The sequence below is a fragment of the Megalobrama amblycephala genome, linkage group LG1 (genome assembly GCF_018812025.1).
Source record: "Megalobrama amblycephala isolate DHTTF-2021 linkage group LG1, ASM1881202v1, whole genome shotgun sequence".
NCBI classification, from domain to species: domain Eukaryota; kingdom Metazoa; phylum Chordata; class Actinopteri; order Cypriniformes; family Xenocyprididae; genus Megalobrama; species Megalobrama amblycephala.
The window spans coordinates 7,216,965-7,332,390 of NC_063044.1; the positions used below are offsets into that span (position 1 = coordinate 7,216,965).

At 39.0% G+C, this 115,426-nt stretch overlaps 3 protein-coding genes, 1 long non-coding RNA gene and 1 pseudogene across 7 annotated transcripts; 2 read left to right on the plus strand and 3 right to left on the minus strand.

Annotated features, from left to right (window-relative positions):
* Positions 1-17,629: 17,629 nt before the first annotated feature.
* On the minus strand, positions 17,630-28,241 carry LOC125243355 (gastrula zinc finger protein XlCGF8.2DB-like). Its single transcript, XM_048152959.1, has 2 exons — positions 27,869-28,241; positions 17,630-18,699 (listed from the first exon to the last, which is right to left on the minus strand). The coding sequence occupies exons 1-2, from the start codon at positions 27,987-27,989 to the stop codon at positions 17,807-17,809; spliced, it is 1,014 nt and encodes a 337-aa protein (XP_048008916.1). The 5' UTR covers positions 27,990-28,241; the 3' UTR covers positions 17,630-17,806.
* Positions 28,242-29,860: 1,619 nt separating this feature from the next.
* On the minus strand, positions 29,861-29,977 carry LOC125250777 (annotated as a pseudogene).
* A 20,785-nt stretch (positions 29,978-50,762) lies between these two features.
* Positions 50,763-87,330, minus strand: LOC125250530 (NACHT, LRR and PYD domains-containing protein 3-like). The gene is given in 12 exon segments (XM_048163167.1): positions 50,763-51,337; positions 64,113-64,159; positions 65,585-65,746; positions 66,238-66,411; positions 66,520-66,690; positions 67,070-67,932; positions 67,935-68,893; positions 72,673-72,723; positions 72,879-73,013; positions 73,091-73,180; positions 75,180-75,185; positions 87,065-87,330. Coding segments are annotated over 10 exon segments (3,201 nt in total). The 5' UTR covers positions 73,155-73,180; positions 75,180-75,185; positions 87,065-87,330.
* Positions 87,331-89,780: 2,450 nt separating this feature from the next.
* LOC125243543 (N-lysine methyltransferase KMT5A-A-like) lies at positions 89,781-98,452 on the plus strand. 3 transcript variants are annotated; one of them, XM_048153293.1, is made up of 5 exons: positions 89,781-91,849; positions 91,937-92,042; positions 96,359-97,131; positions 97,220-97,450; positions 97,559-98,452. In XM_048153293.1, exons 3-5 carry the CDS (start codon positions 97,065-97,067, stop codon positions 97,906-97,908), a joined length of 648 nt encoding a protein of 215 aa, XP_048009250.1. In that variant the 5' UTR covers positions 89,781-91,849; positions 91,937-92,042; positions 96,359-97,064; the 3' UTR covers positions 97,909-98,452. The 3 variants fall into 3 exon arrangements, with proteins under 3 accessions (XP_048009250.1, XP_048009240.1, XP_048009232.1); XM_048153283.1 differs by having other exon boundaries at positions 89,781-90,886; positions 90,975-92,042; XM_048153275.1 differs by having other exon boundaries at positions 89,781-92,042.
* Positions 98,453-99,425: 973 nt separating this feature from the next.
* LOC125243832 lies at positions 99,426-109,969 on the plus strand. Of its 2 annotated transcripts, XR_007179141.1 has the most exons (6): positions 99,426-104,633; positions 104,736-104,786; positions 104,863-104,907; positions 104,993-105,057; positions 105,136-106,971; positions 107,091-109,969. It is a non-coding gene; the product is annotated as an uncharacterized LOC125243832 (long non-coding RNA). The 2 variants fall into 2 exon arrangements; XR_007179140.1 differs by having other exon boundaries at positions 105,136-109,969.
* Positions 109,970-115,426: the final 5,457 nt, after the last annotated feature.

The following is a 115,426-nucleotide window of genomic DNA, read 5'->3' on the forward strand; positions in this document are numbered from 1 at the left end:
TTTAAATTAAAAGTGAGAAGCTTATGATCACTGATACTACTATCACTACTATCTAGCTGATCAATGTCCACCCCAACAGAACATACCAGATCAAGTGTGTGACCTTTATTATGAGTGGGAAATTTCACATGCTGAGTCATGTTAAAACAGTCTAATGCATCCATGAAATCAACTGTTAGATTACTATTAGAATTATCCACATGAATATTAATGTCACCAGTCACAATCATTGCTGGACAGACAGCATTAAGAGATGTAAGTAGCTCTGTGAGTTCAGTAAAAAACAAAGGATTTGGTTTTGGAGGTCGATATATGAGTACAATAAGGACAGGTGAGACACCGTTCACTTTAAAAGCAATGCACTCAAATGATGTTACACAAGGAATGGTAATTTCTGTGACGGATATATCAGCTCTGTAGATAACAGCGAGACCGCCGCCTTTACCACTTAGACGTGGCTTCTCAATATATGTATATCCCGCTGGAGCACTCATATTTAAGTTTATAAAGTCATTTGGTTGGTGCCAAGTCTCACAGATACAAAAGAAGTCCAGAGAATTGTTCCATATGATATCATGAAGTACAGCAGTCTTATTGTTCAGTGAACGAACATTTAGGTGTGCAAATCGAGCAGTTTCAAGTCGCATTTTCTGTTGAGTTAATTGCGGATAACACAAGTTTGCATGGCAAACACCACGTAGTAGAGAACGATTTTGTGTATCGGAGTCCTTGGATCGAGAGCATAAAACTTTAATGCCAGTCCCAGTAGTATGAACATTCCGCCGTGATCCTCTATGTAAATATTTCGGCCGACGTGAAAGCCGACATGATTTCAAGGTCTTTAGAACACAGACGTCGGGAAATAAGTAATGTTCCAGTGAGAGAAGTTCAGCAAAAGAGTACCTTAGCATGATGAAATCCAACTGTTGAAGGACCTGCTCTCCGCGAAGCCCAGACAGGGTCAAAATAATGATGATGGTGATGGTGATGATGATGATGATGCAAAGCAAAGGAATCCGCATGATAGGAGCAGCAATATCCAAACTGAGTCACTTGAAATAGAATCCAGATGCATTATCACATCGCAGCATGTGAATAGCTATCACACAGGCCGCAGCGTTCCCAGTCAGCAGGATCAACAATCCCAGGATGTTTTGCCCAAAAGCCACGAGAAACTCCACGGTAGAACTCCAGTGTCAGAAAACAGCATAAAAAAATCAAATAATAAAATCTCAACTGTTTAAAACAAACAAATGAGGTAATAAATAAAAATCGGAGAAGCGGCAGCCAACATGCGCCAGCGTTCTCTCCACCGGAAGTTACCGAATGTTTACCATCCAACCTGACAGAACTGGAGAGGACTAGATTACGACTAGATGCTTCATAACTAACTTTTAAGCTTAGCTTTGAGCCAAGAATTTTTTTTACTCTTAAGTGAATTCTTAGCCGTGTTCTGGGGCTTGATAAATACACTCCATTGTGGGGTCGGAGGGACACTTATTCAGAGGCAGAAAGTGTTGAGAAAACTCCTCCGTGTTGAAGAGTAGTAGGTAACTAGGACGCTGGGAGTTGCTACTACTGTGACTCATAAACCGAAGCACTCTGACTCTTGCATTCAGACAGGGGAGCCCCAAATTTAGTGATTAAGGTAGTCATGCATGATATTTTTAAGCATATATTGTGATTATTTTATGATTTCTTTTCTATGTAAAGCACTTTGAATTACCAATGTGTTATAAATAAACTTGCCTTGCCTTATCTCAGGACGTACTGATCAAGGCATTGTGTTGTTTTGTGCTCTTGTGCACTTCTCCTGTTCCAGGGAACTTTTTTCCCCATTCCTCATCAATTTTTGGTTTTGTTTGTTGCAGGTAGTTTTCTAAAGGAAAACCACTAATGATTGATGAAACAGTGTTGAAGAGTGGCGTTGGTTTAGATTTTCACACAGCAAAGCTTTCATCTCTCGAGAGAAAACAGGCTGTATCAGGTTGTTCACTTTTGCATGTTCAATTTCTGACAAATGCCTGGTGACCTTTTCCACGGGACTTTTTCCAAAACTGCAAATTTCATTTAATGAATGGTTGGAGTGTCTGACATCTACATGACGATGGACCAGTCCATGTACATTGTACACCGGGAAATACTTGCCAGCCATACAGGTCATTGTGGGCGAAGTGCTTCATCAGTTCTTGAGCGAACTGGAGGTAAGCATTCCTTGTCCTTTCATCTGGCTGCAGTATTATGGACGTGGATACAGTCTACGTTTACATGGACATTTTTTGCTTCAATCTGAATAAATTCTGATTGATGAATCCGAAGATAGTGTTCAAGTGAATACTAACTAAAGAGATCGAGTTGATGTCTGTGTTTATATGTTACAATCTTCTGATTGGATTTAAGCTTTTGACTACTTAATATTTATCTATTTTGGGTCCTAATTAGGCTACAATGGGCATGTATACTGTTGAGCTGTGCTGCTTGGATTTATCAAGCAGTTAAAGGGATAGTTCACCCAAAAATGAAAATTTGATGTTTATCTGCTTACCCCCTGCGCATCCAAGATGTAGGTGACTTTGTTTCTTCAGTTGAACACAAATGATGATTTTTAACTGCAACTGCTGCCGTCTGTCAGTCAAATAATAGGAGTGAATGGGAACTTCTACTATAAGAGTAAATAAAACTTGCTTAGACAAATCCAAATTAAACCCTGCGGCTTGTGACGACACACTGATGTCCTAAGACACAAAACAATCGGTTTGTGCGAGAAACCGAACAGTATTTATGTCATTTTTTACCTCTAATACACCACTATGTCCAACTGCGGTCAGCATTCACTTAGTGAGGTCTGATCGTGCTCTGACAACGGCAGTGATGTCTTGCTCTTATTGAAGGATATGCGCAAAACATCACTGCCGTTGTCAGAGCGCGATCAGATCAGATACTGTTCGGTTTCTTGCACAAACCGGTAGTTTCGTGTCTTAGGTCACGAGCCGCAGGGTTTAATTTGGATTTGTCTAAGCAAGTTTTATTTACTCTTATAGTAGAAGTTCCCATCCACTCCTATTATTTGACTGACAGACGGCAGCGGTTGCAGTTAAAAATCATCATTTGTGTTCAACTGAAGGGGTAAGCAGATAAACATCAAATTTTCATTTTTGGGTGAACTATCCCTTTAAGCACTCCTTCCCACACCCAAAACCAATCTGTGGATGAGAGTCTGAAATAAGGACTGGTGGGGTGTTGTCTTGCTCCACTTCTCAGACGACGAGTGGAAAGAGAATTTTAGAATGACAGGACACTCATTTATAATTGTGTATTGCGTCATTATGCTACTAATACGTCATTCTCTCCAATTTCGGTTTTCAATCTGATCGAGTGTTTACATGTACTCTTGATTGGATTACAAAAGGAGTAAACCACCCCTTATAATCCAAATTAAATTTTAATCAGATCTGGCCAATTAACTCCAACTGATGTGGTTGTTCGCGACTTTTTTATTTCATTGTGCTAACTAGTCTGATTACAATCTGATTATTAGGGTCCATGTAAATGCATGACAGGAAATGCTTGTAACTCTCAGGAGACAACACATTTTTTTCTGCACCACAGGTATTGCTGTAGTTCCGTGGCCTTCCACCTGCCCAGTTCGTATAAACCCCAGGGTTGCCGTGCAAATTCACTTGGCATCTTCCCGCTCAGCGCATTTAGTTTTTGGGATATCCCCTCCCTTTGCCTTACAGATAAACGGGCCACGAGTCAAGAATGTCAAGAGGCACCTGACTACTCCCAAGTAGCCTGGGTGCCAGCCCGAACCCCGCCCACAACATTTTTTGGACGGGAAGTTCGGTCTGGACTCGATCCATTGTGGAGTAATTATGCTCGGCTCCCAGAAGGCCGAGCCAATCAAATTGCCAGGGCGGGCTTTAATCGATGATGGACAGGCTATCTGCGGTTACGTAACCACCCACGTCATCAAAGAGCGCTTGGGTTGAATTGGTTTTCACCAACGATGGCTGCAGCTGGAGAAGTAAGATGTTTAGATTCCGCTATCACGTCTGTAATAAAAGAAATCGACAGCGCATTAATTTTAAAAGACGAACAAAGAACCGCAATCAAGGCATTTGTTGATAGGAAAGATGTGTTTGCCGTCCTTCCAACGGGATTCGGCAAAAGTTTAACCGTATGTCTCAATCAGCTCCCTAGTTCAGTAGTCAGGGCACTGATCAGGGTATCAGCCACATTCACTTTCATTATATACTGATTCACGACCTAGGGAGCTAGGGAGCTGATTGAGACACAGGGTAAGTACAAGTTCAACATACGTCACTTACTGCGTTGCTCTGATTGGTTGTAGGTCTATCCAATTGAGTGCAGAGGTTTTTTTTTTTACTGGTTCGGTTAAGACACGCCCCATAATTCAAGTGCAATGGAGCAGTATCAGACTCACATTCTGCCTAGAATATGAGTATGACGAAGTCAGGCTAGTAGATGGCTGCAGAGCTCCACTATTACTTCTACACTATTTACTTCACGACCGAATACTATGAATTCGGACATACTACTCTGTTTGCATACTGTTTTTTGCGTACTATATAGTAGAGTATTCGATTTCAGGCGCAGCTATCTTTTCACAAGTTTTTCCAGTTTGATTCATATATAAATATTATGAAATCACAATTATAACAGTAAAAAAAAATTGTCAAAGTTTAACAATTTTTTTTTTGTACTGAAGAAATCAATTTTCAATAATGTTATATTATTAGTATCAAACCTGTTACAATGAGGAAAGTTGGAGTCTTTAGAGTTCATAAAACATCTGTTTTTCATAATATAATTGCAATTTATTCAGTGTCTCATTTCTTTCCCGTAGGCCAGCTGCCACACCCTTAACGGCAACAATATGCATCTTGACTATCAAGCACCTAGTCGGTCAGGACTCGCACAGGTGTGGCTCTGTATATATCGGAAGGTGGGTGCTTGGGAAGTTGACGGCTGGACCTCAGCTTCTTCATTCCAATCGGCTGTGTATTGATGATCTGCAAAAGCCAGAAGTTTTGTTGTTGTGTTGCACATTACTTAAAAATACAATTGCTTAAATTTTTTTTTTTAGATTCATTAAAATTACCGTGTTGTATTTGCTCCACTCCACTCTCAGTCCTTTCTATAATGCCACTCAAGCTTGAATGTCCTATTATTGCAGCCATTCTTTCATCAAAGGCAGATAGATCAGGTGGCCTCTGCCCTCCACCCGTCTTTTTTCCTTTGTTGAAGTGAAATTCTTCTTTTTGCATCAAACTTAATATCAAAACAATTTTTTTTACTTATGCAACTGTCTGAATTTCTGGCGAAACCACATTAAAAGCCTGCATTATCGCTTCCCTCAGTATTAACAGATTGAGGAGCCTGACTCAATGTTCACACAGCACAATGGATGTGAAAAAAAACTGCATATGCAACATGGCTGCTTCAATAGGTATATAAGGTCTAAAAATATGAAAGCAATTCCAAATAATTTTTAAGAATTTTGCACCTTTTTTATGCATTTATTATTTTTATTATTGTATTACTTAATTTTGTTGTATAGATAATACTGACTGGATGAGAAATGGTGCTGAAATAGGTTTTTTTGTGACCCTTAAGCTTTTTTTCTGTTCCTGTTCAGAAAAGCAGGAGAAATAGTGAAACATGGAGTGCTATTTGAGTATGTCTGAATGCATTTAATTAAAAAGACACAAAATCTGTTATGTGTTGCTCCTCAATGTTTTTTTTTTTCCTCCTATCAAAATCTATCATTTCTTTTGCAGGTGTTCATCTGTTCCCTTTCTTTTATGGCTGGTTTGGAAGGAAAATGTGTCAGTTTTACAGGAAAGAGTATTTGCTCTATATGCGTATAGCAGTGACTCGCATTTGAATGGGGCTGGTATGCAGATCCCCTCTGAGTACAACTGAGTCTGTGTCAGCTGCAGTTGAGGCGGTGTCTCACCAAAATATTCAACTAATAGAAAAAAAATATACCTTTGATCAAAAATAAATGGTAAATGTGTTCAGCATTCTGCAGATGTTTTTTTTAAGTGTATCCGACTATATTTCAAGTCATAATGTAAGCTGAATATATTTTGCATTTTTTGCATTAAATGCATGACAGCAGGCATGTATAATGAAGTGGTGCAGTCTGTGGAACAGCACTCCACAGTTTCCCAATGTAAGTCTGTGGTGAAAAATGGAACAGCAGCATGCTTTAATTGAGAGCCATTTTTTGCTTATTTTGCTTTGCATAAACCGCACTCCAGACGAATACATTAACTCCTTCAGCTATGTGTATATTAGTCTGTATCAGGTGAGGAAATAGTTGGTATGTCTGTTTTTCTTCAGGTATATGTGGAGTAGCATCAAAATAATATAGTTGTGTTAGATTTGTTTCAAGAATAGACATGACTTTCTTTTCTTCACACAAGTTCCCCCACAACTTGTAAACTTCAGAGGCTATAAATACTACATTAAGGGAATTTGATAGCATTCTATGCATCATAATCAACATTAAAGCACTGCCCTCAGGCTGAATAATGCAGGGACATTAGACATCTTCCAAAAGTGTGCTTGCATTATCAATAAGAATATAATACAAACAGTTTATCATAAAATAGTGGTAAGACCCAGAATTTGCCCCACCTAAATTTAAGGTCAGGACCTGCTACTGGTCAGTGTTATTGGGTAAGATGACCCCAAATCTTGACACATAATTGTTTTTAGAATTGTGGAGTAAAAGTCATAGTTTTTGTTTTGAAGTTAAAAGATAAAATTAGACCCAAGAGTTAACACAGAGGGAACCAAGTAGCATGTTGTTTTTGTTATTTTTAAAACCCCAGGTAGGGAGCACCTTACCCCTCTTTTATTATTTGACTTTGTGCTATAACAACTAAATTAGCAAATATTTCTATTTATTTCCAGTAACACATTGGCTGATGCATCATCATGCACATGGTAAACCTATATCTACAATTTATTTCAATAAATCTCGAAAACACTTGTGTAAGTGTTTTATAGGCTTGCCCAACAATATGTATGTAATGGTAAGCCATGTAAAATCTTTTATAATTTACATAATGTTTTACTTGACTACCTATCTTTTTTTCCCAGTGAGCCAAGTACTTTGAGTGTTTAGCCACTTTCTTCACATATAATAGAGGTCAAACAACTATGCTATAATCCAGATTTCCATTGTCATTTTGGTTCACTTATAGCATGCAGATGGATATGCAGTGTTTGGTTCGCACTGTTCCTTTCAGAAACAGGGCAGTATCATGTTACAGTTAGGTGACAATGTAAGATTCTGCACTGTAAAAATTAAGCACGACCTTATTCCATGTTAGGTGATGGGATATGTGCTTGTAAATGCTATTTGAAAGTGAAAGTTGTAACACTACAAATTCCTTAACAGAAACTTAAAAATAACCTGTAGGAACCCTGAAGGTCTTCACAAAAATCTTAAATTCACTTTCACATAAATATATTAATTTCACTTAAATATATTAATATTTGGGTGTGTCGCAACGTTATCAGTTTTCTTTACCAGTCACGTCCACGGACGTCCAAACAACCTCCAAGCGGGACGTAAATATTGAACTTCATATCTACGTCCGAGAGACGTCATAGTAAGACGTCCGGATACCGCGCCGGATTTGCACGTCGCGTAGACGTACAGATATGGTCCTGGACCGACCGACGCAATATAGACGTGACCAGCACGTCGTGCGGACGTCTCATGTTTGTTGGGTATGTACATACAAATATATACATCTCACAACAGTAATAGAAGAAATAGAACAGGGTATACAGTGGGAAAACAACAACAACAAAAAACAAGTGCATGTACATGGGTAAAACGGATGTAAATGGATAAAAGTGGTGATGGAGATTTAATCACGGAACCGTTTTTACTGACAAGATGCGCATGACAATCACATGCGATTTATCGTGCAGCAAAGCCAAACAGAAGCAGTGTATCAATAAAATAAAATCCTTACGATTACAAATGGCCCATAACACGTGCACGAACACGTGAAAAACTGTCATGAAAAGAGAATTTCTCCATCAAACATCTATGAACTATGAATAGAAATTGCTGCTTCTTTCAGTGATAATTGCCTTGTGTATTTTAATGTTAAAATGTGAAAACACTCACCTGTTCTTTCTTTTTCATTTTTCTTGTTTTAGGGACACGTGGAGGAGGAGACGACAGAGGAGTAGATGTGGTGGAGTGATCAGTTCAATGAAAAATAAAACTTTGTTCATTTACATGTTTATATACCTGTTTACAGTTTTTGTTATATGCTTTATCTGATATATAAACAAACTGAATTAATCAAATTCGAGTCTTTCATGTCTTTGAAAATGCCTCTAAAAGAGTTTTGGGCAAATGAGGACAAGTTAAATTAGGGACGTCAGCCCATAGTATGATTAAATAATTAAAATAACGAACTGGTTACCAACACACGATTATAGATCCACGAGGTCGCCATAAGGTTGCCACGACGTCGCAGTTACTTACTGGCAACGTCACAAAGTTACGTTGTGGCGACGTGTAGGCATCTTTCACTTTTCCGGTTGCCACGACGTAACTAGTTACGTCGCCACGACGAATGTTTGGTCACCAAATTACGTAACAGTTACGTAATTTTGTTAGCTGGGCACTAGCCTAACGTTACACTTGTTATGACCGTGACGGAATTCACGACACACTATCGTTAAATATGACTATATATATCAATATATCTGAAAAATACAGCGACAGCGGACATTACTGAGTCCAGTAAACTAACATGTTTAATGACAAACAATGTTTCAATGAGGGAAGATCAAAATAACTTACCTGAGGCGCAGGGGGTGGCCAGGGGTGGCCGTGGCCATCCTTGGCCTAAGCTTGGCCACCCCTTTGGCCACCCCGCTCACAACTGCTGTTTCTGTCTACTTTTTTTTGATGACAAGAATTGCGTTTATTTAAACGCAGAACCGTCTCTTTAAGACCACAAAAAACGGGAGACTTTTCAGACGCGCACTCCACCTTCGCCTCAGCGCCAGGCGCAAGTCAAACGCGCGCGGAAATGATACAGGTGCGGAATGAGCTTCAGCAGAACAGCAGTGAACAGCGAACAATAACATTATAGCTTATGTAAATGTTTCTCAACTGGTGGGTTGCAAGACGGCGCACTTTTCAATCACGCACAAATATGATGCGCTGTATATTACTCACTATAAATAAAGCGCAAAGGAAACTACGAGCATGCAACGTCGTAGTTCTGTCATCTATTAAGTCACGAAATAACCAAAAAGGCGATTAAAGCTGTGTTAAAACTGTGCATGCATGTATGTAGGCCTATTTGAGATATATATGCGTCACATGTCTCTGGACTAAAATATTCTGCCTATGTGAGATCACAATATAAGGCACAAGCTGATATGTAATTTTTTAATGCATAAATAAATGTGAAAACTGTGCATTTGTAATAGAAGATGCTAATTTTGTTAATTTATAAAGTACAAACAAAAATATCACATTTAAATGCATAATTAATTTTACATTCTGGCATTTATGTGCTGTTGATTTCTGCTTCCTTGTCAGCAAATGGGAATTCAAAAGAGAACACTTTTTTTTTTCTTTGTACTGAGTTTAATTTAGGTATGATAGAACTGTTGCAATTATTTATTTTGACAATATAGAAAGTTAAACATTTAGTGTTTACTTTTTTTGGTTACTTTTTGAAACAGACAAACTCAGAATTGTTAAGGTTCATTGATTATACATAAAATTCAATGAAGGTTGAATAATCTTTGAACTACAGTATGTAGTTATCTGCATGTCTCATCAATGGAGATGCAACAATGTAGAACAAGCTATTGGGGGTTTTGAGAACCAGAACTGACTGAACAAGTTGAAGCTATAGTGTGAGCCCCTTTATTAATATGCCTGCAAGTGAGGAATGATTACAACAAAACAACAAAAAAAAGGTCAAATTCACTCAGCATTCCATGATCTAATTCACTATCTTAATTACAATTAAGTACAAATTAACTGTATTCAGTTGTGTTGTAATCACAGTCCAGTAGCTACATTATAGTCAGACTCATTTTTATGTTGAAATTATGAATATTTCGGTGCCACCCCGGACTGGTTGCTGGCCCCTGCCTGGCCACCCCTATGAAAAAATCCTGGCTCTGCCACTGCTGAGGCGGCGTGTGGGAACTCCCTTGACCAGCCATTTTTGCAGTGGCGCGAAAAAAAAAAGCCGGGTCCCTTTAGGCGAGTGACAGGATCAGGGCGCGCACGCACTCTGTGTGATCGATGTATCTCTCACTCGTATATTAATGCCTGTGACAGCGGTGACGTAATTTTGACAGTAGATTGTCTTGAATGGCCCAGTCAATCACCTGACCTAAATCCCATAGAAAATCTATGGAGAGAACTGAAGATCAAAGTTCATAAGAGGCCCAAGATTTAAAAACCATTTGTGTGGAAGAATGGGCCAGAATCACTCCTGAGCAATGCAGACGATTGTTCTCTCCATACAAGAGGCATCTAGAAGCTGTAATCGCCAACAAAGGCTTTTCTACAAAGTATTAAATAAAGTGTGTTCAATACTTATTCCCTGTGTCATTTCACTTTATTTATTATGACTCAACTTGTATACTTAAATGTTCTGATTTCTCTGTATGAATTCAATATTTGGCTTGATGGCTACATCTGGTGGAAATTTTGTGTCAATAGCCCACTTAGAAATCCCCTTACTGATAAAAATGCTGATGTGTCAAATACTTATTTTCCCAGCTGTATAATAATATAGGGGAGAGTGGGGTAAGATGAGCCATGTTTTATTTATGTGGTCCTCAAGATAAGAGGAAATGAGGCAGAAGTACAGTGAAAGTATTTCAGGATGTTTTCTATCATTTTAAATGATCATAATACTATGATCTATGACAAAGGCTTCTAAAAATATGGCTTCTTAAAAAAAAAAAAAAATCCAGGTTAGGGGTAAGTTGAGCCGAGTCAATTGGTGGGTGTAAACTGATCATCTAACTGAATCTGAATCAAACCCATGTGAAATTTTAAAGATATTGTAACTATTTTAAAAAAATAATTTAACAATCAAATTTTTTACAAATATTCTTTGTAAAAATATTTTACAAATTCTTTTTTAAAGCTAAATTTAACAACATTAAATCAACTAAATGAAGTTCTTTAATTATTCAGTATGTTGAACAAAGTTGTGACCTTCCCATAAACAGACTAAACAGAGAGTTTGTTGAGTAAAATTAAATAAAAACTAAATAAGAATGAATAAATGTCACTGAAAATAATAAACATTTTAGTCAAAAGGTTCTTGACATGGTAGTTTTTCTGCACTGCCGACCATGTTATGCCATTAGAGACTACAGGTGGAAAGATATAAATGATTGAACATCCTCTGGTTCGTATCAGAGAAGGATTTGGTGCACTTGTGTAATATTACATTGAAATGACACCAGTTTATACTTCAGGTTTAACTTAATTCAGTGCCTTATTGTGTGGTAAGATAAAACGCTGGCTCAATTTACCCCATAGCTTTTGGCTCACTTAGCTGCCATTTTAGGAAAAGCTAGCTAGCTTACCAATTCAGAATAATATTTATCTAAATCACTTGCATGGATTATACATTGCTAAATCACCAATATGCATCACAAATAGTTTTAGACCTGGACAAATTTGCTTTGATGAAACAGCCATTACATCTGTTATGCTAAAATTTTACTTTGACAAGCCAAAAACAGTTTTTAAAAGTAAATAAGTGACTTCCACTTCTCAAATGTGCTTTTCCTTTTCAAAGTCTGGCAGAAATTATGGGTGGTTCTAAAATATATGGTCACATGACAATAAAATGGCATGGTTGCCAAGAGCTCATCTCACCCCACTCTCCCCTAGTCAATAATAAAGTATATAATATTGTCAGTAAACAAACAGTATAATACAAGATAAGGCAAGGCAATTTTATTTGTATAGCACATTTCATACACAATGGTAATTCAAAGTGCTTTACATAAAGAAGAATAAAAAAATAGAACAAAGAATAGAAATAACAGTAAAAACAGAGAATTTTGCTATCTGGATGGAAGAGCTAGGAAGTCTTCGGGAGTTTTTTGTTGTTGTTGTTGTCCATCAGAGCAGATCTAAATGGATCTTCCTCACATGACAGGACCGCTGTCTAGCTCTACCTGTTAAGGCACTTCAAACTGATAAACAAAGTTTAAATCTCCCCTTTTGCCAAGACACCTCTGCTCTTTCCACAGTGACGACTTCTAAAACAGCTCCCCTTTCCAGTGGATTTTCTTGTGGCCCTTAACGTAACCTATAAACAGAGGTGTCAAGTAACGAAGTACAAATACTTCGTTACCTTACTTAAGTAGAAATTTCGGGTATCTATACTTTACTGGAGTAATTATTTTTCAGACGACTTTTTACTTCTACTCCTTACATTTTCACGCAATTATCTGTACTTTCTACTCCTTACATTTTAAAAATAGCCTCGTTACTCCTATTTCATTTCAGCTTGTTTTCATTCCGGCTTGAAAAAAACAACTATCCAGATAAATCGCACCATCCGGATAGAGTGAATTTGATTGTGGTTGGATGAGAATAAACATAGGCTATACCATTCTGACACCCTATTGGTTTGTACGCGATCCATCACACCTGCACATGACACAAATCAGGTCACACTCCAGCAAGGACGACAGTGTTGGGGGTCGTTACTCAAAAAAGATTATTTATTAAAAGTTATTATTTCTCTACTACTGGCTCTTTTAGGCTATCAAACGGCTGTTTTCTCTTCGTCCTCTGCAAATTATGCTAGGTAGTTCGGTAGAGAGACGTTTGAATTAATTAGCGTATACACCGGTTTTTAATCTTTTTTTTTTTTTTTTTTTTTTTTTTTTAGCGCGACCCTTTTTATTTATATGACCCATAGTCATATACAACCATGTAGCTAAACATGCCTAAACGAATTAATTTAAAACGAAACTGAAGGTAAACCTGCGTTAGTTTTTGGAGATTTATGGCCTGACATACACAATTGTGTTCACAAACATTGAGTTTCTGTTATTAACAGAGGTGGGAATGTCTGTGTGTGTTCACCCAGAACAGCCTATCAACTACATACTCTAGCAACACCCCAGCAATTGCAGCAAGAGCCTAGCAACCACCCAGAATCTCCTAGCAACCACCTAGCAACACTTTAGCAATCACCCAGAACATCTATATTCTGGCCTAAATGACCAAACTATTTCTGTTTTTTAAATAAGACTTTAAGTTGGCTTTATGACAAGCCAGCATAAATTTGTCTTTCATTAAAAAATCTAGTTGAAATGAAACAATTCAACATTTTCTTACAACTATAAACACAATCTCAAAACTATGCACCAACTTGTACAAACCTCAAACTTCCAGGTCAAAATAAAATGTTTTAAATTAACTTATGTTAAAATGTTTATTCTTGTCTGACAAATCAAACTTTGGCCTCAGATGACACACAAAACTTAACAAATACACAGACTACTGCACTGCCCAGTGAACACTAGTGAGATCAATTCATATAACACTGTAACAAAAATACCGCTTACTGGGATTCAGGAATTATTTTGCATCTCACTGTCTACTACACTATACAAAAATAAATTTACAGATACAGTAAAATACAGCAATGATTTTTTTTTCTTTCTTTTTTTTCATTTTACTATGGTAAATTGATCTGGCAGTAGATATGTATGAACTTGGTATGCACCACAATACAGTATCCTGTCAATTACAGTAAAACTAAATTCAGCATCCTCTGCACATTTGGCCAAATTTTATTACAGTATATAAGGTACTGTATCAGTGTATTGGTCTTCTGACACAAGACAGTCATTTCTCATTTCTGCAAAATACAGTATAACAAATGGCTACAGAGAAAGTTGACAATCACAAGTTTGAGGGTGTACAGCGTGCTACAGTTTACTGTACATAGTGACATTTCCCTCATCTAAAGTACTGGTGTGTAAGTTTAAAACCCCTGTAAATTATTCATTCAGCTCTCTCTCAGATTTTGACTAGTGTGTCATCAGTTTTGCTATACCTAATGTAGTCATTGTTAAACGTTTTGAGAAATGTGTCTTTGTTTTGAGAACTGAGCGAATGGTTTGGGAAACTGGGCCGACTGAATCACTTATAATGTGTTAGCAATCGAGAAAAGCTAAAATACGTTTAGATTCTTACCTAACTAGTTTCTGTGATCGGGATCTTCTTATTGATTTCATGTTACCGTTTCGTTGGATGGCAAAAAGACCTTTATCCATGATGAAAGTGGAGTGGGCAGTCGGTGGATCAGCTCGCAAAAATTACGAAAATTCGAGGACTTCTGAGTTAGCTGAGAAGCAGTAATTTTCCGATTCACGAACAAATGGAAAACAATTCGTAAGTGAACTTGGCTGCGCTGTGTTTTTGACTCCCAAAGAACCAGTTCATAAGAGTCATTTGTTAATGAAGCTGACTACACTGGGCGCGCTGCGTGCGCGTGCAACCGTCATGCAGCTTATTGAAAGACGTGGGTTTTTCTTGCCATTATTTTGCAATACGCTGTCTTTTTTATGTCATCACATTGAAGCGCCGCTGCTGAAAAGCAGTAGTACTTGAAACACTGCTAACATTTATATTTTATTCTTTGATAATTTTGGGGTGGCAGATGGGGTGGCAAAGTTTTTTCTTAGGGTGGCAGTTGCCACCCCTTGCCACCCCGGTAGATCCGCCCGTCCCTGTGCCCTAATCCCTTCAAAGGGTTTACCCTCCGGAGGGAGAGCTTCGAAGGGATGAAGGGTGTAGGGGTCAAAAATACTCCTTTTTTAAAACGCACTTCTGCGTCATCTTAACGAGACAGTCAAGGGGGATAGATAGCGCAAGCTGCGCCCTTTGTTTAACGTTAGTTTAGGCCTATATATTTATTTATTTATGGTTTATCGCACCATAATGTATATTGTGTCTATGTATTTGAAACATTTGAATGGACTGATAAAGCTGTAAAGTATTTTTTTGAAGTACAGTGTCGTTTTGACCATAATAATGTACTAAATCTAACTCGTATAAATATTACAGTAGTAGCCAATAGAAAAATACTATACATTCATTTATAGGTAAAATCGAACTCCGAGCCTCCTGTACCCATTCTGTGATGACAAACAACTTCCCTGTGCAAAGGATCATGGGGGCCCAAAGTGTCCATCAGTTGTACCCTTCGAAATCCTTCATTCCGAAGGGCCCTTTAAAGTGGCCAGTTTTGAACACTTCGGTTTGGAACGACCCTTCATATGGCGGCCATGATTGTTGCCGTTTTTTGGATGCTCAGACGACCAAACAAATGCAGATTAAACATGTTCAGTCTGGTAAAAACAGACTCCAACCTTCGCCAACAGGGTTATCACACCTATCCAACAAACTCCAACAGACGAGTTTGTTGGTGTTTGTCGGTGCGGTGTGAACTGAAACAGCTGAAATCTACCCGCATTTGGCGGGTTGGCGGGTGTTAATGTCAAGCCCTGATTGTTACTAAGCCTGCCCTGGGTACACCAAAACTACCCGCATTTTTCTTTCCGTTGCCCTCACAGATTCCTGCAGTTAAGCTTGGATGTACATTTACATTCCAAAAAATGTTATTGATGACATTTTGAGGAGGTGGAGTGCACAATAGACCCCTGTAGCGCGGCCTAAGCTTTTGTCCTTAATGGCATTTTTTTCCTTACATTACTTTTACTTTTATACTTTAAGTAGTTTTGAAACCAGTACTTTTACACTTTTACTTGAGTAAAAAGCTTGAGTTGATACTTCAACTTCTACAGAAGTATTTTAAACCCTAGTATCTATACTTCTACTTGAGTATTGAATGTGAATACTTTTGACACCAGTGCCTATAAATCTGAAACTCTTTCCACACTGATCACATGTGTATTGCTTCTCTCCAGTATGAATTTTCATGTGGTGATAAAGCGTTTCATTTATGTGTGAAACTCTTTCACAAACTCTTACAATGATCGTAAAAGGCTTCTCTCCAGTGTGAATATTCATGTCCCCACTAAGGATTTTTCATGTTTTATAAGTATTAAATAAGTATTTGACACATCAGCATTTTTATCAGTAAGGAGATTTCTAAGTGGGCTATTGACACAAAATTTCCACCAGATGTAGCCATCAAGCCAAATATTGAATTCATACAAAGAAATCAGAACGTGGTGAGCGTGCATGTATGCCATGGCGGTTCAGTGCACTGCTTATAGTTTTCTTTGAAACAACAGTACCTGCTGATGCAAGGTCTTCCTGAAGTTCTGCCCGAGTTGTTCTTAGCTCTTGCAGAACTCTCCTGATTATTCTTTGGACTCCTCGGACAGGGATCTTACGTGGAGCACCTGATCGTGGCCAGTTTATGGTGAACTGATGCTCTTTCCATTTCCGGATAATGGCCTCCACAGTGCTCACAGGAACATTCAGCATTCTGGAAATGCGCCTATAACCATTCCCATCAAAATGCCTTTCAATGATAAGATTACGAAGATTTTGAGAGAGTTGTTTGCTTTTACCCATCATGACGTCTTTCCTGTGTGCCTCCTGGGTAATGAGAAGCCTTTAAAGGCCATCAATTAGGACTAAAGCAGCTGATATCAATTAGTACTGATAGGGGGCAGGGTTTCTCACTCAATACTGACAGATTTCAGGTGATATCCTGGCTTTCTATGCCATTTTGTACCTTGTTATCTTCATGGGTTCAATACTTATTCCCTGTGTCATTTCACTTTATTTATTATGACTCAACTTGTATACTTACATGTTCTGATTTCTCTGTATGAATTCAATATTTGGCTTGATGGCTACATCTGGTGGAAATTTTGTGTCAATAGCCCACTTAGAAATCCCCTTACTGATAAAAATGCTGATGTGTCAAATACTTATTTTCCCCGCTGTATATATTTGATTGTGTTTATTGATATCCCATACTTTACTTTGCTGTAGCCTACAGACAAAGTTAATACACTAAAAAAGTCCAGTTATGGATAACAAGAACAAACAAATAAGAGCGGGAGTTAAATCCGGACTTTATTTTGTATTTGATCTGCGCAACACGAGCATTGACTAGAGTGGCCATGTATCAGCTTCAGTAGCCGCGTCGCAGCCGTAACACGTCACACACGCGTGCAGCGTAAACAAGGCTTAGGCCGTGTGTCCACCAAAGCGTTTTTAGCCAGCTGAAAATGCTAGGCGCTCTGCTTAAAATGCCTATCTGTGAGCACTTGAGAGCGCTTCTGCAGTGCAGCGTTTTTTTCCGTTGAGACCTTTTGTTGCTATGATACGGAATATCCGCGGCACTGTTACTTATAACTGATTTTGCAGGTAATTTGTTTCAGACTAAAAATTTTGACAATGTGGAATTACTTGCTATGTATGTTCGGAGACCAGCAATATTAAATTCTCATCCATTTTGTTCTGTTCTCTGCTTGTTGATGTTGTTGTACAGCAAGACAGTTGGTCGGTGTTGTATTTGTCCCGCCCCTCCTCCACTCTGATTGGACGTCTGGCTAAAAAGTGACAGTGATGAGCGCAGCATTTTACTCAAAGTTGAACATTCTTCAACTCGAGGCGACCAGTAAAAAACGCCGAGCTCTCAGCGCTTGAGCGTGAAAAAGACGCTCAGCGCCTCGTTACGCTCCTGCCGTTTAAAAACCGCGGCACTGGAAAAAACGCTTTGGTGGACACACAGCCTTAAGGCTTTTCTCCAGTGTGAGTTCTCATGTGGTCTTTAAGGTGTCCTTTTCTACTGAAACTCTTTCCACACTGTTGACAGGTGAATGGGTTCTCTCCAGTGTGAGTTCTCATGTGGTATATAAGGTTTCCTTTATGACTGAAACTCTTTCCACATTGTTGGCAGGTGAAGGGTTTCTCTCCAGTGTGAACACGCATGTGGGATATAAGGTTTCCTTTAAGACTGAAACTCTTTCCACATTGTTGGCAGGTGAAGGGTTTCTCTCCAGTGTGAACACTCATGTGGGATATAAGGTTTCCTTTTTGACTGAAACTCTTTCCACAATGTTGACAAGTGAAGGGTTTCTCTCCAGTGTGAACACTCATGTGGGCTGTAAGTTTTCCTTTCTCAATGAAACTCTGTCCACACTCTTGGCAGGTGTATGGCTTTTCTCCAGTGTGAATTCTCATGTGGGTTTCAAGTTTATCTTTTCGACTGAAACTCTTTCCACACTGTTGGCAGGTGTAAGGCTTTTCTCCAGTGTGAATTCTCACGTGGTCTGTAAGGTTTCCTTTTTGTGTATAACTCTTTCCACACTGTTGGCAGGTGAAAGGCTTTTCTCCAGTATGAATTCGCATGTGGACTTTAAGCATGTGTTTACGTATGAAACTCTTTCCACACTGTTGGCAAGTGAAGAGACTCTCTCTAGTGTGAACTCTCAAGTGGACTTGAAGGTTTCTATGTTGATTAAAACTCTTTCCACACTGTTGGCATGTGAAATAAATTTTAGTTTCTGTCTTTTGAGCTCCTTTTTGTGAGGAACACTGTTTTGATCTTTCTTCAGTCATGAAATTATGTTTTTTCTCTTCTTTTTCATTAAGTTCATGACTCGCTTCTTTCAGTGCCATTAGGTCTAGGACAAAAATAGACATAAAACAATTTAGACATTTAAAGCATCAAAACCAACAACATGTATGATCTATACCAGGGGTTTCAATCTTTAATTGGCTGAGGGCCGTTGCTGTGATTGACACCTGCCATTTTAGGAGGGCCATTTTAACATTCAAGCACAAGGAAGCGCAAAATTTCTGAAAAACTACTTTCCTTTGCATTATTTCTCATTTACTTCAAATTTCATTACTAAAATATTTTTGCCATACTTAAAAAATGTAAACAGCACTATCATTGTTACATACAGTATTAGGTTTTAACAGTTGCAAATATTTTCCCTTACTTTATTTTAGCTTAATTAACATCAAAATCTTGCACTGAACAATACTGTACTTAACAAATGTAATCCCGGAATACATTTGTACACTATTGCATTTCTTGCCAGACACCTGCAGCACTTCTGCTCACACAGCTGAGCCACATTTGCCCTAGATGCCGTTTGAGCATCTGTAACAGTTATTGGTAGCATCGGACAAGTTTCGGTGGTTTAAATCAACATTCGCGACTTGCGCGGGTGCTTTTACTATAATTTAGGTAATCACGCTCATAAAAGAATCGTCGCAGTCGCGAAGCACCTGCGATGTGGTGTGCTTGTTTTTCCAGGTGCAGAGCAGGATTTTATTTCTTATCTCCATATAAATATTTCTAATACTAGTAGAGCTAATGCAAGGAGTAGAAAACTATTTTTCTTTTGCTGAAACTTCCTAGTCATCATGGAGAGCGCAGCTAATGGTTGCATAGCAACGACAAACGCCACGGGAGCGAAAACGCTTTGGAAAGAAGGAGAAAGCGGAGAAAGGAGAAGGCGGCACGGCCACTTATGTGATGCAATATGTGAATGGCCCCTTAATAATAATTTAGCGGGCTGGATTATGTTTTATTTTTAAGTTGCAGGCAGTGGGGGCCGTAAGTGGCCTGCGGGCCGGCAGATTGAGACCACTGATCTATACCCTATCCTATCCTATCAGGGATGGGCAGCTTTGGTACTGGAGGACCACTCTTTTGCAGAGTTAGGGTGCTTTCACACCTGCCGCATTTAGTTCGGTTGAATCACACTAGAGTTCGTTTCCCCCTTTGGTGCGGTTCGTTTGGGCAGGTGTGAAAGCAGCAATCACACTCAGGTGCGCACCAAAAGCCAAACAAACAAGCGTACCGTGACCTGCTTGAAGAGGTGGTCTCGGTACACTTCCAAATGAACTCTGGAGCAGTGAGATGAGAAAGCAATCAGACCCAGTTAACGGTCCAACGAACCAAACAATATCATAATTCATAACGGGAAATGTGATATAAAAAGCCTAATTCTGGGAGTGAGCACATTATTTACCATAGTTGAAAACCAACGAGCGCCTCTGTTGTGTAATTTTACGTCTCCGTGCGAGAATGCTGTCCCGATGAAGCCTCGATTCCCGCTCTGCTTCATTATAAAATTCATATGGTCTCTATCGACAGAATGACAACAGGTCGCCTACAGTGCAGGGAAATCCAGAGGCAGAGAGAGAGAAAGCGCGCGTTTGAATTTGCCGCAGCATTGATATGAATGTAGTATATAATTTAACAGCGGGAAAGACGGCTACATTCATATAGTGTTTGCGTGTGTCTCGACTTTACAAATAAAGCCACAATAAGCTCATGGAGCGAACTTGTCAATCATTATTTTGATGGATGATGCAGAAAAAACTCTGACCAATAAGCGGACAGTTGTACTCGCATGTGACTTGCCTAAACGCATTTTGGTACGCTTTGAAATGTTGCCATGTGAAAGCAAACCAAACCACGAAGAAAATGCAACATTGTAACAAATTTAGTCCCTGTTTTGGAACAAAACAAACGATCCATAGGTGTGAAAACACCCTTAAGTTTCATCCTTAATCAAATACACCTGCCTGTAATTTTCAAGCATTCCTAAAGACTTGAGGCTGATTTATACTTCAGCGTTGTGTGTACGCCATAGGTACGGCGTAGGTTGTGAGTGCCACACGTAGCTTACGATGTAGCCTGACGTGCACCTCTTCGAAAATGTAACAACGCGTCAATTCTACGCGGACCGCAAGCGCTATGATTGGTCTGTTAGAACCTCTCCCTCGGGTCAAAAAACTGGTGCAGGGCAATAGGAGAAGAGTGAGTGTTTTCAACTTCCATAGGAATGATAAGACACTCTGTTTCAGGGGACACATGCAGTCAAACTGCAACAAAAGTTGTTACCTATTTGCTGCTTCTCTGCTGCCTCTATTTGTAAGCTTCTCTGACAAAGTACATGACAAGCTGCTGCTTCTTTGGCTTTGATGCTCAACATGACCGCGGACACTGCCTACTAGTGGTCTGCATCCTTGTCAACACAGACACCGACGCAGAAGTATAAATGAAAACAGATGCATAGCCTACGGTGCAGAAGCATAAATCAGCCTTTACGATTAAATAATGGGGTTGGGTTCAATTTTGCTGGTGTGTTTGATCAGGGATGGAGCTAAACTCTGCAGAATAGTGTCCCTCCAGGACCAGAGTTGCCCATCCCATCTATAGATCTTACAGGTGCTGGTCATATAATTAGAATATCATCAAAAAGTTGATTTATTTAATTAATTCCATTCAAAATGTGAAACTTGTATATTATATTCATTCATTACACACAGACTGATATATTTCAAATGTTTATTTCTTTTAATTTTGATGATTATAACTGACAACTAAGGAAAATCCCAAATTCAGTATCTCAGAAAATTAGAATATTACTGAAGACCAATACAAAGAAAGAATTTTTAGAAATCTTGGCCAACTGAGAAGTATGAACATGAAAAGTATGAGCATGTACAGCACTCAATACTTAGTTGGGGCTCCTTTTGCCTGAATTACTGCAGCAATGTGGCGTGGCATGGAGTCGATCAGTCTGTGGCACTGCTCAGGTGTTATGAGAGCCCAGGTTGCTCTGATAGTGGCCTTCAGCTCTTCTGCATTGTTGGGTCTGGCATATTGCATCTTCTTCTTCACAATACCCCATATATTTTCTATGGGGTTAAGGTCAGGCGAGTTTGCTGGCCAATTAAAAACAGGGATACCATGGTCCTTAAACCAGGTACTGGTAGCTTTGGCACTGTGTGCAGATGCCAAGTCCTGTTGGAAAATGAAATCTGCATCTCCATAAAGTTGGTCAGCAGCAGGAACCATGAAGTGCTCTAAAACGTCCTGGTATATGGGTGCGTTGACCTTGGACCTCAGAAAACACAGTGGACCAACACCAGCAGATGACATGGCACCCCAAACCATTACTGACTGTGGAAATTTTACACAAGACCTCAAGCAACGTGGACTGTGTGCCTCTCCTCTCTTCCTCCAGACTCTGGGACCCTGTTTTCCAAAGGAAATGCAAAATTTACTTTCATCAGAGAACATAACTTTGGACCACTCAGCAGCAGTACAGTCCTTTTTGTCTTTAGCCCAGGCGAGACGCTTCTGACGCTGTCTGTTGTTCAAGAGTGGCTTGACACAAGGAATGCGACATCTGAAACCCATGTCTTGCATACGTCTGTGCGTAGTGGTTCTTGAAGCACTGACTCCAGCTGCAGTCCACTCTTTGTGAATCTCCCCCACAGTTTTGAATGGGTTTTGTTTCACAATCCTCTCCAGGGTGCGGTTATCCCTATTGCTTGTACACTTTTTTCTACCACATCTTTTCCTTCCCTTCGCCTCTCTATTAATGTGCTTGGACACAGAGCTCTGACACAGCCAGCCTCTTTTGCAATGACCTTTTGTGTCTTGCCCTCCTTGTGCAAGGTGTCAATGGTTGTCTTTTGGACAACTGTCAAGTCAGCAGTCTTCCCCATGATTGTGTAGCCTACAGAACTAGACTGAGAGACCATTTAAAGGCCTTTGCAGGTGTTTTGAGTTAATTAGCTGATTAGAGTGTGGCACCAGGTGTCTTCAATATTGAACCTTTTCACAATATTCTAATTTTCTGAGATACTGAATTTGGGATTTTCCTTAGTTGTCAGTTATAATCATCAAAATTAAAAGAAATAAACATTTGAAATATATCAGTCTGTGTGTAATGAATTAATATAATATACAAGTTTCACTTTTTGAATGGAATTAGTGAAATAAATCAACTTTTTGATGATATTCTAATTATATGACCAGCACCTGTATACTCAATACACCAGTGGTTTTCAAATCTGGTCCAAAGGGACCCAGCACTGCACATTTTGTATGTATGCTTTATTTTTCAAATCTGGTTAAGATCATCAGCTTGTTAGAAGATTGTTGACATTGATGGTGGAATTTGCCAACTACAATTCCTGTTCATTACTAAGGTGAGAACCGGACCCAATATAAACCTAAATATACTCAAGAAAAGTGCTTTACTATTCAATAAGTAATAGAAGATATATCCATTGACATCCATTCAAAAAACAGAGGGGGCGAAGCGTTAGCATTAGCAGTTATGTTTTCTTGGCTAAAGGTTGCAGGCTTGCCTTCCAGTGGTTTTGGATCTACATTTCCTGCAGAGTTCTGCTGCGTTCCAGGCAGGTTTTTGAGCCCTTAAGTCACAACTTCAAACCATGACTCACAACTTTGTAGTGTTCAAGGCAAGTCACGCCAAACTGCCTGAGTGTAAACAAACCAGAATGGCGGACCATACAGGGCTTATGCTTATTTACAATTATTTCTATTGCCAAAGGTGTTTTCTCCTTGCTTATTTGAGAGAAAATGGAGGAGGAAAATGGTGCATAAGGCAAGAGAAGCTGTTATACCTTTTATTTTTATAAAATAAAATTGTATAACATTCTTATTTTACTTAACTGATATCTGTCTGCATAAGGAATCCTAAAACTTTTTTTGAGACTATTAACAATATTGTTTCTCCTGCTACATCTCTTGTTTCTGTGTTTTCTAGTGATGATTGCAATAATTTTTTGTCTCATTTTGTGGACAAGGTTATGGCTGTTAGGACAGTCATTGCACCATCAGCAAACCTTATATAACCAAACATTATATTTACGGAACAAAGACACTCAATTTTGGACTCATTTTATCCCATTTCCTTGAATGACATTATTAGTTTAGTGATGAAGCCTTCCCAGAGCCCTGTGGATATTTTATCTACATCTCTGTTAATGAAATCCATAACATTTATTGGCCCATGTTTGGTTTCAATTATAAACTTATCTCTTAGACTAGGCCAGGTTTCTAGTTGTTTAAAACATGCTGTTGTTCAGCCTCTCTTGAAAAAGAGCAATCTTGACGCTACATCATTTAACAATTATAGTCCTATTTTGAAACTTCCTTTTATCTCTAAAATCATAGAAAAACTTGTGGCAATGCAGTTAAATAATGTTCTGGAGGCCCATAATATCTGTGATAAATTTCAGTCTGGCTTCCGTAAAAACCATTCAATGGGAACGGCCCTCCTTAAGGCCTTTGCACACTGAGTACGAAATTTTCGCATGCGTTTTTTCATATTCGTAATCCTAAAAAATCGTCACGCACAGAGACCTTGCACACGGAGTCCGATGCGTAAAAATTAATGCGTTGCGAAAAAAAATCACAAAACAAAAAGTCTTCAAGCAGTGAGCACGATTTAGTTGTCTCCTCTCTTCTTAAAAAGAGAAAAAGAAAGAGGAAATATTGGGTCCATTCAATTCTGAGATTGCATAGAGAGAAAGGAGAGTTCACCTCATCAAGGAGCTGCGGGATTACCCAGAGCGTTTCAGAGTTTACTTCAGGATGTCAGTGGCTCAGTTTGATGCTTTACTACTAGCACAATCTGTCTTTATATTCTGTATCTTTGTATTCCGCACGTTGTTTGTCATTAAATGTTGCTGTTTTGTGCTGTAGAAGACGTGGATCAACTTGTCAGATGGCATTCTGGATTTTTGCGTACAGTGGCTCTGAATTGTCAAAACGTCTCTCAAAATGCGTGCCACGGATGCGAAAAACGCAGAAAATCAAACCTGATCCGAATATTTTTGATGGACGAAAGTTTCGAAGGCAGTGTGCAAACGTGAGTGACATATCTTGAGGTTGAATTTATTTTTTAACGTGCGAAAGTTTCGCATGAAAATTTCGGACTCAGTGTGCAAAGGCCTTTAGGGTTTCAAATGATATTTTGATGTCTGCTGATTCTGGTGAATGTTCTGTGCTGGTCTTGCTAGATCTTAGCACAGCGTTTGACACTGTTGACCACTGCACTCTGATTGGTAGACTGAACTCTCTGGTGGGCATCTCTGGGTCAGCTCTGGACTGGTTTTCTTCTTATCTTTCTGACAGGAGTTTTTCTATAACCATAGGTTCTTTCATGTCAAAATCTGTTTCTTTTTCCTCTGGTGTGCCACAAGGTTCTGTGCTCGGACCCATGCTTTTTAACCTGTATATGCTTCTTCTTGTCAAGATAATTTGTAGTTTCAAAATAATACCTTATTTTTATGCTGATGACATTAAATTATATATGTCTTTTAGTCCTGATAGACTAGACAAACTGTCTCTTTTGCAGAATTGTTTAGTCTCCATTAACAATTGGATGGCAGACAATTTTCTGCAACTTAATACAGATAAAACTGAGGTGTTGATTATTGCCCCAGACAACATTACCCCTAAGATTAGGCAGGTTATTTTAACTATCCCCAGAACATGTCTTAAGACAAGAGGTGACCATGCTTTCTGTGCAGTGGCTCCAAGACTCTGGAACTCTCTTCCTTTCAAGTTGAACTATTGGTTCGGTGGAGTCTTGCAAAAAAACATCTAAAGACGCATCTTTTTGGACAAGCTTTTAATTAACTACTCAATTTAACTGTTAGTACTGATGATACTGTAGAGTATATTTATTTTTGTTTATCTTGTTATTTTTATTGTAAAGCATTTTGTGACCCTCCTCGTCTGTGATAAATGCTATATAAATAAACTTTACTTACTAATTTTGCAAGATTTGTACAGGTTTCATCAAATCTAATTTAATGCTTTTTAATGCCAATTTTTTAATGCCAATATATATATATATATATATATATATATATATATATATATATATATATATATATATATATATATATATATATATATTACAAATATATATGTCACTAAATGTTGATAGATGACGACTTACAGCAATTAGAAAATTCATCATGTCGTTGTATTAGCAATCTGCCAAGTGTCAGCCCTTTATATTTGTTTGCTTCTATGTTTGCTCACATAATATATTTTAATACAGCCAATTACCCAATAAAATTGTTCATCTATTTTTTTTTTTTTTGTTGTTGTCAGACAATATGAAATGGTGACTGAAACGCGGCCCATTAAGACTACACGCAGGGCTCGATATTAAGCCTTGTCATGTAGACACACATACATAGGTCATTTGTATTTTATAGTATTTTTTTGGTGGAAATATAAATGTGTTCTGAATAGGGCTGGAGGATATATCGCATGTGATTGTCACGCGCATTTTGTCAGTAAAGCCGGTTCCCTGATTACCGCTAAATCGCCATCACCTGCTTTCAAATGGAGCGGCATTTAATAGACAGAGCCGTAGATCACTGACAGGCCACGCAATATCGCGTTCAATATCGAAGGCGATTCATCTGCGATATGAACGCGATATTGCGTGGCTTGTCAGTGAACTACAGCTCTGTCTATTAAATGCCGCTCCATTTGAGGAGGTGATGGCGATTTAGCGGTAATCAGGGAACCGGCTTTACTGACGAAATGTGCGTCACATCGCAATCACATGCGATATATCCCCCAGCCCTAGTTCTGAAGTAATATCCTTTCAGAATACTGCAGCTTTGATGTATTTAAATATGCATATTTTTGATTGATTATAACTGTATTAATGTTATAGGACTGTTTTAAATATTTTTTGAAAATACAAATATGAAATTTTTGGGGGAAAATTATACTTTTAAAAATGAAACTAAACCACCAGTAGGTGGCGGCAAATAAACGTCTTAATGAGTGGGTCATTTATTCATTCATTCAAACAATTCATTAAAATGGCTTATGTTATAACGTTACTCTGTGCGTTCACTTGGTTCACTAAAAGTTCATAAATGCAATCAATTGTTCTATCAGACCCTGGACCACAAGACCAGTCATAAGGGTCACTTTTTTGAAATTGAGATTTATACATCATCTTAAAGTTGAATAAATAAGCTTTCTAGTGATGTATGGTTTGTTAGGATATGATACAATCATTTGAAAACCTGAAATCTGAGTTTGCAAATAAATCTAAATATATACCTGAAGGCATTTTTAGAGTTGTTTTTTCTGAGTGACTAACACAAAAGTAAAGACTCATAACTCAAACTATAGCAAGGAGAGTCAAAAGGTAGGTATCGTTTGATAGAACACTTTTTACTTTTTAAATATATATATATAAATTACATTACAATGGGATATTCTCACGCTGAGAAACTCCTGATAAAATTCAAATCAAATATATTTCTTATAATTTTACATATCCTTTTTTATTTGACATGCAATAATTAATGAAAGAAATAAGAAAGGAGGAAAATTATTTGGATCTGGATCAAATTTTGTGGTGATAGCACGAAGTAAGCAAAAGTTACAGCATTTGGAAGCAAGTGAGCCTGTTTGTTTAGCACCTACAGTTAGCGCCTGTGCGCTGTTTTTGTTGTAAACTCAACTAATTTGTGCAGAGGGTGAAAATAACGCAACAGGAGCACATTGGAGGCTTGATCTGAACGTGTAAAGTCTCTGATTTTGTATGCAAAAAGAATTATTGTGTTATCTACTTGGTTTCAGTTACTATTGGCTTTTAAAAAGAGACACGCAAACAGGAGTCCTTAGCATATATTTCTTACAAAAATACATTTATATATTTATGGTAGAAAATGTACAAAATATCTTCATGAAACATGATCTTTACTTAATATCCTAATGCTTTTTGGCATAAAAGAACAATTTATCATTTTGACCCATACAGTGTATTGTTGGCTATTGCTAACTTATGACTGGTTTTGTGGTCCAGGATCACATTTAATGGAAACACTGAATTTTAAAGTGATGTACACATTACTACATGTACTCACTAGAGTAATGAGTTAATAATGCTTACTCTAGCTCTCTGTAAGTTTATACTTCTGCACATTTTAATAATGATCAAATTTGAGAATAAAACCAACCTGTTTGTTCCTCAGTATCTTCATGTTTCACTCTGAATGTTTCTTCAATCTTCATGTCTTCAGTCTCATCTTTAATAAACTCCATCTTTATGTTTTCAGTTTCCTCTTTAATAAACGCCATCTTTAAGAAGAGAATAATTAACAGAGTTAATGGCCTTAAATGACCTTGTTAGACAAAAACACAAAAAACTAACGCTGCAATTAATAAACTTCATATTTAGGCATTTATGACTGATGAAAACATGATTAGTTAGTTTGTTAGTGTTTGTTGTTCTCGTTCATGTTCACTGTTTGAGCAGCACGTGTCGTGATTCACTGAATCATTTCTCAAAGTGTTTGATTCAATTGACTCGGAGTTGAAAAGTTCAGTTTCTCCATCATGACTCTCCAGAGACTGAACTCGTGTTCATGATAAACTGATTTATGATAAATATATATAGAGAGAAATGAGACGCAGGTTTACTGTTTCTCATCAGTGGATATGAGCTTTACTCACACAAATATCCTTCATTACAGTTAGATAAAGAATCACAATATTACATTTAATAGTAAATAAACTCATTTCACATCGCTTGTTTAAAACAAAACACACAACTATAAATCATTTAACTGTTTCTATCGATTAAAACCGATTAAATTTTTAAAACAAACCTTTCTTCAGCAGAATCACAGTAGATGCAGGAGCGCGGCGCAGTCTTATGACGTCATCTTGTCACTCCAAAATAAAAGTCCCGTTCAAACGCTGTATTGTCTACAATCACAGAAGTGCACTGAAATCTGTTTTACCAGATAATCTTTTTATCAAAATTAAAACAGTGACAAATATGATACAAACAAACATGTTTAAAAGGTTCACTATAAAGTGCCTTTGAGACTGCACAATTTCCAAAATAAAAATCAAGAGATTCTCCATTTAACTTCATATGTTTTGTATTAAGGAGACATTATGCTGTTAGAAATGCATATTGGTCAAGCTCCAGCACTTTTTATAAATTAACTGCAAGCAGGCAATATACGAGCAAACCACAAATACAAATTCAATTTTAAATACATTTGCATAGTGCATAGTGATTATGAAATGTAGATTTGCAGAAAGATAATGTGTCCCTTTCTCAACAAAACATTTTAGTTAATGGTAAAAGTCTTTTGATGATCATGAAATTACTGCTAAAATATTTATTCCCCAATAAAATATGCCATTTGCACATTCTTTTCTAAATAAAATCTAACATCAAAAATATTTAGTCAAACTTTAAAACAATACTAACTGGCCCTCATTTGTTTATTAATAAATCACACACAATGTTTTATTAGCTTGTTAAAATAATTTGTTTATTTTAAGAAAAGTTGAAGTGGACAAATGCTTTAATGGGTGAACTAGAATAGAACAGGAACATCCGAGAAACTACAGGAAAAACAAGGAACCCTTAAGCAATATAACGATGTCACACTCGTGTTCAGGCAGGAAGACTAGACAGACGTATCCAGTTCAAAACAATCCATGATTAATTATTATAATAATGAATGAATGAATGAGGCATTTATATAGCGCTCTCATATGTACTACTGTACACCCAAAGCGCTTTCCAATCATATCAGGGGTCTCTCCTCATCCACCACCAGTGTGCAGCATCCACTTGGATGATGCGACAGCAGCCACAGTACAACGGCGCCAGTGCGCTCACCACACACCAGCTGTAGGTGGAGACGAGAGAGAGTGAAAGAGCCAATTCAATGGATGGGGATTATTAGGAGGACATGATTGGTATGGGCCTATGGAGGGAATTTGGCCACGACACCGGGGTTAGACCCCTACTCTTTACGAGAAGTGCCATGGGGTTTTTAATGACCACAGAGAGTCAGGACCTCGGTTTAACGTCTCATCCGAAGAACAGTGCTTGTTACAGTACAGTGTCCCCGTCACTATACTGGGGCATTAGGACCCACACAGACCACAGGGTGAGCACCCCCTGCTGGCCTTACCAACACCTCTTCCAGCAGCTACCTGGTTTTCCCAGGAGGTCTCCCATCCAGGTACTAACCAGGCTCAGCCCTGCTTAGCTTCAGTGGGCAACCGGTCTTGGGCTACAGGGTGATATGGCTGCTGGCTAAGCAGGCTGACAGGCAATGTAAACGCAATAGTGAACGGACAGGGAATGAATGTAAGGGACCAACTTGAAAGCACAAATGAGAATAATGACTGGAACACAGCTGATACATCTGAACTAATAATGATGGTAACAAAGGAGACAGAAGAGTGGAAAACAGAACAAAGGGACATGTGACATGAAAACTTGAAAGTCCATAAAACTGAATGTCCACTGAAAGTCCATGGAACTGAACTAAAGAGAACTGATCATGACAAGAGAATGATTTCAGGAATTCATTTTCTGATTACTGTAACTGATCTTCCACATACTTCCAAACAGACAGATCCATTTGAAGAGAGCGCCTGTCTTGAACTGTTTAAAATATCTGTTTATTGGCCATGTCAATTCATTTTAAAGTCATTCAAAACATTTTTTTCAACAGTATGACAGCATATAATCATAGAAACAAACAAAAACAGCAAAGAAATGCCACCATGTATCAGTGGCTGCAGAAACTATTCATTGTCACAGTTGTGGCAGATATAATGTTCTGCACCCTCAGTGCATGCCTCATGTGACCAAAGCTGGCAAAAGAGACACTGCACCCACACTTCCCTCGGCAAGGATGAGTTGAATGTTTCCCCGCACACAAGACATTCCTCACCCCTGTCCTGGGAAACCGTGTTTGCAGTGTTTTTGATAGTAAGCCTTTTCTTTAGAGCGGATGGCTTCTTCTGGATCCTCTTCTGTTGCTCCTCCTCCAGAGCTGCCCTCACTGGAGAATTTGTGAGGATCGCTGTTGACCTGCAATATTCAAAGTAAGAAAAATAGTTGTCAACATCTATATAAATTTACAGGCAGTTATTGCTCATCCTCTGTCCACATGGTAGCAGCATGTGTTAAGAAATAACTCAGGACAAAGCAAAAACCAAATGCCACTCACCTCCTTTTGCCTCTTTGTTTAGTGTCCTTTCTCGGACCAGCCTTAGGAAAGGGACGCAAAGCTTCTGGAATGAAAGCCTGTGCAGAAGTCCTGGAACTCAGGCCTAGATTAGTGTGCCTGTCCCCCTCCCCCGGGACATCAAGCAGACCTCTTCCCCCTTCTTCAGATAGGACAGCTTAATCAGTAGACACAGAAACAATAATATCAATATCATGTGAACAATTCTATTTTAGTTATTATTTAACTAGGGATAAACCAAGTTCTATTTTTTTTTTAAATCTTACCTGAACAGACAGTTGGGTGGTCAGGGATGGCAGACTCTAAATGGGCATCCCTGGCTGAACCACCACGATACTCTGGCAGCAGCGCTTCCTCAAACAGGCTCCGGCCTGGCACCAGTGAAGGAACAGGGCGGTCGGTGACTTAAGGAGAAAAGTCTTGATCCTTAAAAATATCTGGGTTAAAGGTGCCCTAGAACTTCTTTTTAAAAGATGTAATATAAGTCTAAGGTGTCCCCTGAATGTGTCTGTGAAGTTTCAGCTCAAAATACCCCATAGATTTTTTTTATTAATTTTTTTAACTGCCTATTTTGGGGCATCATTAAATATGAGCCGATTGGCTGTGGCCCCTTTAAATTCTCGTGCTCTCCGCCCACGGAGCTTGCGCTTGCCTTGAACAGCATAAACAAAGTTCACACAGCTAATATAACCCTCAAAATGGATCTTTACAAAGTGTTCATCATGCAACATGTCTAATCGCGTAAGTATAGTGTTTATTTGGATGTTTACATTTGATTCTGAATGAGTTTGATAGTGCTCCGTGGCTAAAGCTAACATTACACACTGTTGGAGAGATTTATAAAGAATGAAGTTGTGTTTATGAATTAAACAGACTGCAAGTGTTTAAAAAATGAAAATAACGACAGTCTTGTCTCCGTGAATAGAAAAATAAATGATGGTAACTTTAACCACATTTAACAGTACATTAGCAACATGCTAATTAGAAAGACAATTTACAAATATCACTAAAAATATCATGATATCATGGATCATGTCAGTTATTATTGCTCCATCTGCCATTTTTCACTGTTTTCCTTGCTTGCTTACGTAGTCTGATGATTCAGCTGTGCACAGATCCAGACGTTAATACTGGCTGCCCTTGTGTAATGCCTTTCATAATGTTGGGAACATGGGCTGGCATATGCAAATATTGGGGGCGTACACCCCGACTGTTACGTAACAGTCGGTGTTATGTTGAGATTCGCGCATAAACTCATTACATATTAAGAGAGTAAGAGAGAATGAGAATAAATAAAGGTGTGCGTTTGTGTGTTGTAAAGTCAAACGTGTGTATGTGCGTGTATGGTGGGCGTGGGGGAAAAGAAATCTGATTGGATATGACGTTACAGATGGTTAATGTTTAAAAAAAACAGGCTCAAAATGAGTAAACGCTCAATAAAACAGCTAAATTCAACTGAAATATTTGCAAAAAGACCTAAAACCATTGAGTAGGGATGGAAAAATGAAGATTGTTAAATATTTGAAGCTTTTCTCTTAACGTTTCGGGAAAGGTTTCAAATCATCAAAAGTGTCGAAAACAGTGCCATCTTGTGGCAAGTAAAATTTACAGCAGCCATAAACCTGAGATCGCAGCTCCGTTGTTTTATCCATTAAACACAAATGAAAGCCTGACGACACTAAATGTGTTTATTTCAATAATATAATTCACATCTTAAAGTTTGACAATAAATGAAATGGATCAACAAAAAGAATAATTATAATAATTACTAATAATACATAGCCTACTGAGTTGTTTGATGCAAGTAAATTGTGCTGTTGTGTGTTTATTGTAGCCTATATGACAGAACATATGATGATGTAATATAGGCTACAGGCTTATATATTTAAAATGTTTAGTAAATGGACTTGAACTTTCATATAGTAGTGGTCTGGGTTCAAACATTCTGACAGGCAAAGTGAAGCATTCACATGACTGGAAACAATGTGAGGCTTCGTTTTTCATTAATCACATGTTTCTTTGGGGGGGGGGGGGGGGGGAATCCCTGTTTTCATTAAAATTAAAATATCATTAGTTTTAACTGAGTTTTATATTACAGTAAAAGAGTAGTAAAGTCGTTTATTGGTTGGAATGAAATTGGATGTTTTTGTATGCAATGATGGCACTACATAGAGCAGATCGTGCTGTTTTGGTGGTCCAAAACTTTACTACTCTTTTACTGTAATATAAAAACCTGTTAAAACTAATGATATTTTAATGAAAATATTGTCTCATACATATGCAATTATTTCTTTCCGCATGCCAAGTCGCACTGGATGGCGTTGTTCATTGGTCAGGCATCGACCAATAAAATGCCTTCACCCCCCACCCCCATTCTGCTCTCTCACTTCTGCTTTCAAGTGCTCAAGTCAGTTTTGCTACAGGAATATCGCAAAAAGAGTAGCAAAAGTCAAAGAGCCAGGAATTGAACTTTATGGAGTCAAATTAATGCCTTAAAGTTTTGCACAAAAAATAAAGTTTTGCAAAACAAAAAAAAGAATTGAGCAATAAAAAAATGTTTTGCAAACAAAAATAAAGAATTGCAAAGGAAAAATAAAGTATTGAGCAGAAAAAAATAAGTTTTGCAAACAAAAATAATAAATTGCAAAATAAAATAACGTAGTGCAAAAATAAAAATATAATCAATTACAAAAATCAATGACAGCTGTAATCCTATTTTATCTTTGCCACATATTTTTCATGCTCAAACCTACTAAATCATTTGCAACGCTCATTTTATTCTGCGTTTCAGTCAAGCGTGCGCTCACGATACTGGTTTTTCTTTGCGCTGCACTTTTCTGTGCTGTTCTCTTTATGGCACTGGTTTGACGTGGGGGTGGAGTCAAGAAACGGGGGCACGCCCCCGCGAAACACGTCATCGGCAGGAGACGCAGATCGGAACAGAACAGATCAAGCATAGAGACAGAGCGCATTTATTATAATCTGAAAACCACGCCCACCGGGGGAAAAACAATCCAATCGTCTCCAGGCTGCCTTCTTGTCTTTTCTGACTCATTACAAAAAACAGAACAATGCCTAAAAGCTGCTGTGTGACAAGGTGTACAGCTAACAAGCTAAAAAACCCAGAAATAAGTTTTTATAAGCTGTCGACCCCAAAAAATGAATGTTTAAGGACACAAAAGTGGATACAGGCAGTGAGACAGAGCGCAACGGGTCATATTACTATAAGAAATGCATTGGAGGGGGTCGTAATCGGCGACAACATATGCTAAACAAACCAACAAAAAAAAAACATTCATTATTTTTAACCATGTCAAAGAATTATTTCACCTGTCGCCGATTACGTTCCCCTCCAATGCATTTCGCGGGGGCGTGCCCCCGTTTCTTGACTCCACCCCCATGTCAAACCAGTGCCATAAAAAGATCCGCACAGAAAAGTGCAGCGCAAAAGAAAACCGGTATCGTGAGCGCACGCTTGACTGAAACGCAGAATAAAATGAGCGTTGCAAATGATTTAGTAGGTTTGAGCATGAAAGATATGTGGCAAAGATAAAATAGGATTACAGCTGTCATTGATTTTTGTAATTGATTATATTTTTATTTTTGCACTACTTTGTTTTATTTTGCAATTTATTATTTTTGTTTGCAAAACTTTTTTTTTTTTTCTCGCTCAATACTTTATTTTTCCTTTGCAATTCTTTATTTTTGTTTGCAAAACATTTTTTTATTGCTCAATTCTTTTTTGTGTTTTGCAAAACTTTATTTTTGTGCAAAACTTTAAGGCATTAATTTGACTCCATAGAACTTGTACTGCCAGATCTGAGAGGTTGTAAGCGCCGACTTGAAGCTGTACAGCGAAACTGAAGTAAAGTGCAACAGTAAATGTCTCACACATTTGTGTCTGTCATTTTGTTTATGTGAATGCCATTTTACACATTTGTAACTATTAATCTGCAACTACAACTTCGTAACACGGGTGTTTTGATTGTTGTCTGCGTGTGCAAATCGAAACATTCAGATTTTCACATCAGGACTGTGAGTGTAAATTTCAGTTTACAAATACAAATATTAATACGACAAGTTCTCACATTCAAATCAGCAACCTCTTGTGTTTTGCTACTGATTTACTTCCATATGTGGCCACTAGGCTTGGAAAATCATAGATGGTCATAGTTTTTCCAGGGTGTGTTCTCATCCAGTGATCTGCTGCTGTATTCATGTATCACTTCAGTGGACCGAAGACACTGTAGTGGCTGGAGACGATGTGAGCAGTGGGGTGGGAAAAATAGAAGGACTATGCCGTTTGACAGACAAAAGTCAATTGCTCCCACAGAAAGGTGTGACCAGTGATTGTCCAGGAGGAGCAGCACCTTCGACTCCAGGGTCACACGGGTGTGTTTGGCAAAGTGCTGGAGAAAGGCCAGAAAGTCCGTATCCTGCATCCACCCTGAGATATTTGCAGAGCCAGCAGAGCCAATGGGACCATTTCTCACGAAGTGGTCGTGGAACATCTTCCTGGGAAAGATGAAGTATGGGGGGATGCAAGTGCCTTGAGCATTTACAGCGAGGGCAATGGTGACCAAAGTCCCCCTCTCCCCAGAGGTCACTGCACCGACCTGGCGCTTCCCCTTGGTGGCGATTATTTTATCTGGCATTTGGACCGTCGTGGTACCTGAAAATGAATTATAAACTTTGATGAGCTTTCATGAACATTTGTAGATAATTGTATACCTAGGTGTGTGTGTATTATTGGTGTTTGTACAGTGGGTACAGAAAGTATTCAGACCCCCTTAAATGTTTCACTCTTTGTTATATTGCAGCCATTTGCCAAAATCATTTAAGTTAATTTTTTCCCTCATTAATGTACACACAGCACCCCATATTGACAGAAAAACACAGAATTGTTGACATTTTTGCAGATTTATTAAAAAAGAAAAACTGAAATATCACATGGTCCTGAGTATTCAGACCCTTTGCTCAGTATTTAGTAGAAGCACCCTTTTGATCTAATACAGCCATGAGTCTTTTTGGGAAAGATGCAACAAGTTTTTCACACCTGGATTTGGGGATCCTCTGCCATTCCTCCTTGCAGATCCTCTCCAGTTCTGTCAGGTTGGATGGTAAACGTTGGTGGACAGCCATTTTTAGGTCTCTCCAGAGATGCTCAATTGGGATTAAGTCAGGGCTCTGGCTGGGCCATTCAAGAACAGTCACGGAGTTGTTGTGAAGCCACTCCTTCATTATTTTAGCTGTGTACTTAGGGTCATTGTCTTGTTGGAAGGTAAACCTTTGGGCCAATCTGCGGTCCTGAGCACTCTGGAGAAGGTTTTCCTCCAGGATATCCCTGTACTTGGCCGCATTCATCTTTCCCTCTATTGCAACCAGTCATCCTGTTCCTGCAGCTGAAAAACACCCCCACAGCATGATGCTGCCACCACCATGCTTCACTGTTGGGACTGTATTGGACAGGTGATGAGCAGTGCCTGGTTTTCTCCACACATACTGCTTAGAATTAAGGCCAAAAAGTTCTATCTTGGTCTCATCAGACCAGAGAATCTAATTTCTCACCATATTAGCAAACTCCATGCGGGCTTTCATGTGTCTTGCACTGAGGAGAGGCTTCCGTCGGGCCACTCTGCCATAAAGCCCCGACTGGTGGAGGGCTGCAGTGATGGTTGACTTTCTACAACTTTCTCCCATCTCCCAACTGCATCTCTGGAGCTCAGCCACAGTGATCTTTGGGTTCTTCTTTACCTCTCTCACCAAGGCTCTTCTCCCCCGATAGCTCAGTTTGGCCGGACGGCCAGCTCTAGGAAGGGTTTTGATCGTCCCAAATGTCTTCCATTTAAGGATTATGGAGGCCACTGTGCTCTTAGGAACCTTAAGTGCAGCAGAAATGTTTTTGTAACCTTGGCCAGATCTGTGCCTTGCCACAATTTTGTCTCTGAGCTCTTCAGGCAGTTCCTTTGACCTCATGATTCTCATTTGCTCTGACATGCACTGTGAGCTGTAAGGTCTTATATAGACAGGTGTGTGGCTTTCCTAATCAAGTCCAATCAGTATAATCAAACACAGCTGGACTCAAATGAAGGTGTAGAACCATCTCAAGGATGATCAGAAGAAATGGACAGCACCTGAGTTAAATATATGAGTGTCACAGCAAAGGGTCTGAATACTTAGGACCATGTGATATTTCAGTTTTTCTTTTTTAATAAATCTGCAAAAATGTCAACAATTCTGTGTTTTTCTGTCAATATGGGGTGCTGTGTGTACATTAATGAGGAAAAAAAATGAACTTAAATGATTTTAGCAAATGGCTGCAATATAACAAAGAATGAAAAATTTAAGGGGGTCTGAATACTTTCCGTACCCACTGTATATAGTTACATATTTATTTTGTTTTATATTCACTATATCTGTTATTTATTTATTTGTATATGCATTTATTATAGCTAGGTGTGTGTAGTGTTTTTATATAATTGCATATTTATTCTCCTCAGTTTTATAATCTGTATATATGTATCTGTAGCTACAATATGTATGTGTTATCACGGTCTATAGTTTATATCTGTTATTAAATTTTATACAGCAATGAATTTGTCTTGTGTATTTTAAACCACTGAATCACTCTAGCTTTTTAAGTTTAATGAATTGTAAATTTTACCAGTCTCATCCACATTCCAAATGTCCTTTGCTTCAAAAAGGTAGCGGGCCAGAACTGTCTGCAGCTTTTTAAAAAAAGCTGTCACATTTGTTTTATTGAAGCTGGTGGAGCGGGACATGATGGTGGCTTGAGGTCGGCGAATGGACAATGAATTGTTGCGTTCAAGGAAGGAGGTGAGCCAGTCCTTTCCCGTCCCATCCACTTGGATATTTGCATCCATAACTGCTGGCCAATTCATATGCAAATTTGCACACCTAAAACAGTAAAAAAAAATGGTTAGAAGGAGATTGTTTATGACATGTTTAAGATAAAATAAGACTACTGATTCTTCACTGGGGATTTTTATATGTTGCAGCAGCTTCAGAGACAAAAAAATTAAATAGTGGAAAAATGAAACAATTTACAAAGATTTGGCAAAAATGTTAATAAAAAAATTAAGATAAAAATGAAAGATCTATTTAAAGAACATACAAATCTCACATACTGATAAGCATGTAAAATTGTTTTAGTAAGAGCAGTAGGCCTATGAGTGTTTTTTGCTGTAGCTTATAACACAAACCTTCTTAGGAGACAGGCCAAAATGAATATCAGATGCCCTCTTAATATAAGCCTGCAGCTTCCTCTCTTGGTCCACAGAGAAGACTTTAGAATGTGATCTATACCCTGGTGGTCTAGTCTTCTCCCTACTGGTCTCTGTCCTCCTCCTGCAGTATCTGAGCAAAGTGACATGGCATATGTCATGCGACTTAGCGGCTGCCCTGAGACTGATGTTGCTGACAGATATGTCCAGAAATGCCCTCTCATAAATGTCTGGTTGAATCAGACCCCTGTCTGTCTTTCTGACCCTAACTCTCGGCATATTCTGTTGGTATAATATGACAAAAACATGTTTTAATAAATGCTGCATTAAACACAAAACCACCACATTAGCAGCGGGACAAAAGTAACAAGTGTTACTTTCGTCACGACAGGTACTCCTGAGATTTAAACCCAATTAACTTTCACTGAAAAGCTCTGACAAGGCAAACTTCAGGATGTGTTAAAGCACCAAATAACCTATAGACTGATCATTACTGTGACACATGAAACAAGAAATGCAGCTTGTAATTAGAAAAAAAGTACAGCTTCAGGCTATGTTTACACGTGGGCGGCTATTTTCATAAATGGACATTTCAACCTCTCCAGTTTCAAAAATAACATTGTGCACACGTCAGTTTTCAGAAAAGTGTTCATTTACACGTACCCGTGTATATATGCCGTCAAGAGCATGCCAAACCTGTAGGTGGCAGTGCAACGAGAAGCTCAATCCCACGTAAGCCAATCAGAATCCCGAAAATAATAAATAAAATCCGAAAATTGCAAATGCAAACACACGAGAAGAGTTTGCACCAACATAAATGCGACTGCTACTCTGAACGCTTCCATGATCACATGTACACACTTTTGACGTAGGTGTGAGCTCTGGCGCATACTGTGACATTGGCTGCCTAAACACCCGTTTGTCTCAGTTTACATACAAACGTGCAACAGTTTTTCAAAATCTCCACTCTGGCCGGAGTTTTTAGAAAGACTCGTTTTCAGAGAAAACGTGCTTTCCTAACTTGGAATGCAAATGTTGTCAAGGCTCTGAGAAAATCCCTTTGTTACTTTCGTCCAGGTTCTCCCCTATGTTGCTCTTTCTTAGGTGGCAAGTCCAAAAAAGGAAGCCCTGGGGAAACTAAAGAGGCCTTGGCTTGGACCAAACCAAAATTATTGCAATAATGAGTATGTGTATCACCTGGTTAATTGGGCTCATTTTTTAAAATTGTGTCACCAAATGTGACAGTAAAACCATCAAAATTAATCACTTTCATCTTGGTGTATCAGTGTGATGACACTTGCACCTGGTTCTACATAATGCCTAGATTTCAGTTACATTCAGTTTATCTATCTATCAAAGTATGTCCTGAATTAATTTAATGTGTTTTAGGTGATTGTAATTTGGATGTCCTTAGATAAATGTTATAAAACTAAAATGCATTTCTTTCCTTTTTACAGATGCAGTGATCCAGAAATTTCCTGGAACCACCAGGGGCCAACTAGAGGTGGCAATTAATCAAAAAGTGACTGAGCTGCAGCTATCCAAAATGACTCGTGATGAAAAAAATGAACAGGCTCATGACATATACCTGTAGGTTGATTTTCCTGTTCTATGCTTGCTATGTTTTGTTGTGATATTAAGTTCAATAGTTGTGTGTTCAGCCTTTTTCTAAAATTGCACATCTTAATTTGTCTCTTTTAAATTTTAATCTGTTTTAATAAAGTTTTAATGTTGTAACTGTTTTACTGTATTCTTTTTTGCTAACTGCACCATTTAACATTTAAGGCTTAGGCATGCCATGTGCATTGCATTACAAGTGTGTAAGTACACATCCATAACCTATATTTAAAAAGATGTAAGAAATTAATGAAAGCATCATTATTACATTTGTTTAGGTTACATCATACATTTATTTTGCTATTCATATACCTAATATAAGAACATAACATAACATATATTCAAAATATATGTGCACATAATGTTTTATATATGCCATTTATATATTCCATATACATTTATCAAAAAAAAAATTTATATATATATTTCATTTTAAATGTAAAATATATAATAAGACTATATAAAAACATATATTAGGGACATATATATGTCACATGTATGTAAGCAATATTCTATTATATATGTCACATATATGCAAAGACACTTGCTCCGCCCTCTTCTGCCCTCAGGCTGTTAGTCTGGTGCTGTTGTCCTCAGACTATCATGACGTATGGTTCTGCGGTTCTGCAGTTAGTCCTAGCTCGCTCCAGGGGGTTAATCACCAAGTAAAGCTTTACTGGCATATTGCATCAGGGCTCTACACTAGCAATCAAAGTCTCATCCAAATCATTAAAAGTAGTTAAGGTGCCTGGAGCCTCCTGATTGTTCTCAGAGTCCTCTGCGTTAATCACTTTATGATTCCGAAAAACATGGACACGTAAAGAACTCACTCTTTTGTACCTTTTCCATTATGTCCACATACGACAAAGAAATGTGGTTCATTCTCATGGAAATATTGCAGGTATTTGTTGTAAGAGACTGTTCTTACATGGCAATTAGGACACTGGTGTACAAAAGTTTCACAAAATTCCCCCAAGTCAGTATCTCTCAACCATTAGCAAACTTGGACAGAAGTCCAACATGTGAAGTCTGTCATAACCTGCAGAGAGAGAGAGAGAAAAATAGGTAGTTGAAAATGATCTTCAATCCAGTTCATTAACAGTAACATACAAATATCCATGACAAGATATAGGCCAATGTTAAAGGTCCCGTTCTTCGTGATCCCATGTTTCAAACTTTATCGAATCACAACACAGGAACCGCTGGCACAATCAGAACTCGTTACGTATTTCTGAAGGAGGGACTTCATAGAACAAGGAAGTCATCAGCCCGTTTTTATGAGAGTGGAAACAGCGGTATACAGATAAGTAAATTATGTGAAAAATACTGTGTTTTTTTACACGCGAAACATGAACACATGTTATATTGCACACTATAAACACAATCAAAGCTTCAAAAAAGATTAAATGAGTGTTATAAGTATCACATTTTATCTGTACCTCTTTTGATGTGATTGCCCAGAATTATTTTTCTGCTTATTAAGTACACTCACTTAGTGAAAGAAAAACTTACAGATTTGCCACATTTCTACTTCTACTTTATAAGTGTCTGAATGCTTTGTAAATTTTAAAACAGCACTGTTTTTTTCACTAGGTGACTTCAAATCTTTAGTATTAAAAAATCTTCAATGAAGTTATTGCATATACTACAGGTCTTGATTTTTCAAACTGCTTTTACCTTTTCCACGCTTTAAAATGAGGGAGAAGGTGGACCAGTAATCCCTTTATTTCTCCCTTCTAAAGTGATTAAAACATTCTCCTGATGTAGCAAAGAGACTAAAGATTCGACAAAAAATTGGCGCACCTCCACTCAAACTCTGACCCATGTGTACGAACATTTGAGACAGAGCAGTTTGGCGAAACTGATGGTGAGCTGAGGGACTGACGTATGAAGGAAAACCACTTTAAATCCTCATTATGAGCCATAATCATAAGTACAGTGCATGTTCACAATAACAGTTGATTTTAAACTTGCATGGAAACTCCCGTTTTCATTGACACTAATATTACATTAATATTACACTTTCACTAATGGCTAATCAAGTGACACGCTGCTTTAATGACAGCGAGGAGCACTAGGAGCACAATAATTCCTCCTTAAACTAAACTGCAGATGTTATGACAAAATATTTTAGCGAGAACGATGATCAGTGATGCACACTTAACTTCGATATAATGGCAGACACTGCTGGATTCGGTGGTCAAACGGTCCGTTGTCCAGTTTGAATATGTCCATTGATAATATCTTACTGTATAACTGCAGCTGCAGGAGGTGTTGATGTCGTGTGAAGGATCTTCAAACGATTATGAAAGGTCAATAGTGATGCATTGTAGATGGTTCTTCGCTGCATCAGGGCCAAACTCTGACAGGCTGACGAGCTCAGCGACATGAAGCCTGTGATCCAGTGACCAGAAGAGTTGAACCAGGAGGCAGTAACTATTGTCCATATCTGTCCAGTCGTGTATCTTATTTTAGTTCCTGTTATTTTTATGTTTGGTTAGTTATTGTACTTACTTTATTTGCTTATTTACATATATGTTTCAGTGAAACAATATCTATAATAGAATGTTATTTTGTCACATCTGTTCAGTCATACAGCAAAGACCAAATGAATGCTGTTTCTCTTTAGACCTTTCAGACAGAAGACAACTTTGATGTTGTGCAATTCCTGGATTCAAAACTATCAACTATCGCACAATCAGCTGACACTAGGAGCTGTCCTTAACCTCTTTGCTAGTGCAGCGACTGCAAACGCCTGTCCAACAGCAGCAACGTGTTAAATTTACCTTGTGTTTCTGTATATAGTTATTGTACTTGGATTCATTTAGTTTATTCTCATATAATTAAGGTTTATTGTGATTTTGTTCTGATGCTAAAGTGTGTTCTTAAGGTTCATATGCATTTTGATAATTTACTGTTAGTAATTCTTTTATAGTAGATTTAGTTTTTTCAGTGACTGTTAGTCCGTTTTATATTCAATAACATTTCAGTTTTCAGTTGCCACATTCGAACTGTCTTCCTGGAGGAAGTAAAGCCGGTCTCCAGGGAAACCAGCTGATCAAAGCCTGTAACTTGTTCAATGTCCTCTGACTAGGCTGTCTATGGACACAGCATTTATTTGTCTCTTGGGAAATTATGGCATCCCTAACATAGCTTGAAGCAGCAGGATCCTTCAGACGGCTCGTTCTCTCTGTGATTCATGGCTCTCCACAAGTTCTCCACACTCGTGGATTTCTCAGCGGTCTTGTTTCCCTCTTCGCTGAAGATGTTCGGTACATTATAGTTGAGATGGAGTTTGTCCTGATGGGTTCAGCTGAATGCAGACATGAGTGAAGAAGTGCAGATGCTACTTCCTGATCAACCAGGAGCCCCGGATGGAGAAAAAACACTCTGCTCGTGCCCGGGGCTCATGGGTAGGGGGAGAAAGAGGAAAAAGCAGTGTATGTCAGTCAACAGTTGGTCCAACATGTCCCTGGCAAATCATCAACACAAGGTAGGTTTATTTTATTTTTTCTTTATGTCAGCCTTTCGAGAGTGACCATTCACTGATTTCTTAATGAATCATAAGTTGTTGAATGTTTTTACAAAGAATATTGTGATATTAAAGCAATGGATTTATAGCAGGCTCAAGACAATCAATTCAATACAACCAAGATGTCTTAAATATGAATGTAATTGTCTGTAGTTTAATACAAGAGCTGTCATGTGCAAATCAGTTTTCAATCTTCTTTACAGTTCTATTTTAGACAGTTTTACACAGATATTATATTAATGCAATGGATTTATAGAGCACAAGACAACAAATCCAGAGTATTAAAATGAATGTGGTTTTGATTCATTGTTTAAAACTCTAGCATTATTCAGCCCATACCCTGTTGAGCTAAGGTCACTGTGAGCTACAGATATTCCTTTACCTATCAATAGCTTGTGGTGACATTGCTTAAAAGGGCTATGGATTGAATAAAAATTTTTTTAGGCCTACAAATGATATATTTGATATTATAATATGTGAATCTTTCTTCTTTACAGTGTTTTAATATGACAAAGTAAGTGTTTTTACTAATGATATTAATGTTTATGTTAATACAGCGTATAGTCAACTAAATGAATGTAACATGGCAAAGATGAATGCACTTTTGGAAGTTGAATGTCAGGGAAATGTCATTTCTGTGGTCTATGGTACTGTGATATTGTTGTTCATGTTCTTGTTCATGACTAATTTTTCTTTCATTGTTGTAATTAATTTATAGTATTAACAAGATGACCTGTTGAATTCATTTTGGGAACGATGACCGATTGAAAATAATTTTAGTCCAGTGCCTGTATATAAGATTAGTATTGACTAAGTTCAGAGGCGGTTATATATGTGGATCAACTTACTTTGTTGTGTATTTTCAACAGTTTCAATATGAAAAATAACTTTTACATTGATTCAGTGGATCTGCATTTTGAAAAAAAAGTGTCATGTATTTATTACATTTTCAAGTTATTATAACCTAAAGATACTATGTGAAAGTTTGAAACGGAAAATATTGTTTTTCATATTGCTGCTTTCTTAGTTAAAAAAAAAAACTTTTTTTAACACATTTATAACGTTTTGGAACCAAACTCTTCATTTGTAAAATGTAGGCCTAGAGAGTAATGAGACAATTGAAATGGTTATTTTCACATATAATGTTATTTAATATGAAATATAAGAGGATGGCGAAGTGGAACAGCTCGTCTGACAGGACTTTACTGCCTTTATTTGAAGAAGTGCAGGTTTGGACACAAAAAATAGCTCATTTGTCTGGTAAGCAAACATTTTTAGGGTCCATAAAAACACTGGTACAGAGAAATATTAAGTCTTTGCATATTGCAACAATCTTTACGAACTTGAACATGCAGTCACGGTTTGACGCATCCGGGAACACATTCAAAGCAAAGAGTTATTCGTTCTGGTTTCAACAACATCAAACCCATGAAAAAAATTTAACTTTTAAAATTATTTCATTTACAAGTGTTTGTGATTTTGATTTGTCATGTAGCCTAGAACCGCTTCTGATCATGAAATCAAAACAGACTAGCGATTTTATGACGTTACTTTTATTTATTCATATACAGAAGTAACAGTTTTTTTTGTGAGTATATATAGAATTAACATTTCTGTATTTTATTTTACCGTGTGAATTATATTTGCTACAAATCTAGCTCCATACAAACTACTTTGACTTGATCTTTGCAAAACAAAGGGCTTCAGGAACTGCAAGTGTTGTAATGTTTAAAGCCACTACCACTTGCTTTTTCCTTGATCAGTTTTCCAAACTGTGTCCTGAGAGTGGCCATTCTTGTTCGGACATTGTGTACTGTATAAACAATACCAAAAAAAAGCAACATTTTGTCAATTTTGTCTAACTATGCTCTCTCCGTGTATTTAGGTGACCAGATTTTTTTTACCCTTATACTGAGAGAAAGGCAGTGTATAATATGCCATGTATATGTAGTACAGTTAACTATAACTTCTCTCTCTCATAACTGCATATATAATATTGATATGAGCTGTGAGCATTACACATAAAGGAGAGAGAGAATTAAACAGCCTAGTTACACACTAAAACATCGCACAACCTTGAGGCGGATGGGCTACAACAGCAGAAGACCCCACCGGGTACCACTCATCTCCACTACAAATAGGAAAAAGAGGCTACAATTTGCACGAGCTCACCAAAATTGGACAGTTGAAGACTGGAAAAATGTTGCCTGGTCTGATGAGTCTCGATTTCTGTTGAGACATTCAGATGGTAGAGTCAGAATTTGGCGTAAACAGAATGAGAACATGGATCCATCATGCCTTGTTACCACTGTGCAGGCTGGTGGTGGTGTAATGGTGTGGGGGATGTTTTCTTGGCACACTTTAGGCCCCTTAGTGCCAATTGGGCATCGTTTAAATGCCACGGCCTACCTGAGCATTGCTTCTGACCATGTCCATCCCTTTATGACCACCATGTACCCATCCTCTGATGGCTACTTCCAGCAGGATAATGCACCATGTCACAAAGCTCGAATCATTTCAAATTGGTTTCCTGAACATGACAATGAGTTCACTGTACTAAAATGGCCCCACAGTCACCAGATCTTAACCCAACAGAGCATCTTTGGGATGTGGTGGAACGGGAGCTTCGTGCCCTGGATGTGCATCCCACAAATCTCCATCAACTGCAAGATGCTATCCTATCAATATGGGCCAACATTTCTAAAGAATGCTTTCAGCACCTTGTTGAATCAATGCCACGTAGAATTAAGGCAGTTCTGAAGGCGAAAGGGGGTCAAACACAGTATTAGTATGGTGTTCCTAATAATCCTTTAGGTGAGTTTAGTATATCAAGAGTATATACCAACATCTTACAAATGCCACAATATACTCCTTTATACTCTCCGTTCTTCTGATGTTGTGCGATGAATTAGTAGGTTCTGCACTTCCAATTCTCTTGACCTCCTGCATGATCTCCACCAGCTTTTTAAGGACTCATTTCTGGAAGTATAAAATGTTAAAAACATTTGGCAAGAATATTAATTATCAACATTTTCACTAAAGAAAGTTAAATAGAACAGAACATGTCAACCATTGAACAAACAAGAACACACAAATGAATCAATAATATTAAAAATAAAAATGAAACAAACTAATAAATACAAGATTAATCAAAAGTTAAATGGAAGCATAAAACAAATAAATGTGATGTGCTGTTCTTCTAGGATATCTCTCCACTGGAGAAAGAAGTCTGTGGTGAAAAAAAACAAATTAAATACTACTATAAAAAATTACAAACAGAAAATTATCAAAATGCATATTAACCTTAAGAACACACTTTAGCATCAGAACAAAATCACAATAAACCTTAATTATATGAGAAAAAACTAAATGAATACAAGTTCAATAAGTATAAACAGAAACACCATAACTTATTCTGTGAACCTAACCTGGTCGCGAGCAGGTTTTCTTGGGTAAACACAGAGTTTCTTTCGGTCTCCCCCTCTTTTTTAAAGTGGAAGTGGTGTTTAAATAACTCATTCATTCATTGCGCATACAGAGACCTTCATGCAGAGACAGTCAAAGTGAAAATGGCATGTCCTTTTATGGAGGATCCTGAAGATGAGGAGGCTGCACTAATTTGCAGAGAGTTACATTTACATCGGGAGAGGATTTTGAGACCTTGAGTGGATTTTTTATCATATCCCCATGAGAGGATTTTTCTTTACAGTCAATTAGATATATTCATAATCTCATCCATCCTTACATCAGAAACATCAGGCTGTGCCCTTAAATCTAAACAGAGTGGATTTTTTGTCATATCCCCATGCATTTTTATTTCTGTGGTGTTTCCTGGTGTTTTGAGTAATATTCTACGGTACTATGTTTTCTTTTCTTTTTTTTCTTTATTGCTCCAGTCCGGCTTCTAATCATCTGGGAAAGTGGATTGGCTCCTCTCTCGTCATCGCATCCTTTAAAAACGAGCTTCTGCGCAATGCAAAGGAGGCGCGGCTCTGTGTGTGTGTTCTGCCGGGAGAATGCGTTGTTGTCAGCGTTCCTCCGGCCTGTTGTAAAGTGGACTTTAATGCTCCAGCCTGTTGTATGCCTTACGATATTGACCCACTGTTTTTCCCACCATATCTTTCTTGGTTATTTTCTTTTTCTACTAGTTCTATGTCGGTATTAAAAGGTAATCTGTAAACGTCACCATTCAGTAGGAGTTTGTCTTATTTGGTTAAAATGTGTCGGTATTAAAAGGTAATTTGTAAAGAGAGTTATGCCACATTTGTGGGGAGTGGGCACCTATTTTTGTTTAGAATTTTCTCCTGGTTTTGGACAGATAGGGAGACAGGGAAGTTTGATGTTTTTTTTTTTTTTCTTTGTTAGGCAAATGTAGATTATTAAAAATAGTTAGTTTCTGTTTTGTTTGTTATTTTGGTTTATGCCCATTCCTGAACCTAATAGTGGATTGAAAACAAAAAAAGATTTCTAAGCTCCTACAATAAACACAAATCTTTCCATATGTGACATTCTTCGTTTATGTTACTCCTCCACTTACTGGGATGTCCTCCACTCAAAGCATTATGGAGTCTCTGTTCTGATTCATCATCAGCTCAAAGCATTATGTAGTCTCACTGTTCATCATCATCAGCTCAAAGCATTATGGGTAGAGTCTCTGTTCTGATTCATCATCAGCTCAAAGCATTATGGGTAGAGTCTCTCTGTTCTGATTCATCATCAGTTCAAAGCATTATGGGTAGAGTCTCACTGTTCTGATTCATCATCAGCTCAAAGCATTATGGGTAGAGTCTCACTGTTCTGATTCATCATCAGCTCAAAGCATTATGGGTAGAGTCTCACTGTTCTGATTCATCATCAGCTCAAAGCATTATGGGTAGAGTCTCAGTCTCTCTGTTCTGATTCATCATCAGCTCAAAGCATTATGGGTAGAGTCTCTGTTCTGATTTATCATCAGCTCAAAGCATTATGGGTAGAGTCTGTTCTGATTCATCATCAGCTTAAAGCATTATGGGTAGAGCCTGTTCTGATTCATCTCAGCTTAAAGCATTATGGGTAGAGTCTCTGTTCTGATTTATCATCAAAGCATTATGGGTAGAGCCTGTTCTGATTCATCTCAAAGCATTATGGGTAGAGTCTGTTCTGATTCATTATCAGCTTAAAGCATTATGGGTAGAGTCTCTCTGTTCTGATTCATCATCAGCTCAAAGCATTATGGGTAGAGTCTGTTCTGATTCATCATCAGCTCAAAGCATTATGGGTAGAGTCTCTCTGTTCTGATTCATCATCAGCTCAAAGCATTATGGGTAGAGTCTCACTGTTCTGATTCATCATCAGCTCAAAGCATTATGGGTAGAGTCTCTCTGTTCTGATACATGTCAAGTCAAGTCAAGTCACCTTTATTTATATAGCGCTTTTTACAATGCAGATTGTGTCAAAGCAGCTTTACATTGATAACTGGTACATAATTTGGCTGCACAGCAGCTCTTAAATAATAGTGTCAATGCAGGCAGATCAGAAGCACTGTTGAATAAATGTCAAGAATACTGTTGAATATCAAATGTCAAGTGTCCCCAACTAAGCAAGCCAAAGGCGACAGCGGCAAGGAACCCAAACTCCATCAGGTGGCAAACAAGTGGCAAATAGGTGTTAAAATGGAGAAAAAAAAACCTTGGGAGAAACCAGGCTTAGTCGGGGGGCCAGTTCTCCTCTGGCGAACAGTGCTTTGTTACAATCAGGTTGCTATCATAAGTCTGATAGGATCGCAACAATCAAAGTATTTATTTCAGTTCCATCCAGTTGAGGATCGTATTCATTACGCCGGTATGGAAGGTCTGTTGAGGAACTGTGCTACTGGCTGTCGTGTCGATGAGGCCTTCACAGTGGATGATCCAGTTGACTCGATCTCTGCTGATACTTCAGGGCTGCGTTGTGGTCGTGTCCAGTTGAGGATCGTATTCATCACACCGGTATGGACGGTCTGTTGAGGAACTGTGGCACTGGCTGTCGTGTCGATGAGGCATTCACAATGGATGATCTAGTCGACTCGATCTCTGCTGATACTTCAGGGCTGCGTTGTGGTCGTGTCAAGGCGCAGGTCCTCGGTCTCAGCTGGATACGGCCCAGATCCGGTTGACTACGGTAAACCTCGGGATAAACAGAAAGACTAATATTAGCGTAGATGCCATTCTTTTTCTGATGTAACGAGTACATCTGGTGTTATAGGAAGTGTTCCCGGTTCCGGCTGACCTAATTTATGCAGCCTAATAATCCTTTAACGGATTTGAAAATATAAAATGATAATGTGTTATGTGTATGCCAGGTTTAAGAGATGTGTTATTAGTGAGCTGTGAGCTGTAGTTTATTTATCAAGCGAGCAGAACAACCACCCAGTAGAGCGTTACAGTAGTCTAGCCTTGAGGTCATAAACGCATGAACTAACTGTTCTGCATTTTTCATTTTTCATCATCAGCTCAAAGCATTATGGGTAGAGTCTCTGTTCTGATTCATCATCAGCTCAAAGCATTATGGGTAGAGTCTCTGTTCTGATTCATCATCAGCTCAAAGCATAATGGGTAGAGTCTGTTCTGATTCATCATCAGCTCAAAGCATTATGGGTAGAGTCTCTCTGTTCTGATTCATCATCAGCTCAAAGCATTATGGGTAGAGTCTCACTGTTCTGATTCATCATCAGCTCAAAGCATTATGGGTAGAGTCTCTGTTCTGATTCATCATCAGCTCAAAGCATTATGGGTAGAGTCTCTCTGTTCTGATTTATCATCAGCTCAAAGCATTATGGGTAGAGTCTCTCTGTTCTGATTCATCATCAGCTCAAAGCATTATGGGTAGAGTCTGTTCTGATTCATCATCAGCTCAAAGCATTATGGGTAGAGTCTCTCTGTTCTGATTCATCATCAGCTCAAAGCATTATGGGTAGAGTCTGTTCTGATTCATCATCAGCTCAAAGCATTATGGGTAGAGTCTCTCTGTTCTGATTCATCATCAGCTCAAAGCATTATGGGTAGAGTCTCACTGTTCTGATTCATCATCAGCTCAAAGCATTATGGGTAGAGTCTCTCTGTTCTGATTCATCCTCAGCTCAAAGCATTATGGGTAGAGTCTCTCTGTTCTGATTTATCATCAGCTCAAAGCATTATGGGTAGAGTCTCTCTGTTCTGATTCATCATCAGCTCAAAGCATTATGGGTAGAGTCTCTCTGTTCTGATTCATCATCAGCTCAAAGCATTATGGGTAGAGTCTCTCTGTTCTGATTCATCATCAGCTCAAAGCATTATGGGTAGAGTCTGTTCTTATTCATCATCAGCTCAAAGCATTATGGGTAGAGTCTCACTGTTCTGATACATCATCAGCTCAAAGCATTATGGGTAGAGTCTCTGTTCTGATTCATCATCAGCTCAAAGCATTATGGGTAGAGTCTCTCTGTTCTGATTTATCAACACAGTTTCACTGATGATCCAGAACTAATCCTAAACCCAGGATAGAGCGGTTGAGTGAATGTGGTCTGGACTGTGTGGATGTGGATCATTGTGTCTCCAGAGACGCTGTAGAAGGACAGAGTTCCTGCACTGTGATCCACATACACTCCTATTCTATAGTGATCCACATACACTCTATAGTGATCCTCCTCATTCACTCCTGTTCTACTGATGATGGGCTTTACAGGGAGATCAGTGTCTATCTTATTGTGCCAGAATAAGTATCTGTCAGGAGTGCAGATCAAACTCCAGGACTGATCATTACCTCCAAACACACACTCATCACCCCGTCCCTTCCTGCTGATGCTCTTATATGACACTGATATAAACACACATTTTCCACTCCACTCAATCTCCCAGTAACAGCGTTGATCACACACACTCTCTCTACACAACACCTGAGACACATCAAATCTGTCTGGATGATCAGGATACGACTGTGGTGGGTAAGTGTTAGTAATCACTGTGTTCCTCTCAGACAGACAGAGGCATTTATTCACTGTGTTCAGATCCGGAGTGATCCGATGGGAATCTGGTGGAGATAAAACACATCACAATCAGGAATCATCAATCTGTCCATCTTTTAATCTACACTGTAAATATGATTTCTGCTGCTTGTTAAATGAACTTCATTAAAATGAGTTAAAGCACAAAATTACTGCACATTCTGTCCTGATTTAATGGAGTAAATCCACTTAAACACGTCAAACTGAAGTTCACTTTATCATTTGTGTTGAATGAACTGAAACTGGGCAGTTCCCAGCATGCTTTGCTCTGGTCTGGATCTATTCCAGAATCTTGAGTTCAGATCTGACGAGTTCATGTAGGATTTGTCTCAGATCTGAACTTGATTTAGGATCTTCTCCTCTCTCACAGAATCTCATCTGTAGTTGTGAATCTTAAAGCCTCCATCAGTTCAGTGATCGACTCTCAGGTCTGTTACCAAGAGCAGCTGCTGTGAAGAAACGCTCCAGATTAAAATGGAGGATCAAAACAGGTGTGCTTTAATGAAGTTTGATCAAAGCCTGTAACTGTATTTCATTATTCTGACATTATTCATCAGTGTTTTGTGTCAAAGTGTTCAGAAAGTCTTTCTATCTCTGATCTTCATAGTTCATCATTGACTCTTTCCCGCCAAACACAGAATTTTCCGGGTTTCCATGTTTTTACTGTTATACACTGTTACACATCATCTGAGTACAGAATCTGCTTGATTAAAACTCATTTTAAAACTCATGATTTTGATCATGAATCATCATCTGTCTGTGTCGATTGTCTTTTCATCTTCCAATCTCCAGTGGAACTACTTCAAAATAAAAGTCCTGATAGGAATAATAACTCAAATGGAGGAAAAATTATAAACTATATACATATATATATATATATATATATATATATATATATATATATATATATTTATTTATTTTTTATTTTTTATTTTTTATTTTTTTTTACAAAATAAGTACACAACTAATACTAAAACATTTAACATTGAAAACATTTAATTAATACTTATACTAATATAGTGAACCAAAAAAACCTAAACTATTTAAATAATGCATTAGTTTTAATAATTAAATAATGATTTTTACAATTTCAAATACTATTGAAGTTATGACACCAGTGGGGTTGTCCTACAGTTTTTCTGTTGAGTTAGAATGCTTCTGTAATACACTTTTGAGGTTCTGACTGAAACTGCCATGGCCACCAAACAGATAAGATAGGATCTAAAGTTAGGATCTGGGGCCCGTTTCAGAAAGGAGGTTAAGTGAAAACTCTGAGTATGTTAACCCTGAAATGAGGGAAACTCTGGGTTTTCGGTTTCAGAATGGGAGGTATGTCAAACCCGAGAAAGCAGGTTAAGTCAAGCCTGTTTCTGAAAGAGAGGTAACTTATACTCAGAGTCAGTTACCATGGTGACTTACTCTGTGAACCTAACCTGGTCAGGAGCAGGTTTTCTTCGGTAAACCCAGAGTTTCTTTCGGTCTCCTCCCCCTTTTTAAAGTGCAAGTGATGTTTAAATAGTTAATTCATTCATTCACCCTACAAAAATGCTTTTCTTACTGAGTATTTTTTGTCCTATTTCAAGTACAAATATCTAAAAGTACTTAAATCAAGATGGATTTTCTATATAAGAAAATGATATAAGATATTTAGTCTTGTTTCCTGGGGGATCTAAATTAAGTGCATTTTACTTAAGTAAAATTATCAATATCTGCCAGTGTGTTAATAAGAAATAATATTAATGCAAACGGAAAACAAGATTATTCGGAGTGCCTATTACTAAGTGCAAATTTACAGTAGCTCCACCAACCAATGTCAGATCAGGTTAAAATTAACATACGCTCTTGTTTGGCTGCAGTGGTGTAAGCAGTAGCGTGTTGAGTGCGGAGAATTAACTTGTGATGTGATTGACTGGGTTTGAATCTGCCTTCTGCCGAGCTCGCTATTCTCCCTTTTCCCATCACATATCACATCAAGAAAGGCATTTATTTTCAATAAAAATTAAGAAAATGTTCTAAAAGTGGAAGTAATTTGCATAACGAGTGTTTATTAATGATAAAATCATTTACACTCTTATTATTGCACCCTGTTAAATTATTTTTTTTTTCTTCTTTTTTTGCATGTGGGATACCATGAAAATGAATATTAGTTCAATAACTTACCGTTCTGCCAGTTTTCATCTTTGATATTATAACTGTTATAAGAATTAAACTTGCATTGACTCAGAAGTACGCGGACGTCATTTTGTCACGTGCTGTTGCCATGGTGAATCGTAATATCGGAGCTCCATTGATGATGGCTTTTCATAGTTGTGGTGCACGCGCTTAACTCAGAGTCAACCTACTCAGTCGATTGAACTAACTCAATTCAGCTGTTCTGAAACAGAAAACTTAGTCAACTCAGAGTTCAAGTTTTAACTCAGAGTTGGTTGAACCTCCTTATTGAAACGGGCCCAGATGTAATGTAGGAGCCAGTGTTGTGGATGTATTTCGGACTGTCACCAGGTGGGGGCAGTGTGTGCACAGAGGGTTTTTAAACAGGTGTTTCTTACACGTGGAGTTAGTTGGCTAGGTGGAGGGGAACGCGTAGAGTTTTTTACCACACACAAACAATGTAAGCCACACGTTGGATGTCCACTATCATCATCAAAGTATGTAACCATGTTTGCATTATGTTCAATAAAGTAGTCAAAAAGTTAAGATCGACTACAAGAGGACTTGGGTGTGTGTAAAGCGTGCATTGTATATCAAAGCCATCAGCAGCTATAGGAGCTGCTATGACATGTAATATATGTGTGTGTGTGTGTGTGTGTTGGTTTTTGTGGTTTACGAGGACTGAAGGACAGTTGAATATGCACCAGCATTACGGGACATTTGGGTTTATGAGGACAGGGGTCATGTCCTTGTAATTCAGATGTCATTGACTAATTCCCAGAAGATCCCACCAAATTTTGGCAACGTGTCCCTATATCCCACAAAACCCTGAGGCCGGCTTCAAGCATCAGCGGCGCGTGAGCGTGAACTGCAGCTGCAGAGATGTGCGAGTATTCACACTGGAAACGTTTGTACAGTGTCACAGCAGCGGCTGAACTTTGGAAATTTGAAAATTATTTTCCTTCAAACTAACTACATAGGCCTACCTGCAAACTCAAAAGAGGTTAAAAAGGTGACGTGTACAAACTAAACTGTGGTTGATTATTTGAGGCCTATAAGGTTAAGTACATGGCAAATTTCCTTAAAGAGAAAATATCTCTCAACTAATGCTGTAAACAGGAGCAACAGTTAGTACATCATTATATTATTAAAAGGTTCAAATTAGGCGATTTGTAAGACAAATATGAAAACACTATTTGAAAATGATTTTCGTTCCTTGATTCAACTTCTCGCTTCGACTGTGCAGATATCAACAGCTCAACGGGGCTTTAGGTTTCCAGGTTGAGGTCACAAATGGGTTTGAATTTGTATGATGTGTCGAGTAGAATGTGTTTCATACAAGATCTGACATCTGGACAAACTTGGAATAATATATTTGATTATTCTTCCTATAACAAGGTCTGAGCCATACAGATTATGGGAATTTCCTGGGAAAAACAGCAAAAGGGGAGGGGGTGGGAGATGGGTGTGAAATACGGGAGACTCCTAGCAAAAACGGGAGTGTTGACAGGAATGTGGTCAGGGATGAAAGATTGCGACAGCTCGTCCAGGGTCTCAGGTGTATGGGAAAGTAGTCAGTCACTCCTTGTGTTTGATTAATAACAGGTGAGCTGAGGGATAGCACAAAATTACATAAATCTCGACGATATGAAACACAAATGGGTGAAAACTATGAAATGAGCAAAAATGTCTCCGGTTACGTATGTAACCATACTTCCCTGAGAACAAGGAACGAGACCCTGCGTTCATGACGCATTGGGGAACGTCACACGTGACCCGGTGTCTGAAAGCCAACTATCCAACAACTCCAATCTCTATTGGCCGGCTACAGCCTATGACGTAATATTGCGAGACCCAGAAGTATAAAAGGAGCGCCTGGAGAAGCAGTCAGTATCTATCGTCTTGAGGGACTGTTCAACGGACAGCCCGAAGCATGGCATGGCAACGCAGAGTCTCATTCCCTGTTCTCAGGGAACTATGGTTACATAGGTAACCTGAGACGTTCCCTTTCGAAGGGAACTCAACTTTGCGTTCATGACGCATTGGGGAACGAAATACCCATGCTGCCATGCTGAAGGATAGTGCATGTCAATATGTCTAGACAAACGTTCAGCAGTTTCAAGAGAAACGCCAGAAGCAACTCACCCTCAGGTCACACAAGACTGTCAGTGACAGCATTCCCTACGGCCAACAGCCCAAGCTAAGCCTAAAAGAGGCTTCCTGCAGAAAGCCTACCAAGGCTGCTCAGAGCTTCTGGAACCATCATTTCTGAGGAAAAGTGGTTCCTTAAAGGGAATGTGGCCAGGGAACCAAAGGAGCCCCAGCCAGTCACTAGGGGGAACGAAGTCAACCCTCATTGCCACCAGGGAGGCCGACCTAGCCTGACGAAGGACAGACTTAGTCTGGCCAACCCTGTCTGAATACAGAATCTCAACAATGCATCCTTCAGAGAAGAGAGCAAGTAAGAGCGACTGCGAAAGAGCAGTAAGCAACTCAAACTCACGCGTAGAGATGGGCATCCTGAAGAGCAGAACTCAACTGAATGCTATAAACCCTCATATTGAGGGGAGTATAATCCGCTCATCCTAGGATCTACTCAGTGCCTGACTGTATGCACTGAGGAGGCTGTGCGCTAGGGAACCCTGATACAGGGGAGCACAAACCAGCCTGGGGGCTGATTTCAATGGGAGACTTCATAGACTTCAATGATCATCTTAGGGAGCTAAGCACAATTACGTCAACAACCCAAAGGGGAAGTACGAAGCTCACATAACAGATAGACCATACTGTAGGCACATAATCATGGAGGCCGGGAAGGGGCCTACAGCATGACTAAAGTTCTGCATAAAGAACTACATAACACACCAGAATACTCAATCACACAGTGGTATTCCAAGGGCAGCCTACAAGGTCGCACACCTGAATTCTAGCTTGCTCTGAGCAAGAACGACCACATCACTTAGTAACTGTGAGTACCCACATAACAGTCCAACGAGCTGTGTACTCAGTAAAAGAACCTTTTTACTCTGTAAAGCAAGAGGAGTGCAGCGTACGCAATCACGCGCTAAGGAAGGCCCCGCGGGGCCTATAACCTCAGCTAGAAACGTGGCATCAGCTCGTGGCAGTGTTATCAAGTGGGACAAATAACTGAACTGCAAAGGAGGTTAATAAGTCACCCAGGGCCCTGGCCAACCAGCAGCATATTATTCCCTTTACTCTAGTAAAGAAATATACCATAACACATGCCAGCATGTTCCAAAGGAGGCCCAGAGGGCCTACCCATCACACACGGCGCCAGCTAGTGGCCACTAAAGTTCTAGGAGCAAAATAGAACCAAGTTATAATCAAGGTAACTACTTAGCTCAACTAGAGCTAAAGGAGACCATGCTCAAGGAAGTAAATGCATAAAAACCGAACAACAGAGCAGTTTAACACAAGAACTCACCCTGAGAGGCAAGCCACTCAGAAACTGTACTCAGTAAAAGCACCCTTTACTCTAAAAGCGACAGGAGTACACAGCCGAACTCCAGCATGATACACAGGAGGCCTATAAGGCCTACGACTTGTACACATGTGGCGTCAGCTAGTGGCAATCACGACCCATCCATGATGATAAGTTACATAGAAACCAACACAAAAACTTTGCCAATATGCAAACTGAAAGGAGGCCCTGGTGGGGCCTTCGACTCCAAAAGCACATGGCATCAGCCAATGATAACTTCATGACTAAACCAGCCAGCAGGCCAAGCACTCTGTAAAAAACACCTTAACTCTTAAACAAGAAGAGTGCACACTCCGCCACAGTACTCTACGAGAGGCCTGACCTAGGGCCTACTCTTACAGAGGTGGGCGTGGTCGATGGCAATGATGGTAACCACACAGAACTGTGCCAACATGTAATTTGAAAGGAGGCCTTAGCGGGGCCTTCAACTTCAACACGTGGCGTCAGCTAGTGGACATCATGACCATGTACTCAGTAAAACACCTTTTACTCTTAAAGCAAGAGGAGTACACACTCTACAATACTCTACGAGAGGCAAGTGGTCATAATGGGGACCAAGCTCAAAGGGAAACAGCTCTAGACCCAACAAAATAATTTTGGGTAACTAGCTGCAACAACCTGAGCTAAGCCTACACATTTCAACAGGCAATGTACCAAAAATTACATGGTACAATAAATATGCTAACATGGTCTAAGGGAGGCCTACAAGGCCTACCACCTCAAACAAACATGAGCACAAGCCTGAGGCAGTGCTAAGATACATGAGCAAACTCGCGATCATATACCAACAGCGCCCGAGATACAAGCTGTACTTAGAAGGAGGCTAATAATAAAGAGCCAACAATCTTTACAGTATATGTAAAACAGTTGCTGTGGTCATGATCAACTGGGAGCTAACAGAGATCATCTTTAATTCTAAGACTCTCTACATTCAATATGAGTGTGCAATCCAACAGGTGATGCACTCATTGAAACAGAACAACAGAACACCACATTCTTAGATAGAGGCTAATCACAGCCTGCTATCATAGAAACACCAGACAGATCTGTAGATCTGTGCTGAACCCTTGAGAACGGAGGCTAAAAAATTAGCACCGTAGCTCAAACTTGAATATAATTCAAAGGGCTCACAGGAAGACATTATAAAGCATGACAAAGTTCTAGAAAGTGGGACCTAGCAACACTACATAACTTATCTCCTCAAAGATAAGGGCCTACCACCTGGGAAAAAACAGCACCAGGAAGGCTAATAACAGCCTATAACCTTAGCTGTTAACCCCAGCCATAGCACCTACTTAATAGCGGAGGGGAAATACGGCCTAACAACTCCCTCAGGAGGAGGCCAGAACTAGGAACTATACAACCTTACAAGGGATAGTAATAATAAGGGTGATGTAATAGACAGACACCTAACCTAGCTCTAGCCTAGCCGCTAGCTATGGCCTACTGGGCCAAGCAAAGCCTGGGCTTAACTTTAAATCCTCTCAGATATGAGGAGAAAATGAAGCACTACAAGCCAATAGTGTCAGGCGGCTGATTAAAGCCGACCTGCACACAAATAACTGAAGTGACGAGTGCTAACTCAAACCAAACTAAAGTATTATCTGAGAAGCTACTCTAACATAGGAGGCTACAAAATAGCGGCCATAATACATCCTGCATGTGAAAACTAGCCAACCTAATGATTCAGTTATTTTGCCCAAAAGAACCCCTTCTAACTTTACTGACTACATGCTCAGGAAAGCTATACAGTAAAAACAAGGTCTAACTTTTTTTAAGCATAAAAACATAAACCCAACTTACCTTCCTGCGGCTCGTAGAACGAAGATTTCTCCTCCTTATTTTCTTGCATGAAGAAGGATGAAATCAAAAGTTCTTTTAAGCCTAAAAGCACTTTTCACTATCAAGCCAGAAGGCGGCCTTAGAAAAATATTATCAAAGGCCCAGCCGTCAGCCTGACTGTTAAAGAAGCACCTGAGCATGTAAAATGAAACCAAAAACTCAGGAGGTGGAGGAAGAAGGGGCGAGGGCAAATGCAAAGTCATCCTTGCAATGAGAGGGAATCTATTAGACGCAACTGGTGTACGTGATCGATCACCTCCTCCAAAAGCTGCTTCTTCCTCCTCGAGTCCAGCCGTCTCTGTGCCTTGCTCCGAAAGGAGGAGGCACCCGAGCGGCCATACTGGACCTCTGGCCCTGTCTCAGAGCCTCAGTTCGAGATGGACCAACCTCCTGATTAACTATATGCTCAGAAAAACTATACAGGAAAACAAGGTCTCATTTTAAAAACATAAAATATAGACCCATCTCATCTTCCTGTGACTCAAAGACCGAAGATTCCTAATACTTTTTTTTCTACATGAAAAAAGGATAGAATCTAGGGTTCTTTTAAGTCTAAAAGATCCTCTCACTATCAAACCGAAAAAGCGGGCTGACAGAAATAAATCACTATGGGCCCAGCCATCAGTCTGACCAGAAGAAGTATCTGAGCATGATATAAAATATATATACATGCATACAAATACATATATAATACATATATATATATATATATATATATATATATATATATATATATATATATATATATATATATATACACACCCACACACACACACACATATATATGAAGAGTTTGGTTCCAAAACGCGATAAACGCCATTTTCAAAAAATTGAGTTTCCACCCAAATCAGTATTGTATCTGCTCGGTATTGAAAAGTAATTTATTAATTTTGCGCAAAATGCGATATCTGTTGTGTTATTCTGTCATGTTTTCTCCCTTTCTTTCCAAAACGCGACAAACGCCAGTCTCCCTTCTCTGCAGAACGCGATATATCCGCTCAACCAATCACAGCGCTCCATTCCACCCACTGTAAACGTTGGAGGCTTTTTTAAAAGCCGTTTTTAATACCAATGTACTCAGCAAATGTGTTTATTTAACCATGCGGTGGCGCCAGATACTCTTTAATCAGTAATGACAAATAATTTATAACATTAACAAGATTCATTTTGGGAGCGACGGCTGAATGTATTTTTAGTAAAATGCCTGTATATAAGATAAATATTGGCAAAGTTTAGACTCTGTCATGTATATGAATCAACTTACTTTGTTGTGTATTTTCAATTTGAAAAATAACTTTTTTCCAAATTGATGGATTAATTGCATTTTGAAAAAAAAGTGTCATGGATTTATTGCATTTTGGGAAAAAAATAATACGTTTTTATAATAAACTTTTTAAAATCAAATTGTAGATTTGAATTTTAAATTTTTTTATAACCAAAAGATGCTATGTGGAAGTTTGAAACAGAAAATAGTGGTTTTCATCTTGCCACTTTCTTTGTAAAGAAAACACCCTTTTACTCAAATTAATCAAAATGGAGTTATTGCGTTTTGGAACCAAACTCTTCATATATATATACGTCATCCAACAACTCATTCTCATCAGCCCCAGGGGAGTTGAGAGAGAATTCAACTCTCTCAAACTTCCCAACGAGCTCACCTGCGAGCCCTATGATTGCAGCCGCTGTTTTGCCTCAGCACAAAACGGGCCAGAATCACCAGGCGCAGATGCGGACACCTCTTCCCTCGAGAAGAGTGCCGAAGGAGAACGGAGCGTCCTGATAGGAAGACGCTCACAGTAAACAACAGACAAACACACAGACAGCGCCCTCAAGCACTGTCTATGCGCACTCCTCTCCAGACAGAAAACGCCCAGAAATGTGTATATCAAGTGTCAAACCCTGGGACACGGATGAACACACTCTCTTGAACGTTTGTAAGGCATATAATAGAATCCCTTACCGGAGTCGACATAGTCGCGATCAGACAGAACAGACCCGAAAGACGAGAAGATGCTGACTGCTTCTCCAGGCGTTCCTTTTATACTTGGGGCTCTTATTATATGGGGCTATGGCGGCTTTGCACTCGGTTCTTATCAATCATGATTTTAACATTATAAATGTATTATATGTTTTAATATACATACTGCTCTCCAGTCAGGGTTGGGAATTTCAAGATATGCTGGCAAAAATGCTCCTGATAGTTTGTGGCACGAGCAAGGGCACTGTTTTTGTTTATGTTTCTAAATGGATCTGTTTTTGAACAAATTGGGCGAGTCACTGACTCACTAAGCCATTCATAAAAAACAGTCATTTGCTTCGTTCCTAAATGAATTAGCCGTTTTGAACAAATCGGTTAAATGATTCATTGACTTAATCTTAAGACTTATTAATGTATTTACTAACATGAATCATTAAGTTCATGTTAGTTAATACGTTAACTAATGTTTAACTAATGAACCTTATTGTAAAGTGTTACCAAGTATAAACACAATGCAAATAAGAGATACATAGCACACTGTAGACAGACACCTTCATTTATTATAACTGTTAATAATTAAGTTTTATATAATTATGTTTTTGCAAAAGTGCAGCATTATGTTTCTCGTGTTGACTAATATCGATCTTTGCTTTCTGTAGGCCTACAGTATATAATAAATATTTAAAATATATATATTTTTTTTAATATATTAGTTTCAAATGTAGTGACAAATGTATTTAAATGTGCAATTAAATCCAATTGACCGTGATAACCATAGCAACGGAAGGAACAAAATAATCTCTTCATTAAGTATTGGGGTGTATATGTAAAAAATAATAGATCTCCTACTTTTGCTATGTAATGTATTACTTTGTTCATTTCATTACTAACTTTTCAAACTGGTCACTCAGTGGCGTTTTACTTTTAAATGTACAGATTTTAAATATAAATGAGTTTTATTATCTGTCCTGACAGTGTTCATTCTTTAATTCATGAATAGGATATGTTGATATTTCAAACATTTATTGTGGATTTACTTTCAGTACTGAACTCACAGTTCACATGGGTACGGTATTTTGTACTGTGGATGACAGTGTATAGCCCTATTCGGACGGGACTAGTTTCACAGGGGGACATTAGAGAAATTTCTGTTTCACAGATGTACTTTGAGATTTTAATCCCATCCGAATCTGCCATGTCTGTCTTTTTCTCACACGACCTCTGTAAAAATTACAGAGCAAATTACCTACTGTTTTTTCGTCAAACTCGGCGGTCCTCAGAGAAATCTAATCCCGTCCGAATGCAAATGTCTGTGATTTCCGAAAATGTTTTTTCCAAAACGCTTTTTCTTGTGTGTTTTGGTCAACGTGAACTACCGTACAATCTCTCACTATTGCGCGCGGTATTCAAGTTTCTGCTTTTTGCGCACCGATAATGGATGTAGATGTGTTTGGTACACTGCGAAGAAATAAAAAAAAAATAAAAAAATCAACAAGAAGAGCCAAATCACGTAAACTGTTAAGACTGGCTACTGTAATATCAGTTTCAGGTAAGATTACTTTCATTTCTGCACTTAATTACATAACGTGTAAATTATATAAGTTAAAACTTTTTATTCCAGTGGGTTTATTATAAGAACCCAGTTCTATTAAATCATGATGATAAATGTATGTTTAGTTTTTTCACACTACAATTTTTATAAAATGTTTACAAAACACTAAATGTGTTGGGACGTTTTACTTTATATTTCAAAGTGCATTCTGAACACGTGATCTTCTGAAATGCCCACATGTAAAACACAGACACTCCTACCTCGGTAATAAACACGGAGATGTTAGTCCCATTCGAATCCGTACATAAAATCACAGACGTAGTTTGATAAAAATTGTTACTCAAACGTCGTTTGGAAAACTAGTCCCGTCCGAATAGGGCTTTTGTCCACCACTACCGAAGACCATTTTAGACCCAGGAAAAACCCTGTATTGTGAAATAGTTTTAATTTGATGTTTTCAGTTGACAGTGATCAATCAGTGTTAATGCAGTCAAGTTTATGTGCTGCTTCATTTGGATCATCCTTGCTGAATAAAAGTATTAATTTCTTAAAAAAAAAACTAACAAACAAAAAAACTCACAATAATCATAAATGTTTCTTGAACAGCAAATCATCATATTAGAATGATATCTGAAGGATCATGTGACACTGAAGACAGGAGTAATGATGCTAAAAATTCAGCTTTGATCAAAGGAATAAATTACTTTTTTGAATATATTTAAATAGAAAACAGCTATTTTAAATTGTACTAATATTTCACAATATTACAGTTTTTGCTGTGTTTTTGGATCAAATACATGAAGCCTTGGTGAGCAGAAGAGACTTCTTTTAAAACATTAAAAAATCTTACTGTTCATAAACTTTTGACTGGTACTGTATAACACTCTCATGTTTATTTTTTAGTATTTTTGGTAGGAGTAAGATTTACATGTGTGGTTTCAATAACCAGATGCATTTAGACTTCCTCCTGAAGTGATCTGAGTGAATGCATTTCAGAGGGCATTTACACCTGGTCTTTTCACGATCGGATAGCTATCCCATCAGAGAAAACGCATGAAGTGACCAGGTGTACACAGATTTTAAAGAAACACAGTTTGAACCCAAAATATTTTACTTGTCTCATAATAAGATTAATCTTTGTCTTTGTGTTTTGTGTCATTGCTTTGGTAAAGCATCTCTCAAACAAACTAAAATAAAAAGCACGATATGGCTTTGTGCCCTTATCAAATCACAAAAGACGATAAGTAAGTCTGTAGTCTGTTGCGCTGCATGTTTCAGAGTGAAGAACACACTTTGCTCACTCCTTCAGCTTGTTTTCCACATCTCAGTTCACAGGGAATGAATGCAGTGAACTCCATCTCTGCATGTGCCTTGAGTTTAATGTGCATTTGGGAACGCAGGGAGCACCAGTTATACTGTTTTCACAGTCACATTATATCCAACATTTTTGTGGTCAGTTGATTACAGTATTTCACCTGATTTGTAATAAGATGCAGTTATAAACCTGTTTTCACTAAAACTGCAGGTGTCTGACAATACAACAGTATTGTAACATCCTTTTGTAAATTAATATACTCTTTATAAAATATACATTTTTCATTTATAGTAGTAGTATTTTACTGTCTTAGCGATTATTCTAATAATGGTGATCTAAAAGTATTATAGTTATTATTTATTATTAAACAGCATCATTTGACAGATACTGTGTGTGTGTGTGTGTGTGTGTGTGTGTGTGAGAGAGAGAGAGAGAGAGAGTGTGAGTGCGAGTAGACCTACATTTGTGTAGTCCTGCTGTTATCCTGAACTCTCCCCCATGATCCACACTAGAAAACACACAATGATAGTTAGTCAGTAAACACACTCACACACTCTCTCACTCTCTCTCTCTCTCTCTCTCTCTCTCTCTCACTCTCTCACTCACTCACTCACTCACACACACACACACACACACACACACACACACACACAAAACAATATTAATTTTTGAAAATTGTAAGGCTAAGTACATTACCAACCGAGTCTGTTACGGACACAGCTATTCCAATAGGCGTTGTATTACAAAAAGAACATAAACATAATTGTGGAAGGAAAATGAGTCAGGAGCAAAACAAAACGCCGCATAAATTCCGCCACCCAGATATGGCAACAAGGCCTCTTATCCCAAACTTATACACGGTCCACAGGTGTAGGAAATCATTTCTACCAGAAAGACTCGGGAGTCAAGAAAACGTTTGAATAATATTTATTTAACAGTTGGTATGCAAATTAGTAACGTAAAGATGAAATGATGATGGGGTTATGTGACAAGCAGGGCAGAGTGAGAGCTGTGAGGGAATGGCGCAAGGCCGGTGGCGTGATTGCTAAGGAGTGTCACCTGCGCACTGCACTGGTCTCGTATTTCTCATGGAGGAGCTCCGGAAGCATAAAGGGAGGAGTGACAACAGTGAAGGATGAGAGAGGACCAGGCCTGGATTTCTGTTATGTTTTTATTGTGTTAATGTGTGGCAGTCATCCGTGAGGGACGGCCGCTATTTTACTTTTGTTTTGAATTTGTATATGTTGTATTAAAGTGTGTTGAATGTTCACCAGTTCCTGCCTCATTCTTCCCACATAAATGAACTGCATTACACACACCTTCAAGGGTCTAGTGGAGTCCATGCCTCGACACGTCAGGGCTGATTTGGCATCAAAAGGGGGAACTAACCCTTTAATTCTGTATAACCCTTGTATAGCTGTGTTGTGTACAGCATGGATTAAAGTTACCATTGTGTTAGAAACAAATAAACATCCTTTGGATGAAGCTGATTGGATCCTGTGTTTTTACCAACACCCCTTGAGGAAAGCTAGATATCGAACATCACTTACTAAAGTCCCTTTTTCAGGCATACTACATAAATTCTGAAACTATTTGACTGATGAAGTCGTGGGGCAGCACTAACACATTCCTGTGCATGTGTATGTTTGAATGTGTTTGTGTTAGTGTGTGTCTGTACTGCATTTGTGTTCCTTTGTATTGGACATGGAGCGGGAAAAAATCATTTTCTAATTTAGTTGAGACCTGCCTGGAATTACTTTAGCTCTGCATGTACTTGACAATATTTGAGCACCTTATAAAGTTTGTCAAACAATCATAATCAAGCATTCAACAGCCCTGTAGTATAACTGCAGCTAAACCTCAGTTTATTCTCAGTAAAAACTTTTGTAAATGTATGAAAGAAATAAAGTCAAACTCTTCCTGCTCAACATACTTAAGTTTATCAAGTGTGCAGTTTTGATGGTTGAATTTATCAATGAATGAATCTCCTGGGTGATTGTAGCTCAGGTCCAGCTCTCTCAGGTATGAGGGGTTCAAACTCAGAGCTGAAGATACATAACCACAGCCTTCCTCTGTCACCATACAGCCAGACAACCTACAGACACACACAGCAACAGTCCACATGACATTAGTTTGACAATCAGATCAGTCACTATCACACACTGACCTGTGCAGTTTGTATGCTGTTATTTTCTGTAGATTCAGTCATAAATGTAACAAAAGTGTTTGTGGAAATGTACCAAAGTATTCAGTCACTTTTCTAAACATGTACAACAATGGATTGTGCACCATTCACAATAGCAACTTTTGATTCCATCCGCTGAATCATTGATTTTCTATGGCGATCAATCAACCGTGTTGGGCTTGTTCAGATGGTAACAAGTCAAGAATCTGAAGAACGATTCAACGAACGATTCAAGCATATCCATATTTGTATGAGTACGAGTACGAGTACAAGTACATGAGCTTGGTATCGGTCCCGATCAATTTCCATTGACTATTTCCATTACATTGAGAACAAATGTCACATTCGGTAACAATCATTTATTGTGATAGCATTTTGTTAATTATTTTAAAACTATTTACATCAGTATCTCCAGCTGACAGTTTGGACTCTTCAGTCCATCAGAAAGAAGCTTTACTCCTGAATCCTGTAGATCATTGCTACTCAGGTCCAGCTCTCTCAGGAAGGAGTTTGAGGATTGTAGAACTGATGACAAACTCTCACAACACTGAGCAGTGAGATTACATATGGAAAATCTGAACAATTAAAACAAAATGTTATTGCATACAGAATCAATCTTAGCTGTGTGTTTATAAACAATTAACTTAATGGAAAATAAATAAATAAAGCATTTAAACTCAAACCTCATTATCTCCAGCTGACAGTTTGGACTTTTTAGCCCCTCAGAAAGAAGCCTCACTCCCGAATCCTGTAGGTCATTGTTACTCAGGTCCAGCTCTCTCAGGAAGTTTGAGGATTGTAGAACTGATGACAAACTCTTACAGCACTGAGCAGTGAGATTACAGCACTGTAGCCTGTGTAGCGAACACAACAATCAGTGATATCAATGCTTTTTAGGTAGTGTTTATAATCTAGAGCATAGATAACTTGGAAAAACCTTTGACTGTAGGGATGTAAGCAAAGCTAAAACAATTTTCATAAAACATCAAACCTGTATTTTTTTTTTTTAAATTTATGATACAATTAAGAATAATAAAAAGGGTAAAACTCAGGTTCAACTTGTCTGATTGTGGAGACACGTTGGCATTTAATATCATCACACACATTGATTAACATGTACATTTATTCTTTCTTTTTTTTAACTGTCTAGGCCAACAAGTCATCCATGTAAAAAGAAGTCCCAATTACAAAAGACCAACAGTGCATATAAATGAATGTAAAGAAGACTCTTACAGTGCTTTTCTTGTGTTTTTGATCACTGGCAGCAGTCTTATTACTGCTTCATCAGATCTTCTATATTTCTGCAGTTCAAACTTCTCTTGAGTCTCTTCTGACATCATGAGCACAAACACCAGACCAGACCACTGAGCAGAGGAGAGATTCTGTTCTGAAAGATTTCCTGAGCTCAGGTTTTTCTGGATTTCCCCCACAAAGTCATCGTTCATTTCATTTAGACAGTGGAAGAGATTAATGGTCCTCTCCACTGATTTCTCCTTCTCTATTTTCTTTTTGATATAGTCAACAGTGTTTTTCATGTTCTCTGTTTTGAGTTCCAGTCCTGGCACTAATTCCTTCAGGTCACTCTGATTGGACTCCAGAGAGAGACCCAGGAGGAACCGGAGGAAAAGGTCCAGGTGTCCATTCTCGCTTTGTAAAGCCATGTTGATCGCACCCTTATGAAGCTGAAACAGTGTCTTTCTGGACAGTGTCCATGTCAGTTTTTCTCTCAGGGATTGAAAAAGTAGCTTTGCTTTCTCATCTTTGCTAATCAAAAACACATAGAGAGCAGCAAGGAATTCCTGGATGCTGAGATGTACGAAGCTGTAAACGTTTCTTGCTGAAACAGCTTTTTCCTCCTGAAAGATCTGAGTGCATAACCCAGAGAACACCGACCCTTCACTGACATCTAGTCCACATTTCTCAATATCTTCTTTGTAGAAAATCAGATTTCCTTTCTCCAGCTGTTGAAAGGCCAGTTTTCCAAGCATTAGAATAATCTCATCAAAAGACCTGGCATTGGCTTTCGGTTCAGGGTCATCACTATATTTTGCAGTCATCTGTTGCTGCTGAGTAAGTAAGAAGCTTGTGTACATCCCTTGATGTAGAGAGTCAGTACTGATGTAGTGAGAGTTGTGGGTGTTTTGTCCTTGCTCTTTCGAGCCAGTAGAGGCTGAAGAACAGTGAGAGAGATCCAGCAGAAGACGGGGATGTGGCACATGATGTACAGGCTCCTGGATTTCCTGATGTGACGGATGATGTTTCCAGCAACCTCAGGACTGCTGTTTTTGTTGAAGTATTGCTCTTTCTGCTCATCGTTGAATCCTCGCACCTCTGTCACCAGATCAATGTAGTTTCGGGGTATCAGACTGGCTGCTGCTGGTCTGGATGTGATCCAGATAAGAGCAGAGGGAACCAGTTGTCTCTTGATCAGGCTTGTAACTATCTTACTCACTGTTATTTCTTTGTGAACATCTGTAAATCCGTCATCTTCTTTAAAGTTCAAAGGGAAGCGACACTCATCCAGCCCATCAAAGACGAACATGATTTTACCATCACCATCAGGAATAGAGGGCAGTTCTTCAGGACTACTAAAGAAGTATTTGTTAAGAAGTCCTATAAGACTGTACTCTTCTTTAATCAAATTCAGTCTACGGAATGGAAGAGGGAAAATAAAGGCAATATCCTGATTTTCTGTTCCTTTGGCCCAGTCAAGGATGAATTTATTGACAGAGACTGTTTTTCCTACCCCTGCGATGCCCATTGTCAGCACTCTTCTGTTTCGTTGACCCTTGTGGACTTTAAAAATGTTATTGCACTGGATTGGTGTGTCCTTGGCATCAAATTGTTTGAATTCGATCTGTCTTACCTCATGCTCACTCACTATTCCTCCAGTCTCATTCTCCACCACATATAGATCAGTGTAAATATTATTCAGGTATTTCTGATGACCAGTCTGAGAATTACCAACCAATATTCGTTCATACTCCTGTTTTAATTTGTCCTTCTGTCTGAGGCTGGTCTCATGAAGAGCAGCTTTACTATCCTCTGCAGCTGAGCCTTTGAGAAAGAGGAAAAAAGTCAGCAAAAAGTGATCAGTTTTTAAATAAAGTAATAAATCTATATGTAAATTATAATATAGTCTGTGATTCCTATTACAAAAATAACTCATTCAAATTAATCACACTCATACTGTAACAGTGTTTAAATATAGTCTTACACAGACTATCCTTAAGTTGACTACATTTGCAGTCATGGAAATGCCTTAACTCATTTCGACAGGCAGTAGATCGGGGCAGGCAGATAGCTATCACAGGTCAGGAAACAATACACAGTCCAAAGGTAGGCGGCAGAGAATGGTAAATGGGTAACAGACAGGCAGACAGGATAATAATGCTCGGAATTGTACACAGGGTGAAACAAGACTTCGCCATGAGGTGGTGTGTGAGTGAGTCTTAAATAGTCCAGGTAATGAGCTACAGCTGTATGTGGCAATTGGTGATTGGTGTGGAAAGGGAGTATGTGACTGACGGGGAGGATTATGGGAAATGGAGTCCAGGAACTGACGGTGATCGTGACACATGGCTTACTGCACTTGAACGCTTTAAAATCTAGTGATAAGCTTTTGTGAGGGCACAGCATTACAATGTAACGTGAGTGTAACCCCGATAGATAACCACAAATTCTCTACTGATTTACAAATTTCATTGGTTAATCTTGTCTGCTGGTATATCTCCCACCCCAACACCTTGGTTTCAATTTAAAAGTTTGTACAATATTTTCTAATTCCTTCCAGAGCATTCAGTGGATTGTCTTCATTAGACTCAGATCATTTTTAAGCCAACAAGTTATTAAAAGCTTTTCTGATATATTAAACCATTGACAGCTAGCAAATCAATCAAGACGCAAGGCTGTATTTCCAGCATGTTCTGTCCTGCTTAAATTAACCATTGCATGTTTGATTGCAATCATACCTTGGCAAATCATTCTGGTGACTGTGCCACCAACTGGTCAACCTTATTAATTAATTTTTATCACAGTATGAAAAGTTTTGATTACTGTAAAGCTTTTAAACCATTGTAAGCTATTTGTAACATCACCACTAGGGACACTCTGTTCTATTCTATTTACTTGTATGGGATCTACCGCAATTGTGCTCGGCCCTGCAGTTGCTGATTGCTGTTATATATGATCTTGTTTCCATGTACAGACAGTGATTGTTATTAATGATAATGCACAATTTTGAGTAATACTATAATAATAAGTATACAGTAATAAAGTACTTACAAATCATTTGCAAATTATTAGTTAATTCATAGTTAATATATTGTTGTCTCTTCACTGTTAATATACAGTACTAATAGGCTATAGTCAAATAGTGAGTTCTCCATTCATTGTCACTGTGATTAACCAAATTATTATTGTTTAATTAGATTATATGCAAAGGTAGAAAGTAACTAATTACAAATACTTTTGTTACAGTACTTGAGTACGTTTTTCATTTTTTCTACTTTCTTGAGTACAATTAAATTGTGGTACTTAAGTTGAATAAAAATAAAGTATTCAGCTTTGCTACATTTATTTTTCACTAAAAGTACAAAGTACTTTGAAAAAGGTGCAGATGAAGCAACAGGGCATTTGACAGGCACTTTTCAAACCACTACTGTGGATCTATGCTCTACCTCTCCGTGCCTTCAGCTAATGACAGACAGATCTGACTAGTTATGAATTGGTGGGGAACCACTCAAAACTTCCAGTTCAGCTTCCAGTTCATTACTAGCAACAGCGGACTCCCAGCACATGTTCGGTAGGAAAAAAATTCTTTGTTTTATTATTTTTACTGCCATTTTTCTATTCAGACTGCTTTAGTACCTCATTTTTTTTTTTATTAAACCTCTCAGTCTCAGACTCTTTTTTGGGATTGACAACCGCATTTACTCAGGTGTGAGTCTCGAAATGTCCTGTTCACACAGCATTTTACAGTAGCGTCTTGAACACTGTCTGTATTTAAACGTACAATGGGAGTCAAGTATTCTCTTACTAGTAACCATAACGACAGTGACCAACATAATATTAAAGATGGTGACGTCCATAAAACTAAGTCTCATCACTTTTGACATGCCAAGAGACTAAATGAACCGTGAGTTCATCCATCAAAACTTCTTACAATATTAAATTAAATACTTAAATAATGACATAAAAATGAACAGTTCAGATGGACAAGACCTGTAACAAGATAACAGTAATAAATGCATTATCATTAAAGGAATAGTTATTTTGTAGAAAGTGGGTAACTAAACAGTTGCTGGTCCCCCTTGACTTCATAGAAAAAAAAAAATGCTATAGTATATAGTATAATAAAGTATTAATGAAGTCAATGGGGACCAGCAACTGTTTGGTTTGTATTAAATAAATTAATACAGGTTTGGAACAACATGAGAAAGAGTGAATAAAGACAGAATTTTTCATTTTTGGGTGAACTATTCCTTTAAGGACAATCGGCAGCATGTTTACTATTAGGCTGCTGTCACTTTAAGACCTGAATGCATCTAACAAAAAGACAAGCATACGGTTTTCTCAAATGATTACTTTCACTTTAGACATAACCATCTGTGTTTATGTAAACCTTGTGTGTATTTGACAGTATTAGCACAATCAGATGTAATCGGGCGCTGTTTGACAGGCTTTTAGTGTGTGTATGTACCTGTACGCAGTGTCCTGTGAGTGTAACTGTACTGCTGCATTAACATGTGATGTAGGGCTGCACGATATTGGAAAAAAACTGACATTGCGATATTTTGTTTTTCTGCGGATATATGTAGCGATATGAAATACATTTTGATTGGGGTGATTTAATGAAATAAATATTTTTCACATAAGTATTCAGGTCCAGAAAATGAATAATCCAATGTAAAATAACACTACATAGTATTCACTTTGAATATAATTGAATATAATTAATCTGTGTCAAAGCTGCAAAAGTGATTTTCTCTTTGTATTTTGTTGTTTGTTAATATTCATGAAACAGAAAGCAGCAAGCCTGCTGTGACTTAAAGACCGAATGCATGGATCCTTTATAATGACACACATCCGTTTTCTTTGTTTGGGTTACAAAAGCCATAAGCAACTGTGTTTAAAAGGACATTTTGACATAATTCTACATGTATATGTCTGTTTAAGTGAAGTAGATGTGGAAGTGAACGTAATTTGGTGTTCACGAGCGTCTGCGCGGCTCCGTGTGACAGGACCTAAACAACGTGCAACTTTGGTTAAACTTTGCAATTTGTGATGCGAATGTACATCAAGGTGTACAGTATTATTGGGACAGAGGCATTAGAATTGCAACTGATTGTGCGCTGTAAAAATCAAGCTGTCATTTCATTTAGAATGCGGTTGTCACTCCTGTAAATAACCTTACTATGTGTGAACGTAACCATATTAAGGACTCAAATACAGAACTGACGACCGTATTCTGCTGCTGTGTGAATGTGACCTTAGTAATAAAACAATTGATTCTGACAACAGGGATAGCTAGTATATTTGCTTAGCATAGTGCCAAACATGACAATTATGAGATTAAAATCCCGTTTCGCTCCAAAATATACAAAATCACAGTATGCTCCAAAATCACTATCAGTCGCATTTGAAATATTGAGCTTCTGTAGTCCTATGTTGTTTCTTAACGTAAAGTGAGACAGAGTGAGTTTTTTTTTAATAAACATTTATACTGTGAAACAGGCTATGTCGATTAATACTGCAATTATGTCGATTAATACAACGAACTTGTCTGTGTTAGTCAGCATCTGTCAGTACAGTGTGAGAGAATACAACTGTTGTACCTTGATCTACTGTGTGCTTCTCTGTCTGTCTCTCTGAGGCTTTTTGTGGTGCTGTGTGATAGAAAAGGAGAAAAGTAAAAAATGGACAAAATATACAGATAAGCTAAAGAAAAGACTGTTATGTAGCTAAAGCTTATCTGCCCATGAGCAATATTGCCATAAAACAAACTTAATTTGTGTCTTAGTAAGCGCTGTTATATTGATACCGTTTCCTGCAGTGTAGTAGTTGAAGGTCACTGATGTGATGGTGTTTCTATTAAGTAAAGGGGCATTTACAGTTGCTCCAGTTTCAGCATTTAGATCCACACTGACTTCACTGTGATCTCTGCTGCTCATCTGGACTAGAGCAGAGAGAGAATAATGACATTTATTAAATTACAGCTTTAATATTATACGTTGATATTCTTTCCTTCATTACCTTCCTTGTGTTTCAGCTTGTCTTCTTCCTGCTCATCCTGTGTGCCACAATGCTGATCAGCCATCGTCCTTCCCTCACTCACTCACTCACAACTGATGGACATGAAGAAAATCAGTAACATTTTACAATAAGGTTCATTTGTTAGCTTTAGTTAATGTATTAACTAACATGAACTAACAATGAGCAATAAATTTGGTACTGTATTTATTAATCTTTGTTAATGTTAGTAATAAAGATCCAGCTGTTCATTATTTGTTCATGTTAGTACACAGTGCATTAACTAATGTTAACAAATACAACTTTCGATTTTAATAATGTATTAGTATAGTAACTTTTGAAACTAACATTAACTAAGATTAATGCTATATAAGTGTTGTTCATTCTTAGTTCATGATACCTATGTTAAAGGTGCTAAAGAGGATGTTTTGTTCTATACATTTTTGCAATATTACTTGAAACTGTCTTTACTAACTGATAAAAGACTATTTATTAGGTGCACTGAAAGTAGTAATATTAATATACATCATCTGTGCACGAGGTAGGGCCTTAAAAACATCAGCCAATCGTTTACGCGATCATTGTGTAAACGATTGGCCCTCTGGCTTGTCAATCACTGCCATGACGTTCCTTGTGAGAGACGAGCGTGGCTGCACGCTCCAGTAACTTTCCACACTCTACAGGCACCGCATGCAATGTTTTTGTCAGGAGACAGGAGTAACTGCAGATTATGAGTTACCTGCAATGAGTCCGACATAATGAATCCACTAAAGGGGGTCGCACAACTGACGCGAAGCTCAGCGCCGCGACACATCTTTAAAATTCAAACGCATTGTTTTCTATTGTTTTCTGAGTCGTAGCTGGGCGCCGTGGACAGGCGCCGAATGTCACCGCCGGTGTGCGTACATTCATAGAAAACAATGCGTTCGAATTTTAAAGACGTCGCGGCGCTGAGCTTCGCGTCCGGTGTGCGACTGCGACCCCCTTAACACGACACAGCGAATGCCGGTGGTAAACAAACACTCGTGTTCCAATACTCGTGCACGAGTTTTGGGAGGTGTTCCCTCTAAATTAGCTGTGAAGGAGGGGGGTTGTTCTTACGCATGCGCTCATTTCAAAAACTCACTAACAGTCTTTGCTTTCTCAGTCGATGAAAAAATCCTCTGTATCACCTTTAACTAATAGCTAAATTATTTAACTGTTCACTAATGAAACAATAAGTCTGCTTTCACCAGGCACTTTCAAAAAATAAAGGTACAATTCGAAAATAAATAAACAACTTTTTATTTTTCAAATAGTCAATGAAAGCAGGTGTTGAACCTTCAGAAAATGTTGACTACTTGAAGTGAAGTGAAGTGAAGTGACATGTGGCCAAGTATGGTGACCCATACTCGGAATTTGTGCTCTGCATTTAACCCATCCAAGTGCACACACACCGTGAACACACACCCAGAGCAGTGGGCAGCCATTGCTGCGGCGCCCGGGGAGCAGTTGGGGGTATGGTGCCTTGCTCAAGGGTCACACCTCAGTCATGGTATTGAGGGTGGAGAGAGCGCTGGATATTCACTCCCCTCACCGACAATCCCTGCCGGACCTGAGACTCGAACCCATCTATCCATTAGGCCACGACTGCCCCCGTGACTACTTGGAGGTCAAACTAAATATTTAGTTGAAGTATATACACAACTCCATTATTCCTCTAGACCAGGTGAAAGTTCTCCATTTTCCAAGTTAAAAATATTATAAGTTATTGGCTTGCTGTTCAGGACTCAGACACTCTCACAGTTTAAATCTTGAATATACACTAACATCAGTTGTTTGTCTTCTGCCTCTAGATTCAGCTCCTGCTCCAGCCTCGTATCCCACTATAATCATGTGTCGATTAATGACAAACCTCAACCAACATCAGCCAGATACATCAGTAAACACTAATGAAAATAACATTTCTTAGATTAGATAGATGAAGATTACTGGACTAACACATTAAATGAGTAATATTAATTGTGCCACATCAGTTATTTTTTCTTTTATTTTTTCTTTAATGAATCACAATTTTCTTTTGAGTTAATTGCTACATATTTAATTAGAAGCATCACAACTACTAAACTGTTTTGTCTGTTACATAGGAAATACTGAATAGACATTTAGAAGTTTAAAGTGCAAAGTACTGAAAATCAAAATGCGTAAATAAAGCTCTGTAAAAACATAACTTTAACTTTACATGGTCCTATCCTATTTTAGGCATGCTCTGGTGCAAAATATTACAAAAAAAAGTCTGGACCTGTCAGTGTTAAATAATTATAAATCAATCTCAAAATTGCCTTTTTTGACTAAAATAATGGAGAATGTGGTTCTTATTTAACTTTTGATATTTAAAAAAAAAGAAGAAAAAAAAAAAAAAAGAAATTCAGTCTGGTTTTAGGTCTGCATAGCACTGAAACTGCTCTTCTCAATGTGACAAATGATTTGTTGATGTTGTTGGCAAATGTTCTAACCTGTTCCTGTAAATTATTACATGTATTCAATAAATGCAATTAGAATAACAACACATTGATTTGTTATCAAATTAAATTAAATTAGTATCAACAAAATCCATCTTTACACTGCAGAGGAAACACAGAAGCAGCATCTGAAGTGCATTTAGATGTATTTACAGTGTTTTATTTTCACCACAGTTACAACTGCATAAATAATGTTATGAGATTAATGGGCCACACTTTAGATTAGGGTCCAATTCTCACTATTAATTAACTACTAGCTATTCTGTTCCCTTTCGAAAGGGAACTTTACACTGTGTTTTACCACATTATGGGGAACGTCACACGTGAACCGGTGTCTGAAAGCCAAGTATCAAATCTCTCCAATCCTATTGGCTGGCGACAGCCTATGACGTCATCATAGCGCAACCTGGAAGTAAATAAGGAGCACCTAGAGAACCAGTCAGTATCTTTTCGTCTATCGGGACTGTTTTGTCTGATCGTGATTTCCTTGAATCTGGTAAGGAAACTTTGTATTATGTCTGACAAATGTTTCAGGAAGTGTGCTGACCCATGTCCAAGGTTTTTGACACCTGAGGACACACACAACCTGTGCGTTTTCTGTCTGGGCGAGGAGCACGCATGGACAGTGCTTGAGGGTGCTGTCTGTGTTAACCCTCAGGGGTCTGAGGATTTTTGGGGCCCTGGAGAAGTTATGACATGCCCTGACATTTGTGCTTTTTTCAGTTGTTCATAAACATATTAATGGAAAAAGTGTCATTACACTGTATTCAGCACAAACTAGGCTACAATAATATGTGAGGAACATGTATGTACATGTTTGTGTTTTTGAAGGAATAACGTTTATGCGTGGTTATTGAAAAAACAAAAAACTTTAGTCACTGAAATAAGGCCAAAAAAAGTATATTAAATCTGTGTTCATAAGACTTCTAGGTATTGGAGGTTGTAGACTAGAGTTTTTGCTTCAGAATGAAGTAAAAATTATCCTTCCTACTCCTTCATATAAAACAATAGAGAGATTTAAATTTTCTAAGACACTTTTGGTCAAGAAACACAGTATGCGAGGAGGCGGGAATCCTCATGTATAATGGGTGATTCTCACCTGAGAAGACAAAAGAATTGAATAATAATGACCTGAAATGACTTGCATATTAATGAGGCCTTTCAGTCAGGTAGGCTGTGAAAAAACCCTCTGTGATCATGCTAATAACAGGATTAAAGTCCACTCAGGACAAAAAAAACATGATTTTTGTGATCTCATGCATGCACGTATTATAGCACATGATATGAAGAAAATTTTGTATAGGCCTATGTTAAATTACACTACCAGTCAAAAGATTGAACACATTATAATGCCATTATAATGTTTTTAAAATAAGTCTCAAGTCTCTAACCAAATAATGGTTTTCTATTTTAATATACTTTCAAATATAATGTATTTCTGTGATGCAAAGCGTCTGAACATTCCTACCTCTAGGGCATTTCATATAGGCTACTATATTTGTTATATTATAGAGCCTAAATGTTGATGTGCAGTTGACAAACTATACATCATTAAAAAGATCTAAGACTCAAGCTTCACATTTTGACTCTTAAAATCTTATATTGACCATAATTTCTTAATATGCTTAAAAGCATACACATTTGGAGAAATATTGATGGATTCTCATATGTTTATATAAATTTTCTATACAGAGATAATATTTATTATTCTATATTTATTGTCATTACTATGAGTGCTGGATACTGTGTTTTCATCATTCATACTTGCAGCCGGAGGGCGCTCTGCCCCTTTTGTCCACAAATGCCTCAGTAAAAGAAGAGGAATATCATGTGACAATCAAGGAACTAACAGAGGCAAGAGATCGCTAAATATGGCTATTCAAAACACTTTTGAAGACAATAAATACACGATTGAGATGATGAATGCATGTATTGCCTCTGAATTTGCGTCTGAATAGCGCTCGCTCCGTGGGCGTGGCCGCATTAGTGGATAATGAGCTGAATCACGGACTTCTGACATGGCTCTCTTTTCATACAGATTACATAAACACAGAAGGTTTGTTTTCGATTTGACTTACATGTTTTAAAACCTGACATCTTAACGTTTTTTTAGACATAAGTGCAATTTTTTTGTCATTAGTATTCACTAAGTTACAGTTCATTTTCTAAGAACTATCAGATTGGACTTCGTTCAGAGGGAGAGGAGAGATCACGCATCATGTTAGTTTTCTTTATTTTACAAAGAGCACAACATTTTGTTTTTACTCTGAGTGTACACAAATGAAAGAAGATATTCCACATATTAAAATGGTGTATAACTCTTAATTGTATGTGCAACATTGACGGAGTATTTTGAGTCTCTTTCACACTGATAAGAAAAAACCACGGTGGTATCGCCGGCGATACCTTCAGACCTCAGAGTGTTAACTGTGAGTGTCTTCCCATGAAGACGCTCCGTTCCCGTCTGACTCTCTTCTCGAGGGAAGAGGCGTCAACATCTGTGCCTGGTGGTTCTGGCCCCACTCGTGCTGAGGCAGAGTGGCGGCTTAAATCATGGGGCTCGCAGGTGGAGCTCGCAGAGGAGTTTGAGAGAGGCGTGAATCTCTCTCAGCCCCCAGCGGCTGGCGAGGATGAGCTGCTGGATGACAATGATGTCCTGTCATTGATGTCATCAGATAGAGGAGTGAGTGCTCTTCTGGCTTCTAGCCCTGGAGAGCAGGAGATGGCGGTTGAAGAAAAAGCAGGTGAGCCTGTTGATTCTTCAAAGCCTCCCTGCCCTGCGTATGCTGAGCTGCTGGAGGTTATGGAGCGTGCTTCTGGCAGGCTGCAGCTGCCTTGGAAGCGCGTTACGAGAGGGACCGCACGTGGACGGCTCAACGAGCAGTTCCTTTCTGGCCATGGCCCTGCAGCTCCCGTGAGCCTTCCATTCCTTCCTGATCTCCATGTTGAGATCGAGAAGGCATGGAAGAACCCATATTCGGCTCGCATTCATCGACATCAGTGGGCGAATTTCGCTGATGTTGAGGGATTGAGCCAGCATGGGTATGTGTCGATGCCTCCTATTGACGAGACGTTTGCAATCTCGTCACGGGGTGAGCACTGACACTGAAAGATCCAGTCCTGCCGTCTAAGCCCCTCAAGACCACTTCTCACTTGAACGGTAGGGCATACATGGCAGCGGGTCAGGCCGGTGCGGCTCTACACACCATGGCTGTGTTACAAGCTTACCAGGCCGACCTGATGAAAGATCTGGATCAGGGGCAGGGTTTGTCCCCTGAAGCGGTGGAAGAGCTGCGCCGCACCACAGATCTCACTCTCCAGGACACTAAGCAAACCGCCGCATCGATTGGAAGATCGATGGTGGCCATGGAGAGGCATCTGTGGCTGAACCTGGCAGACATAGGGGAGAAAGAGAAGGGCTTTCTCCTCGATACCCTGGTGTCGCCTGCTGAACTTTTCTGCACTTCCGTCGAGGCAGTGATGGGAAAGTTCAGGGAGGCGAGGGTGTGCTCGGCAGCATTCAGAACCTGCATACCGCTCAGATCCGAACCTGGGCCCAGACAGACAGAAGGTCCTGGTCCGTCTAGAGCTGAGGCTCAGAGACAGGGCCAGAAGTCCAGTGTTGCCTCTCGGGCACCTCCTCCAGGGTTACGTCCCAGAGAAGGCGGGACTCAAAGAAGGTACGGATTTAAGAGAGGTGATTGATCGAATAGGGTTTTTTTGGGCACTGAAGTTTTATTAGGTTGGCTGGAACGATTTATTAGTACAGTGCCTCTCAGCCACCTTTGATAGAGTAGCTTCTTCTCTAGTTTTAGCTAGAGTAGATTTAAGTTAGTACTCTTTACTTCAGATAGATCTAATGTCTGGTGTCGGCCTCTCGGGCCGCCAGACACTGTTTGCTTGTTGAGCTTTTCTTTTAAGTTCCTCTTCTCTGGTTGAGTTCAGAGGTGAAGCCCAGGCAGATCTATGCTTCATGTGGCCCTGCAGGCCCACAGCTTAGCGGCCTAGGCTAGAACTAGGGTTTAGGTGATTTACTAAATCATTAACCCTTTATTGCTACTATCCCTTGTCAGGTTGTATAGTTCCTAGTTCTGGCCTCCTCTTGTTAGAGTTGTTAGGCTATATGCCCATTTCCACCTTGTTAATAGTGTAGGTGCATGGTTAGATAGGAGCTAAGGTAGCAGGCTGTCACTAGCCTCCCTGATGTCGTTGTCTCAGGTGGTAGGCCCTTATCTTTGTTTAGATAAGTGTATGCTATGTTGCTTTGTCTTTCCCCTGAGCCCCTTAAATTAGCATTCAAGGTTGAGGTGTTAGCTTGGCTCCCGTTCTCTAGGGTTCAGTACAGATTTCTTATTTCTGTTTGGTAAAAGCATCCATTCTTTTCAGGATGGTATGTATGAATAGCAAAGAATTGTGTGCTTTGGGTTCTAGCTTTGCCCTACACATGTGTGAGCTTAACTCATTGCTGCCACAGGTTAGCACCTGTTCTTATGAGTAGTAGGCTTTTTTTGCCTCTGAGTAGTAGGCTTTTTTTAGCCTAGTAGGCTTTTTTAGCCTCATAGTGACTATTTGTACTCCCCTTGCTTTAGGGTTATTGGTGTTCTACTGAGTACATGACCTGGTGGATTGCATAACTCAGGTTGAGTGGTAGGGAACCTCACTTTCAGTTTGGTTCTTTTTAGGTCCCTTTAGAGTTGATCACTGCCACAACAACTTATTGTGTTTGTGTAGTTAAAGGCTCAGGTAATCTGAGCCTCCTTCTAGCATGCTAGCTTGTGGTTTCACAGGTGTTGTTGGTAGATGTTCATGAGTTTTGCTCACTTAATTTAGCACTGACATAGGTTTATGCCTGTGTCTGTCTGAAGTTGTAGGCCACTGCAGGCCTCCTTCAGACCATGGTAGCATATGTTGTTGTGCCCCCTTTCTATTAGGGCTAGTGTGTTTAGGTACATTGCCTGTTGGAATGTGTAGACTTAAGCTCAGGTTGAGTTAAGCTAGTTAACCGACAATTGTTTGTTGGGTTTTAGAGCTGGTTCCCTTTGAGCTTGGTCATCTGTAGAACCACTAGCTGGCGCTATGCATATTTTAAAGTCGCAGGCCCCGCTTGGGCCTCCTTCAGTTAACATGTTGGCACAGTTCTGTGTTGATTTTGCTATCACTGCCACTAGCTACAACCGTATCTGCTATAGCAGGCCTGGTTTGGGCCTCTCTCAGAGCATGCTGGCGGAGTATGTGCTCCTCTTGCTTTAAGATTAAAAAGTGTTTTACTGAGTATGTGGCCTGTTGGTTTGTGTTGGATTTTTTAGCTCTAGTTGAGCTAAGTGGTTACCTCACTAAGTAAGTCTGGTTCTATTATGGCTCCTAGAACTTTTAGTTGCAACCAGTGTTAATTTCATTAACAAAAACTATGATGAAAAATGTTCGTTGACAACCTTTTTTTCCATGACTAAGACGAGACGATGAGAGACGACACAAATTTCATTTAACGATAACGTGATTAAAACTACACATGCAATATCGTTGACGAAAAAAGATGAGACTGAAATGTGGCTAAAAGATTAAACACTTTTCCAAAATCAAAATCACTCTTTTAAAATCACTTTTTGTTTATGTTATGTTTAAACCCCCTATCAGAGCTTTTCTGTTAACACTCTGGAGTCGGAGGTATCGGCAGCGATACAATCTCTTTTTTTTCCCTTACCAGTGTGAAAGAGACTAAAAATACTCTGTCAATTTTGCATATACAATTAAGAGTTATACACCATTTTAATCTGTGGAATATCTTCATTTATTTGTGTACACTCAGAGTAAAAACAAAATGATGTGCTTTTTGCAAAATAAAGAAAACTAACATGATGCGTGATCTTTCGTCTCCCTCTGAACGAAGTCCAATCTGATAGTTCTCAGAAAATGAACTGTACCTTGGTGCATACTAATCACAAAAAAAATAAACGCATGTCTAAAGAAACTATGAAATGTCAGGTTTTAAATCGTGTAAGTCAAATCGAAAACAAATATTCTCTGTTTATGTAATCTGTATGAAAAGAGAGCCATGCCAGACACCCGTGATTCAGCTCATTATCCGCTAATGCGGCAACACCCACAGAGCAAGCGCTATTCAGACGCAAATTCTGAGGCAATACATGCATACATCGTCGCAATCGTGTATTTATTATCTTCAAAAGTGTGTATTTATTATCTTCAAAAGTGTCTATTTGCATGTTATATCCATGATTATAGCAATCTCTGGAAGCCTCTGTTAGTTCCTGGAATGTCACATGGTATGCCTGTTCTTCATTAGGAGGCATTTGTGCACTAAAGGTGCACAGAGCGCCCTCCGGCTGCAAGTATGAATTGAAAACACAGTATCCAGCGCTCATAGTGATGACAATAAATGTTGAATAAATATTACTCCTCTGTATAGAAAATTGACAAACATATGAAAATCCATCAATATTTCTCCGAATGTGCATGCTTCTAAGCATATTAAGAAATTATATAAGATATAAGATTTTAAGAGTAAAACAGAGGTCAAAATGTGAAGCTTGAGTCTTAGATCTTTTTAATGATGTATAGTTTGTCAAGTTTAACATTTAGGCTATATAATATAGTAGCCTATATGAAATGCCGTAGAGGTAGGAATGCTTTGGTTTAGATGCTTTGCATCACAGAAATACATTACATTTTAAAGTATATTAAAATAGAAAACCATTATTTGGTTAGAGACTTGAGACTTCTTTTAAAAACATTAGTAATGCGTCCAATCTTTTGACTGGTACTATAATTTAACATAATCCTATACAAAATTTTCTTCACATGATGTGCAATAATACGTGGATGAGATCACAAAAATCATGTTTTTTTTGTCAGAGTGGACATTAATCCTGTTATCAGCATGATCACAGAGGGTTTTTTCACATATCCTACCTGAATGAAAAAGCTCATTATGCGGATCTTATGCGGATTATGTCTTCTCAGGTGTGAATCACAGCAATATTCATGAAGATTCACGCCTCCACGCATACTGTGTTTCTTGACAAAAATTGTCTTACAAAATCTAAATCAATATATTGTTTATATGAACGAGTAGGCAGGATAATTTTTACATCATTTTGAAGCAAAAACTCTAGTCTAAAACCTCCAATACCCAGAAGTCTTGTGAACACATATATAATATTTTTTGGCCTTATTTCAGTGACTTAAGTTTTTAGCTTTTTTCAATAACCACGCATAAATGTTATTCCTTCGAAAATTCAAACATGTACATACATGTTGCTCACATATTATGGTAGCCTAGTTTGTGCTGAATGCAGTGTAATGACACTTTTTCCATTAATATGTTTATGAATAACTGAAAAAAATGCACAAATGTCAGGGCACGTCAAAACTTCTCCAGGGCCCCAAAAATCCTCAGACTCCACAGGGTTAAAAGAACACGTTTTACTTAATCTTTACTATCTGGCAACCACGCACACGAGCCCTCTCTACACTGAGGAAGAAGCGCGGATGATCTGAAAATGAGAAAACAAGTAAGCTGGAGTTCAGCGCTCTTCATTTGAGATTTTCTACTTAAATTAAAGTGCCTATATTGCGCTGCTCGTTTACTGACTAAATCTGGGACCAAAGTGCAGGCTGATATCCAGCAGTGGTTCTCAAACTGACGTACACGAAAAGTACCATTCATTTTATTCTACTACACCTTAAAATAACATGAAAACTGAACATGTATTTCTAGCAGGTAAAATGTCGTATATACACGACATTCAATCAAATTACCTCATCTTTCGCGGTCAAAACTGACTGCACCCACACAAGCCAGCATCGCGCTACATTAGTGCTGTTCTCGACAATATAACGTTACCTTTGTGAAAGTGGGGATTTAGAACTTACTAGCATGAAGAACAAATATAGACGCAGACTGCATGTAGATTTAAGATTAAAACTCTCTTCAATACAAAAACATATTCTGCGAGTTACTGTTTTTAATGTTGATCAAATTATACCAGCAAGAATATTGCCCTAATATATAATATCCCGAATAATGATTTTATACAACAGTTCAACAAACAAAAGGGCAATATTAAGTGATGTACATTTTAAACAGTATTGTCAGTATTTTTGCTCTATTTTTCAACAAAAGCCACAGCAGATCAGCACACAAGCTGTGTTTTGTGAACGAATCGTCAATGATTCAATTACCCATTCATAAATACAGCCACTTGCTTTGATACTGAATGAATGAATGACTCGATGATTCACTCATAAAAACAGTGACTTACCGCCACCTACTGGCGGTTTAATGTAATATTTAAAAGTATCACTTCGTTTTTATCATCATTGTATTTATTGAATTTTTAAAAAAAAATTATTTAAGGCATTATTTATTTTACAAAGGTATTTATAAAGGTAAAAAATGCACTGGAAACATAGATTTAAGAAGGCAAATATTGTCCCTTAATGGAAATGTGTAACTGCAGTCTAAGTGGAAAAGAGAGAGTATGTAGAAGAATGTTAAATCCCTCAGGGGGTACGACACTCTAGAAAGTTTGAGAACCACTGAAAGAGGATATGAACAATTACACAAGTGCTACTGCTAAGAGTGCAATGTTAAATTTTTCATAAGCTTAAATAAATTGGTTTAAAAAGAAAAATTATAACGACTATTTTGTCTAAAGACTACATATAAAATAGCTATCAAAATGAGTGTTGGTAACTGTTTGACTAAAAGTAATGACTAAGACTTGACAAAAATGTGGTGACTTTTCGTCGACTAAAACTAGACTAAAATATGAAAGACTAAAATGACTAAAATGTGACTAAGACTAAGGAGCATTTTCGTCTGAAGATAAAGACCAAGACTAAATCAAACATGGCTGCCAAAATTAACACTGGTTGCCACTAGCCGGCGCCATGTGTCTGTGAGTTGTAGGCCTTTTGGGCTTCCTTGGAAATCATGTTGGTGTATGTTTTGTACTCCTCTCGCTTAGAGAGTAAAAGGTGTAATAAATGCATGTTTATTGTTCAGTTCTCATTCTGGTGTTTTTGCTGTGGAGAAAGGAAAAATGTATGGTCATGGTTATTTACATTTGGGAATGTCGGACCACAGTAACTGAAACTTTAGTCTGTAGTTATTTCCACTGTCTAATTATAAAACACTAAACTGACACTAATCGTGGTATCTGAAGAGCTGGGTTTTTTTAATGTAAATTAAGTAAATTTAGAAATGTGCCTCTCACCAGGTCATTGTTAATTTAGAAGTTCCCCTAGATAAAATTCTTACATTTGAGCCATATTTATTGGTGAGAGGGCTACACAAAGTTACTTGTTTTTATGACATGTGGACTTAATAAATCGTTATCTTGAGCAAAGTAAGCAAGCTGACATTAAGTACAATGTATATCTTTTATTTTGAATATATACAAATGTTATTCATATATTTTAGTTTTTCAAGGGTTTTAAAGCACCATCTGAACAAGCATTTGATTTATTTGATTGGGATTAATCCTGATTAAAAACATTGTCGTTTTTAATATTTTTATATCAGAATCAGAATGAGCTTTATTCGCCAGGTGTGCACAAACACACAAGGATTTTGTTGAGAACAGAAAGATTACTTATTTAAATATGTAAACTAAGAAAATAATAATAAATAAGTAAAATAAAATAAATAACAATACTAATGTGGTATACATCTGGAACAGAAGACATACAGATTTGTATTATACATACAGCAGGATGAATAGAATATATATGTATATATACACAACTAATTTTTACTGTTCCTCAAGTAACATGTCGACATGTAAACCGATCATCTCTACCTAGTTATTGTGTTAATGGTGTGGTCACAACAGACGGATGTTGTGCTAATAGTGTTTAGAGTTTTAAAAATGTGACTATAGAAAGAATGAACTGATTAAAACTGTACAAGTGTTTGGTTTAGTTTAGTACTAGTGCATTTTGAACATGAAGTTATCTGAAAGCTGATGAGGAGAGCTGTGTAAAGAGATTTGAAGAAGTGTATTGAGAAACATGTCCTAAAGATAGTAAAAATTGTAAAAAGTGCAGAAGACTTTAATTGTGTTCATCATCCCATCTGGGTTTGATTTAAAAATAAATGCTCATAATCTCAGTATTAAAGCTGTCACTTCAACAGTCCAGTGTGGGAGTAAACTGGTTGTCAGCGCCACCTGCTGTACTGATGTGAATTTGATCTTCATTCAGCTCTTCATCTATTATTTTACATTTGGTTTGAAACTATGAAGTGAAAATCTCAAGCACACAACAGATCCACACAGACACACAATCATCAACTCACAGATCAGACACAATATATGAAATCTGACAACAGAAACCATGAAAGATCGAGGAGGCTTAATATCAATGCAAGATAACGCAAAATCCAAATTAAAGTGAAATGCTTTCAGGATAAATAACCAGCAGGAAATCATCACACTCGTTTATGCTTAATAAATCGAGAGGAGAATAAATAGTGATAATAAATGAAATATGATTCATAGTTCATCTGAATCAACATTGAACTGATTGAGCTGAATAACGACACTACTGTCTTTCAGAGCCGCTTTACAGCAGAATCTGAACCGTCTCCACAGCTATTTCCATGACTGATCCTGTTTTTATCACTGTGAAACTGTTTTGACAAACTACATCAGTCCAGACAACATCCCAGCCATCGAAACACCAATGATGACAGACACAGAAGAAGCTGCAAGAGAAAACAGTGACACTTTCAGCTATTTGAAGATCTCCTCTGTGTCTCCAGAAGATCTTCCTCATTTGAACAGAGACTTGATTCCAGCAGAGCTGATGGAGGATCTCCGGCCTGCTGGAAACAGCTCCAGGTTAACTTTACCAGGTTCAGCAGGTGATATAGTCACTGGTCATGCCTCGAGTCTCGAGTGTCGAGTCTAGTTTATTTACAGAGCGCTTTACCACTACACTTTAGACCAAACACTCTACAGTCAGTAAAAACACCATAAAACATCAAATATATACATCATAAACATAAAACAAAATACAGCCCCAAAAACACCAACAATTCAAAGCCATAGAAAATAAGGAAGTTTTTAAGTGAGATTTCCACATCCCAGTGGAGGAAACGGATCTGTTATCAGACAGAAGGGCGTTACACAACCTCAAACCAGAGAGAGAGAGACACACACACACACACACACACACACACACACACACACACACACACACACACACACACACACACCTTCCAGAAAGCAGGTTTGTATCTCAAAGATGTTTCAGGGTTAGTTTACTTCAGATAAACGTCTCTATGCTTCAGATGTGTGAAAGCACAGATTATGTGTATAAATTATTATTATTCAGCCCTACTTTTCCCATCTCACATTTCACAGATCTGAATTCAAAAGTGAAAATATTGTATGTATTTATGGACTCTGGTTTTTGAAAATAGATGAGAACAAAAGAAAGATGAAACACTCACCTCAAACAATATTTGTAGACTTTTCTTTCTTCTCTTCTGAACTGTTGTGTTGAACAGCAGCTCTGAAATTTCTTTCTCTTTCTCTGAAATAAAGGAAGTGAAACTGCTTTTCAAGTGTCAGTAACAGTCAGACGTCAGCAAACACACTAACTCTTAGCTGTTTTTTATTCTGAAATCTGTTCTCAGTAAACTGAACTGTTTGGAAGTAGTTTGTTTCAAGTTTTACTTTTTTTTTTTTTTTTTTTTTTTTTTTTTACAAAAGGTTAGAGAAAAATACTGTACCATGGTACAACAGTATTACTCACGCTATCAAGAGAGAAACCTGTAATCTAGAATGCAAATGGAGACAAACTCGTTTAGAGGTCTTCAGAATCGCGTGGAAAGACAGCTTTTATAGAAAGACTCTAAGAGCAGCCAGGGCCGAGCATCTCCGCAAACTCATAGAAAATAACCAAAACAATCCACGGTTCTTGTTTAGTACAGTGGCTAGATTAACAAATAAACAGACATCACCAGAACAAAACATTTTATTACAGTTTAGTAGTGATGAGTTTATGAATTTCTTTACTGAGAAAATCAAAAGCATCAGATATACAATTGTAAATGTACAACCTTTAACAGAGTTTTATGATTCAGCCTCAATTATCGCCCCTCAAGAACAGTTGCAGTGCTTTACAACTATAGGACAGGAAGAGCTAAATAAACTTCACTGCGTCTAAATCAACAACATGTTTATTAGATCCAATACCCACTAAACTACTGAAAGAATTACCTGTAGCAGAAGAGCCTCTTCTCAATATTATCAACTCGTCTTTATCTCTAGGTCACGTCCCACGACCATTCAAACTAGCAGTTATTAAGCCTCTCATTAAGAAACCACAATTAGATCCAATTGTATTGGCAAATTACAGACCCATTTCAAATCTTCCATTTATGTCTAAAATACTAGAAAAAGTGGTATCGGCCCAACTGTGCTCCTTCTTACAAAAAAACGCTATCTATGAAAAATTTCAGTCAGGATTCAGGTCTCATCATAGCACAGAAACTGCGCTCATTAAAATTACAAATGACTTACTTCTAGCTTCTGACCAAGGCTGTGTCTCAATACTAGTGTTACTTGATCTCAGTGCTGCGTTCGACACTATAGATCAGTGTTTATCAACCCTGGTCCTGGAGGACCCCCAACACTGCACATTTTGAAAGTCTCCTCTGCCTGACACACTCATTTCAGGTAGTGGAGTTTCTTCTAATGAGCTGATGAGTTGAATCAGGTGTGTTTAACCCTTTCGAGTGTGAGTTTAGAATATTCTAACTGTTTCCCCAGAGTGAGTTTTTTTAAGGCGACCGTAATTTTAGAACGTTTGCCTTTAATGTTTCCATAGCGACGCGTCTTGCGTGTCACGAGCGCTGAGCGCAGCCACAATAACACTATGACAGATGGATCGCTATTATTTTGTTTTTCCTTTTTTATTTAAAATATTCACAAACTTGCTTACCATGTCATCAACTATCTGATATTCCGATCCTCAAATATGTGTAAGTGAGTGTGTTTTGTCGTTTAAAATCCTTTATAAATGATCTTTATCTTGATCTATAACACGAGATGGGCGCCGCCATCTTAGTTTGCCCCTCAGTTCACAGAGTCCTGTCAGTCGGATTTACAGCAAGTGAATTCATCATTTTCTCCCGAAATATATGCAAGTAAGTGGCTGGTGAACTGGAAGAATAATAGAGTAAACTTTTTAGTTACTTGGGCCCATTATGTGTGTCTGATATGAATAAATGTCGGCAAATTGTTTATGCATGGATTGTTATTGCTGCTTCCACTGATGTCTGACATCAGTGTGTATTTTATAAACTCTAAATATATTGTTTTAATGGTGCTTATGCGTATTTAAATGTCTGAAACCTTAAAAGAAACGTTATGTGGCTGAAAACACTGCATAGTTGTGATATATGACAAGAGCTGAGCGCGTCCGTCTTGCAGCCAAAGCGCGAAAGCGCAGTTTGAATCTGGCAGTTATGTGACGTCGCTGAACGTTCGAAATCCCATATGTGGGACCGTACCGCTCAAAGGGTTAATTAGGGAGAAAGACAAAACCTGCAGTGTTGGGGGTCCTTCAGGACCAGGGTTGAGAAACACTGCTATAGATCATAAAATACTCCTAGATCGACTACAAAATTACACTGGTATTCAGGGCTAGGCATTACGGTGGTTTAGGTCGTACCTTTCAGACCGACACAATTTTGTTTATATAAATGGGAAAAAATATAAGATCACGATAGTAAACTATGGAGTGCCGCAAGGATCAGTGTTAGGCCCTCTGCTATTTTCAATATACATGCTGCCACTTGGCAATATTACAAGAAAACATGGAATTAGTTTCCACTGCTATGCCGATGATACTCAGTTATATATTTCAACACAACCAGATGAAATCTCTAAATTATCCAATCTGACAGTGTGTTAAAGAAGAAAAACATTGGATGACTAGTAATTTTCTTCTATTAAACTCAGATAAGACTGAAGTATTACTTATTGGACCAAAAACCTGTACACAGAATCTCTCAGACTACAATCTGCATTTAGAAGGATGTACTGTTACTCCACCCTCAACAGTTAAAGACCTGGGTGTTATATTAGACAGCAACTTGTCCTTTGAAAATCATATTTCATATGTTACAAAAACAGCCTTCTTCCACCTCAGAAACATTGCTAAGATACAGAATATGTTATCTATTTCTGATGCAGAAAAGTTAGTTCATGCTTTCATGACGTCTCGACTAGATTACTGTAATGCATTATTAGCTGGTGGTAAAGGGACATTCAAGGAATACCTTGTAGAAAAAATAAAAAAAACACATCACAGAGAGACAAAAGAAACTCTTCCAGAAGAAAGAGCTAGATAGGCTAAGAAAAATGGTGGTTTAGGAAGAAGTGGACCTGCTCCGTTGGTTTTATTATTTTGCATTCTGCATTATTTTGTTAATGTTGTTTATTGTGTTCATTATATAGTTTTCACATATAAAAAGCGTTGTAGCATTTAGAAGCACATAACGATACACAGTTAAAGCCACGCTCTCTAAACATTTATATGTATGTTTCTTTTATTTTAGCCATTTTATTTACCTGTGACTTTTTAATTTGTATTTTTTTTTTTTGATGTTTCTTCCATTCTGTTTTGGTCGTTTCTTTTGAACATTGAACAGTTTTTGTATCAATATTTGTGTCAAACTGTGTGTGTGTTTTCCCCCAAATTGCATTACTGTTCAATAATTTGTGCCATATACATATAGTTTCACTTTAACCAAAAGGAATAAGTTACAACTAGGGCTTCTTGCACAGAAACCTCTTTCCTAATTCGCATTCTCTATCATTTTTTCATTTTTTAAGAAGACAGGTCAGAAGGCGATACAAGGAAGTACAACAACATGTTGTGCGGCTAATTAATGAGAGCAATGTTGAAATGAAGAGGCTTGAACATCGTCTGCTGGCTTTGACCACACCTCCATGTACAAACAGTAAAATATAGATGCACACACATTTTTTCCCATATTGTGTTAAAGTTGTTTTTTATTATTATTTATTTGTTATTGAAATCTCTTTATTTGTTATTGAACTGTACTAGCTTAACTCAATAAATGTATTCATTTAGTTAGTATGTGAAAGGCAAGACACATTTCAAATTATTGTTGTGTCGTCACCTTGAATTAAATAATTAATTTATCACTGTGTTATCATTCACCTTTTAACAGCAAATACAGAAGCTGCTGAGCCAATTTATGGAGCCCCACAAGAATTCAGTCCAAGCATAGATCAGTGTGAGTTACATATATTGTGTTTGTGATTAAACTTTGGGAAAGTTCTCTGAAAGGTGACATTATACATTTAATATGTCTTTTAATACAGGCATTACAGATGCATGGGGAAGAAAGAAGATTTATGTGCTGCTTTCAAAAATAGGGCCCTACAAAATCTTCTTTTCTGACATACATAAAACTTCTCCTGGTGAGGAGCTCGAGAGTGAGGTACACAATCAAACATTTTTTATTTTTTACTTTGTTGTTATGCACAATAAACACAACATGTATGCACTTTCATGTAAACCTCGTTGTCAGCAGGTCATCAATGCATTCATGCACCTTGAGATCAAGAAATGTAATGCTCGGTCAGCAGAGCACGCCTTTTATATTGACAGTGATGAAATGGCCAGCGTCTGGAAAGGCCATTCAACAAAGCGGAAGGTTGGTCTATTCAGTGTCATTAATATACGGCTGCAAAAGCTTTGAATTCTAAAAAAATCTTTTGTATTTTCAGATTGACCTGTCAGTGTACCACTATATAATTGGTATCATAAACGACCACTGTCACTGGACAGTTATGGTATAGGATGCAACTTGCTTTGTTTTATTAAATAAACTAAACCAAAATGTTACACTAGTGTGCATAACTATGTTTCTATGTATTTTAAAATCCTGAAAGGTGATCATGCCAGCACAGAAGAAGACTTTATTTTTAGACCCTCTGGGAGAAAGCATAGTAAAAGTAGAGAAGTGCCAGGAGGTGATAAGGTATTAACAATGATATCAAAGATTTTTTTTTTTTTTCGCCCAGTAACACATTTAAAACTGCAATGCGTAGCACTGTCATTTGTTACACTGTTGTTTGTTGATTTAAGGGCATTAATGAATCAGACAGGATACAATGCCTCTACCTGGTTGTCCAAGACTGTTCCTCATCCCATGCAGACTGACTCCTCATCCTGTGGAGTTTTTGCACTGAAGGTATTAATGATGTTATGATGATGAACATTAATTTCTAATATCACAGTCCTAAATGTGATTTTATTTATTTGTTTATTTTTTTGGTAGTTTGCCGAATGCATTCTTCGTCTGCAGCCAGTCGAGTTTTGCAGTAGTGAGGCCTCAGTGAAGAAGCTCAGGAGACACATCACTGTCACACTACTACAAAACAGTGGTACGGAAGTTGTTTATTCTCAAGTTCAGATAAAGCACTGTTCCTTTTATGATACATTGTTTAAATCAGTTCTTTTAATTATTTTCTTATTGGGGAAAACACTTACCACGTAACAGATAACAAACAGTAGGCCAGGTAAATTTAAAATATAATACATCAATTGTAACTTACGAAGGGGAGAAGCTCAAAATAAAATATAGCTGCGAGCAGCGATGGCGGGCCCAAGCCCGGTGGCACCGCCACCCCGGTGGCTTCAGGGCAACTGTGCACAGCGGGCAATAGGCATTTAAAACGGTTAAACATCAAAGTACTATGTCAAATTCACTCCACATTTACTGCACTACAAGGTGCCGCTATAGAGCCCCTCCTCCCTGCCCATTTTCAAAGGATTACATGTGCCAAGTTTTAACATTATTCTGATGAATTTTGAAGCAAATCAGGTAAAAATAAGAGGGTGATCTCAATGTATGCTGAAAGTGACACATTTTCTGCTTCCAGTTGGTGGCGCTATGACTTTGAATCACAATAGTCACATCCATGTGATCAGCCTTGTACAACGAAGACTAAGCCGAAGTTTCATCAAAATCAATTAATGTATGCAGAAGTTATAACACTTTGTTTCCCTTTTCTTGCCATAAATTCGTTGCCTCGCCACGGCCAAACCGTTTGAGATATCCAAAATCCGTTTGCAATTAAACAACTTCAATGTGTTAGCAACAAGTTAAAAAAAGCTTGGTATAAATTGGATAAACCCTGTAGGAGTAGTAGTATAAAATTTATAGCCTGTTTTTTCAAAAAATTAACATTCAAACCAAAATAGCCGACTTCCTGTTGGTCGGAGCTAATGAATGTAAATTAGAAAATTGTCCGGCTTGATGAGAACAATATGTGTACCGAGTTTGGTGACTGTAGGAAAAACTAACCCCCCCACTTTTGTCAAAAGGTGGCGCTACTGAGCCCCTCCACCACGCCCATTTCTATGGCTTTGTCCATGTCTACTGGTTGACAATATTGATGTGTGTGTCGAGTTTCATGCAATTTGAAGCATGTTAAGAGCCTCAAAAACACTCAAGAATATTATTACAGTTTGACCTGTTGCCATGGCAACAATATTTCAAATATCAAAAATCCTGTCATAGGTCTACATCTGCTGTGTATTGACATTACACTGATGAAGTTTGAAGCAAATCAGGTAAAAATAAGAGGGTGATCTCAAAACATTTCAAAAAGTGATACACTTCCTGCTGCCAGTTGGTGGCGCTATAACTTTGACTCACAATAGTCACATCCATGTGATCAGACTCCTATAACGAACACACTCGTGAAGTTTCATAAAGATCAATATATGTATGCAGACGTTATAACACATTTCCTGTTTCCTTTTTCTCGCCATAAATTCGTTGCCTCGCCACGGCCAAACCGTTCGAGATATCAAAAATCCCCTGGCAATTTTTCATCATCAGTGTCTTGACTTCATGCTGACCGAGTTTGGTGGCGATCGGATTAATCGTCTAGGAGGAGTATATCAAATTCCAGAGCATGCGTTTTTCAAACAACCCTTAATAGCTGACTTCCTGTTGGCGTGGTGTTTAACTTAGAGCATGAAAGTTGTTCGGCCCGATGAGGTCTATATGTGTACTGAGTTTCATACTAATACGTGCAAGCGTGTTTAATATATGGACCAAATTTTCAGACTTTTTTCAAGGGGGCGCTGTCGAGCCCCCCTGCCACGCCCGGGTACCAGCCTCTCCGGCGTCCTAATGGCCGCGGATTCCAATGTGTGTGCCAATTTTCAAGAGTTTTTGAGCATGTTAAGGCCCCCAAAATGCCCCGGAAGACGGAAAAAAAAAAAAAAAAAAAAAAAATAAATATAGCTGCGAGCAGCGATGGCGGGCCCAAGCCCGGTGGCACCGCCACCCCGGTGGCTTCAGGGCAACTGTGCACAGCGGGCAATAGGCACTTAAAACGGTTAAACATCAAAGGACTATGTCAAATTCACTCCACATTTACTGCACTACAAGGTGCCACTATAGAGCCCCTCCTCCCTGCCCATTTTCAAAGGATTACATGTGCCAAGTTTTAACATTATTCTGATGAATTTTGAAGCAAATCAGGTAAAAATAAGAGGGTGATCTCAATGTATGCTGAAAGTGACACATTTTCTGCTTCCAGTTGGTGGCGCTATTACTTTGAATCACAATAGTCACATCCATGTGATCAGCCTTGTACAACGAAGACTAAGCCGAAGTTTCATCAAAATCAATTAATGTATGCAGAAGTTATAACACTTTGTTTCCCTTTTCTTGCCATAAATTCGTTGCCTCGCCACGGCCAAACCGTTTGAGATATCCAAAATCCGTTTGCAATTAAACAACTTCAATGTGTTAGCAACAAGTTAAAAAAAGTTTGGTGTAAATTGGATAAACCCTGTAGGAGCAGTAGTATAAAATTCATAGCCTGTTTTTTCAAAAAATTAACATTCAAACCAAAATAGCTGACTTCCTGTTGGTCGGAGCTAATGAATGTAAATTAGAAAATTGTCCGGCTTGATGAGAACAATATGTGTACCGAGTTTGGTGACTGTAGGAAAAACTAACCCCCCACTTTTGTCAAAAGGTGGCGCTACTGAGCCCCTCCACCACGCCCATTTCTATGGCTTTGTCCATGTCTACTGGTTGACAATATTGATGTGTGTGTCGAGTTTCATGCAATTTGAAGCATGTTAAGAGCCTCAAAAACACTCAAGAATATTATTACAGTTTGACCTGTTGCCATGGCAACAATATTTCAAATATCAAAAATCCTGTCATAGGTCTACATCTGCTGTGTATTGACATTACACTGATGAAGTTTGAAGCAAATCAGGTAAAAATAAGAGGGTGATCTCAAAACATTTCAAAAAGTGATACACTTCCTGCTGCCAGTTGGTGGCGCTATAACTTTGACTCACAATAGTCACATCCATGTGATCAGACTCCTATAACGAACACACTCGTGAAGTTTCATAAAGATCAATATATGTATGCAGACGTTATAACACATTTCCTGTTTCCTTTTTCTCGCCATAAATTCGTTGCCTCGCCACGGCCAAACCGTTCGAGATATCAAAAATCCCCTGGCAATTTTTAATCATCAGTGTCTTGACTTCATGCTGACCGAGTTTGGTGGCGATCGGATTAATCGTCTAGGAGGAGTATATCAAATTCCAGAGCATGCGTTTTTCAAACAACCCTTAATAGCTGACTTCCTGTTGGCGTGGTGTTTAACTTAGAGCACGAAAGTTGTTCGGCCCGATGAGGTCTATATGTGTACTGAGTTTCATACTAATACGTGCAAGCGTGTTTAATATATGGACCAAATTTTCAGACTTTTTTCAAGGGGGCGCTGTCGAGCCCCCCTGCCACGCCCGGGTACCAGCCTCTCCGGCGTCCTAATGGCCGCGGATTCCAATGTGTGTGCCAATTTTCAAGAGTTTTTGAGCATGTTAAGGCCCCCAAAAAGCCCCGGAAGACGGAAAAAAAAAAAAAAAAAAAAAAAAAAAAAAATAATAATAATCCTTAGAAGAACAAGAGGGCCCTGCGCGAATTTTCGCTTGGGCCCTAATAATCCTTAGAAGAACAAGAGGGCCCTGCGCGAATTTTCGCTTGGGCCCTAATAATCCTTAGAAGAACAAGAGGGCCCTGCGCGAATTTTCGCTTGGGCCCTAATAATCCTTAGAAGAACAAGAGGGCCCTGCGCGCTTAATTCGCTTGGGCCCTAATGAGGTGTCCATTTCCAATGGCCTCTGTTGAGGAGTGTAAGATTAGAAATTTTATCTGGATAATTTCTATCCATGTTTATGCCAGTTAATTATTGGAGTTTTGTCATCAGTCCAGCAGCAAAAGTTAGTATGCAATGTGTAATCGATGGATACATTGATCTTGAATAGGATGTGCTCTATTACACACAGGTATTCTCAAAACATGAACACAAAGTGACTCGTCATCCTCCTCAAAAATGTTTATTACCAAGTCAATTTACAGTAATTGACTAAGGTTTTAGTGTCTACTGAAGACACCATCCTCAATGTTACATAGAGATGTGAGGTTTTCTTTTTAGTCTTTTGATATCTAGTCAGCATGTCGCAATTTCAGGCACACCATCATCAGTATATACAGTAGAGTTTTTGGCAATGATATTCTTGAGCTGTGAATGTCTCAAGAAGTTAAGGAAGACATTAATTGTGATTATTGCAGTTCTTACCAGCCATTACACAGGAAGGTAAATTGTCCTTGTCCTCCAAGTCTTGTTTTTCAATTCTGTATTGTTTTTTCCAGATGATTTAACCCTTTTGTGTTTTGCCTGTGGAGAGGCAAGTGGAGACCCTGACTGGGTGAGCATGTACAAATATTTACATGGATCCTTATAGTTAACAGTAAATTTTCAGATTAGCTGTCTTTGCTGCCTGCGCCGGTACCACAAATCCTGTGTTCAGCCATCCACCCTGGAGACTTATGTTTGGGCGGCTTGCCTGGATTGAGGACCTACTCTAATGTTCCAAAAAATATTGTTCTTTACCTATAAAACAAAATAAAAATTTTGTAATATGCTATCTAAAATCACTTTGGTGGAAGAGACTCATTATTATTAGTAATATAATTATTTATTCATTTTCTAATGCTCGCTTTTTTCATCTGAGGAAAGAAAAAGCAATTTAGCGTAAACAAAGTCCAAGCACTTTTGCTGGATAGCCCACATAGGAACAAATTCATTTTCCCATGAAGGGCATTTCTAGGGGCCAAGCGTACAATGTCATGTGTTAATATCGTGCATTTCATACCGCAGCACTTTTCCAAAGCCATTTAGCTGGATCCACCTGAACAATTGACTGAGGGATTGACTACAGAAAGTCTGGTTACTGTGTCAGCCAAGGACATACTATGTGGTTTAAAGCCATTTGTTTTAGCACTATTTTCATACTCCACAACTGTAACGGCGGTATTCCACATCAAGCCTCCAACAAGGGCAGCAAAGGCAGGATTTATGGACCACAGCTACTACCACTACTGGAGGAGGCTTCAGTACAAGCTGCGGGTACAGTATATTCTCGGTAAGTGCTTACAATGGTGCCAATCACATTATGGTCTACTTTAAGTGAGCTATGTTTGGTTAAAACTCACCCAAGTCCTGTTCCCCAGAGCAGTCAACTGGCAGGACCAGCCAAAATCCCCTGGCATCTCACATCCAGCGTGCCATTGCCAAGGAGAATGCGTGGACTTCCAACATGCCCTCCGTGGACAGTGTTCTGCTGGCGTGGGTGCCCTGCCATGAGTCATTGGCTGCAGAGAATGATCCTGTGATCATTGCCTCCGTGGTCCAGCAGAATTCAAAAGGGCTGGCCATTAAGAGCTTTGAGTGGAAAGGTAAAGGTGTGTCAGCTTTGACTTCCCACTTTTTGAATACAACTGGAATCTTATTTTAATTATGTAAAGAGTGAAGCAGTTTGCTCAATAGCAATTTCATTTACCTTTGTGCAGGGGTCACTGCCACCATGGAGTTCAAGAGGAACCAGGTAGTGTGTGACTACCACGGTGAAGTGGTCTCCAAGCAGGAAGGGGAGCGGAGGCTGGAGACCCTCACCGGGGAGCCGTCATACCTGTTTTTCTTTAATGGCAAGACTTATGGGAGGAGGATGAACCATTCCCGCAACAAAAACAATGTGCGGCCTCAGAGAGTTTCTTTAAAATTTCTGGATGGTCCCAGGGAATGCGTTCTCTTCTTCGCTCTGTGGGACATTGCCGTCAGTGAGGAGCTCCTGTGGGATTACGGGGTTCGCAGATCATCATTCCAAGGAGAAGGGTGGGATCTTTCTTGGCTTGATGACTGACTTGGCGCAGAGCTGGCATCATGTAGCCCTTCTTTTCAACATCTCCTTGTCACACAAATACATTTCCCCAATGCATGAATGTAAATACTGTATCAAAAATAAAACAAAGAAAGAGTGTTGCATTGCATACTGTAAATACGAAATAAAGTGGGTCATTCGCTTTCAATGCATCTCAGCATGTGTGCTTCCTTACTTTACTGTTAAGTAATCAACTTCCATTTAATAATGTGTAAAAATAATATGAAAACTTTTATAGAGCACTGAATACCATTATTTCACTGCAGTTTTGGCCAAAGACTGCATTTTGGCAAAATCATTAATCAATTATAATAAGATTTTTAATTGGCTTCCAGAGTATTTTTGGCAAAGCCCAATACTTTCTGCAGACTTACCCTATAGTCAGGGTCTCATGTTGTCCACCAGAGGGCAGCAAAGACTTAGTCATGTGACACATGAGCGCTCGTCTCTGACCTTATGTTAAAGGCGCTCTAAGCGATTTGACGCGTTTTTAGGCCCAATTTTTTTTTTGTCACGTACAGCAAACATCTCCTCACTATGCGCTAGCTGCCTGTCCCCTGAACACACTGTAAAAAAACGTGGTCTCTGTAGTCGCCACAAGCTCCGAAAACTGTAATAAAAACAAACTGGTGCAGCCTGGACCACTTAACATAATAAACATGCTCCAGCCAATAACCGAAAAGCAGTGTCAATATGCAAGCTACTTACATTTTAAATGCGCGTTCATGACTGTTTCAGGAAGCATGGACGGGAGGGCCAGGAGGAGTAGGAGGGAGGGTCTAGCTATCCTCTGTTTTGTTTGACAACACTTCGAACGTCAACAGGAAGTTACTCCGGTCTGAATCGCTTAGAGCGCCTTTAAAGACGCAGATTATAAACAGGAAAGAGAAGAAGCGTTAAAGTGGTCCATTCAATCCTTTTTACATCGCGTGGCTATTTCTACTTTTAAATTTCACTTTATTTAATATTGCAGTACTTTTTCTTATGCATTTGCAGTAATATTTTACTTAACATCAATAAAATCTGTCAACCTTAGAAACAGTCCTATAAAGCTATCAGGTGCTTAAAATAAGTTCCCTTTCAGTCGGTCACGTTCGACGTACGTCAGTAGTGACCGACGAATTGGGATATCGCTAGAGAGCTCTATCAGCTTCGAGTGAACTAAAACAAGCCAATGGAATTGGCGTGCGATATTTTATATAAATAAATAAAATAATAAATAATATATAAATAGGAAGCAGATGCAATCGCACTCTGTCTTTCGCTTCGGAGCCAACAGTTGGTGTCCAGCTTCAGACTTCACAAGAGTGAAACTAAACAGCCTTGGAGATTCAGCGTCTGTTTGTGTTGGCGTTAAGGCACAACAGCGAGGTCGCGAGCTTCCCGGGGAGCCTGAGCTTAAGCTCTCAACTGCTGTTTTAACAGCAACTGAATTCCCATATAAAACGCAGTTGTCTGTTGCGATTTGGGCCGGTTCCTCCCGGTGTGTTCGGGGAGTGGTGTACCTGAACACATCGCGTCACTCCCTGTGTGCTTCAGCACGAGAGAGCTGACTCTTCCCCTTCTAAAAGAGCTTCACAGGAGCTCTTATCTTTTTCAAGACGTCATTCTGTCTGTGCGTTTCTGGAGGCGGTCGTTTCCTATCCTCACTGACGGCCACAATCACTTTCTCTCATGTCTGCTTAGCGTGCTGAGACTGTGTTTGTGGGTGGTTCATATTCTCTTATGAGAATATGCCCACGTCGGCGCGTTGTTTGTTTCGCCTTTCTCGTAAGGGCTTGAGCGTTCAGCGCGGCGTGTGCCGTCGAGCTGCCGGCTGACAGCGCGCGTTGCCATGGCAACCCTGCGCGTCGTCTGGCGCTCTAGATGCATGGTCGAGACTTGAGTGCCTTTAATGAGGTGGAGTCCCCTCACTTATTCCCCGATCTAGTTTATTTTTCTGAATAAGAAAAATACTACTTTGGTTAATAAGCCTGGGTGACCAGAGGATCACAGTGGGGCTATACCCGTTATTTGTTGATAAATCGCAGAACAGCGATGACAGTAAGTTCCGAGTTTCATAGTGATTCAGCGTGCGAACTGAACGTGATATATGAGCCACTGTTTGCGTGTTTAACCGCAAGGAAGCGGCACAGTAATTTATAACGGCAAGTCACAGAAACAATCCCCCGACCAACATTGATCCAGATGGAATGACTGAAAATCCAGGAAAGAAGACGAGAAGGATTTAAACTGTGCTTCTTGCGGGGTTGAGCCAATGGAGTGGAGAATGTGAGCCGGCTGGGAACTGGATCTGCGCTGCGGCGCGGCTCGGCTCCGGGTTTACTGAAGGCCTGCTGCGGCGGCCTGGCGCTGGAAGAAGGCCCGTTCCGTCGCGGGAAGAGGCGGCATTGCCCGAGACTCGAGCTTGGTGCTCGGTTGCCTTATTGTCATTTTTCTATGACAGTAATGATTGAATGGGCCAGAGTATGGAAATACACAGAAGGATATCGCGGATGATTCGGACGTGGTGACAGGCCTCGGCGTTTTGGCATGCAGGGACCCGTTTGTTTGGGCTGACGCCCCTCCGAAATAATGCCATTGGATTGGAGAAAAATTGTTCTTAAGGCCAGAGGATTGTGGCAAAGATTCCTCGAGGATGAAAGATTCTTCATCGGACGCGACTTCGGACATGTTAGGAACTTAGGGCGGGACCAAATTCTGGAAACTGTCGAGGATCCTTGGGTGAGTTTGACTGTGATTATATACAGGCCTGAACTCATGCCGATTGGGTAGATATGTTGATTACAGATTGTTGACAGCTGGTTGAGATGACGTAATGATTAAGATGTTGTAATGATTGGGTATCTTATTTGACTTGTTCCTCCTGAACTACGTTTATAAAACATCATTTAGTGAGTATGCAATGATTGACAACATATGGCATTCCTCTTATCATATAAAATATAGTCTGTTTTTATTATTTATTTTCATTTTAATTTAGTGATTTTAAATTCAAATTTACAAAAAAACCCAAATTCATTAAATCTTGGGCACAATACATAAAATACAGTTGGTGTCACGTGCACTCCCTTTTGGACCCCTTTTTGGACTTGTTGTTCTATTTCCCGCCACCAGTTTGTCACCATAGCAACTGATCACATAATCATCACACCCAGCTGTTCCTTATCACCCTGCTTGTTAGCCCTTGTATTTTAACCCTGTGTTTCTAGTCTTGTGTTGTCCGGTATTGTTTGTACTACGTTGGTGTATGTTCCTGTGAATTCCTGTTTCCTTCCAAGTAAAGACTTATTCTGATTCTATCTCCTCGTCGTGTGCTTAGTATACCAGCTACCGTAACAGAATACCGGACCAAAACAGTTATACAGTTTGCGGCGTGTGTTTGTTGTTTTCCGTCGCAGTGTTTTTCGTGTTTCACTCTCCGTTCCCGTCACCATGTACACACCCGCATTTCTGTTATTATGCCTTGAGCAGAAGGACCGCTCCCTCGAGGCACATTTGGACAATTTTTTGTTTCTTGCTCCATCAACACATTTCCCGGACAGCAGCCTTTGCAACTTCCTGTATGCCGGCCTCAACACCGCCACCAAAGTGCTGCTGTCCGGGGAAGGACCTCGAGGGAGCTTCCGGGATTATGTGGAGTGGGTGCTGGAGATATGTGGATCTTCAATGACCGTGGATTTCTCCAATGACGCCAGTCCCACTCCTACTCCAGTGCACAGGCATCAACACCCTGACTGCGAGGATCGGTAGCATGAGCCCACCGCAGACCACGAAGAGGACTTTGCCGCGACGTTCGAGTCAGCGCCTACGAGAGCGACCGAGCGGGACATCGCCACGGATCCTGAGCAACGCAGGACTGACCAGGTGTGCGAGCCGGCTGTACCATCCATCGCCGAGGGAATCTTAGTGGATTACGAGGGTATTAAAGTGAGCCCCACCCAACCCCCTGCCACTGAGAGTGAGTTTTTGGTCAACACTGGAGACATTTTTTCTGATTTAGAAGAGGTGACTATGCAAACTGTTGTACTACAGTCTCTGGCCCCTCCCAGCCTCCCTCTCACCACCTCTTCAAAATTTTTTTGGGACTCTTTCATTTTCTGAAGAACTGTTTAGCACACTCCAAACCCCTCCTCTGTCCCCAGCCACGCCTGCTATCCAGTCGTCACTGTCTCCCGTCAGTCCCTCAGTTTCCCCATCTCCTCTCAGTGGTAGGGTTCCACCTCGGGACTGCTGGGAGCCTCCTCCTGGACGTGAGGAGCCTGGGGCGCGACGCAGCCATGGGGCGCAGTCTTGGCTGTGTACTGGATGGTTTTGCTACTTCCTCTGTTCAAGGCTCCCCTCTGGACTCCATCACTTGCATCTCCCTGGTCACCATCACCTGCACCTCCCTGGACTTCTGCACCTCGCCTCCTCCCGGGTAACCGTCCTCCTCCTGAACTGCCTCCTACACCATCGCAGCCATCTCATCTTCGTCTTCCCCTCTCCACGGCACGAGGACGCGCCTTTCCGGGAGGGGGCGATATGTCACGTGCACTCCCTTTTGGACCCCTTTTTGGACTTGTTGTTGTTCTATTTCCCGCCATCAGTTTGTCACCATAGCAACTGATCACATAATCATCACACCCAGCTGTTCCTTATCACCCTGCTTGTTAGCCCTTGTATTTTAACCCTGTGTTTCTAGTCTTGTGTTGTCCGGTATTGTTTGTACTACGTTTGTGTATGTTTCTGTGGATTCCTGTTTCCTTCCAAGTAAAGACTTATTCTGATTCTATCTCCTCATCGTGTGCTTAGTATACCAGCTACCGTAACAGTTGGCTTCATCCTGTATTTTGATTTAGTTAAGTTGCATTTTTTTTGTATACTTTTATTTTTGGACTGATAACGTCAAATAATTGTAAATGAGAGAGTCAGTGCAGTGATATCAATGCGTTCCTATTGGTCAGTGTTAGAGGAGCTCAGCTTTTTTAGCCTGACAGTTAGCCTGCTCCGGACGAGGGTTAGTTTCGCAGCATAAGTTGCCACCGTGAATGAGCTTGAGCTATGTAGCTCAGTAGGCTGTCACATTACCTTCTGATTAAGGACGCGGAAGTGTTTGTTTATGTAGGTCCTGTCTCTCGGGGAAGCCAAGTCACGCCCACACCAGATGGATGACACGACAGGTAAACATAATTTCTTACTGATGTAATTTCAGTTTGACAACAGTAGGAGTAATAATTGCATGGACTGTGATACATTCAGTTGCTGCCTCATTTGTTAATTATTCTTTCAAATCATCAACTAAAGATGCACATGAATGCATGCATTTTTAAATATTTGTAATTGCTAATGAAGGAGAAAGAGAGAGAAATATTTAAAAAAATGGTACTTTTAGACCTTTGCTGTCTGCTGGAGAGGAGCGTATAGGATGATGAATCAAACCAGTTGTAAAGTTTCCAAGAATCTCTTGTAGTGTTGGTACATCAGAGAGTCTGTAGGCCAAACGGATATCCATAACTGCAGTTCTTCATTTACATGTTAACATGATTCAACAATAAACAAACTTTATACCCCAGTGAATAATTTTTTTTTTTTTTTCCCACTTGCGTTCATTAGGTCATAATTTACTTTCGAATGTTCACACCTGTAGTTAGTTGTAAATAACTAAATACATTTTTAAAATAATTACATCCACAGAGATGCATTTGCCGGACAGTGGCGTGGACAGTCCTGGGTTCAGTAGTGTAAGTAAAAAAAAAAATGCTGCATAAAATAAAAGGATAATAAAATACTTTTTAAAAATTGCCTTTATTTCTAGACCGCACCCACTGAACTCATAAGCTGTACAGTAAGTTGAGCTTTGTGCATGTGCATTTACACTGCGACTATTATATGATGTGCAGTTTGACAGTGTGTTGAGTTGTGTTGTTCTTCAGGACAGTGAGCACACCTCCTCCGCTGACGAGTGGGTCCAGCAGGGCCCCAATCTTCCTCTTTTCCCTCCACCTCCTCATCCACCTCCACCACCTCCACCTCTTCCCATTTTATCTCCTTGGGAGGATCTAGTCACAAACAGCAAGCCACTACAAGCTTTGTGTACAGTTACATTGTTTTTTAGTTTTTCCTCTATTTTTAAACCAGTTGGTGCCCCTATAGCTGACATTAATAGGGTATGTTCTTCACAGGTATTATTAGTTGCTAAGAAGGAGGCTATTTTTCTGGACTCATGTCCAAATGGGTTTGGGGATGAGAAATACCGAACCATATTTAGGTTTGAAACGCATAAGCAGAGGACATTAGCAAGGTTTGACCTGTGACCAATTAAGGCTAACACAGAGAACAGAAAGTGCATGTAGTTACATGCTACTATGGGAATTAAAGTTAATACATGATAGGGGCGTTTCCTAATTATTTTATTTATTTATTTATTTATTTATTTATTTTCATCCAGTTAAGTCTGAAGAGCACTCTGAAAATCTTCAATCTGATGACACTGTGTAACAGCCTTAACAAATACAGATCAAACTGAGTGAAATGGAATGATATCCTGTTCAGGCAAAGCCTTGTTCTCTGGCTTTAGGTTTGAGTAAAAGCCTTGTTCTCTGGCTTTAGGACTGAGGAAAAAACCTTGTTCTATGGATTCAGTTTTGCATAGTTTTTTTTCCACACAACTTGCAGGAGCAGTGGCTGATGGACCGTGGGTGGAGAAGACGGGCAAAGATTTTGATGTAACTTTGCTTACGATGTAATTTTGCCATTTCATTTTGCTCAGCGAACACCTGTATATGGTTGTCAACATCACATCTGAGTAACTCTATATTACTTTTCAGCCATTTCCAGTTCAGTCAGATGGACAGAGCTGTGGGATATTCATGCTTATGGTAAACTAATACAATTTCTACTCATTTTTTCCTGTTTGTCCTAAATCTCCGTAATCATTATTTTTCTCTTTAACAGTATGCCCTCTACATCTGTACTGGTGCCATGTTTCACTTTTTGGATGTAAGTTGTAATTCATGGAATGTATGTATCCAAGAATGTTTGTTTTTTAACAATGCAAGACTCCAATATTACATGTGTATTATAGACTGACATACCATCTATTCGGAAGTGGTGGTGTCTCCAGATTCTGGAGAAATTCTCGATCGCAAGGTAGGACACATTTCAAGCAGTAAAACATTACTCTGCTTTACAATTATGCTACATTAAAAGTACCATACTTTTGAATAGGCATGGGCAGAACTTCGGGCAGCGCTTTGCCTTCTGGACAGAGGAGGCAGAACAGCTGATGGCAGGCACCCTACCACCTATTTATAGGATTTATCGACCCCAAATGTCAAGGTATGGCCAAACTAACCAGACAACCATTTTTACATATGCATTCTATATAGGTAGGTCTCAAAAAATGTGAATATTGTGGAAAAGTGTGTGAATTACTGAATTAAATGTAAAACTTGAAACTGAAACATTATATAGATTTATATGTTACATCACGTGATATATTCAAAAATAGAAGATCGTAACAAACAGTTCAAGTCAAGTGGGTCAGATGTACACCAATAATGCGATTCTTTCCAATGATCAGAGTAAGGAGTTAATCGCAGTAAGATGTTTACATGACTGGAGCAAGCCTCTTCACTCCTACATGCAGTTTTTATTTTCTGATTATTCACACATAGCCCAATGCAGAGCACAAATGATGAACTCATATACTGTCCAGTTTTTATTTACGTACGTTAAATAACAAACGGGTTCTTATGGACGTATTTTGTTATTCTGTGCCGTGATGAAGACAGAAATATTATGTCGGTGCCCGTAACAGTTTTATACACTGCTGTCACGTTATCTGAGCTGTTTCTGGATGAAGGCAGACTTCTGACAGTGAGTCGTGTTGAAAGAGTTCAGGGAAAACTTCTAAACTAAACTAATGTCAAGTTTAAAATGAATACACACTTAAGGTGCGTGACAAACACACGCGCACTTCAGTTAGTGCGATTAAAGTGTTTACATGGCCGCATACTGTGATTAAAAACATCGTACCTCACCTGTTTTAATACGATTATAGCTGATGCGATTTCGAGCTTAATCACATTATTAAGTATTGTGTTTACATGAGGTAAAGTATAATCGCAATATTGCTAAAATCCCATTATAATCGCATTATGAAGGTGCATGTAAACGTGGTCAATGTTTCACCTTTTGTCTCCTAGAGACATTTGTTAATTTCTTTTTTTCTTAGTCTACACTCGGTACCCCATAGTGACAGCAAAATACCGGAATTGTAGAAGTTTTTGCAAATTAATAAAAAATAAACTGAAACATCCAGAATTTCAGAAATTGGAACCTGCTCACACTGCCAAAAGTACCAATACCTGGTTTAATGACCAAAGAGTCACTGTGTTTGATTGCCCTGCAGACTCGTCGGACCTGAACCCCAAACGGAATCTATGTTAGGGTGACCAAACGTCTTTATTTCCCAGGACATGTCCTGTTTTCACGCCCTGTCCTGGCCGTCCTGGTTTTTTTTATAAAGTGATGAAAATGTCCTGGTTTTCATTGTTTTTTACTGGGGCATTAAATTGACCGGCACTAGGGCATTCTGCACCTGCGGTGCTGCATGTGACGTAATCCCTGATAGGCTGCCGTGGGGGTGGCGCTGTTTATACTCAAGGAGCGAGCAGACAGCAATGTAGCATGCCGAAGCGCAAGTGCATATTTACTGATGAGCTACAGAAGAAATTCCCCACTTTCTCTCCCGGTCGGGACAAGTGGGAGGCTGCGTGCACTGTGTGCAAACCTGGCACATATGTTTCGGTGTCCAGTGGGGGTGCCAGTGTTCTCAAAGCTCACATGGACACGGAAAAACATAAAAAAGCTGTGCGAGGTGAGAGTAGTTCAAAAAAGTTGACGGAGTTCTATGTGAGACCCGGGAAATCAGAGGATGCTGTGAATGCAGCGGAGGGTACGTTGTCATTTCATATAGTGAAACATCACAACAGCTACAGGTCCATGGATTGCACTAGTGCATTGTGTCCACAGGGTTGAAGTGGGTTCAGAAGTATGCAGGTACAGTGTGATTGACACCATTTTCTTCAAACATACACTTACAATACTTTGTATATAATCTGAATTATTACTGAAAATGTTTATGAAGTTGACTGATAATGTTGGATCTCTCTCAGTAGATGTGACTCTGGATCCTGATACAGCATCTCCATATCTCATCCTGTCTGACGATAGAAAACAAGTCAGTGAAGGAGACATTAAGCAGGAGTACACAGAAAACCCAAAGAGATTGGATGATTCTCATGTTCTGGCAAAGGAGGGATTCAGTTCAGGGAGATTTTACTATGAGGTGCAGGTGAAGGGAAAGACTGAGTGGGGTTTAGGAGTGGCCAGAGAATCATTTAGCATGAAGGATATCCCAAATCCTGAGGATGGATGCTGGATAATGTGCCAGGTTGATGAGGATACATATATCTTTGGTGATAATCCAATTGTAGTTTTGTCTCAGAGCGTGAAACCTGAGAAAGTTGGCATGTTTGTGGATTATGAGGAGGGTCTGGTCTCTTTTTATGATGTGGACTCTAGATCTCATTTATACTCTTTCACTGGGCAGATGTTCTCTGAGAAACTCTATCCATTGAGAGAAAGACAGAGGACTGAATGTACGCTTTCAATGGTGATTTAATTGCAAAAATAGGCAGAGAATCCAAACTGTGGGTTTATTTGGATGACAGTTACGGTTTACAAGGATAAAGAGATTGAATTTAGGAGGCCGGATCTTCTAGAAGATGCATTTCAGAGAGCTTAATCACTCCATCATTGGATTGGACTTGTATTTCAAATGTGCTTTCTCTCCAAGAAGAGATACTTGATGTAATCAATGGATATTTTGGGATCACGTGGACATTTGGTACCAATAAACAAATTATTCATTAAATTTCATGTTATCCTTGTCATAAGCTAGTCTTCCTTTCACTCATCTTCTCACTTGTATCTTTGTTTTTAATCTCTCCTCTCATCTTCTTGTTTTTACTGTCTACCTGCCACTAAAAATGCAAATGTGGTTCCACCCAGTCGATGGCTCCAGTTGATTAAAACTCAGATTGGCGTCCATATTCATGAGTGGGTGTCTAGCTGAGGTTACGGTGCCAGCCGTGGTCTGCCTGCCTCTTACTGCTGTATGATTGGATCTGAAAGGACTCACGGTTCATGGCAGTGTGTGAGACACCCTGTGCGTTTGTTTGTACACATTTGTGTGGGATAAAGAATCACATGTCTGGGTAAAACCTCAGCTGAGGTCTGATTCTCGTTTATTGTCTTGCAGCAAGTAAATTTTATGGGCTGGCGCTACAGTCAGAGGATGATGAAGTGTTTTGAAAGGACATAGTCTCTTGAGAGAACATCTGATTTTCTTCTGCTTTGTACATTCTCTTACAGTCTTTTTTAAAATGTACACTCTCTTTCCCTTTTAGTTGAGGAAGAATTACTTAAATGCTTTTATTGGGTTTGAAAGAACAAATACTACACTGTTTTAGTTTAATATATTACAAGGAACGTCTTTATATAAGAAATTTCTTTAGCTTTTGCATACAAGTTTTCAGAACTTGTATTTTAATTTGGCTTCAAATGTTACTTACACAACCATAATGTAAGCATTGAAATGTAACCGATTATTGAAACTTAACATAATTTATTACTTTATAAGTATATCTAAAAACCATCTACTATTAAGTACTATAAGCATTGTCAGCCATTTAGCTAAATTTAGCCATTTTGTTAACTGTATAGCCATTTAGCCATTTTTAACCACATTTCATCTCAGCAAACCCGAAGAAAAGGCAGTTGCCGGCATTTGCTGGCAAACTAGTTTGTAAGAATGCTTTGTCACCTTGCTTTACACCTTAATTTATTACATTTTATTGCATTTCAGTTACTATGAGTAATTTTTACTATTTCGGTTTTGTTCTCTCAAACACACACACACAAAAAGCTGTTTTCATGATATTCACAAGTTTTAATGTAAATCTTAAAATATTGCATTGAAAATGATAGATTGAAACCCCAAAATGTGCATAAAAATGTATATGCTTGCTTGAGGTGGATACGTTATGTATTCATTGACACTGTTTTTTTTTGTTTTTTTTCCCTTGATATCCTGATTTTTTTACAAATTAAATTTGCTTTGATGGAAATGAAAGGTGAAAATATGACACTGAGAGGGGGAGAGGGGGGCGGCAGGAGTGCTGTCTAGATAAAGATGACGCACTGCACCATCAGGCTCTGGGACTGAGTGCAGAGCTGTTGGTCAATGGCAGTGCCTCTGCAATGGGGCTCTGTGTGAACTGGAACCAATACTACACCCGTTGTCATACAGGACACACCAACCCACATAAAGGAGTGATAAACTTTGACAACATAGGTTACGCATGGATTGTCATATTTCAGGTATGAGACTGATCCAAGTGCCTTTTGTTGAAATTATACATCTGATTCAGTCTGTTTTGGGTGATCCAATCATAAATCAACAGCGCTAAATATTGGTGTAAATGCGATCCAACACATTGTTTTTTTTAATCCAGTCACTCAAATCATGTTCGGATGAAGTCAGAACTGCATTTGACCACAACTCATGTGTAGTGTGTTGCAAATACTAATCCATCCTGATACATTTTGGACAACAGTGAATGGCCGCCTATACACCTGTTCTGTTAAACAAAGGTTTAAGGAAATTAACTCTGTTTTGCTTTTCATGAGAATTGAGCATAAGATATTATGTGTGATTAAGACAAATCTAACAAAAGTGAGGTTTTTACACTCTTAACACTTCTAACTCTTATATGTATGTAGCGAATTAACTCAAAGGGGAAATATTAATAATTATTCATAACTCATTATTATGATTAATTATGAATATGTAAATCTGTTAATCAGATTAACTGGATGTAGCTACATTAAGATTAATATTACAATCAATGAACCTGTTCATCCAGTGAACACTTAGTGTTGATCGTTTATTAATTCTAAGAAATGTTCATTTCCAGGTTCTGGAAAAATAACATTCTTATTGTACCGTGTTACTAAATCACTTAAGAGGCAATTTATTAGCAGACGGAGTCAGAACCAAACATGTATTGTGCACAGTCTTTATTAACTAACTCACAAACACATAACTAAACTAACAAACACATAACATACACAAAGGTCACACACATACATACTGTAGGTAAGAATGAGTAATGATAGGGTTGAACCGGAGGAGGTACTGTTACTAGAGCTATAGGAAAAGTCAAAGACAATCTGGAAAGGAATCATCAGTTTCTTCAGCAATGGCAAAGGTAAGTCTTACAAATTAATACTAAATCACTGTTTAGTGTTAAAATGTAGGATACTTGCAATATGCCTTTAGGCTGAGGAGCGTCAGATCGCCAGGTTGAGGAGAGATCTCGAGGATTTTGTCTGAAGTAGTCTTTTCTATGTTGGATGTTGAGCACATGGCTACTTTGTAGGCCGAGGCCAGCAGGCCTTGCAGGCCTGGCCTAGAGAGGCCTTTAGCAAGGAGACGTCTGTTCGGTGCTTCCAGAAGCAAGGAAAGAGTGGGAGTGTCATTGCTCTCTAGCTTTTAACCTCTGGTCAAAGTCCAACCTCTAAAGGTTGATGCAGCCAATGAAGGTGCTGTATTTCCGGGTGACCACGCACCCCCTTGTCGAGGCTTTTGCGACTAGGCAGAGTTTTTGATGAAGAACTATTAAAGATTCTTGAAATACTAATGTGCTGCACAGGTATGGACATACTGCATACACAAGCATTTAAATCTTCTCGTTACGAACGCATGGACACTAAACATGGCATAATTGAAGTTACCTTCAATGTATCATAAAACATACACATACATACGTGAATACAATGATTGTAATACAGCAACGGTAATAATGGATACCATTTCCTGGTTCATTTATAGACCAGCCTGTCTATACATTGATGCCAGAGAGTCTGTGTTATGTGTGGATAATGCAGGAAAGATGTATGTTTTTGTGTGTCTCTTCTCTGCTCTCCATACGGCATTCTTTGGTGCAATAAAACTTGTAACTGAGAACTTCTCGGGGGATGGAAGCCAGACCCCAGAGTTAGCTTAAAACAAGTACTGGTTAAACTAATACAAAAACTGTCTGATTTGACTCAGTCGTTACATATGTATATACATTAGAGACGAGCCGGATACTCGGCTGAAACGAGTATCCGGTACGGATAAAGCACTTCTGCCGAGTACGAGTATTATACGAGTAATACGAGTCAATATCTGTGCTCGGATTGAATGAAAATCATCATTGGGTAGCTGATTGTGTCAGCGTTCTGTGATAGGCTAGTCACAGCGCCCCTCCCCTACACACATACAGATGAGCTCTCTGTCTGTCTCTCCCTCAGTCACTCGGGTTCGCGGGTCTTTTCCGTTAACGTTTAGGGTTTCTTCAGCTTTTTACTTTGGGTTGTAACGTTAATAATACGTACTTACCAGTAGAGTTCTGGTAAACGTGGGTTCGTTCAGACGTGGTGCTTGCTTGGTAGAATGTGACTCGCATTGCGTCTCTGCCTGTCTGAGATTTTTTTTCTTTTTTAAACCTTCAGCTGTCTCTAACCAGTAACCAGACACTGAGTGTCTGACACGTTTTTGCTGTATTTCATAAAAACATAAAGGTAGTAAGCTAGTGTTATAAATATTACAAATTAATTATTAAGCTACACACACACACACACACATACACACACACACACACACACACACACACACTCTCACTCTCTCTCTCTCTCTCTCTCTCTGCCGGTCGTCAGAGTTTTTTTTTTTTTTTAAGTCAACTGGCTCTAACCAGTTTTTTTTACTTCACGCACTGAGTGTCTGACACTTTTTTGCTGTATTTCATAAAAAAATAAAGGTAGTAAGTTAAAGTTAGTGTCATAAATATTACAAATTATTTAAGCTACACACACTCTCTGTCTCTTCCTCTCTCTGCCAGTCATCTAAGTTTTTTCTTTTTAACCATCAGCTGGCTCTAACCAGTTTTTTTTTTACTTGACGCACTGTCTGACACTTTTTGCTGTATTTCATAAAATATAAAGGTAGTAGTGGTATAAATAATATTACAAATTAAGCTACACACACACAAACACTCTCTCTCTCCCTCTTATGATCAGTGATACAGAATAATGAGTGATACAGAGAATAATTCAGCTGACACTGAACCACCTGTCAGAGTTTGCTTAACCTTGCAGGACAGTGAGGGTCAAATCAGTGAAAACAGTGGCAGTAGCACCCACATTTCCCCCACTGAGGCCAATATTGCATCTGGTGATGGAGGTCCTCCTCCACCAAAGACCAAGAGGACTTCTACAGTTTGGGACTCTTTCACTGTTTCTGAAAATGATCCCTCCAAAGCCATTTGCAAGCTTTGCAAGTCAAAGCTAAGCAGAGGCAGAGATGCAAAACATTACAACACAACATCTCTACATAACCATCTGCTATATGTCCATCACATGAGAAAGCCCACTGTATCAGCCACCTCCTCTCCTCTTCCTTCTCAGGTCACTGGTGTTCAGCTGGGTGCTGCTAATGGCTCACATTTATCTTCCTCTTCAGCAATACTCACTGCATTTGCAGCAAAGCAGCCATTCTCAGCAAACCATCCCCGGTCAAAACAAATTACAGAGATGATTAGTAAAATGATCTGCACTGATCTTGAACCTTTCTCTGTGGTGGAGAGGAGAGGTTTCAAGCAACTTGTTGGCTTTTTAGAGCCCAAGTATAAGATCTCATCGAGGCACTATTTCAGTCGAACTGTAGTGCCTGAGCTGTATGAGGCAATGAGAGGGGAGTTGGTCCAGTCACTTAAGGCAGCTGAAGGAGGTGTCATCAACCTCACTACAGATCTCTGGACCAGCAATCACAATGCACATGCATATCTCTGTCTTACTGGGCACTGGTGTGAACGTGTAGGGGAAGCTTCAGTACAGAGGAAAGCAGGGCTGCTAAATGTTGGTGTGCTGGACATTGAGCACACATCAAACAACATTCTGTGCTGCCTTAAGGAAAAGATGAGAGAGTGGGAAGAGTCTGTTGGTCAGTCTGTCACAATATGGTTTGTTGTTTCAGGTAATGCAGCCAACATGGTGAAAGCTTTGACTGAATATGGGCACATTCGTTGCGTGTCCCATAAGCTTCACTTGGTGGTGATCAAAGCACTGGAGAAGAATGGGGTTGTGACATCCCTTCTCTCCAAAGCCAGGAGCATATCTGGCCATGTTCATCGCTCAAGCAAAGCCAGCAACAGACTACATGAGCTGCAAACACAATTGAACCTCCCCCAGCACACGCTCATAACAGATATAAAAACAAAAAACACCTGCTGGTGGAGCAGCGCAGGGCTGTGCAGATTATGACACAGGAGTCTAACATGGGTAGAGCTCCAACAATCATCTATCCAAATGAGTGGGGGTTAGCATCAGACATGCTCACTGTTCTTAGTCCTTTTGAGGAGGTCACACGGGCACTCTCAAAACACAGCGCCTCCATCTTTGAGGTCCTCCCCCTCCTGCATGGCCTCTGCTTCATCATCAGGTCACTGCATGTGGGAAGTCTTGCAGCTGGTGAGGAATCTGAGGATGAATCTGATCAGTTCATGGCTGGTGATGATGATCAGGATGCCACAGTGGGGCTGGGCCAAGATGTTGCAGTTGAGTCCAGGGAAAAGTTAGGCACAGCAGCAAGGAAACTGGCAGCCAGTCTGAGAAAAGAATTAGAATGGCGTTTCGAACCAATTTTTGCAAACTCCACATTTCTGCTTGCCACTCTCCTTGACCCCAGATATAAGGTCAGCTGTTTTCCAAACAATGTTGATGTGGAGGCACTGAAGAGGACATTACTCCTCAGGATGGAGCTCTGTGACCCTGTGGCTACACCTGCAAGAAACACAGAAGAGATACCTGCCACCAGCAGCACTTCAGTCTTGTCTTTCCTGCAGAAAAAGAAATCGGCTGCCAATGAGGACACATTTACCATCAGGTGATATGGAGGCCTACCTGACAGATGGGGACATCAGCCTTACCGATGACCCAGTGAAATACTGGTCAGGCAAGCTTCAGTGCTGGCCCAATCTTGCACGCTTTGCACTGCAGTATCTCAGTTGTCCACCTACAAGTGTCCAGTCTGAGCGTGTTTTTAGCACAGCTGGAAATGTGGTCAGTCCACAGCGTGCAAACTTAGACCCTAGCCATGTGGAACAACTGGTCTTCATTAAAGTCAATGCAGATCTGAAAAACAGCGTCGGACTATTTGATCCGTAGAATACAGTCCCCCCGCTCTCTCTCTCTATCTCTCTCGCTCTCCCTCTTAATCACTCTCTCACACACACACACACACACACACACACACACACACACACACACACACACACACACACACACACACACACACACACACACACACACACGCACACCTGGTGTGGAAATAAAAAAATAAAGAACCAAAAAAAAAAAAATCACACTGATCATAAAAAAATTAAATGTTAAAAAAGAAAGTTATGTTGTTCATTACATTTTACTTCATAATTGCACTGCATTGTTTTGTTTTCATTGTTGCAAAACTTGTTCTGTAATATAGTTCGTTTGCTATCGTGATCAAAACCATTGATCTGAAGCTCAATCCTGATGCTGTCCTGTAAATATTTTTCTAATCAGCAATAAATATAACAATTTCTGATCAACCCATATCAATTACATGCTTAAAATAACATACTGGTTAAAGCCCCGCCTATTTCAAGACAAGCTCCGCCTACTTCCGGGTTAGGCCCCACCCACTCCGAGTACAGATACAGATACAGATAATTCATATGGTTAACAGATACAGATACAGATACAGATAATGCTGTATTCGCTCATCCCTACTATTCAACCCATTTTTGAGCCACAACAAGACATTTCTGTCAGATTGTCAGGGAGCTCAATCTGAGAAAAGATCATGACAAATAACAAATAATAATAATAACAAAAAACAGAGTTTTAGTGTTACCTTCAGTGACACTAAAACTCTGTAAACTTGATTTTTTTTTTTCTCACAGTAATTTTCAACTATGCAAACACATTTGGATTGAAGCAGCAAACATTCAGTGTAAGAGTAAACAAATGACATAACATTATTTAATATTTGAATCACAGCTTATAGCCTATAGTGTTTTGACATCGACAACCCAAGTGCATTTTACCTCAAACTTGCGACTAGTTAACTTGCTACAGTAGCAATCGCTTCTCAGGTGGACATTAACACGCTGACAAAGTTATATTCAGAATTAAAAATATTTTTATACCACTTTTTAATGTGTGTTTGTGTAAAGGTGTTCACAAAATACCAACCTTTAGCGAACTTGCTTTCAAAGTCGAACACTCGTTCTCATGGAGACGCGGTGTGCACGGAGGGGAGGGGCTGTGTGTGTGTGTGTGTGTGTGCGCGCGCGCGCGCGCGAGTGTAGAG

Bases quoted from the DNA above. Each gene is read 5' to 3' on its own strand.
- LOC125243543 (XM_048153275.1), top strand. From the start codon at position 97,065: ATGGACCACAGCTACTACCACTACTGGAGGAGGCTTCAGTACAAGCTG. The intron at 97,132-97,219 runs GTAAGTGCTTAC...CCTGTTCCCCAG, and splicing joins GCGGGTACAGTATATTCTCG to AGCAGTCAACTGGCAGGACC. The intron at 97,451-97,558 runs GTGTGTCAGCTT...ACCTTTGTGCAG, and splicing joins CTTTGAGTGGAAAGGTAAAG to GGGTCACTGCCACCATGGAG.
- LOC125243355 (XM_048152959.1), bottom strand. From the start codon at position 27,989: ATGGCGTTTATTAAAGAGGAAACTGAAAACATAAAGATGGAGTTTATT. The intron at 18,700-27,868 runs GTTGGTTTTATT...TTTTTGTCCTAG, and splicing joins AGATACTGAGGAACAAACAG to ACCTAATGGCACTGAAAGAA.